Below are 113,840 nucleotides of genomic sequence, written 5' to 3' on the forward strand. Positions count from 1 at the left end.
TGTACATATTGTAATGACAGACTGAAAAAGTGAGGATGTTTTTAATTAAAGAAAATGAGTGTGTGGTGAAGGTCGTCAGAGTGTGATTATTGTTGCGGCATTGTAAAATCCAGTCAATAGACTACACTTGAATAGGATATCCTTTTATTGAAATGAAATGCAAAGAAGCGCCTCATGTTTGTACGCTAAGTAATGCAGCTTGTGCTCTGGAGCTAATGAATCCAGGTCAGAGTAGCACCGTTTTTTTCACAACCATAAACTGAGCATATTATTCACAGATCAATTCCCTTTTCTGTGCTCAAATTAAATCAATTACTTCCATTCTGACCCTTTTCTATTATTCAGAAGTGAGTTTCCATAGATAGAGGAGCTGCAGCTTTAAATTACCTCCAAAAGGGGGCAATAAAAATGCTTAAAAATTTAACACACAGGCGAGTCAGTAGAGGAGCTGAGCAGTGGTTAGAGTTCTTTGGTGATTTTAATATGATAGAATTGAAATATTGCGATAAATGGCCAAAGCGAGAGTTAAATCAGGCAATTTTAAGTATAAAAATGAAATGATATCAAAAGGGGAAAAGGCTGGAGCACACTGGGAGTCGAAATATTTTAACCCTTTCATACATACTGGTCACTACAGTGGACATTTATTCTACAGCTGTTCTCTTCTATATTCATTGATTTTATTGTTTTATTTCCATATTAGCCGACACAGCGGACGCTTAAATGCATCATCCCATTCACTGACATTCATAGCATTACTGTAACTTTGCTGTTCTTGATAAACTTGATCTGCAGGAACATGTTTAAATGTAAATCAGTTCCTTGTTATTGTTATGAGACTGTAAATAACAGTTTTGTTTGTTTTTTTTTTAAACAAAAAGGTTTTTTTTTTGCGTAGTATCTCCATAAAATGAGTAATAACTAATATTAGAGTATATTAAAATGTGACAAAACATCTGATTAGCAGTATTTTAAAACATTTTTTTTCATAGTTTTCACACAGTAAATCAGTAAATACATGATTGTTTGTTTCAAAAATTAAAGGCATGGTGTCCAGCTGAGTGGATATTTTTGCAATTCCATGAAAAATCGGTTCATAAAAAAATTCAGTCGCAGTGTTTTTTTTTTTTCATGCCTTAGGAGGAATAAAAACAAAAAAATTCTTGATTTATGCATGAAAGGGTTAATGGTGTGAACATTTCAGTGCTGTCAACGCTTTTTTTTTTTTTGGCTTTTTGCCTGTGGTTCAAGCTGAGACACACTTGATTTTTGCTTTTTTTCTTCTTAAGGATGTGCAGAAAACCCTATTCTATGAAATAACATAATACATATACAACAAAAAAAGTCAATATGAATCACATAATAGGAATAAACCAGACAAGGCATGGAAATACTAAAGAAAATAATGCAATCACAAATAATTTCTTTAAGTTATGTAAGATTATAGAGAGTTTCTTGTATGTTTGATCAAATTTAGGTTCGGAACAATCAGAACAACCCTTTAAACCCAAGTTAAACACAAATTTAAGAAATAATCTTCTGCATTTATCACTATGATGGCTGTCTTTCCATTAAAAGTCATTTGATTCATTATAAATGAGAGGATTCATTGATGATGTCAAACCCTATTTACCATCTGAAGGTTTTTCCACTGATGTACAGCCAATAGAAAGAAGCCGTAGCACAAGTCCACATAACTACTCCAGCTTGTTGCTGGAGAAACAACAATACACTGCTAATGTATACGTCATAATTTATCGATTTGCTTTATCTAGTGCTTACGTCTTTAAAACACACTCTTTCCATGTGGTATTTCTTGTTGTCTTAACCCTTTCATGCATAGCGGTCACTCCAGTGGACAGTTCTTCTGCAGCTGTTCTCTTGTATATTCATGGGTTTTGTTGTTTTAGTTTCATATCAGCTGACACAGTGGACACATATACATCAGCTCATGCACTGACATTCATACCATTACAGTAACTTTGCTGTTCTTGATAAATCTGATCTGCAGTAACATGTTCTAGTGTAAATCAATTATTTGTTAGACAAAAAGTTTTTTTTTTTTTTTTTTTGCACATTATCTCCATGAAATGAGTAATTACTAGCATCAGAATATGTTAAAATGTGAGAAAACATCAGATTAGCAACATTAAAAATGTTTTTATTTCATTGTTTTCATATCACTTTCTGATATTGGGTTTTAAACACGTTCCTTTACTTCAAAAATTAACTGCATGGACATTTTTGTAACTCCATGACAAAAAAAAAAAAACTTGATCGCATTGTTTTTTTTCATGCCTAAGGAGGAATAAAAACACTCAAGAAAAAAAATCTTGACTAAGGTTCTCATAATTCATGCATGAAAGGGTTAAGGAAATGCACCTACAGATCTTACCATATCTATTATATATCATAAAATATTATTATTATTTTTTTTTTTTTATAAATTTTTACATTTATTTTCGTTGTGCACCTCCAAAAGTACAATACAAAAAAAGAAAGAAATTCACATTTTATGATACAAGATTTCCTGACACACAAAGTATAAAGAACCAATGGCAACCCCCATACCAACCCAACCTGGATCTCAAAAATGTGAAAACCACTAATAAAAACAAATACACATCGGCTAAAATTTACTTAAGGGGTTAAATGAGTGGCCATTTTTGTCAAAAAAAAAAAAAAAAAAAAAGTTGTCATAAATGCATAGAACTGTGTTGAAATAATGCTAATCCATTTGTGCACAGACTACTGATATTATTTAACAGTGGAAGCTCTATTTTCAGAAATATTGGATTTGAAATAGCACGTATATGTAAAAATTTTTGCTGGTGGACGGACATGACATTACCCATGATGCTCTGGTCAGTACCAGTACTTTATTAGGAATAAACTTATAGACTTACTATTGCTATTCCTCCTCTTATTCATAAATGTTAGTATTGTGGATCTAAAACAATAACAGCTGACACAGAAACACAAAATGTGGCAGTGGACGGATGTGACATGGTTGTTACAGATCCCATCATACTGATGCTCGGCAGCCATGTCACCGTTTACACTAATGATCCCTGTGCAAAAACTAGGATCAGAATGATTTGTTGTATAGTTTATCATCATACTAAAGAAAACTGTTGATTTAAAAAGTGACGTGTGACATTCTTAATGTATGTATTGGCATAACATAAGCAGGATGGATCAGCACCATACTCCATATTAAACCTGTAAAAATAAAACGTGATTTGTAGGATACAATCTTGTCAGAAAAATTGTAGAATCTAAAAGAATAGAATATTTGCTTTTCAGGTAAATTCAGTTCAAATAGAACTTGGCCATTTGTGACATGAAAATATAGCATTAATTGTGATGAAATTTACCAACACAAAGCTCCTTTGGGATTCACTTATATTGATTTCTTATACACAAAGACATAAATGAGACCTCTAAGCACATTTTAGTCGATATATAAAATATTGACTCTTGAACTTATTCAGGTGTGATTTTTCTGAATTCATTTGTAAAGGATATCTATTTCTACTGAGATCTATAAATAAATATACTCATTCCTATTATAAAATAAATACTAGCCTTTATGTCAGGGGTGTCAAACTCATTTTGGTTCAGTTCCATATATAGCCCAATTTGATCTCAAATGGGCCAGACCAGTAAAATAATGACTTAATAACATATTAATAATGACAAATCCAAGTTTTTCTTTTTTAGTGCAAACCCCCCCCCCAAAAAAAAACAAATTATGAAAATATTTACATTTTACAAAAAAGATATGAATAACCTGAAAAAACAGAAATTTCATTTGAAAAATTAGTGCAATTTTAACAATATTATGCCTCAACTTACTATTTATACCTGTACATTACACACAATGTTACATAAACATTTGGTAACAGGCAGAATATTGTTAAAATTTTGGAGTATGGGTCTAAAATTTGAAAAATTTCTACAATATTCCATCTCTTATTATTATTAACACAACTCCAGATCACAGTGGATCCATAAATGCACCAAACATTTAGTAACAGGCAGAATATTGTTAAAATTGCACATTTCTGGTAGTTCATCTTTGTTTTTATTTATGTATTTATTTGTATTTTATTGTGAAAGAATAGTTTTGTAAATGTAAATATTTTCACAGCGTAATACTTTTTTCACTTAAATTTTTTCTACATAATTTTTCACAAAGAAAATTTGTAGTTGTCATTATTTATGGGTTTATTGTGTTGTCATTTTGACTTCAGATCATATTGGTCTGAATGTGGAACCTGAACTAAAATGAATCTGTAGAATTTTTGCACTTTGCAAATTCATCCCAGGGGCCGGATTGGAACCTTTGACAGGCCAAATTTGGCCCCTGGGCCGCATGTTTGACACCCCTACTTTATGGTGTTTTTTCAGATAATGTAGTTCAAAGCTGGAATGCTAAATAACTACAGTGCCTTCCCTTTTTCTCAGGAACAACATCTATGAAAGAGGTTTTGTCTTTCTTCCAGCTATTTACTGAGATTTTAACAACAGCTTAGTCATAGTCCTATGTTTCCCAGAGGAGAGTCCGGTCCACTTGGGCTGTTCACAGGCCCCGCTTAGCTCACAGGGCATCATCAGTAGAAACATGGGTGACACTTAACCAAAACCTGACTGGCCTGGGAACAGAGATGTAATCCTGAGCAAAAGTACCAGACCATAATGAGAAAAAAACGCCACCATGAGAACTCCATAGTTAAAGCTTCAGAGGTGGAGGGGCAAAATACTCAACACCATACTTCCACAAAAATGTTTAGGTTTCGGTCCAGTTTCCCAGTAAGGCCGGTAGGTCCTGGGCGCTTTGTTCCCAATGTGAAGAGGAGAACTATTTGAACTAAAACACTCCGGCTCACAAGATCCACACACAGCTTGTTCGTTAGTATTCTAGTCTGAAACAGCATCATGGGGCTGATTCTCCGATGCTCTTTAAACTCCATTTAGATTGAAGCAATTAGGTTGGCTAGGCAGAAAGACCCAGAAACCATCACCCCTATTCATACTGTAAGTCTGTCTTTCAGCATGATTTCCCTGCCCCCCCCACCCCCCACTCCCCACCCCATGTCTGTGACACCCCACACTAGTTTCCACTCTGCATGGAAATTGTTAAAAATAGGTCAGAAATAGATAAGGTCCAGTTCATCGAAACACCTGGGACCTGCGCTTTTACCAAACATTATTCAAAGGTGAGGAAATGGTGCGTTTATTTGAGGCTATTTCCCATTATGGAGGAAAGCGTCAAAACATGCACATCCCCATGGGTGAGTAGTCTTACAGTGTGCCAGACAATAAAACTAAAGTAGAACCAGAAAAAAGAAATCCACACACCAGTGGCTCCCCTTGAAGAAATATGTTCCAGCCATAACATTTCAAGCACTATAGCTCTTCTACAGACTTCTAGAGAAAAAAAACATATATACTGAGTCCCACAACCCCCCGGTGTTATATCATCGGATTGATCGTCTTACAAAAATATACAGAAAATGAACAGAAAATAGTTTTTTTAGAAAAAAAAACAACGTGATATCATGAATTGTGTAAATATACACGCCATACACGACACTTTTAATAGGTGTGTTATCTGTACGCATCATAAGTTTTTCAAGTGTATGTTCATGCTGCGTCAAATACCACCTGATTAATGGTTAGGGTTAGGTTTAAGCTTAGGGTTAGGTTAAGGTTAGGGTTAGGTTTAAGCTTAAGGTTACAGTTAGCAGTTACAGATATGTTGGGTTAGGGTTAGGTTTAGGGTTAGGTTTAAGCTTAAGGTTAGGGTTAGCCGTTACAGATATGTAGGGTTAGGTTTAGGGTTAGGTTTAAGCTTAAGGTTAAGGCTAGCCGTTACAGATATGTAAGGTTAGGTTTTGGGTTAGAGTTAGGTTTAAGCTTAAGGATAGGGTTAGCGGTTACAGATATGTAGGGTTAGGGTTAGGTTTATGGTTAGGGTTAGGTTTATGGTTAGGGTTAGGTTTATGGTTATGGCTAGGTTTAGGTTTTGGGTTAGGTTTGTGGTTAGGGTTAAGCACTTACAGATATGTAAACTGGAGATCTTGGCGTAAATTGACACGTGATCAAGTGGTGTTGAATAACACTCAGGGATGAAAATGCGTAGGTATAGCACGCTAAAAGCCATCAGGACTGGCATGACATACAACACGATTTCATGAGAGCAGTCTGGAAAAAAACCTGGTAGATTTTTTATGTGTATAACATGAGTTCTCAGTACAAAAGTACAAAAAAAAAAAAAAAAAAAAAAAAAAAAAAATATATATATATATATATATATACACACACACATATATATTTATATATATACACACACTCAATGAGAACTAATGTAAAAACAGAAGGAGTAAACCACATATTTAGTGGAATAAATGCTATAGATATTTGAGGTGTCCCTGCACAGAGGTTAATTGTTATGAGGGACCCGAAGAAATCACTCAATCTTAGTTTTTTTTTTGGTTGACTATTTCCCATTGCACATATGATTTGGATATATTATATGGTGCTCAGGTTTGTTTCAACCAGGAAGTATCTCACTTTGAAGTGATGTGTGGCAACAACCAGTCGTATCCGGCTGTTTCCGAAGCTAGTCATGAGTTGGATGGTTTATTTCAGTATATGTGTATGTATTTGGTCAGTATCTCATACTTATACTGCATCATCTTATGTGTTTATAGCTGCTGTTATTTCTGCCCCTACTTTCTACCCATCATGCCCTTAACAACTCACCAGAACCCCTTCTACCCTTACAGCACAGGCATTATTCACTTCTAATCTACAATCCAGATATTCATATGCGTCTGTGTGGGACATACACAGAACACTCATGTTTCATCACACAAACCAATGTTGCTGAATTAATGTACAGCCCTAGCTGTGTTTTCATCCATGTGCTGGCAGCAGCCAAATTGCCCAGCAGAAGTGGCAGTATGATTTATTTTAGTACTGATTGTTTGACTCCTGCAGCAGCTGCAAAGCAGGAATTTTAGCTGCTACTACTGAGCTATGGAAGAGTGAGTGAGAGAGGCAAAAATGGAATCGAAGAAAGTAAATGTAGCAATGGCAAGAAACACATGTATGAATGCATGTATTGAGACAGTCCACACGTTTACATGACAACTTTTATTCCTGGTTTAAACTGATTAAAGGTTAGATCCTATGTCAGATGCTCATGTAAACACCTTATTCCAGTTGAAAAAGAAAAGTTCGGATTAAATTTAAACCTGATTAAAGTCACTGGTTTAATCCACTTTTGAATCTGGGCTAAATTATTTCTCGGACATGTAAATTAGTGATGTGACGTTCAAGAATGACTCAAATCTTTTGAACGGCTCTTTGAAATGAATGATGGGAACCGAGTCTTTGTAAAGAGCCGTTCATTGTTTTTTTTGTTTGTTTGTTTGTTTTTTTTAGGAGGGAGTGTCCGATTGCCTGTCAATTTAGCGTCACTAAAACCCTCTTTGTTTTCAGTTGTTTTCTTTTTGCTATGATTGTTTCTTTTTGTTCGGTTGTAGCAACGTCCGGTGCATACATCTGCAAGCCAAAGTGTGCACTTTTTTTTTTCTTTTTCTATTTCTCATTACGGCATTCCTTTTCTTATTACCACATTTTATTTCTACTTTGAAGAACAACCGTTTGAAGACATTTGTGCATTGTACAGCTTTCTAGTATTTACATATATTTTTGTTCATGTTGCCGGAGTTACATACAATGTAATTCCATCATTTGCCTAATGTCATCTCTCATGTCATGGATTTAGCCCACACATTTGAACTAACTATTCTTTTTTAGGGCAAGATAATATTTGCTGCCGTACCAATTAAACACCTTTGAAATGTAATGTCAACCATCACATGTAGCCTATTTAGTCATTAAAACATTGGTGTTTCAAAAATAATGCAAAAAACATAAAAGAGCCAGTCTTTTGAACGGCTCTTTTCAGTGAACGACTCCTGATTGAACGGCTCCCTTCAAAGAACCAAAAGTCCCATCACTAATGTAAACCCTTTATTCTGTTTGGACTTTATTCCTGCCATTCTGCACATGCTCGTTGTCTATTCTGATGGGATCTACCAGCCTCTAAAACCCTGAGGGAAGAATTCACCACTTGATTTTATTCATTTGTCATGCACTAATGAGTTCCATAAGTGGGCTAAACAGTTTGCACTGCAGTGCACTGATTGACTTGTTCTCACAGCCCTTCCGTTAGCTTAGCTTAGCCTAGCTTAGCATAATGGCTTCATTCCAATGGTCAGATGTAGCCAAGCTTTTACAGGTGATTTGTAGTATTTTATGAGTGATTTTGGTAAATTCAGTTCTCCCTAATCCTTACTTTAGTCCGCTGGGGTCAATATGATCAATATGAAACTGAGGCTCAAATCATGGTCATGTGACTTACTGCACTGATAAAATCTGGGGAAATAAAAACTAATGAAAAAGCTAAAACGCTAAAGCAAAGGTATTTTAGCGCATACATCCCATCCAACAAAAAGATTTTCCAACTTCCGTTAACACAACAGTCCCAAGATTGTATGAGTGCAGTAAGTCAAGGATTTAAAGAAATAATTAGGGAAAATCAGATTTCACCAAATCACTTACAAAAGACAACAAATCACCTTTAAAAAACTGACTACATGTGACCATGGAAATGCAGTGACTATGCTAAGCTAAGCTAACAGAAGGGCTGTGAGAACCAAAAAAATGTTTCTCATGTAAACATTTACTCAGGTTCAACATTTCCATGTAAACACAAGAGAAAGTATTCTAGTTCTGGATTAATTTCTTCTGGAAAAATAAATCGGATTTAAAAAACATCATGTAACCGTACCCATTGATTAGTTTAAGTGTGAGGTCAAATGCATTGTCTTTGGTACAATACACAAGGGTTAGCACACAGTTCAATATCTGCATTAACCTCAACCCCCGAGGAAGCACTGTGGAGTATTTATAAAGACCTGCCAGCTTTATGACCCTCTGAGACCCTCATAACACCACAGGTTCTCAGATAGCTCCTCAGAGGGAGTCAACAGCGGCTCCAGCTCTGTAGGGTTAATAAAGCCTTTACTTGGAATCAAGTGCAAACGGTACGCCACAGTCGATCATTAGCCAAACAGGCCAAATGTGGAAGCTTTGGAGGAACTGAACTATGCATACAATGGCCAAACAAACACTGAATCGAGGTTCTAATAGTTTTGGATTTTTCATTATAGTTTAGTTTTATTTGGTTTTGACTTTTTTTTTCTCTAATTCAGTTAATTTTAATTCATTTTTAGGGCAACTGTGCTAGTTTTTGTTAGTTTTAATTTTTTTTCTAAATGCTTAGTTTAAGTGTTAATTGATGTTTTTTCACATCTTTACTCTTCTTCTTCATCGTATTCAAATAAATCCCAGACAAGACTTTGCTGCTTTCTCCCAACTTTAGTCTCCATGTTTCCAGGTAGAGTGGGGACCAGAAGACGACTGGAAACCACAAGTTACGGACCATGCCATATGGTGCCACTAGCTAAAATTGCTCGAGCAAAATAAATCCATTTCGTATCAATCCGACGTTGACAAAGATGAAAACGAAGGGGATTTTATCCAAAATTTTTATACGTTTTAGTTATGTAGCGCCTGTAGCCTGATCGGAAGAACACACTACAACCCATACATTCTCTCTAAGTTCAGAAAACTGGTAATAGTCACGCAACGATACCATGAAGTTAACAGTTGACAATTTATCGCCACAACAATAATACTTTGTAGTGTATGAAAATAAATGTACCAAAAAAACCAAAATAAAATAGAGCTTTTCCCAAGAGAATTCAAAAATAATAACATAAAATAAATAAATAAAAGTTCAAAATAAATTTTCCCTCCTTCTTTCTTAGAAGGTAAGTGCTCAGTTCAGTTCTGTGTCTTGTGTGTGTAATGTTCCGTTCAAATGGTTACTACCTGGGTAGATTTTGTGTATGCTCTTATCTGTATCACAACTGAAGTGAAGCGATGTCTTTAGTTTCTCGGAGTGGATCCCACAGTTGGCCAGACCGTGCACTGTTCCGTCTGAGTCGTTCGTCCTTCCCGGTTCGCCACCGAACCACCTCGGTTCGGAATCTGAATCAAGTCCTAATGCGGCAAAACGAAAAACCAGTCTACATATAGAGTGCAGAACAAATAACCATTACTCTCTATTCAAATCATGACATCTTTCCATTTTCACTTCTCACTCTATTCCACTCAATACCGAAATACAGGATACAGCAATCAAAGCATTATAAAAGAGACTTACAGTACAACTTAAATATTTCAATCATAACGATGACCTATCATGAACTTATACCTTAATATACATGCAGTTATTTCAATAAAGCACTATTTATATTTTAAAACACCTGTACAAATCACTATTTATCTTTTAAACCATAGATTGTATATCTTTTTAACTCTTTTAAACCAACATGAGTATTTTCACATCTACAGTGCAGTAAAACACATTATGCACATTACATTTATCAACAAACACTTGCTCTATCATAACTAGCATCATATCCACACAATTATGCATCATATGTCGTTTCTTTCTCTCTCATATATTACAGTAGTGGCATTTTAGCTTAACAAACCACACCAATAGCATTCGTATTGCAGGCAATACCTAAATTAGCCTAGCAGTGCTAACTTCGACTAATGTTAGCTTCCCGCTAGCTCGGTTAGCGATCTTTCTGAAGCTACGTTTCGAAGTTCACAATGATACAGCTGGTACCACGGTGGGTTTAAAACATTGGAAAAACATTTCAGGAAACATATCGGGGACTCCGACTGGTCTTATGTATATACTTCTATGAACAGGAATTTTCCCACACAACAAGCTAATATCAAAAGGCTAACCACGAGGCTAATTTTCTAGCATGTAGCATTTTCTTACCGGAGTTCTCACAGAGGACGACACAGTGAAACCGGCTCCTCTCTCTCTCTCTCTTATGCACATTCACACGGCTTCTCCTAATAACAAAACACCTACCAAGACACTGCGTGAAGATTATTCGATGGTTTACATGGTTTCCGTCATGTTACATACCCAGGTTTGTCAGCTCGTTCCTAATGCATGCGCTCTGGTCAGTATCTCGCTCTAAGATGGCGCTCGCGCACACTGAGGTCACATTCAAAAATCACTACACTAGGGCTAATGTGCCACCTTGTGGTGGGGCTGAGGTATTACAATCAAATAACATTGTTTTAGTAACCATGTAGGTTACAGTTAGTTTTGTAAACACACAATACAGTTTCCGGTAGTTATTGTTTTTTCTTTTAATTCTAGTTTTAATTTATTTCAGTTAACAAAAATATTTTTTCAATTCTAGTTTTTGTCATTTCGTTAGTTTTCATTAATGATAATAACCTTGCACTGAATTCTACATTTATTACCCCACCCCCCAAGAAAGAGGCAAGGGGTATTGTTTTAGGTTTGATTTGTTTGTTTGTTTGTTTGTTTGTTTGTTTGTTTGTTTGTTTGTTGACACACTGGCAACAAAACTACACTGTAAAAAAGAAAAAAAAAAAAAGTAAAAAAAACAACAACAAAAAAACGGTATTATTCCAGCAGCAGGGGTGCTGAAAAAAATACTGTAAAATAACAGATAATAACCGTCTCATAAAAATACGGTAATTTTCCATAAGTAAATATGGTTTTTTGCCCTAACTTTACATGACATTTTGCTTTTTTTTTTTTTTTTTTTTTTCAACTTTTTAATGTTTATTAAAGAATATTTACATGTATTAAAACAATCAAATTACCTATAAATATATAAATAAATAATTTTCAATGAGACTCAGTTGTCCAATCCACTGATAAAAACTGTATTTAGACAGTTTATCAGTGCTTATACGTGTTATACATTCACAAAAATACATTTATTCAACATTTTTGTTGTGAAACCTCCCATAATTACACAAGATATTTGTCAATTAACAAACAAGTATTGTTAAACTTACAGAACAAATATTTCTTTTATGGTTAATTGTCAGTAATTGTATCTCGTTTTATTTATTTATCTATTTTTTACAGTATTAAACTTTAAATTAACAGTTTAATCTCATAAATAGAAAAGAAATATTTGTGAAATTATGATACATTTGCCAAAAAAAAAGTCACTTCTTCCATTTTCTTTGTTTTTGATATAATAACCCTCAACTTTAATCTGCGCTTTTATGAACATCTACATGATCAGTAAATTAAATACAGAAAAATACATGATTTTTACTGAAAAAGCTGCAAATTACAGAGGATAATATTATAATAAATGGTGGTAAATCACTTAAGAAAGGTTAAATCTGGAGAAAACTGCCACAAAAGTAGCGCTGGTTCTTAATGGGATATACATATGACTGTATTGACTATGTTGATGTCTGTTTGTATGAATGTACTGCCGTGATAATATTGTTGTGCATAATTCAGTCACTGTATTATGTTTTAGTTGTGGGTTGAATGTTAAATCAAGAAAAACGTATTGTTTGATCTATGAATTAAGTTATTGATAAAGATGTAAAAGTACTTGAGGGGTACGATTACACAAGTTTATACTTCTTCCTACTCCTTTTCGAATATGCAAATCCAGACTTGCTTGTACTCAAAGATAGATCATGTTCATTTTTTTTTTCAGCGTGTTCCAAAGAAAGAAAGACAGAACAATACTGACTCAACCGTCACCTCTAGACCTTGAGAAGTTTGTCTGATTGCAATCTTTCTGACACACCTGCAGCAGTAAAACATGTCTCAACAGCGATATAAGGTAATAATTCATGAGTGAACGAAACAGAAGAGAATGCTGATTGCTTCTTGTGTTGTCTTTTTCTCATAAGATTAGATTAGTAAGACTACTTTGACCTTAAATCCGGTGTTTGGTTAACAACAACGTTTCACTTTGGGTCACGTTAAAGGGCAAGTGTTGCTTATAGTTTACCAGGTGTACAAGAGGGATTAATGAACTCCAACAGACATGGAGGCATAAGCAGACATCATATATAGCAGGGGTGTCAAACTCATTTTAGTTCAGGGGCCACAATAAGCCCAATTTGATCTCCAGTGGGCTGAACCAGTCAAATAATAACAGAATAACCTATAAATAATGACAACTCCACATTTTGTCTGTGTTTTAGTGCAAAAAAAAAACCCTTAAATTATAAAAATACTTACTTTTATAAAGTATCCAAACAAAAAAGATGTGAATAACCTGAAAAAAACTGAAATTTCTTAAGAAAAATTAGTGCAATTTTAACAATATTCAGCCTCCACTTCTCATTAGTCCATGTGCATTATGGATCAGATCTACAAAGACACTAAACACTGAGGAACAGGAAGAAAAGAGTTCAGACTGGGCTGAATTTAATACAGACATTTCAGGTTGTTCATATTTGTTCAGGTTATTCACATTTTATTATTACAGGGTAGTTTGTAAATGTAAATATTTTCATAATTTAATGTAATTTTTTTGCACTAAAACAAAGACAAAAATTTGAAGTTGTTAATTCAAGATTTTTTGCTTAATTTAAGATTTTTTGCAAAATTTAAGATTTTTTTTGCTTAATTGAAGATTTTTTTCCTTAATTGAAGATTTTTTTTTTTTTTTTTTTTTTGCTTAATTCAAGATTTTTTGCTAAATTAGAGATTTTTTTTTGTTTAATTCAAGATTTTTTTTTGCTTAATTGAAGATTTTTTTTACTTAATTGAAGATTTTTTTTTTTTTTTTGCTTGATTCAAGATTTTTTCCTTAATTCAAGCTAATTTTTTTTTTCTTAGTTCAAAATTTTTTGCTAAATTTAAGATTTTTTTTTTTTTTGTTTTTTTGCTTAATTCAACATTTTTTCCTTGATTCAAGCTAATTTTTTTTTTTTTTTTTTTTTGGGCTTAATTCAGTTTAAAAGTGTGGAATTTTTGCACTTTGTAAATTCATCCCCCAGGCCGCATGTTTGACACCCCTGATATTTCGGCTAAAATGTGCTTAGAGGTCTTATTTTTGTCTTTGTGCATAAGAAATCAATCTAAGTGAATCCCCAAAGGAACTTTGTGTTGGTAAATGCAAGTTCTGCAAATGTACAGGATTTCAGTTCTGTTCAACATGTTGATGGTCATATGAACTATGTTTTCAGGTCAAAAATGTCCAGTTTCATCACAATTAATGCTATATTTTCATGTCACAAATGGACAAGTTATATTTGAACTGAATTTACCTGAAAAACAAATATTCTATTCTTTTAGATTCCCCAATTTTTCGTACCAGATTCTATCCTACATATCACATATTTTATTTTTACAGGTTCAATCTGGAGTATGGTGCTGATCCATCCTGCTTATGTTACGCCAATACATACATTAAGAATGTCACACGTCACTGTTTAAATCAACAGTTTTCTAATAATAAGCATTTTTATAAAGAAATAACAATTCTATATTGTTATTTACTCTTTAGTATGATGATAAACTATACAATAAATAATTGTGATCCTAGTTTTTGCACAGGGATCATTAGTGTAAATGGTGACATGGCTGCTGAGCATCAGTATGATGGGATCTGGAACAACCATGTCACATCCGTCCACTGCCACATTTTGTGTTTTTATGTCAGCTGTTATTGTTTTAGATCCACAATACTAACATTTATGAAGAAGAGGAGAATTTGCAATAGTAAGTATTAGGGATGTAACGATTACCGGTATAATGATAAACTGTGGTAAAATTGCAGATGGTTAGTATTACCGTTTAAATTCTAATTATCATGATAACTGTGTTTGATTACCGCACTTTTAGGGGAAAAAAAACCCTATGTAAAGCTATGCTTTCATGTCAAATATTTGTGTATAGTTTTAATTTATTACAATTTTGATTTTCTATGCCTAATATTTGGAACCAGTATTCACTTTTAAAGTCTTTGAAAAGGTTCGTTAAGCATCTGTGTGTTATTTAAACAATAAATTATATACATTTTTCAAATCGGATTTTATATTTTTTTTTGCGTTTTCTGGCCTTTAATGTTGGTATAGTAGGTTAAAGTGAAAAAAATAATAGGCAGATGAAACAAAAAAAGAGACCAAACATGGGTATAGTAAACATTTCTTTATATAGTATATAAAGGAAAAATCAAAAGGCCTGAAAACCAGCCAAAATAGGTTCAGACCACTAAGGGTTAATATTTGAATGTTTCTGCCAACAGAAAGTAGATTGTGCCAATTATTTTATTTATTTATTTATTTATTTATTTATTTTAAATACAGCTTAGTTAAATTATTTCAGTGTGTGTATTTAAGTACTTTTTGAACATTTTGGGCACAATTTCTATAATACTGTGATAATAATGGTAACCGTGATAATTTTGGTCACAATAACCATGATATGAAATTTTCATATCGTTACATCACTAGTAAGTCTACAAGTTTATTCCTAATAAACTACTGGTACTGACCAGATCATCATGGGTAATGTCACGTCCGTCCACCAGCAAAAGTTTTCACATACACATGCTATTCAAAATCCAATATTTCTGAAAATAGAGCTTCCACTGTCAAATAATATCAGTAGTCTGTGCACAAATGGATTAGCATTATTTCAACACAGTTCTATGCATTTATGACAACTTTTTTTTTTTGGACAAAAATGGCCACTCATTTGACCCCCTAAGTAAATTTTAGCCGATATACAACCTACAGATGAAAAAAAAAATGTTGCCTATATTATACCACTTTAATAAAAATTTTAGGTCTCTTGGTTTCCATTTGTCCTAAGCCCTGAAAGCCAAATGATGATTTAATTCCACTCATCTGATGAATGCAGTGGAAACGCATTTGATCACAGCTTTATGTGCTGCATCATTAAGCTTTCCAGTGCAAAGGGACAAAAATAGCCAGTGGGATAGAAGATGTCTGGTTAATCACACAGACATTTTTGGTCTTCTAAAAGCTGGCCAGTGCCTCTGACAGTTGGTGAGTCAAAGTCTAATTGGCTCGAAACAACAGATATATTTTATTCATGCTTTCATGTTTTTCAGCTGCCTATCTGAATATTGTTTTAATGTTCCTCTGTGTTGTCTTGTGGCTATTTTTGACGTGCAGCCAGAGATCAAGGCATAAAGGAAACTCTGCACCTGAGTGATTGTAATTTTCCACATGGGACACATTTCTAAGCTTGGTATGTCATGGAATTTTATTTGATGAAAATGTACTTTTGTGCAGCTTGCAATTTTTTTTTTATTTTTTTTTAAAATATATTTTTACTTGCAGTTGTAAATAATCTTTGAAATCTGGAGGTTGCCACTTGTTAAGCCCCTTGAGGGTTTTTTTTGATAACCATCCATCACAATTTTTAACCATCATTTATTATGTGTATGTTTTTTACTATGTGAAAATTAAAAAAAATAAATTAAGAACACCTCTAGTCACTTATGTAGTTGCAGGATATAGATATTCATAAACTTAACCTTTACAAAACTACAACTATTTTTATGGGAACTTCAAAACTGATGTTCCAGAGTGATTTATCTGCATTAATTAGAGCATTGTTTTCTGTAATTTGCATTTTTCAGTGAAAATCAGGCATTTTTCTTATTTAATTCATTGATCATGTAGATGTTCACAAACCTCAGAGTAAATTCAAAGGTTATTATATCAGAATACAGTCACGAAAAAAATGATTAGACCATCAAAAGTCATCAAAAACAGTGGTTATGCAATCAAGTACTAACTCCTGTGTGTATCATGTGACTAAAACAGACAGAAAAGAAAACATGGAATGCCTAAAAGCACTGTTTTTGGCAGTACAATGCCATAGATATTGATGTAAGAATTGAAGTGATTTTGGTTATTATCAAGAAAACCATGGAAAATGTCTAGATATCAGCTCTGAAATTAAACTCTTATGAGCTATTTTTGTTGTTATCATTATATTTGTCCAAACAAATGTACCTTTAGTTGTACCAGGCATTAAAATGAACAAGAAATTGAAAAAAAACAATGGTGGTCTAATAATTTTTTCCACGACTGTAGATAAAACTAAAGCAAAAGTGACTCTTTCGGCGAAATATCATTAACTGTACGTTAAAAAAAAACAGCATCTACATTGCAATTATTTGGTTGTTCCCAAGATAAAAAAAACAACAAAAAAACAGCGACATAGATTTAGAAGTGTTAGATAATTTATCTTGTTTTCAGAGTTAATTTCTTATTTTAAGTGTTCATACTTCTGTAGACATGCTTATTTCTAGATTCAACAATCTTAACCCATAAAGACCCAGTGCTATTATTATGGTCGTTCCAAAATATTTTTTTCCCTCTATATTTAACTTTTCTTAAGTGATTTATCACCATTTATTATGACATTATCCTCTGTATTAACATAATGTATTTTCCTATATTTAATTAACTGATCATGTAGATGTTCATAAAAGCTCAGATTAAAGTTGACGGTTATTAAATCAAAAACAGAGAAAACTGAAGAAAAAGTGACTTTTTCTGTAAAATATATCATTAACTGAACATAAACTCAGTGTTTCCACCCACTGTCATTGATCCAACTCCATTGGTTTTACTGGTGAATCAGTGTTGTAGAAGATGACAGTGTTTCCATGGTAACTACAGAGCCTCTGAACCTCCAAACGGGTCATATCTGATGACCATGAAAAGATGACAAACTATATTTTACACCAGTTATTTACATGTATTGATAGAATTAGTGGGTCAACAGCTATTAAACGTTTTACATTAGTAGATGGTTTTGGTCATCAGTGGCTGTTTGGGTCTTTATGGTTTAATTCAAGAAATCTTGTCAAGTGAAATTATCTTACTGCATAGACAGATATTTCACTTGTTTTTCCTCAGATTTAGTGTTTTTATCTTGTTTTTGGACACCCCTTTTTTTGCAGTGTATAACCACACGTACAGCTGAAATCAGCGCTGAAGAAAGTCCAGACATTTATCAGCCGATGCATGAGAACAATCCTTGAGCTCAAATGGCAAGACTAGATAGATAGATAGATCGATAGAACGATAGATGGATAGAATGATAGATAGAACGATAGAACAATAGATAGATAAATAGGTAGATATATAGAACGATAGAACGATAGATAGATAAATAGATAGATAGATAGAACGATAGAACGATAGAACGATAGATAGACAGATAGATAGATAGATAGATAGATAGATAGATAGATAGATAGATAGATAGATAGATAGATAGATAGAACGATAGAACAATAGATAGATAGATAGATAGATAGATAGATAGATAGATAGATAGATAGATAGATAGATAGATAGATAGACAGAACGATAGAACGATAGAATGGTAGAACGATAGATAGAACGATAGATAGAACGATAGAACGATAGAACGATAGATAGATAGATAGATAGATAGATAGATAGATAGATAGATAGATAGATAGAATGATAGAACGATAGATAGAACGATAGAACGATAGATAGAACGATAGATAGAACGATAGATAGATAGATAGATAGATAGATAGATAGATAGATAGATAGATAGATAGATAGATAGATAGATAGATAGATAGACAGAACGATAGAACGATAGAACGGTAGAACGATAGATAGATAGATAGATAGATAGATAGATAGATAGATAGATAGATAGATAGATAGATAGATAGATAGATAGATAGATAGAACGATAGATAGAACGATAGATAGAACGATAGAACGATAGAACGATAGATAGATAGAACGATAGAACGATAGAACGATAGAACGATAGATAGATAGATAGATAGATAGATAGATAGATAGATAGATAGATAGATAGATAGATAGATAGATAGAATGATAGAACGATAGATAGAATGATAGAACGATAGAATGATAGAACGATAGAACGATAGAACGATAGATAGATAGATAGATAGATAGATAGATAGATAGATAGATAGATAGATAGATAGATAGATAGATAGATAGATAGATAGAACGATAGATAGATAGATAGATAGATAGATACATACATACATACATACATACATACATACATACATACATACATACATACATACATACATACTTTATTGATTCTTTGCAGGAAATTGTTTCTTTACAACAGCAGCCGTACAAGAAAAAACAAACAAACAAACAAAAAAAACAAGGTCACAAATGAAAAACTGTGGGACAGAACTGGACACAAACCAATAGAAGAAGAAATCGGACAACGGAAATGGCACTGAATATAGGACATACTCTGAAAACCAGGCAATAACATCCCAAGACGAGCACTACAGTGGAACCCACAGGGAACGACCACAAGAAACATGGAAACGGTGTGTGTAGAACATGACAAACACAGAAGGAGGGTATAATGGAAGGAGCTCACAAGGACTGACCAAGACTGAGGAAGATGGAGTTGGCTTGTGCGTGGCTTGTACTCTGTCAAGGGTGAAAGGCAAAGATGGTGACCCATGAAATACACAGGTTTCACTCATCTCTGATATTAATGGGTTGGTTTTGACCCATGTCTTAAATCAGCTGTAAAATCCACTAAAAACAGTTATCTATCATCCAATTTGTTTCTCATCTCTTGGTTACCTTGTTAGGCTTCTTTATCCATGAAATACTGGTTTTAATATTTTTAGTGTGAACCTCTGGGCCTTTTTTTTTTTTGTCAGTATATCCCTCGATGTGTACTCTGCAAGTCCCCAACTCTATACTGAACAAGGTTCTAATAGTTTTGGATTTTTCATTATAGTTTAATTTTATTTAGTTTTGACTTTTTTTTCTCTAATTCAGTTCGTTTTATTTTGTTTTTAGAGCAGGTTTGCTAGTTTTTATTAGTTTTCGTTTTTTTCTAAATGCTCAGTTTTAGGTTAGTTTTAGTATTAACCCTTTCATGCACGATTTATGACAACCTTAATCAAAATTTTTTCCTGAGTGTTTTTATTCCTCTTTAGGCATGAAAAAAACAATGCGATTGAAAATGTTCTTCTGAAAAATAAATAAAAGAAAAGAAAAACAATTTTGAAAAATAAAAAAAATACATTAAAAAAAAAAAAATAATAATGATAAAAAAAAATTCTTATGAACCTATTTTTCATGATGTTGCAAAAATGTCCACTCAGCTGGACACCACACGTTTAATTTTTGATGCACAGAAACATGTATTTACTGATAAATTGTGTGAAAACTATGGGGAGGGCTTGTGATTCTGGGGGTTTATGCTCAGGGGAGATCTACATAATGTTACCAATTCATGTCAGAAAAGATATATAGTGTCTTAAAAAAACAAACAAAAAAACCAAAAACCCCCCGAAAAGAACAACAAAATCCATGAATATACAAGAGAACAGCTGTAGAATAGCTGTCCACTGTAATGACCAGTATGCATGAAAGGGTTAATTTTAGTTTTTTATATATCTTTTATCTTTCTTGTTGTCATATTCAAATAAATCCCAGACAGGACTCTGCTGCTTTCTCCCAACTTTAGTCTCCATGTTTCCAGGTAGAGTGGGGGACCAGAAGACGACTGGAAACCACAAGTGACGAGAAGCGATGGACCTTGAAGTGCTGTATGGTGCTGCTAGCTAAAATTGCTAGAGCGAAATAAATCGCTTTCATATCAATCCGACAAAGACGAAAACGAAGGGAATTTTATCCAGAATTTTTATAAGTTTTAGTTAGTTTTGTGAACACACAATACAGTTTTACTTAGTTATTGTTTTTTCTTTTATTAATAGTTTTTATTTATTTCAGTTAACAAAAATGTTTTTTCAATTCTAGTTTCCGTCATTTCGTTAGTTTTCGTTAACGATAATAACCTTGATACTGAACTGACCCCACATGTGTGGACAGGCCCGTCTTTGCTTGTTTTGTTTTTTACATGTATGCTGGATAACAAGACAAAAGGAGAATCCCCATAAACTCACATGAATATTAGAGAAGCTGGCTGACAGTGCACTTATGATTTCAGTTTGGGCTGTAATTATTGCTTTATAATCTTATTTTTATAACTGGGTCAACTGATCCTAACAACACGAAGGTCATAATTTCAACCAGAGCATTTCATAATTTAGTGAAAAAAAATGTTTGGTGTTGTTTTGTTGAAATAGAAGTTCCTGACAAAGTCAAAAAGCCCTAATGCAATAAACAAATTTTATGTGGTTCATTTATGCATTTAAAACCTATAATGCACAGGTGTTAAACATGTGGCCTGGGGGCCAAATCCGGCCCACCAAAGGGTCCAGTCCGGCCCTGCAGGATGAATTTGTGAAATGTAAAAATTACACTGAAGATATTAACAATCCTTTTAGTTGAGGTTCCACATTCAGACCAATTCAATCTCAAGAGGGTCAGACCAGTAAAATACTATCATAAAAACAGAGAAATATTCACAACTCCAAATGTTTCTCTTTGTAAATGTAAATATTTTCATGTATTTACACTAAAACAAAGTATAATTTTACAAAAAATGTGAATAAGCTGAAATGTCTTAAGAGAAAGAAGTACAATTTTAACAATATTCTATCTGTTACTAAATCAGAGGTGTCAAACATGCGACCCGGGGGCCAAATGCGGCCCAACAAAGGTTCCAATCCGGCCCCTGGGATGAATTTACAAAGTGCAAAAATTCCACACTTTTGAAATTAAATAAGCAAAAAAAATAAAAAAAATTTTTTTTTTTGCTTGAATTAAGAAAAAAATGTTGAATTAAGCAAAAAAAATCTTAAATTTAGCAAAAAATCTTGAATTAAGCAAAAAAAAAAAAAAATCTTCAATTAAGTAAAAAAAAAAAATCTTCAATTGAGCAAAGAAATTCTCAAATTTAGCAAAAAATCTTGAATTAAGCAAAAAAAAAAAAAAACAGCCTGAATTAAGGAAAAAATCTTCAATTAAGCAAAAAAAAAAAAAAAAAAAAAATCTTCAATTAAGTAAAAAAAATCTTGAATTAAGCCCAAAAAACCCTTAAATTTAGCAAAAAATCTTGAATTAAGCAAAAAATCTTGAATTAACAACTTCAAATTTTTGTCTTTGTTTAGTGCAAAAAATAACATTAAATTAAGAAAATATTTACATGTACAAACTATCCTGCAACAATAAAATGTGAATAAGCTGAACAAATACGAACAACCTGAAATGTCTGTATTAAATTCAGCCCAGTCTGAACTCTTTTCTTCCTGTTCCTCAGTGTTTAGTGTCTTTGTAGATCTGATCCATAATGCACATGGACAAATGAGAAGTGGAGGCTGAATATTGTTAAAATTGCACTGATTTTTCTTAAGAAATTTCAGTTTTTTTCAGGTTATTCACATCTTTTTTGTTTGGATACTTTATAAAAGTATGTATTTTCATAATTTAATGGGTTTTTTTTGCACTAGAACACAGACAAAAATGTGGAGTTGTCATTATTTATAGGTTATTCTGTTATTATTTGACTGGTTTGGCCCACTGCAGATCAAATTTAGCTGAACCTGGCCCATGAACTAAAATGAGTTTGACACCCCTGCCCTCCACCCTGGATGTCCAGATACTTCATTTGTGTCCACATGTCAGCGTTCATGGACCACTTGTTCTTTGGTAGCTCGTACAGATCCATGTCCAGTCCGATTGTCCTTCATTTAATTTCATATTCCACATTTTCCCGGTCTGGCTGTGTTTACTGCTATACTCCGTCATGTTGAGCAGGTTGTTTTTGCCACTCAGTCTGACTTAGAGGGGCGTGGCCTCGGGGGGAAGTGACATATGTGCAAACCCTCTATTAGTGATGGTTTTTCATCTCTGAACATCCAAATGGGTCGTATCTGATTCTGCTGAAGAGCTGAAGCTAAAACGACACTATACTTAATGATAGGATTAGTGGTGCAAAAGTTATTAAACATTTCAGATCTTGATGCTTTTGGTCGCCGGTGATTCGTTAGGTCTTTGAGGGTTAAACTTACACTTCATATGAGGGGAAAAAGTGTGTTGGATTTGTAGATTTGCGGCAAAGGACTGTATTGTTTCAACACTGAGCATATTACGGTCTATCTTTGTCAGTTTGTTCAGTTTCAGACGTTGTTGCAACAAACAAGCTGTACATAATCTTGTCCTGTCTTGTCCTTATTTTTGGCAATGCAGGTAGCAAGACTTCTATGAAAATATGGAGTTAATCATTTATACTGTCACGCAACCATCAGTAACACGGCACAAGTTATGGCTTAGAAAGACGCCTTTTACAGAAACAGTTGGTCCTTCCCACAGTCTATTCCAAAAATGTAAACGTTTCATTTAGACATTTGTGACATTGGGTACGGTTACATGATGTTTTTTAAATCTGATTTATTTTCCCAGAAGAAATTAATCCAGAACTAAAGAACTTTCTCTTGTGTTTCCATGGAAATGTTAAACCCGAATAAAGGTTTACATGAGAAACGTTTATTCGGTTCTCACAGCCCTTCTGTTAGCTTAGCTTAGCATTGTCACTGCATTTCAATGGTTCCACGTAGCCAGTTTTTTAAATCTGATTTGTCGTCTTTTGTAAGTGATTTTGTGAAATCCGATTCTCCCTAATTATTTCTTTAGATCCGAGACTTACTGCACTCATACAATCTTGGGACTGTTGTGTTGACGGAAGTTGGAAAATCTTTTTGTTGGAAGGGATGCATGCGCTAAATTGGCTTTGCTTTAGCGTTTTAGCTTTGCACTATTTTTTATATTAATGCAGTAAGTCACATGACCATGATTTGAGCCTCAGTTTGTGATCTTATTGATTAGGGAGAACTGAATTTCACAAAATCACTCATAAAATACTACAAATCACCTCTAAAAGCTTGGCTATGTCTGACCAGAGGAATGAAGCCATTATGCTAAGCTAGGGTAAGCTAAGCTAACGGAAGGGCTGCAAGAACAAGGCAATCGGTGCACTGCAGTGCAAACTGTTTAGCCCACTTATGGAACTCATTAGTGCATGACAAATGAATAAAAAACAAGTTGTTGAGTGTGATGTTTGCCACTGTGATACTGTGGTTGGCACTATTTTGTTCAGCATAAGGTTACGTGCTGTTATGACGTAATAAAGGCGGAGCCTCCCTGCACCTGCGTTATATGGCCGAGAGAGCGGTGCTGGTGTGGCTACCTGTTAAGAAAGAAAACACGTCTCCTGTCTCGTGTACATTTGCTGACTAAGTTAGTACTTCTGCAAAGATGTTTACAGAAGCTTTAGACACGGGAGAAGGTCCGAGTGTCTCCCGTGCAGATGACGAGAGACCCACTACGGGACAGCCAACACAAGTGATGAACTCTTCCTTCAGGGTTTTCCAGGCTGGTAGATCCCATCAGAATAGCCCACTGGAACGGTTTGGGAAGACTAGACTGCATATTCTTCCACCAGCACAGAATGTGTGCGTCATTGCGACAGGACAAGACAACGAGCATGTGCAGAATGGAAGGAATAAAGTCCAAACGGAATAACGGGTTTACATTTAGACCGGATTCAAAAGTGGATTAAACCAGTGACTTTAACTCTTTCATGCATGAATTATTAGAGCCTTAATAAGATTTTTATTTGTGAGTGTTTTTATTCCTTTGTCTATGTCTTTATTTATTTCGAACATGCAAAAAAACAAAACAAAAAAACAAAACAAAATAAAACATTCAAATGGACAGAATCTATCTCCAAGCACATAGAAATCTGAATTTTGCATGGTCGAAAAGGAGTAGGAACTAGAAGCACTCTGAGAGCACAGACCTCCGCCAAGGCTGATCAGTGCCCCCCCCCCCCCGGATCACCACCAAAATTTAATCATTTCTTCCTTATCCCATTTCCAACAAACCCTTAAAATTTCATCAAAATCTGTCCATAACTTTTTGAGTTATGTTGCACACTAACGGACAGACAAACAGACAGACAGACAAACAAACCCTGGCAAAAACATAACCTCCTTGGCGGAGGTAACAAGTATAAACTTATTTAATCCTACCCCTCAGTGCTTTTACACCTTTGTCACTAACTTGATACAAGAGTCAAACAATAATATTTTCCTAATTTTAACATCAAACCACAACAAATACATAATGCAGTAACTGAATTACACCCAACAATATGATCATGGCAGTGCAGTCATACAAACAGACTCAACAATTCAACCATTTTCTTCAATAATTACAGCAGATTTATCAGTACAACATCATCCATAAACAAAAGGCCTCATTGTCATTCTTAAATACTGTACCTCTCAAGAATCATTTTTTATATCTTTTTTTAAACTGAATTATGTTTGGTATTTGTTTTATCTCCACACACAATTTGTTCCACAATTTTACTCCACAGATACAGAAACTGCAGAACAGAAAATTCCTTGAGGCATTAAAAAAAAAAAACAATGCGATTTAAATAGTTTTTATGAACCCATTTTGTATGGAGTTGCAGAAATATCCACTCAGCTGGGGGCCATGCATTAAATTTTTGAAGCTAAGAAACATATTTACTGATAAACTGTGTGAAAATAATGAAATTAAAACATTTTTAACCCTTTCATGCATACTGGTCACTCCAGTGGACAGTTATTCTCCAGCTGTTCTCTTATATATTTATGTATTTTGCTGTTTTAGTTCCATATCAGCCAAAATAATGGACACTAATGCATCATCCCCATACACTGCAATTCATCCCATTACTGTAACTTTACTGTTCTAGATAAGCCTGATCTGCACTAACATGTTTGAGTGTAAATCAATTGCTTGTTATTGTTATTAAACTGCAATTAAAAGGTTTTTATTATTATTATTATTATTATTATTATTATTATTATTATTATTATTATTATTATTATTATTTTGCATATTATCTCCATGAAGTGAGTAATGACTAGTATTAGAGTATGTTAAAATGTGAGAAAACAACAGATTAGCTCTATTAAAGTGTTTTTATTTCATAGTTTTCACAAAATATAAGAGTAAATACATGTTTCTTTGCTTCATAAATTAAATACATGGTGTCTGTCAAGCTGAGTGGACATTTTTGGAATTCCATGCAAAATAGGTTCATAAAAAAATGTTCGATCACATTCTTTTTTGTGTGTCTAAAGAAGAATAAAAACACTCAGGAAAAAAAAAAAATCTTGATTAAGGTTTTCATAATTCATGCATGAAAGGGTTAATGCAGCTAATCTGATGTTTTCTCACATTTTAACATACACTAATACTAGTCATTACTCACTTCATGGAGATAATATGCAAAAAACCCCCCCCAAAAAACAGAAACAAACAAACAAAAAAAACCCCCTGTAAATTACAGTTCAATAACAATAACAAGCAACTTATTTACTCTCAAACATGTTAGTGCAGATCTGGTTTATCAAGAACAGCAAAGTTATAGTAACGGTATGAATTGCAGAGTATGAGATGGTGCATGCACTGCAAAAATCTAAATCTTACCAAGTGTATTTTTCTCATTTCTAGTTAAAATATCACACTTAAAATAAGACAGAATCACCTTAAGAGTAACATTTTTTTTTGCTTAATTCAAGCAAAAAAAAAAAAAAAACCCTGTCAATGGAACAAGTGAAAATTATCTTGGTAAGATTTCTTGAAATAAGAATTTACAGATCCATTGTCTAAAAATCAGTTCTTAAATCTCACTGAGAAGTTCCTCTTTAGGTGATTATGTCTTATTTTAAGTGTGATAAGATATTTGGATTAGAAATGAGAAAAATACACTTGGTCAGAGTTCGATTTTTGCAGTGTGAGTGTCCACTGTGTCAGCTGATATGGAACTAAAACAACAAAATCCAGGAATATACGCGAGAACAGCTGTCCACTGTAGTGACCACTATGCATGAAAGGGTTAATCGGGTTCAAATTTAATCCGAACTTTTCTTTTTCAACTGGAATAAGGTGTTTACATGGGCATCTTAAATAGGATCTACCCTTTAATCAGTTTAAACCAGGAATAAAAGTTGTCATGGAAATGCACGGATTGGCTTAAGATGCTGCACTGCAACTGTTAGTTTTTCTTTCTGACTCTAGTATTTCTTAAACGTTTTCCGAGATACGCTTTCATTGCTCTGACTCTTTGACTGTCTGAGAGTCTTTACAAAGCATTGACTCGACTGTAAACTTCAGTAATGTTTCAGTTTTACCTGCTCTTGAAAAGATGTTTCATGCATTTTACATTCGGTGCTGCTACACAACTGATAGGAGAACAGTTTCGCTCTAAACCTTTTTGTTTGCATGTGAGTCATAATATGGATTTTGGACGCAAGTGAATACTTCTTTTTTTTTTTTGATAACCTTAAGCCTATGCTAACTTACAAATGATATCAGATTTCCCTTCACTCAGATCTGCTTTAATCCACTAGAATAACCACATGTGTGAGAAAAATACCTCCACCATTCTCAACCAGTGCAGGAAACCTCTAAAACTGATATGTAAATTTAAGGTCTCTGCATCTGCAAGAGACTACATTTTATTTTATATTGTTTTTAAGAGAAGAGAAGAGAAGAGAGAAGAGAAGAGAAGAGAAGAGAAGAGAAGAGAAGAAGAGAAGAGAAGAGAAGAGAAGAGAAGAGAAGAGAAAATGAAATAAGACAAGAGAAGATAAACTTATTTTAACCATAAGGAAACTATTTTGCTATAACACTGTCAGTAAATTAAGTTATTTATATAAAAAATACCATAACTGCAAAATAATAAGATAAGAAAAGATAAGAAAAGATAAGATAAGATAAGATAAGATAAGACAAGACAAGACAAGACAAGACAAGACAAGATAAGATAAGATAAGATAAGATAAAACAAGGTAAGATAAGATAAGAAGGTAAGATAAGAAAAGATAAGATAAGAAAAGAAGGTAAGATAAGAAAAGATAAGATAAAATAAGATAAGAAGGTAAGATAAAATAAATTAAGATAAGAAGATACGATAAGAAGGTAAGATAAGATAAGATAAGATAAGATAAGATAAGATAAGATAAGATAAGAAGGTAAGATAAGAAAAGATAAAATTAGATAACATAAGATGAGATAAGATAAAATTAGAAGGTAAGATAAGACAAGATAAGATAAGATGGTAAGATAAGAAAAAATAAGATAGGAAGGTAAGATAAGATAAATTAAGATGAGAAGGTAAGATAAGATAAATTAAGATAAGATAAAAAGGTAAGATAAGATAAGATAAGATAAGATAAGATAAGAAGGTAAGATAAGATAAATTAAGATAAGATAAGAAGGTAAGATAAGATAAGAAGGTAAGATAAGATAAATTAAGATAAGATAAGAAGATAAGATAAGATAAGATTAGAAGGTAAGATAAGATAAATTAAGATAAGATAAAAAGGTAAGATAAGATAAGAAGGTAAGATTAGATAAGATAAGATAAGATAAGATAAGATAAGATTAGAAGGTAAGATAAGATACATTAAGATAAGATAAAAAGGTAAGATAAGATAAGATAAGATAAGATAAGATAAGATAAGATAAGATAAGATGGTAAGATAAGAAAAGATCAAATTAGATAACATAAGATAATTTAAGATAAAATAAGAAGATAAGACAAGATAAGATGAAATAAGATAAGGTAAAATAAGGAAGAACAAAACAAATCAAAAACAAAACAAAACAAATACCACATAATAGAGCTACTTATAAAATAAATGGATACAGAAATATGACACATACTGCATATACTTTATTGAACTATACTTGTCACTTGCTTATATTTAAAAAACCCGGTGTGAATGTGTCGGTGTGTGTCTCCAGTAAAACTCGGGTGAATCCAGTCCAGTGCTGTCTATAACTCTGACACTTTTCCCAGATGAGAGCGTGTGAACAGCAGAGGTGAGCAGGACAGATGGATGAGTACATTATAGGCTGCATCTTCAACCAACAGGAGCTGGCATTCCCATGCACAAGAGACAAAGAGGGGGGAAACGGGGGGGGGGGAGTGGGTGTGTGGGTGGGTGGGTGGGGGAAGTAAAGCGCCTCAGAGTGAGGTGAGGCAGAGCTCATTCAGTGGGATCGTTGAGCTGCGGAGCTCCTCGGATTTTACTGACAGAAAATCCCTCCGTTTGGTCCGTGACGCGCTCCTGTCGTGGACCGCTTGTGAAAACCTTGCAGCTCCCCCCGTGGCTCCTCATTTCTGAAGCGGATGAGACAAGACCCTGCAGGGAGACACCACCAAAAACTTTTCTCACCGTGGTTTTGAACAAAGGTAAGGTGCTGTTTTTATTTTTATTTATTTTTTTATTATTACACCTTGCAAACGGGTTCCATCCACGCGCAATGACGCAAAGATGATGCACGTTTTGGTTTTTTTTTGTTTTTTTCTCTTAATCGTGCTTTATATCTTTTTTTTTTTTTTTTTTTTTTTTTTTTTTTTGCAATTATTATTTAATTTATCACCGAAAGTCATCGTTCCATTCCCAGATTTGCTTCAATAAAACACAGACTGCAGATGCACCTCAGATACACACTGTGCATGCAGGCAAAACGGCAGAAATAACCGTGAAAAAGCACCATTATGAATTATTTTGAGATGTTTTTATTTTTTTTTTATTTTTTTTTTTATTTGTGCATTGGAAAACAAAAGGGAAAACCTGTAGTGGAAGGTCCCGGGGCGCGCACCATCCACAATAAGCCCACGGAACATGGGATGATAGAAGAAAAAGAGCTGGAACTGTAGGCTGCAAACGGGTTTGATTTCTTTAAACACGCATGAAATAATTGTCAAAGTGATTTGCAGTAAATCAGTGATGTAAATGAACCTTTAGGTCCTGTCAATGGGAGTCCAATCACATTCCGTGTCCGTGCGTATTAACACTTTGGTGGCAGTGGCTGTGGCTGTGGCAGTATTACTCCAGGGGTGGTGGTGGTGGTGGCGCGCGCCTGTGTGTGTATGTGCGTGCGTGGGGGTGGGGGTGGGGGTGGGGGGGTGTCCCATCGTGCGTGACGGACTAGGGTGGAGGTGTGAGGGGTTAGAACAGGAGCACAGGCCAATGTAAACCAATATGATATCAGTGAAACTCCAGCTGAAGGAGCAGATGTGTGTGTTTGGCTCCTGTGGGTTTAGTACATGTTCAACTGAAGGTTCAGCATCTGACCCCAGAGGTGTGTTTTCCCTCCTACAACACAGAAAAACACATAGTTTCAAATCAAATCAAATACTTTGACTCAGGTGAGTTTATATGACTTATATTTAGAAGGGTTTACGCCATCCTTGGTTCATTTTAAAAGTCTTTTTGTCAGTGTTAAGGAAATGCATGATTTACTTATTCAACAAGTTGTAGTTTAAGTTTACAAAGTCCAAATGTGTGTGTGTGGTTTTTGTTTTTTGCAGTTTGCTTTTTTACATTATAGGCATTATAGCCTCATCAAAAAAAAAAAAAAAAAAAAAGAAGAAGAAGAAGAAGATAACACAAAACTCTGGAGTTTCCTCATAGGAAATTTGAATAAAATGTACTCAAATTGAAGAAAATGTGACTTTACTCCGATAACATTTGGTCGATTCTAAAAAGAGTAAAAGTTACTCTTTGGGTAGAGCTCTCCAAACTCAATCTAGAGCCAAATTTACTCAATATAGAGTAGAAATGTACTCAGTGTAGAATGAAAATATACTCAATATAGAGTAAAAATGTACTTGATGTAGAGCCAAATATACTCAATATAGAGTAAAAATATACTCAATACAGAGCCAAATGTACTCAGTATAGAGTAAAAATGTACTCAATGTAGAATGAAAATGTACTCAATATAGAGTAAAAATGTACTCGATATAGAGCCAAATGTACTCAATATAGAGTAAAAATGTACTCAATATGGAGTAAAAATGTACTCGATATAGAGCCAAATGTACTCAGTATAGAGTAAAAATGTACTCGATACAGAGCCAAATGTACTCAATATAGAGTAAAAATATACTCAATACAGAGCCAAATGTACTCAGTATAGAGTAAAAATGTACTCAACATAGAGTAAAAATGTACTCAATATAGAGCCAAATGTATTCAATATACAGTAAAAATGTACCCCACATAGAGCCAAATGTACTCAATACAGAGTAAAAATACTCAATATAGAGTAAAAATGTACTCAATATAGAGTAAAAATGTACTCAATATAGAGCCAAATTTACTCTTTTTGAGGAAAATACTTGGAAAAAATCCTCAGTAATTTTCCCTGTGCAGGTTTGAGAACCAAAACAAGTTCTGATTAGCTTTTTAAAGGAGAGTGGTTTTTTTGTTTTGTTTTTAGAAAGCTCTACAATATCAATATTTCTAGTCAACATTCACTATAGTTTTCAAAACAGGCATACAGAAAAAAACCCTGAGGTGTCCATAGACCTCTCTCTCTCTCTCTCTCACACACACACACACACACACACACACACACACACACACACACACACACACACACACACACACACACACACACACACATATGTATTTTTTTCAAAGATAAGGTCTGGGATTTTTTTTTTTTTCCCTTCCAGGTGGAAATACTCCTGGAAGAAAAATACCAAATTCCTTCTACCTTCCTATCACCACCCACCTCTGGAGCCAATCGTTGCAGCTCTTTCCTTCCTTTATATTAATGCACATGACACACACACACACACACACACACACACACACACACACACACACACACACACACATACAAGTACATGCACACACAGTTTTCCAACAGCACCATCAATGTCACCATGGAAACCAACTGTCTTGGCACCCTCAGTTGATCGCCTTCAGCATTACTCTTGGCTTGTCATTTGAAAAACATGTAACATACATGGTGTTGTGGATGCAGCATCTGGATGGTATATAGGAGCTGGATTTTCATTGTTACGTACGTGAAACTGGCCGTGCCCTGTGGATTTGAGTGGCAGTGGAAAGGCCTTGGCCGTCAGTGTAATTGTTGAGGAGAATCTTTAAAGGAAAGTGTCCATGCAGCTAATGCGTTTTGTCCTTTTCCCAGAGGCTGCTCTCTAAACTACTGTACTGTGGCATTTGCTGTCTTACATGAATGAACACAACAGACATTCAAGGGAAGCTCACACATGCTTAAAGGCAGGATGAGTCATTTAATATATAAAAGGCATGTCCTAAATGTGTAAAAGGGGGAGGTTCGCCTTTTCAGTGTTCGGAGAAACTATATGTGTTGTTTATCATCTGAGCGTCTACATGTTATAACCTGCAGCTATAATAAGCAATTCACAGAAATGAGGAATTATATCTACATATGCCGGAGTCTGTTTGGAACATTACGCATATATTTAGCATTTATTTACAGGGAGATGTGCTTTAGTGTATATTATGGAAAGTGGTGCTGCAGCTTTTATTTGGAAATCCCCATTAATGCTTTTAATCAAGAAGTAACAGAAAAAACAAATCTTCTTTTTTCTTTTTTTTTTTCATATTTTTATTGATGTGTATACAAGAAAATGAAAGGTTCATGCCAACACCATGGCACACTGATGTCAACATTAACCAGGTTTGTAAACACCATTACCTTCAGATTTGCATATTTTTTAAAGCAACAAATAACAATGAAACCAGACAAATAGAATAGAATAGAATAGAATAGAATGTCTTTATTGTCATTGTACAGGTACAACGAAATTAAAAAGTACAATCATCAAGTATAAATAATGTATATAAAAGAGTACAAAAAACTAAAATATAAAAAGAAAACCCTGACAGAATAAATATCTAAAAAGCAGCATAAAAAAAAGAGTGTTACTAGAAGTATAAAAGACACATAAAACATCATCATATACTCTGGACAATATTCAGCATTCCACATAATTAGTTAATGTCCAGCAGTATTCAGTATAAAAACAGTTTTTTAGGTGGTTTGTGCTGGCCTTTTAGCCAAACAATACAATGAAAAGAATACTAAGACATAGTCTGAATAAAATAATTAACCCTTTCATGAATGAATTGTGAGAACCTTAATCAAGATTTTTTTTTTCCCGAGTGTTTTTATTCCTCTTTAGGCATGAAAAAAACCCCAATGTGATTTAATTTTTTTTTTTTTTTAATTTTTTTTTTAATCAGCCTGTTTTTCATGGAGTTACAGAAATGTCCACTCAGCTACACCATGCATTTTATTCTTGAAGCAAAGAAACATGTATTTAAAACCCAATATCATAAAGTGATATGAACATAGTGAAATGAAACCATGTTCAATGCTGCTAATCTGATGTTTTCTCACATTTTAACATATTCTAATACTAGTTATTACTCACTTCATGGAGATAATATGCAAAAAAATTAATATTAACAATTGATTTCCGCTCAAGAACCAATCAAGAACAGCAAAGTTACAATAATGGTATGAATTGCAGTTTATGAGATGATGCATAAGTGTCCACTGTGTTGGTTGATATGGAACTAAAACAACAAAACCCATGAATATACATGAATATACAAGAGAACAGCTGCAGAAGAACTGTCCACTGTAGTGACCACTATGCATGAAAGGGTTAAACTGGTGATATAAACATAAGAAAAAAATAAATAAGTAATTTAAAAAAAAGGGGGGGGGGGGAGAGAAGGGGAGGGGGAAGGGAATTACACTGTCTCAAAAAAAAAAAAAAAAAAAAAATCCATAAACAGTTGCCATTTATTGTAGAATTTGTTCAAGTTTCCTGGTTTTGAATATCTAATTTTTTTTTTTTACCACATTAATCCATAGTGTACTGGAAGGGGCTATTGTAGATTTCCAATTAAGGAAGAGGTGGCAATCAGGGAGGTAAAAGCTATTACTTCTACCTCTTTTGCAGAGTATTGGGTATACAAAAATAGCAATATGTGGTGAAATGTCAATAGTTTTTGAAAATACCTTGGACATGGTATTGAAATAAATTAGCCAAAAATTTGTCAGGGCTGGACCAGAAAAAAACATGTGTATGAGATTACAAATCTTCTATTTTCTGTCCAGCTATGATGAAGTTGTTTTTGGGAGGGATTTTATTCGAACGGACAGCTGAAAAAAAAAAAAAAAAAAAAAATATTATACGTCAAGTATGGGGTTATGACATTACCCAACATTCTGAGCAGACATGTTTCAATGTTGTAACACACACACACACACACACACACACACACATGCAAGCACAGACAACACCCTGCAGCATTGCTGATCTCCCACTGGAAGTAAAAATCATATTTCTCAGAATCTGTTATGTTAACCATCTGTGAATATGTTTAATTAGGGTAGACAGTGCTTGGTGCATTCAGGGCAAAAGAAGAGATTCTGCTTCAGTAAGTGTTTGTGAATGTACCTTTGACCACTGCACTGTCAGAGATGTGCACACGTAGGGGGGGAGGGTATAGTTGTGGAGAAACTCAAGCCAGGGGGAACTATATACAGTAAAATGATTAGACCACCTCTTGTTTTCTTCAATTTCTTGCTCATTTGAACGTCTGGTGCAACTAAAGCAGGGGTGTCGAACTCATTTTAGTTCAGGGGCCACAATAAGCCCAATCTGATCTGCAGTGGGCCGGACCAGTAAAATAATAACAGAATAACCTGTAAATAATGACAACGCCACATTTTTGTCTGTGTTTTAGTGCAAAAAAAACAAAACAAAACATTAAATTATGAAAATAATTACTTATATAAAGTATCCAAACAAACAAAGATGTGAAAAACCTGAAAAAAACTGAAATTTCTTAAGAAAAATCAGTGCAATTTTAACAATATTCAGCCTCCACTTCTCATTTGTCCATGTGCATTCTGGATCAGATCTACAAAGACACTAAACACTGAGGAACAGGAAGAAAAGAGTTCAAACTGGGCTGAATTTAATACAGACATTTCAGGTTGTTCATATTTGTTCAGGTTATTCACATTTTATTGTTACAGGATAGTTTGGAAATGTCAATATTTTCATCATTTAATGTTATTTTTTGCACTAAAACAAAGACAAAAATCTGAAGTTGTTAATTCAAGATTTTTTTTGCTTAATTCAAGGTTTTTTTGCTAAATTTAAGATTTTTTTTTCTGTCTTAATTCAAGATTTTTTCCTTAATTCAAGTTTTTTTTTTTTTTGCTTAATTCAAGATTTTTTTTTTTTACTAAATTTAAGATTTTTTGGCTTAATTGAAGATTTTTTTTACCTGAAGAATTTTTTTTTTTTCTTAATTCAAGCTTTTTTCCTTAATTCAAGCTAACCTTTTTTTTTTTTTTTTGCTTAGTTCCAGATTTTTTGCTAAATTTGAGATTTTTTTTTGGTTTAATTCAAGATTATTATTTTTTTGCTTAATTCAAGATTTTTTCCTTAATTCAAGCTAAATTTTTTTTGTTGCTAAATTCAAGATTTTTTTTGCTAAATTTTAGATTTGTTTGGTTTAATTGAAGATTTTTTTTTTAAATTAATTGAAGATTTTTTTTTTTTTTTGCTTGATTCAAGATTTTTTTTTTTCTTAATTCAAGCTAAATTTTTTTTTTTTTTGCTTGATTCAGTTTAAAAGTGCGGAATTTTTGCACTTTGTAAATTCATCCCAGGGGCTGGATTGGAACTTTTGGCAGGCCACATTTGGCCCCCGGGCCGCATGTTTGACACCCCTGAACTAAACGTCCATTTGTTTGGACAAATACAATGATAAAAACAAAACTAGCTCATTAGAGTTTAATTCCAGAGCTGATTTCTATCCATTTTCCATGTTTTCTTGATAATAACCAAAATCACTTCAGTTCTTACATCAATATCTATGGCATTGTACTGACAAAAACAGTGCTTTTAGGATTTAAATGTTTTCTTTTCTGTCTGTTTTAGTCACATGACACACACAGGAGTTAGTACTTGATTGCATAACTGTGGTTTTTGATGACTTTTGATGGTCTAATAACTTTTTCCGTGACTGTAGAAAAAAAAAAGGAAGTAACAGAACACTGGTTAAAAATCAATATGACTTCTAACTGATAGATTCTTCATCGACTGTGTATTTCTGTGAAAATTGAATTTGATCAATCAATTTTAACACTTTTAGGGGTCGATTATAGATGCTCTCTATACTTAAGAAGTATTGAGCTTGACTTTTAAAACCCTTTCATGCATAGTGGTCACTACAGTGGACAGCTGTACAAAGGTGTTCTCTTGTACATTCATGGGTTTTGTTGTTTTAGTTCCATATCAGCCAACACAGTGGACACTAAAGCACCATCCCATACACTGACATTCAGACCATTACTGTAAGTTTACTGTTCTAGATAAACCTGATCTGCACTAACTTGTTTGAGTGTTAAAAAAAAATTGGTAATTGTTATTAGACTGTAATTAACAGATTTGTTTTCAGTTTTTTTTAAACAAAAAGGTTTTTTTTTGCATATTATCTCCATGCAGGTATGTTAAAATGTGAGAAAACATCAGATTAACAGCATTAAAAGTGTTGTTATTTCATAGTTTAAATGCATTTTTGCTTCTAAAATGAAATGCATGGTGTCCAGCTGAGTGGACATTTTTGTAACTTGATAAAAAATAGGTTCATAAAAAAGTTTATCAAACTGTTTTTTTTTGTTTTTTTTCATGCCTAAAAACACTTAGGAAAAAAAATCTTGATAAGGTTCTCATAATTCATGCATGAAAGGGTTACTAGATTTTCAGTGGAGGACAAGGAGACCAGTTTTTCTTTTTTTTTTTTTTTTTTTTTTTTTTTAGAAATGATCTGCCTCAGAGATTAAATGTGCTAAACGTTATGTATTTTAATAAGATTAACTGGAAAACATGACAAAAGTGCTGCGTTGTTGATGTTTTCAAGATATATGATAAAGCGTTATTATACATATATATTAGTTTATGTACATTTACAATAGATTTATAAATCTTCCACTAGAAAGAACCTGTAAAGTGAATGTATTGTCATGTGCAGACAGTGTTTTGAAGTAGATCTGAGACAAATATTCCTTTTGAGTTGAACCCATTTACTTGTTAATTCTTAAATTTCACATTTTTACTTAAGACTGTATGTTGGAAACTTAACCAACCAGTATTTTTTTGACTTGATTTTTCTTCATCAGTGACTCACACGTGGTAAAATTTCACTACTTTTACTCTGTAAGCGTTCTACATTACCACTAAACAGCCTCAAACGGATTAAAAAGGACATTTCACTGACACTAGAGACTTAATAGAACAGGATTCTCACATGTGACGGCCAGAATGCGATAATATGAACTGTGAGAAGTTTTTTAGATTTGATGCTTAACAATTTAAAAAAAAGCAAGAGGACAGTAGGCAAGTGCTGCTATTTTCTTCATCATAGTCTTCAATACAGTCTGAAAAAAAACAACAAATAACCACCAACAATGTGAAAACACTTACACTTTTGCCAGACAAACTGAGATTTTGCACTGCCAGAAGTGTGAGATGGAGTGGGAGAGTAAAATTTAAAATGTGGGAGGAAGTGAGAGAGAATACTGGGGAGGACAAACTGGTAATATATAGAGCTCCTTCTTTAGGAGAAGAAAGAATAATGACTAAACAATAGAGTGAGTGAGCAGGGTGAGGGAAGACGAAAGGACTAGGTTTTTTTCCTTCTGACATTTCTGTGTGGGGAGACGATTCCTCTCAGTTGGAGGTAAAAGGGCTGCCTGAAGATGGAACATGTGTTACCTGTCTGAAGATGATTTTTCTTCTCTCTGATAAGGCTTTAGAGAGATAAAAAAGCAAAGAAAATGAAGACGTTTAGAGAAAAAAACAAAGAAAGGGGAGCATACAGTGCAGTGTTTTTCAACCTTGGGGTTGGGACCCCACATGGGGTTGCCTGAAATTTCGAGTAATTGTTAAAAAATGTTAAAAAAAAAAAATTAAAACTTACTGATAAAAATGTACATTATACAGCCTAAATTTCATCTAAAATTAACATTTATATGCAACATATTATAGTAAACTACTACATGATCAAAACCAAATGAATTTTAGCAAAAAAATTGGGTCATTTGTGAAAATTTGTGAAATTTGTGATGTTAAAATGGGGTTGGGAACCACTGGTTTAAGCCCTTCATTCAGATGTGGCACAAGATTTGATCAGCTTGACAAAGAACAGACTGTACCAAACAACTTAAAAATGGGATTGGGAACAGTTTATGTAGTGTTTTTCAACTTTGGGGTTGAGACCCAAGTAGGGTCGCCTGGAATTCAAATGGGGTCGCATGAAATTTCTAGTAATTGATAAAAAATGTTAAAAAAAATTAAAACTCACAGATAAAAATGTACATTAACCTAAATGTTGTCTAAAATTAATGTTTATTTGCAACATATTATAGCAAACTATTACATGATTAAAAACAAATGGATTTTAGCAAAAAAAAAAAAAGTCTCTGGTTTGAATATCTGGGGTTGGCAGAAATTTGTGATGTTAAAATGGGGTCACGAGCCAAAAAAAGGTTGGGAACCACTCACTGTAAAAAATGACTGTAGAATTAACACCAAAAAGTTGTAAAATTGCAAGATAAAAAAACTGTCAATGACAATACAAAGCAATGTTGTTTAGTTGAAAAGATTTTTGTGTTAACGATTGAATCAAATCTAGCTGTAGTTTTTACAGGAAGAGTAAGTGAACAAAACTAGATCTGTATGTAGAAATGTTGGATTTCTTTTGTTTTTAGAAAATAAAACTGTAAATTGAAAAAGAATGTGGTGCCGTTTAAATTGCAAAGACCATAATGTTGAAATAACGGCATATTTGCTTTTTTTTTTTTTTTTTTTTTAAATAAAAAAGTAAACACTTAACAATTTAACATTTTAAATTTGTAAATGAATGGGTTGGTAGAGTTGGTAGAGCAGCTCATCCAGTAACCAGAGGGTTGGTGGTTCGAATCCTGGCTCCGACTGTCCATATGTTAAAGTGTCCATGGAAGACACTGAACCCTAAACTGACCTGGTGGCTTTGGACACCATGAAGGTGGAGAAAATACACTGAATAAGTGCAGTCCATTTACCAGTTAAATCTACATGTTTAAAATGTTCAATCTACATATTTAAAATGTTAAATCTACATGTTTAAAATATTAAATCTACATATTTAAAATGTTAAATCTACAGGTTTAAAATGTTCAATCTACATGTTTAAAATGTTCAGTCTACATGTTTAAAATGTTCAGTCTATATCTTTAAAATGTTCAGTCTACATCTTTAAAATGTTCAATCTACATATTTAAAATATTAAATCTACATGTTTAAAATATTAAATCTACATATTTAAAATGTTAAATCTACATGTTTAAAATGTTCAGTCTACATGTTTAAAATGTTCAGTCTACATCTTTAAAATGTTAAATCTACATGTTTAAAATGTTCAGTCTACATGTTTAAAATGTTCAATCTACATGTTACTCCTTAAATATGTTTACAGTTGGATGTGTTTTTTACAGTATTGTTCTGGAAACCACAGCTGCCAGTTTTTTTCCGTAAAAACAACAGGATTTCTTTTTACAGTGCTGCTATAGTGGAAGTGGACGAAAAGGGGGCGGAGTAAAAACAGGTGACATAGACAGCAAAATACAGTGGGGCCACATTTCCAGGAGTGTGTTTGTGTGTTTCTATGTGTGTTTGTGTGTTTCCGTGTGTGTGTGTGTGTGTGTGTGTGTGTGTGTGGTTTCGCGTCTCCATTCATGAAGCTTCTCTGTGGTCTCGCTGGCAGTTCGTGGCATCTAGTACTTGAGTAATCCTCCTGGGAACACGCAGAAGCTGCCAAAGTGCCATCCAGCTCCTCTTTTTTTACTCGTTACCACCCTCCGGCCCGTCTATCTATCCTCCTTTTTTCCTTAACTGCCCCTTTCATTTCAGTCCTTCTTCAAAAAAGAAAAAAAAACATTCATATCTTCCAGTTTTATTTGTTTCTGCACTTGTTTTTCCTTCCAGTCTTTGCTTTTGGGGCTTTGAATGGTGATGAATCTCCGGCTCATCACTGCTACATTCCTAGTGTGTGAATCTTCCCAATATGAGGGATTCGTGCTTCTTTTTTTTTGCTCTCGTAGCTCTGCCTATAGAATCAGTGTTTCTCAGAGAACTGAACACAGTGAGGCCTTTCCCATGGGTTGACCAAACAAAGGGCCAGGCTCCCTTCACTTCTGTATGACTGCACAGGAACAGAAACACAGGCATTCACTGGTGAGTCTGCTGCTGGGCGGCAAACTGATAGATCTGCACTGGCCACTGTTAAAGCATTTCTTCAGTTTTGCTATGAGAATGCACTGGCCATTAAACTGTCCATTTAACCCAGTGCTACTTTAGAGGCACTTCCCCAGTCTCAATTAAACCTTTTAGCATCATTTATTATGACATTATCCTCTATATTTTACTCTTTGTCAGTGAAAATCAGGTATTTTACTATAATTGACCGATCATGTAGATGTTCATAAAAGCTCAGATTAACCCTGTAAAGCCTGAACCATTAAATCATTGACAAAAAAAATTCCACTTCTTTGAAACTGGAGCCTTTATTGGTCCTTCTGAACAACCCAATTTTTTTTTTTCAAATATCAATTTCTATGTATGAGTTTCAATTTTGTATCATATTTGATACATCGGGTCTCAATGCTCCAATATTATTATTTTTGAAGGAACAAAAACATAACAGAACCTGGGGGGACATAACTTTTTCTATTGCTGCCCCAACCCTCTGGAACTCCCTCCCACCTATCATCCGACACTGCTCCGACTTCAACACCTTCAAATCCCTTTTAAAAACTCACTTATTTAAGGTTGCTTTTAATGTTTAACTGTTTTATATTTATATACCTGCTTTCTGGACCTGCTTTTATCTGTTTTTAATGTGTTTGATTTCAGTTTTTACCTGCTGTATGTAAAGTGTCTTTGAGTTCCATGAAAAGCGCTATAAAAATAAAATGTATTATTATTATTATTATTATTATTATTATTATTATTATTATTATTATTATTATATAACACAAATATGTCTAACAAATTGGTAATTCCTTTTCTAAATTGGTAAAGTTCTACCTCCTTCCTCATTAATTTAATCTTGTAGTGTCACTGGAAAGGCCTCTGATGAACGAATTCCTCCCCCCCTGGTGGATTATCTGTGTATTGCATGTATCTAATTGTATACATCAGGTTTTTCAAGAAAAAAAAAAATCCCACTGATCATGTAGAGGGCTTCAAAACTCATGTATCAAATATGGTAGGTTTGGCGTTGTAGGGTTAAAGTTCAAGGTAATTATATCAGAAACAGCAAAAACTGAAGGAAAAAGAGACTCTTCCAGCAAAATCTATCAATAACTGAATATAAACCAAATGTCTCCATCCATTGTCTCATTGCCATCCAACTCCATGTTTTTAGTGGTGAATCAATATTTTTACAACATGGGTCAGCAGCCTTTGCAATCTAAAGAGCCCTTTTTTATTTTTTATGTATTTATTTTTTAATTTATTTATTTATTTGTCTCAAACTTTGAAGTAAAAAAGAAAAAGCAGCTAAAAAAAAAAAAAAAGTCAAGAAGTAATTACATATGCACCCATCAATGGTCATTAATCACAGAAAAAGTAACGAAATACAGTAAATTTAACGTAAGTGCACATATGAATCAACTCATAAACACAGTTTGAGAAGGGACAGAAAGAAACAAAGGTTTATCTAGTCCTACCCCTTCCTTACTTTCAGTGTCAAATTCATAACCAAATACATTTCCTTCATCAGCTATCTATCACATTAAATTAGAAAAACAAGGAATAACTAGTCATTTGTCATTTTAGGACAGAAAAAGAAAAACCAAACTGTCTGGAGCCAAAAGATACCCATATACTGTACTTTTCCTCAAACTGGTGACTGTTTAAAAAGCTCTTTAGGATTAGTTTGTATGGAAAATGTGGAGAATAAATCAATGTTTCAGTGCATTTACAGAACTACAAACAAAAAAATGACAAAACTAAAGAAAATAGTGATATTTGTCATTATTGTTGTTTTGATGCAAAAATCAACTGGTAAGTGAAGGCTTTCTTTGCAATGGAGAATACAGATGAATACCTTCAGTGTTATAGAATTAAAAAGTAAAATTAAACTTTTGCTACTACTACTATATATTACTACTACAACTACTACTACTACTACTATATATTATAGTCTACATTTTTACAACTGCATAGCATCAGAATCACTTTATTGCTATGGCAAAATGTGTACCCCCCAAAAAAAGTATTTATTTATTTCCATATGGTTTTTGACAAAGCTACATTTAACCTCTGGAAAAGGGCCCAAGAGCCATATGTGGCCCCAGAGCCACAGGTTGCTTACCCCTGTTGTGGAAGATGATGGTGTTTCCATGCTCACTATGGATCCTCTGAACATCCAAATGGGTCACATCTGATGACCATGAAAAGATGAATAACTGTATTTTACACTAATTATTTACATGTATTGATGGGATTAGTGGATCGACAGGTATTAAACATTTTAGATCAGGAGATGCTCTTATACTGGAAAAAATCCAAATCTTACCAAGTGTATTTTTCTCATTTCTAGTCAAAATATCTCATCACACTTAAAATAAGACATAATCACCTAAAGAGTAACTTTTTAGTGAGATATAAGAACTTATTTTTAGACAAAAGATCTTGAAAATCTTATTTCAATAAATCTTACCAAGATAATTTTCACTTGTTCCATTGGTAGATTTTTCTTTCTTTTTTTTTTTTTTGCTTAATTCAAGATGTTTTTTTTTGCCTAATTCAAGCAAAGTTTAATACTGTAAAAAATAAAATAAAATGAGACAAAATTATGGACAATTAACCGTAAAAGAAGTATTTGTTCTGTAAGTTTAACAAGACTTGTTTGTTAATTGACAAATATCTTGTGTAATTACAGGAGGTTTCACAACAAAAATGTTGAATAAATGTATTTTTGTGAATGTATAACATGTTGAAGCACTGATAAACTGTCCAAATACAGTTTTTATCAATGGATTGTACAACTGAGTCCCATTGAAAATTATATATATATATATATATATATATATATATATATATATATATATATATATATATATATATATATATATATATATATATACATATATATATATATGTATATAAGTAATTTGATTGTTTTAATACATGTAAATATTCTTTATTAAACATTAAAAAGTTCAAAAAATATGCAAAATCTCATGTAAAGTTCGGGCAAAAAACTGTCTTTTAATTATGGAAAATTACTGTATTTTTATGAGATGGTTATTTTTTGCTATTTTACAGTATTTTTTTGGCTCCCCACTGCCAGAATAATACTGGTTTTTACGTTTTTTGTTTTTTTTTTTTTTTTACTGTGTGTGATAAAACGGTCTTGTGCATTTTTGAACAAAACCAAGTTCTTTTTTTTTATGATTTTATTTGTTGATTTTTAACAGCATTACATGGATGCATCATAGAATCTTTACATTTTTGCTGTGTTTTTGAACACAAGTCCCCACCCCCAACTTAAATATAAACATAAACATGTAAATATATTTACCAGAGGACATCAGGATTATGAAAGCAAAAATAAATACATAAAATAAAATTGAATAGATAGCAATTATACATATATTTAAAAAATAAATAAATAAAAAAGACAGAAATAAAATATGTACCATACCTACAGTTATCCAGGTGATGAGTGGTGATTTGGTGTTAAAGTCATGATATATTGCTCATTTTATAAGTTTCTGCGAATTTTACAAAAGGCTGCCATGCTTTATAAAATTTTGCAGTTGATCGCTAATGTACATCTCATCTTCTCCATATGTAAAAACCTCATAATATCTGCAATCCACTGATCAGGTGTGGTAGGGGTTTCCTGTTTCCACCTCAAAATCAAGTTCATTTTTAACCAAATATCATATTTCTGACAATCCCCAAACTGGAGTTGTACTGTCCTTCTGCCCCTCCGTTCAGTCATATATCCACCCATACTCCATCTCCACCTCCTGTAGTTCTCTCTGGGGACACTGAGGCGGTCACTGAGCACAGATATCTAATCATCTCTTCAGCGTGTCTCGGTTGGATGTGGTCAGATCGCTTCACCTTGAATCCAGATCTCTACCGACTCCTCTCAATGTGGCTCGAAAAAACCTCATTTCCAATATGTAGGTCTGTGGTCTGGTTCTTTGGGTCAGTACCCACGTCTAAATCGATAGCTCGGCTGTCTATCTTCAACACAACAGACCCATCCGGTGTCCACTTCACTGCAGATAATGCTCTGATCTGCTTTGATGCTGATGTGATGGACTCGATGAAACCAACAGATCACATCATCTGTACAAAGCAGAGGTTCGATACTCAATCAACTGAACTGGACACCTATCATCACTTATCTGTGTCTATTAATCCGACGGCCTTTCCTCTATCCATAGCTGAAGTACACAAAATCACCTGAAGCCAAAGAAATGCACACGCTCTGTCTAGAATAAAAACATCCAGCATTGAACAAAATCATCTACTGATCAAAAATATTTAATACCTGTTGATCTGCTAATCCTATCAATACGTGTAAATAATTGGTGCAAAATGCAGTTTGTCATCTTTTCATGCTCATCAGATATGACCCATGGAGTTGGATCAATGACAGTAGATGGAGACACTTGATTTTGCCATAAAAAAAGTCATGTTTTCTTCACTTTTTTCTGTTTTTGATATAATAAGCCTCGACTTTAATCTGAGCTTTAATAAACACCTACATGATCAGTAAATAAAAAATAGGAAAATACCAGATTTTCACTGAAAAACTGCAAAACACAGAGGTTAATATTATAATAAATGCTGATAAATCACTCAAGAAACCCATAGAGACTCAAACAGCCACCAGCGACCAAAACCATCGACTGATCTAAAATGTTTAATAACCTCTGAACCACTAAAGTTATCAATACATGGAAATAATTGGTGTAAAATCCAGTTTGTCGGCTTTTCATGGTCATCAGATATGACCCATTTGGACTTTCAGAGGCTCCGTAGTTGCCATGGAAACACTGTCATCTTCTACAGCATTGATTCACCAGTAAAACCCATGGAGTTGGATCAATGATAGTGGATGGAGACACTTGATTTTGCCAAAAAAAAGTCATGTTTTCTTCACTTTTTTTCTGTTTTTGATATAATAAGCCTCAACTTTAATCTGAGCTTTAATAAACACCTACATGATCAGTAATTTAAATAGAGGAAAATACCAGATTTTCACTGAAAAAATGCAAAACACACAGGTTAATATTATAATAAATGCTGATAAATCACTCAAGAAAGGTTAACCCATAAAGACCCAAACAGACACCAGCGACCAAAACCATCGACTGATCTAAAATGTTTAATAACCTCTGAACCACTAAAGTTATCAATACATGGAAATAATTGGTGTAAAATCCAGTTTGTCGTCTTTTCATTGTCATCAGATATGACCCATTTGGACGTTCAGAGGCTCTGTAGTTACCATGGAAACAACATCATCTTCTACAGCATTGATTCACCAGTAAAATCCATGGAGTTGAATCAATGACAGTAGATGGACACAGTTGATTTTGCCAAAAAAAAAAAGTCAAGTTTTGTTCACTTTTTTTCTGTTTTTGATATAATAAGCCTCAGCTGTAATCTGAGCTTTAATAAAGACCTACATGATCAGTAAATTAAAAATAGGAAAATACCAGATTTTCACTGAAAAAATGCAAAACACACAGGTTAATATTCTAATAAATGCTGATAAACCACTTAAGAAACCCATAGAGACTCAAACAGTCACCAGCGACCAAAATCATCTACTGATCTAAAACGTTTAATAACCTCTGAACCACTAAAGTTATCGATACATGGAAATAATTGGTGTAAAATCCAGTTTGTCGTCTTTTCATGGTCATCAGATATGACCCATTTGGACGTTCAGAGGCTCCGTAGTTACCATGGGAACACTGTCATCTTCTACAGCATTGATTCACCAGTAAAATCCATGGAGTTGGATCAATGATAGTAGATGGACACAGTTGATTTTGCCAAAAAAAAAAAGTCAAGTTTTCTTCACTTTTTTTCTGTTTTTGATATAATAAGCCTCAGCTGTAATCTGAGCTTTAATAAAGACCTACATGATCAGTAAATTAAAAATAGGAAAATACCAGATTTTCACTGAAAAAATGCAAAACACACAGGTTAATATTCTAATAAATGCTGATAAACCACTTAAGAAACCCATAGAGACTCAAACAGTCACCAGCGACCAAAATCATCTACTGATCTAAAACGTTTAATAACCTCTGAACCACTAAAGTTATCAATACATGGAAATAATTGGTGTAAAATCCAGTTTGTCGTCTTTTCATGGTCATCAGATATGACCCATTTGGACGTTCAGAGGCTCCGTAGTTACCATGGGAACACTGTCATCTTCTACAGCATTGATTCACCAGTAAAATCCATGGAGTTGAATCAATGATAGTAGATGGACACAGTTGATTTTGCCAAAAAAAAGTCATGTTTTCTTCACTTTTTTTCTGTTTTTGATATAATAAGCCTCAACTTTAATATGAGCTTTAATGAACACCTACATGATCAGTAAGTTAAAAATAGGAAAATACCAGATTTTCACTGAAAAAATGCAAAACACACAGGTTAATATTATAATAAATGCTGATAAACCACTTAAGAAACCCATAGAGACTCAAACAGCCACCAGTGACCAAAACCATCTACTGATCTAAAATGTTTAATAACCTCTGAACCACTAAAGTTATCAATACATGGAAATAATTGGTGTAAAATCCAGTTTGTCGGCTTTTCATGGTCATCAGATATGACCCATTTGGACGTTCAGAGGCTCCGTAGTTACCATGGGAACACTGTCATCTTCTACAGCATTGATTCACCAGTAAAATCCATGGAGTTGGATCAATGACAGTGGATGGAGACACTTGATTTTGCCAAAAAAAAGTAATGTTTTCTTCACTTTTTTTCTGTTTTTGATATAATAAACCTCGACTTTAATCTGAGCTTTAATAAACACCTACATGATCAGTAATTTAAATAGAGGAAAATACCAGATTTTCACTGAAAAAATGCAAAACACACAGGTTAATATTATAATAAATGCTGATAAATTGCTCAAGAAAGGTTAACCCATAAAGACCCAAACAGACACCAGCGACCAAAACCATCGACTGATCTAAAATGTTTAATAACCTCTGAACCACTAAAGTTATTAATACATTGAAATAATTAGTGTAAAATCCAGTTTGTCGTCTTTTCATTGTCATCAGATATGACCCATTTGGACGTTCAGAGGCTCCGTAGTTACCATGGAAACACCGTCATCTTCTACAGCATCGATTCACCAGTAAAACCCATGGAGTTTGACCAATAACAGTGGATGCATACACTTAGTTTTATGTTCAGTTAATGATATATTGCACTAAAAAAAAAATTTTTTTCTTCAGTTTTCTGTGTTTTTGATATAACCCTCAACTTTAATCTGAGCTGTTACGAACATCTACATGATCAGTAAATTAAATATAGGAAATTATATGATTTTCACTGAAAAAAAGCAAAATACAGAGGATAATATAATAATAAACGGTGAAAAATTGCTTAAGAAAGGTTAAATATAGAGAAAAATCCATTTGGGAACTGACACAGAAGTAGCATTTAATTTCTATTTCATTTCAATTTGTAACTTGAGATAATCTTTATTTAATTTGACATTTTACAGCAGGCTTTCCAGTTGGTTCAAAGACAGTCTGAACTCTTTTATTCGGTTTTATGTGATGTAATAGGTTAAATGTAAGGGTCAGGGTAACACTTATTAAAGGCTTCCTAGTCCCACAATTCAATTCATGAAAGAAATGGGATGAATTCACTTGAAAATGTTCAGAATTAAGTAGCGCTGTCAAAATTCCACATTAATGCAGATTAATCTATCATCATGATTAATCTAATTAATGTGCTGTAATATATTGTTTTTGTAGGCTGACTATTGTCATCAGGCCAGGGACTACAGCAGGATACTAGTCATGTTAGCTAAAGCTGCCCCTTTTTACTGTTATTGATACAGGTAATTAATCAGGATTGTTCACGGTACAATACACTACTAAACCAAAACTAAACTAAACGGATTAAAAATTGTAACGCAATTAACCCATTTGTGGCGCAGAATGACTGTGAACGTCTCTGCCAAGGTTATTATTGTTAACGAAAACTAACGAAATGACGAAAACTAGAATTGTAAAAACATTTTCGTTAACTGTTATAAATAAAAACTGTAATTAAAATACAAAAATGATAACTAACTGAAACTGTATTGTGTGCTTACAAAATTAAAACGTTTAAAAATTCTGGCTAAAATTCCTTTCGTTTTTGTCCTCGTCAACATCCAATTGATACGAAATCGATTTATTTCCCTCAAGCAATTTTAGCTGCTGGCACCATATGACATTTAACGGTCCGTCACTTGTTGTTTAGAGTCCTGTCTGGGATTTATTTGAATTCGGCGGCGAAGAACACAAAATATGTAAAAAAAAACTAAAACTAAACTAAAACTAAGCATTTAGAAAATAACGAAAACTAATAAAAACTAGCAAACGTGCTTTAAAAACTAATTAAAACTAACTGAATTAGAGAAAAAAAAGTCAAAACTAAATAAAACTAAACTATAATGAAAAATCCAAAACTATTATAACCCTGGTCTCTGCTAATGCATTTTGGGCAGTTTGTCCAAATAGAGTTAGCGTCGCACATGAGCAAATAGGCAGTTGATCCGGTAGTGACCAAGGTTCTAATAGTTTTGGGTTTTTTGTTATAGTTTAGTTATATTTAGTTTTGACTTTTTTTCTCTAACTCAGTTAGTTTTAATTTATTTTTAGAGCAGGTTTGCTAACTTTTATTGGTTTCTATTTTTTTCTAAATGCTTAGTTTTAGTTTAGTTTTAGTATTAATTTTAGTTTTTTGTTGTATCTTTTCTCTTCTTCTCTGTTGTCATATTCAAATAAATCCCGGACAGGACTCTGCTGTTTTCTCCCAACTTTAGTCTCCATATTTCCAGGTAGAATGTGGACCAGAAGACAACTGGAAACCACAAGTGAACACAAGTGACGGACCGTCAAGTGTCATATGGTGCTGCTAGCTAAAATCGCTGGAGCAACATAAATTGCTTTTGTATCAATCCGACATTGAAAAAGATGAAAACAAAGGGAATTTTATCCAGAATTTTTATCTGTTTTAGTTATTTTTTAAGCACACAATACAGTTTCAGTTAGTTATCGTTTTTTTCTTTTAATTATAGTTTTTATTTATTTCAGTTAACGAAAATGTTTTTTCAACTCTAGTTTTCGTCATTTCGTTAGTTTTCATTAACAATAATAACCTTGATAGTGACAGGCAGCAGAACCAACCCATACAGATGGAAGACACAAAAACAACACGTTAGCCCTCTGGATGGAAATATGAGTACAAAAAAAAAAAACCCAAGACAGAACAGTTGTTTCAAGTTGTTTTGTTAAAACTGTTGAAGGTATTTAATAAACACATTAAGTGCATATATATTCCCTTCTTTCTTGAGTCTTTATGCTCATGCAAAATGAAACGCGATTAATATAGATTAAAAACCAATGATATTTAATCGCGACTAATCAAAATTAATCCACAGCAACCCTGGGATAAATCTGATTAAAAATTGTAATCCTTTGACAGCACTAGAATTAAGCTTTAAATGTCTCTAGTTATTTCAAAATGAACTCCTGTGTGTTTTTCTTCTTGGCTCAGTTTTTTGACATAAACAGTACAAAAAAACCCAAAAAAACATCTGAGTGATTTATTTCTGGTGGGAACGTGTTTTGATTCGTCCAAACTAGCTTTTCAACTCTGAAAGACTATACCTGACTACAGAAGTCATTCATCCTCTGCGTTCTTGGATGTGTGACAGTGCACACAAACTGTCGGAGCTTGTGTTGTAACTAGAGTTGCTCAATGAAGAATGAATCTATCACAGGAACATGTATGATCTAAAATAGTGGACCTTCTTCCTGTATTTACTGTCCATCCTGCCACCAGAGACAGATCTGCACTGTAAAAAAAATCTGCAATTTAACAGAATTTTCACTGTTTATTTTACAGATTTTTCCTGTATTTTCAAGATACAGGAAAATATCAGTGAAATGACAAAAATAGACTGTGATTTTACATGTCAAATGTAAAATAACAGGAAAAAACTGTAACTGTGAATAACCAAAAGAATTTTTTCTTTTTTTCACAGAAAAATACACTTAAAATACATTGGCAAATGTATCATAATTTCACAAATGTTTCTTTTCTATTTATGAGATTAAACTGTTAATTTAAAGTTTAATATTGTAAACAAAATTAAATAAAATGAGACAAAATTATTGACAATTAACCGTTAAAGAAGTATTTGTTCTGTAAGTTTAACCAGACTTGTTTGTTATTTGACAAATATCTTGTGTAATTACAGGAGGTTTCACAACAAAAATGTTGAATAAACGTGTTTTTGTGAATGTATAACATATATAAGCACTGATAAACTGTCCAAATACAGTTTTTATCAGTGGATTGTACAACTGAGTCTCAATGAAAATTATTTATATATATATTTATAGGAAATTTGATTGTTTTAATACATGTAAATATTCTTCATTAAACATTAAAAAGTCAAAAAAAAAAAGAAAAATCTCATGTAAAGTTAGGGCAAAAAACTGTATTTTAATTATGGAAAATTACCGTATTTTTCTGAGGTGGTTGGAATATCATCGTTTTTTTATGTTTTTTTTTTTTTTTTTAACAGTGTGACCAATAAGTGGACTGAATATTCTCACATGGGTCATAGTGTTCATTTTGAAAAGAAAACCAAAACCAAAGGGGAAACACTCAAAGTTTACAAACTCGTCAATTGATTCAGTGTGAAAACCCCCTTAATAGCTTCTTTTTTTTTTCAGTCGGAGTAAGGGGGCCACAGGGACAAATGTTTACTATGGTACAGTTCAAGCCTTATCACACCCACCCCTTAACCCTGTCAGAGTCCTCTCTAAACCACCCACATCCCATTGGCACCTGCTGCATCGGAATTCAGGTCAACTGGGGGAGTCACGAAAATTACTCTGAGAGTGATTGAGGAGGGTTTGGACAGGGGGGGTCTCATTTTTGTTTTGTTTTGTTTTGTTTTTTTCTCTTGGCACCAAAGACCATGCACCGAGAACAATCAATCCATTGTACGGCGACAGAAGAATCGTAATTAAAGCGCATTCAGGGAATTGTTCAAAACAAATAGAGGACTTCATCTGAACAATAGATCCAATATGCATCCTGACAGATTCATGCTGGTTATCACATGGAACTACCTTTTTGCTTTATGCTGTTAATCTGTGAACCTTATGCTTCAACACACAGATATAATGACATCTATAGAATACAAAACAAAGCGCTTGATTTTTATGGACTGTAAATGCTCTGAAAGTCCGCCTCTGTGACCTAAAAAACATCTGATATTAATGAAAATGTAACAGATTATTTACTTGAACGCTACCCCTCAGGAGTCGCTCTAGCTGCCCTTCATCTCACAGCTTTTATTTCAGTTTCATGACAATGGAGGATCAGCAGAAGAGGATGAGGAAGAAAAAAAAAAGTTTCCATGTGGTGGCTATTGCTAATTTCCACATCTGATCTTCACGCCATTAGCTGGTGTCAATGCATTGAATTTTTGAGGCAAAAAAACATTTATTTAAAACCCAATATCAGAAAGGGGTATTAAAACAATGAAATAAAAACATTTTTAAAGCTGCTAATCGGGTGTTTTCTCACATTTTAACATATTTTAATACTAGTTATTACTGACTTCATGGAGATAATATACAAAAAACCCCTTTTTGTTTAAAAAACAAACAAAAAAAATGTTAACTACAGTCTAAAACTTAGCAATTGATTTACACTCAAGCATATTACTATTCTCTACCTATTGTAAATGTAATAAACTAATATGTATATATGTGTAATAACACTTTATCATATGTCTTGAAAACATCAGCAAACCAGCACTTTAGTCATGTTTTCCAGTTAATCTTATTAAAATACAGAACATTTTGCATATTTAATCTCTGAGGCAGGTCATTTCTAAAAAAAACAAAAAAACAAAACAAAAAACTGGTCTCCTTGTCCTCCACTGAAAATCTATTAACCATTTAATGCATGAATTATGAGAACCTTAATCAAGATTTTTTTCGTAAGTGTTTTTATTCATCTTTAGGCATGGAAAAAAACCCAAAAAACAATTTGATTAATTTTTTTATGAACCTATTTTTTATCAAGTTACAAAAATGTCCACTCAGCTGGACACCATGCATTTCATTTTAGAAGCAAAGAAACATGCATTTACTGATACACAGTGGGAAAACTATGAAATAAAACACTTTTAATGCTGCTAATCTAATGTTTTCTCACATTTTAACATACCTGCATGGAGATAATATGCAAAAAAAACCCTTTTTGTTTAAAAAAAAACAAACAGAAAACAAATCTGTTAATTACAGTCTAATAACAACTGCCAATTTTTTTTTTTTTTTTTACACTCAGACATGTTAGTGCAGATCAGGTTTATCTAGAACAGCAAAGTTACAGTAATGGTATGAATTACAGTGTATGGGATGATGCATAAGCGTCCACTGTGTTGGCTGATATGGAACGAACACCACAAAATGTATGATTATACAAGAGAACAGCTGCAGAACAACTGTCCACTGGAGTGACCACTATACATGACAGGGTTAAAGTTTGCACTAAAATACATTTTTGATGTACTTTTATTAACATTAGTGTCTAAACTTTGAGCAAAAGTTGAAAAAAAAATCCATTGTCCTGATTTATTATATTTTTTATAGTAGATGAATATTAATATAATTTTTAGGGCTAAAGAGGTTTTAAACTATGTGTCCACAAATATGGACATCATGCACGAAAGAGTTAAAGTTAAAAATTCAATTGAAAAGTGGTATTGGGCCACTTTTCTCCCACTACCCCTCCTTGTCTCACCCATCTTCCTCTTCCTTTACCCCTTTTTACTATTCCACAAATCCTCAATTAAGTGCGTAATGGGTCTGTAAGGCAGGTTTGTGTGCTTCTTTGTTCAGCTCTGGGGGATAGACCAGCATTAATGTTCCTCTTAAGTATGTAAATAGCCTGAGCTGTGGGAGCGCCGAGTGGAGCTGCCACTTGTCCTGCTTAATCGTGGAGAGCTCCATCACTTTGGGACATTTTAGGGAGAGCCAAAGCAGGACATGCATGAGAACAAATACAATACCCACACACTCGAAGGAGGAACCTCAGCACCCGTGTCCACCTCCCACTTCTTTCCGGAATAAACTCCTTTTGCTGTCTACCTCCTGATTCCCTCAGGGACCTGTGGTACCCTCACCCTGTTCCTACCCCAAAAACTGCCAGTGCCCCTCTTACTTCAGAGATCCCCCCCCCCCCCACACACCTAAACCAATCCCGCCTCTGCTTGAGAGCTGCACCCCACTGATCAGCCTATCCCATCCCAGCTGATAGACCATACACAGTCTAGTTTTGTTTATCTCACCCACTTGTCCAGCGGAACACACAACAATCCCCTTCATTGCCTGTTTGTCAGCCCCCTTTTCAGGATGAAAAGAGGAGAGAGAGAGAGAGAGAGAGAGAGAGAGAGAGAGAGAGAGAGAGAGAGAGAGAGAGAGAGAGAGAGAGAGAGAGGGAGGGGCGGCGGGGGGGTTACAAAAACAAAAACGAAGGAAACAATTAAATTGCCCCTCCTCCTCATGAACCCTGTGCTAGCGGTTTCCCAGCTCGAGATTCTGTGAACTAACTTGGAGGCCTGTAAAGTGGCCCATTATTCTAGGAGGGCTGGCGTGTTCCAAGAGCGGCGGGCCTCAATGGGCCATGAACACAGAGAGGGCTTTGTTCCAGCCTCTGGCTCACCACATTATGCACTGGTTAATTAGGAGCCGCATCTATCCTTCTATCTATCTATCTATCTATCTATCTATCTATCTATCTATCTATCTATCTATCTATCTATCTATCTATCTATCTATCTATCTATCTATCTATCTATCTATCTATCTATCTATCTATCTATCTATCTATCGATCGTTCTATCTATCTATCGATCGTTCTATCTATCGATCGTTCTATCGTTCTATCTATCGTTCTATCATTCTGTTGTTCTATCTATCTATCTATCTATCTATCTATCTATCTATCTATCTATCTATCTATCTATCTATCTATCTATCTATCTATCTATCTATCTATCTATCTATCTATCTATCTATCTATCGTTCTATCTATCGTTCTATCTATCGTTCTATCGTTCTATCTATCGTTCTATCTATCGTTCTATCGTTCTATCTATCGTTCTATCGTTCTATCATTCTATCTATCGTTCTATCTATCATTCTATCTATCTATCTATCGTTCTATCGATCTATCTATCTATCTAGTCTTGCCATTTGAGCTCAAGGATTGTTCTCATGCATCGGCTGATAAATGTCTGGACTTTCTTCAGCCCTGATTTCAGCTGTACATGTGGTTATACACTGCAAAAAAAGGGGTGTCCAAAAACAAGATAAAAACACTAAATCTGAGGAAAAACAAGTGAAATATCTGTCTATGCAGTAAGATAATTTCACTTGACAAGATTTCTTGAATTAAACCATAAAGACCCAAACAGCCACTGATGACCAAAACCATCTACTAATGTAAAACGTTTAATAGCTGTTGACCCACTAATTCTATCAATACATGTAAATAACTGGTGTAAAATATAGTTTGTCATCTTTTCATGGTCATCAGATATGACCCGTTTGGAGGTTCGGAGGCTCTGTAGTTACCATGGAAACACTGTCATCTTCTACAACACTGATTCACCAGTAAAACCCATGGAGTTGGATCAATGACAGTGGGTGGAAACACTGAGTTTATGTTCAGTTAATGATATATTTTACAGAAAAAGTCACTTTTTCTTCAGTTTTCTCTGTTTTTGATTTAATAACCGTCAACTTTAATCTGAGCTTTTATGAACATCTACATGATCAGTTAATTAAATATAGGAAAATACATTATGTTCACATAATACAGAGGATAATGTCATAATAAATGGTGATAAATCACTTAAGAAAAGTTAAATATAGAGAAAAAAATATTTTGGAACGACCATAAAAATAGCACTGGGTCTTTATGGGTTAAGATTGTTGAATCTAGAAATAAGCATGTCTACAGAAGTATGAACACTTAAAATAAGAAATTAACTCTGAAAACAAGATAAATTATCTAACACTTCTAAATCTATGTCGCTGTTTTTTTGTTGTTTTTTTTTATCTTTTTGTTATCTTTTTATCTGTCTATCAGTCTGTCTGTCAGTCTGTCTGTCTATCGTTGGTTGGTTCGTTGGTTGGTTCGTTAGTTGGTTCGATCGATCTTTCTATCTATAGTTCTATGGTTCTATCTATCATTCTATCATTCTATCTATCATTTTATTGTTGAATGTATCTATCTATTGTTCTGTCGTTCTATCTATTTATCGTTCTATCTATCGTTCTATCTGTCGTTCTATTTGTCTGTTGTTTTATCTATCTATCTATCTGTCGTTTGTTCATTCGTTCGTTCGTTCGTTGGTTCGATCATTTGATTGTTCGATCAATCTTTCTATCTATAGTTCTATGGTTCTATCTATCGTTCTATCATTCTATCTATCGTTCTATCTATTGTTCTATCATTCTGTCATTTTATTGTTGAATGTATCTATCTATTGTTCTATCGTTCTATCTATTTATTGTTCTATCTATCGTTCTGTTGTTCTATTTGTCTATTGTTTTATCTATCTATCTATCTATCTATCTATCTATCTATCTATCTATCTATCTATCTATCTATCTATCTATCTATCTATCTATCTATCTATCTATCTATCTATCTATCTATCTATCTATCTATCTATCCATCCATCCATCCATCCATCCATCCATCCATCCATCCATCCATCCATCCATCCATCCATCCATCCATGGGCCTTTACTCCTTAAACACAGGCAGCAGATTTACTACATGTACTGTATAGAACTACAAATACATACTGACAGCTTTGGGATTCCTGGTTCCTCTTTAGTATGAGGATTATAGTAAAGCAGGATTTCAGGGAATCTATGTTGTATTCCTTCAATCTACACTGAAGGGGTTTCCTGTCTTCTGAGCAGGCTGAGTGTGCTCGGAGGATTTGGCGCTGACTGGGATCAAACAGTGGAAATGTGTTGAAATTGCTTTTGCCCAGAGGTTCTGATGATGATTGGCTGTGACTATAGGCAGGCAGTCATAATTAGGGGGTGGAAAGAGCCGGGGCGCACTCACTCTCAATGGCATTCCAGTGCTGCTTGTGACTGAGGAAATATTTACATAGTTGCACAAAGTATGTTGTGAATAATGGCATGGAAAGAAAAACAGAACTGAGTAGCACCAAGGGTACCTCTGTGGGTTTTTATATACGACAACAATCAGTAGTAGGTGATCATTTGTTGTTAATTTCACTGTTTTGTAGAGATGCAGCTACACAGGAAAAATGAATGAGCCAAAAGTAAGTCAAAGTCAAAAGTATTTTTCTCAAAAAGAGTAAATTTGGCTCTATATTGAGTTTGAAGAGCTCTACCCAAAGAGTAACTTCTACTCTTTTTAGAGTGGGACCAAATGTTATCTGAGTAGAGTCAAGTTTTCTTCAATTTGAGTAAATTTACTCAAATTTCCTGTGTAGGGCATCGGACCAAGGTTCTAATAGTTTTGGATTTTTCATTATAGTTTAGTTTTAGTTAGTTTTGACTTTTTTTTTCTCTAATTCAGTTAGTTTTAATTAGTTTTTAGAGCAGGTTTGCTAGTTTTTATTCGTTTTCATTATTTTCTAAATGCTTAGTTTTAGTTTAGTTCTAGTATTAGTTTTAGTTTCGTCGTATCTTTTCTCTTCTTCTCTGTCGTCGTATTCAAATAAATCATTCTTGCATAGCTCTGTGTATTACCATTCTTTTCATTGCATTTGTTCTTGATTTGGGTAGTGTAAAATTACCTCTGGTTGCCTGCCTAAAACTATCTAAAACTTCCTACCTAGTTAAAAACACACCAACGCGTGTCGGCATGCGCCTTCTTCGAGGTGTTGACGTTCTGCTCATAATGATATGGTTTAGTGAAGTGGTCCTGATAGGAAAATGGATTTTTGCGCTGTGTGTTGTTTTGAAAAACAAACAAGAAAAAAAACCTCTGAGTGAGTGAAAATATGAGTTTAAAAGTAAATATACTGACCTGAATTATTCACATATTCACATCATGGAGGATGTACACAAGTGGCTGCGACCTCAGTTGCATGCTGAAGATTTTTCTGAATGCTTCAACACCCAGAAACAAGACCAGACACGATATGTCTGTCTGTCAGACATGAAAAATGTTACGTTATGTGAGATGTTGTGTGTGTGTGTGTGTGTGTGTGTGGGAGGGGGTGTGTGTGTGTGTAGGTGGCTGGGGATGGGGATGGAGGGAAGAAACAGTGCCTTGAGAATGAAAGATGAATACTTTAGATAAAACACACAAAAAATAACAGTGAGAAACTGACAGCACTGTCACACTCCCTTGGTTTCGTGGTCACCCTTGAGGTGATGCGTTTTTCTTACTATAGACACTCAGACAAGGAGCGATGCATTTATAATACAGTGCACACAAGCAGCACTGGCACCAACACTCTGTTCAACTAGAGCTCACTGTGGAAATATGTGTGCAATAACATAAGCAACTGGACACATCGACACAGCCTGTATTTGAGTTTATTCTCAGTTTACTACAGTGGGTGATATCCTGCTATAGGATCACCCACACACATATAAATATCACAGCTATATAGTGGTAGCATACAGTATGATACGAAAGAGAGGAAGTTCTATCATTGATTTGTTTGTTTTTTTGTTTTTGTTTTTTTTTCAGGGAATTTCAGTTCAGCTTGTGAAATAATATACAGTTGCGGAAAAAATTATGAGACCACCCTTGTTTTCTTCAATTTCATGTTTCATGTTTTAATGCCTGGTACAACTAAAGGTACATTTGTTTGGACAAATATAACGATAACAACAAAAATAGCTCATAAGAGTTTAATTTCAGAGCTCATATCTAGACATTTTCCATGTTTTCTTGATAATAACCAATATCACTTAAGCTCTTACATCAGTATCTATGCTATTGTACTGACAAAAACAGTGCTTGTAGGCATTCTATGTTTTCTTTTCTGTCTGTTTTAGTCACATGATACACACAGGAGTTTGTTCTTGATTGCATAACCATTGTTTATGATGACTTATGATGGTCTAATATTTTTTTACGCGACTATAAGTTTTGCATTGTTTGAAATCCTCCTAAATGTAAGACAGAAAATGACATGATGTGGTTTAAAAAGAGACAAATCAGTTGAGGATGGATAGAACAGGATAACCAAGAACCTCATGTCAGTGTTCACATCTGGAAAATTACAGTTTGTAACTTTTGTCATGTAATTAAGCCCATCTCGTGTTTTTTTCCCTAACCCTAACCAAGTTATTTTTTTTGGGTCTAAATCCAGTCACAAATGAGTGTTTGTTACTCGAACCATGCCAATAATCTTCATGTACTCTTTCCTTTCCTTTCCTTTCCTTTCCTTGCTCCTTTCTTCATTTTAGTCTTACTTAGTTACTTACTTACTTTGTCTAAACTGTGACCCTTTCTCAAGAATAACCAAAAGTTACTTTTGTGGCTAAACGTAACCCAATATTAGCTACAACTCTTTTTCTCTGAGTGTCTCAGAGTTATGTAATATTTTTAACACAATCAACTGCAGTTTGCATTTGCATGGACTTAATGCAGTGTTTTTCAACCTTGGGGTCGGGACCCCACATGCGGTCGCCTGGAATTCAAATGGGGTGACCTGAAATTTCTAGTAATTGATGAAAAAACTCAAAGAAAACCTTACTTACTTAATAAAAAATATGTAGTAAGTTGACAGAGATAATCCCAATACATAACAGACATGACAAACTGAAGCTGAAGCTGCAGCACTGTGGTACTGTTTATCTTTCAGATGTTCTTTGTGGTCAGTTTCAGATGCTGCAGCTCTTTCATAATTCATAGTTTGAGTTCTTGTTTTTTCAGTATTAATTGTCAGCCTTGTAAATCCAAGCTGGACTGACTGTACATATCCTGACCAAGGAAAATAAAATTCTCACTTTGTGCAGTAATCTACACCTGGCTTTACTGCCTCTGTCCATAATAATATACATTATATAAACTAAACGTCGTCTAAAATTAATGTTTATTTGCAACATAGCATAGCAAACTATTACATGATCAAAAACAAATTAATTTTAGTAAAAAAAAAACATATCTCAGTTTTGAATGTCTGGGGTTGCCAGAAATTTGGGTTGTTGAAATGTGTTGAAACGAGCCAAAAAAGGTTGGAAACAACTGACTTAGCGGACGGACTTAACATGTTCATACAGTATGATGTACTGTATGAATACAATATAATATCTAAAAATTTTTACTTGAAAACCACCTTTATTTATCAATTATTGCAGGGGTGTCAACTCATTTTAGTTCTGGGGCCACATTCACCCCAATAAAGTGGGCCGAACCAGTAAAATAATAACAGTGACAAAAGTAAAATTAAATTATGTCAATGTTTATGTCTATAAAGTTTCCTTAAAAATCTGAATAACATGGACAACTTGAAATGTCTTAAGAAAAACAGGTGCAATTTTACAAATATTCTGCCTCAGTTTATCATTTGCACATCTTACTTTACAATTACAAAAACACAAAATATTTACTAACAGGTGGAATATTGGTAAAATTGCACTTACTTCTCTTAAGACATTTCAGATTGTTCATATTTATTCAGGTTATTCACTTTTTAAAAAAAAAAACAACTAAAATTTGTTGATGTAAAAATTTTCATGTAATTTGACTTTTTTTACACTAAAACAACGAGAAAATTTGCGGTTGTCATTATTCATAGGTTACTACGATAGTATTTTACTGGATTGACCCACTTGAGAGTATATTTGTCTGTATATGAAACCTAAATTAAAAGGATTTTGACATCATTGATTGTTAATATCTTCAGTGTAATTTTTGCATTTCACAAATTCATCCCAAGGGCCAGACTGGACCCTTTGTTGGGCTGGACTTGGCCTCCGGGCTGCATGTTTGACACCTGTGCATTATTGGAAGAAGAAAAAAACATTTTCATACTAATTTGTGCCTTGATTAACATTTTTAGATGATTCCAAGTCTTAACCTTTCACTTGCATTTGTGTGATCAAATATTAAAAAAAATGTATATTTAATAGCAGCCTTTAACAAATGGTACTTGGAATGTGTATGTACGCTGTGTCTGATTGCTGGTAATGAGCTGTGTGTGTGTGTGTGTGTGTGTGTGTGTGTGAGTGTATGTGTGTGTGGAGGAATGCCCTTTCTCAGCACTGTGGGGTGGTGTGAGGAGAGCAGGGCATGGCTGTTGCTGCAGGCTGTGCTCAGTCCCTACAGACTCCAGTGTTTAATTAGTGAGGGAACATCCATCCTCCTTAGTCCTCTTATTGGCAAACCCAGAGTGAGACTCTAACCCCCTCATCCTACCTCAGATACCATGGGACTGACCGGACCAACTGAGATTTATGACCACAGATAACAGTAACGGTGCACTATTCAGTGATATTTTTGTGTGCGTGGGTACACATACAGGTGTTGTTAAAAAAAAAACAAAAAAACATTAGTAGGCATTAGACCAGGGGTGTCAAACATGTGGCCCGGGGGCCCAATGCGGCCCGCCAAAGGTTCCAATCCGGCCCCTGGGGATGAATTTACAAAGTGCAAAAATTCCACACTTTTGAACTGAATTAAGCAAAAAAAAAAAAAATAATAATTTAGCTTGAATTAAGGAAAAGATGTTGAATTAAGCAAAAAATCTTAAATTTAGCAAAAAAATCTTGAATTAAGGAAAAAAATTTGCTTGAATTAAGGAAAAAATCTTGAATTAAGCCCAAAAAAATCTTGAATTAAGCAAAAAAAAAATCTTAAATTAAGTAAAAAAAAAAAATCTTGAATTAAACAAAAAAAATCTCAAATTTAGCAAAAAATCTTGAATTAAGCAAAAAAAAAAAAAAAAAATCTTCAATTAAGTAAAAAAAAAAAAAATATTGAATTAAACAAAAAAAAAAAAATCTCAAATTTAGCAAAAAATCTTGAATTAAGCCAAAAAAAAAATTTGCTTGAATTAAGGAAAAAATCTTGAATTAAGCAAAAAAAAAAAAAAAAAAAAAAATCTTCTATGAAGTAAAAAAAATATTGAATTAAACCAAACATTTAGCAAAAAATCTCGAATTAAGCAAAAAATCTTGAGTCAACAACTTCAAATTTTTGTCTTTGTTTTAGTGCAAAAAATAACATCAAATTATGAAAATATTTACATTTAAAAACTATCCTGTAACAATAAAATGTGAATAACCTGAACAAATATGAACAACCTGAAATGTCTATATTAAATTCAGCCCAGTTTGAACTCTTCTTCCTGTTCCTCAGTGTTTAGTGTCTTTGTAGATCTGATCCATAATGCACATGGACTAATGAGAAGTGGAGGCTGAATATTGTTAAAATTGCACTTATTTTTCTTAAGAAATTTCAGTTTTTTTGTTTGGATACTTTATATAAGTAAGTATTTTCATAATTTAATGGGGTTTTTTTGCACTAAAACACAGACAAAAATGTGGCGTTGTCATTATTTACAGGTTATTCTGTTATTATTTTACTGGTTCGGCCCACTGCAGATCAAATTGGGCTTGTAGTGGCGCCTGAACCAAAATGAGTTTGCCACCCCTGATTTAGACTGTAAAACTAAGGGATTCTACATATATTTACATTTGAGAGTGTGGCAGGTGAGTCTAGCGATGTATGAAATGTGATTTGTGCAGTAATCCCATTTCCCAGGGCCAGCTGCCCAACACAGATGTCAGTTTTTCATGTATCCAATAGATAACCCGGTAACACAGAAGCCCTTCATATAGTGTGTTTGTACAAATACAGACACGTCACAAGCGCAATCTCATTCTCCACTTCGATTGATTGCTTTAATCTGACCTTGTCCTCCAATCCTTTCCGTCCACCTTCACTTATTTTCTCATCTGTTTTGCCATTCTCTCCCTTTGTCTCCATCCTTTTCTTCATTAGCCACACCTTCCCTTTTTCCAGCCTCCCATTTTTTTGCTTCACCCTTCCCCCCATACATCGTTACACATCTATCTTTCTATGGCATTCTTGCTGTTTCACCCCTCCCAACCCTACCTCCGTCTACTATACAGCTTTTTTTTTTCCTCCTCCTCAGTCATCCCCCTCTTAGCATGCAGCGGGTATACCATAGCAATGATTGTAGTAGGGGGTGGGGTGGGCCTGCCTTACTGGCTGATTTAATGAGCTCCTGTGGGGATCGGACCGAAGTCATCAAAAGATACATTCTGCTATACAGCCGGCTCGGTTAAACAGATGCGCCTTTGCTAATGATAGTAGCATTGCTTCATATCCAGTCTGCATCAGTGCAGGATTCACTATAGGTGGATTAGAGATGAGTGATGAGTGTGTCTGTAATAGGTGTGGAACTGATAGATGAAGGAAAAAAAAACTACTGTGGAAAAAAAAATCTCACGTAGCCATAGATGATCTTTTCTGTGCTGACCTTTCATCTGCATATCTGTCGGCAAGAAACAGGAGCTACAAATAAGACAGTGGACGGACAGGAGCCAGATCACAGCAGTACAGTACACACCCTAAGATGTTAGGGCCGCACCATATTGGAAAAAACTAACATTGCGATTTTTTTTAACCCTGCAATAGATATTGCGTAGGCCTGTAATGGTACACAAAATTTTCGGTTTGGTACGTTTTCGGTTTTCAAAGCCACGGTTCGGGGTTTTTTTTTTTTCGGTTCGGTACGGGAAGAAAGAAAACCCCTCAAAATGTCTTTAATGCATTTATGAATTTTTGAACATTTTTCCCCCAATTTTTGGAGACAATAGAATATAGAAAAACAGGAATAATATAATTCGGCTGCTATAAATCAAATAGAAAATAAAATAAATTATTAATATTACTAAATGTATTTTAAACATTAGAATTGCACTTTTCCCTAAAAAGGTAGTTTCGAACAAACAACAAAAATCAAATCACACTTCTGTCAGTTCACATTCTGCATAAAAATAACAACAAAATTTTGTAGTTTTGTTTGTTTTGTTTTTTTCTCTCTCTTCTTCTCTCGTTTACTCAGTTCTGGTTGTAGTTATTGTCACCATTATAATTGTTTCCATGGTTGTTACTGTTTGTATTGTTCATACTTTCTTGTGAGGGTCTTCGCCACCTTCTTTTCTCTTGTTCTCACCCCTTCTTCTACCCCCCCCCCCCCCCATGTCAGGTCTGGCATTGAAATGTGGTTCAACAAAACTCATAATAAACAGTAGGATATCAAAGGGCGCTTCACATACTTTTTGAAGTTACCCTTGGAAAAGCAAATTTGTTCAGCACCAAAAGGAGCCAGACTACCATTCTACTGTTAGGACGCTGGACAAGACAAGTAGGAAAAAAAAAAAAAAAAAAGTAGTGTGAGATACTCCCTGGTAAAATGTCCAAATAAAAGAGGATACACAAGCAAAGGTGTTAGAAAAATGGGCAATGATGACTGGGAGTACAGTTGGTGTCGGCTGCTGCCTTATCGGTACAGACAGCTGCCCGTCAGTCAGCTGAGCCCATAAAAGAAAAAAAACAAAGAAATAAAAAAATTCCACATTAAGTGCAACATTAACAAGAGGACAAACTAGTATTCTCTTTTAACAAACTGAAGAGAAACTTTGACAATAAAATTAACCAAGTTTTTTTTTTTAGGACAGAGAACAAACTGTTTAGGCCACTTTGTGCATTTGTGTGTGTGTGTATGTGTGTGCAGGGTGCGATTTGTCAAAAAGTCGGTAGTGGGGGTGGGGGTGCGGTCCACAACTACGTAACTAACGCTGGCATGAAACTTTACATACTTTCAATATTCTATTTATTCCTCTATTATACAGCGTGTGTGATAGAGAGATGGACAGACAGAGCTAGTGTAAGTGTTTTAGAACTACCGTACATTGGCGGCAAACAATGTTCGTCTTATCTTCTCTTTCCTCGTTGTCTTTCACCGGGACCTGATGTGATCCCAAACTGGACTGTAATGATGGTGGAGGGTCTTCAATCTCTTCCTTCCGCGTTGACATCATATTTGTTGTTTTTTTAACCTTATATCAGCTGCTAATTCATATTTCGGGTCAATGTGTGCGACTTAAATATGTCCGTGTGGAACTTGCATGGATTTAAAGTTCCGCATCGAACAATGTATTTCCTTCCTTTTTCTTTTTCTCAACTTACTGTACTGTTTCGGTACAGCTGTGTACCGAACCGAACAGGTGAGTACCAAAACGGTTCAGTTTGGTATGTGTACTGTTACAGGCCTAATATTGTGATATGAAAAAACACTCAGGAGGATATAATAGCTGTGTGGTGCCGATGTAAATTCTCAAACGAATTAGCTGTGTTTCCTTTTGTTGTGGAAACAGGTGCAAGGCACTATCGACACAGAACACGTTTCAGTATCATCCTTCTTATAGCCAAAATAATTCTAGATTACTGATGTTGCTTTTCTTTTTGGCACCAAATCTTCATTTATGGTGATTATCTCTTGTTCATTGCTCATTTTTCAATATTGTTACCAGCGACTTAACAATATGAAAATTTCATATCACAGTTATTGTGGCCAAAATTATCACAGTTATCATTATTATCACGGTATTGTTAAAATTGTGCTCAAAATGTTCAAAAAGTACTGATACAGACACTGAAATAATTTAACCAAGTTGTATTTAATAAATAAATTAATTAATTAAATAAATTAAATAAAATAATCAGCCCAATCTACTTTCTGTTGGTAGAAACATTCAAATATTAACCCTTAGTGGTCTGAGCCTATTTTGTCTGTTTTTCAGTCCTTTTGCTTTTGCCTTTATATACTATATAAACCAATGTTTACTATACCCATGTTTGGGATCTGTTTTTTCAGCACAACTTCATCTATATCATCTGTGTATTATTTTTTACACTTTAACCTACTATAAAAACATAAAAGGCCAGAAAACACAAAAAATATAAAATGAGATTTGAAAAATCTATATAATTTATTGCATAAATAGCACACAGATGCTTAACGAACCTTTTCAAAGATTTTAAAAGTGAATATTGGTTCCAAATATTAGGTAAAGAAAATCAAAACTGTAACAAATTTAAACTGTACTCAAATATTTGACATGAAAGCATATCTTTGCATGGCCGTTTTTCCCCTAAAAGTGCGATAATCAAACACGGCTATCATGATAATTAGAATTTAAATGGTAATACTAACTGTATGCAATTTTACGCGGTTTATCGTTATACCGGTAATTGTTACATCCCTACTCTAAACTGATTAAGAACGCTTGTGATTGGTGGATCACTGTGTGTAGTGTGTGTCAGGTACCTTTGAAATTAGATGAGAACACATTGAGTTCATTTACCTCCTACATGGCAGGACCTGCGATGTGACTATTGCGCACATGTACATGTACATTGCGATGTCGATGCTCAAACGATATATTGTGCAGCTCTACAAGATGTTCAGCAGAGGCAAAAGAGTGAGTTAAAAATAAGACAGATGACTTCAGAATGCTAGCGAGTTTGGGAGTAGCTCCTTCAACATACCTCAGGTGAATACAGGAGAGGCCACTTACTGTAAATAAGACCTGTAGAGAAGTGGGGGTGAGTATTTGATGATGTTTTAGTGCCTAACATTGAATTGAGTCGCTGGATTACATGTCATTAGCCTCCCTCTGTCTCTGCTGATATTATCCAGAGGAATGGGGATCATCCAGTTCAGTTCTATGTCACTAACTCCTCAGGATAATGGGCTGTTATCACATAATTACAGCAGAACTGGTCACATCTTTGAGACCTATGCATACTACAACACTAGCCTCAGGATTCCCAAAGGCTCTCTAATGACTGCCTCATTATACCCATAAAGAATTTAGCTAAACAAAAGAAAACCTGAGGGGAGACTGAGAGACAGGAAAGTGTGGTGGAATCATGCACTGCCTGGATGCTGATGCGTCGTTATTGTGAAATAGAACGGTCAAAAATTGCATAGTGTGTCAAGGTAGCGAATACAATGGTATGCCTGTTATGTACAATGTATTAGGCATTTTGTAAGCTGTTGCACATGATATGTCACGACAAAAGGACTGTTGATTGGCAACGGGGTGTGTGTGTGTGTGTGTGTGGGGGGGCATTATAGAAACCCCCACGCATGCACAGATATTTGAAATAAGGAAGGGTGATGTTTAGAGTTCAATGTACTGTGTATGTGTGCAAAATATACAAAAATCAGCCTGCAGTCAATATACTAGTAGACAGGGTTTCTGCGAGTCATTAAAAAGCATTAAAAGTCATTAAATAGATTTTATGATAATTACGGCCTTAACCCTCCGGTATCCGGGTGCGCCTTTTAGGCACACTTTGCACTTCGTGTTAAAAAATTTCATATTATTTTTCACAGTTTAAATAAGGTTAGAATTCAAAAGTTGTTCATTTTTGCTTGATCTTTAAAATTCTGACCACCAACTAAAGTTTGCACATTGTAAACAAAAGAAAATTACCAGACTAGCATCTGTCTCCCAAGTGTGCCTAAAATGCACTATTTCTTCCATTTGATATGTATGATTAGGGCCGACCTTGATTTACAAAAATAAAATCAAATTAGAGCAGAAAAATAAATCAGTATGATAATAAATTAATAGTTTGATTTATAGGTGTGCATTTTACGCACACTTGGTGACAGATGCTAGTATTTTTGTACATTTGACCTAGTGCCAAAAATTATAATGCAAATTAACCAATGTTGGAGTTAATCATTGACATATGCCAGGCTGCAAAAATCAAATAATATGCGATCCACTTTTTATGTAGTATATTGAAAAAAATAATTTTTTGCATCCAAAAAAATGGTTTGTTTACATTACAAACACTGCATTTAAAGGGTTAAAAAATGGGACAATTATTGAGTATTTGGTATTTTTATTTACAGCTCAAGTTGATGAAATAGAAAAAAGTGTAAAAAAAAAATTAAAAACAAACTGTATGAAATTTTTTTTGACATTATTCCACAAATGTGCAAAAAACGCACACTTGGTGCTTAGTAAGGGCCTTGCTGGACGGGATACTGGAGGGTTAAATGGCATTAAAACGCATTAAATTTGATGTCCAGAGGCATTAACAAATTAAATACACTTGATGGAAAAAAGCATGTTATTCACGATTAATTTTAATTAAAAAAAAAAACATTTAATAATTTTTGATTGGCAGTATAATGTGATGATTGACAGGCAGAACCCTTTAATTGGCTATTTATGGCCCATACATGAAGTCACAAAACCGGATGCTTGGAATAGAATGTGCTGTTAGCGTGCTCATGCTGTGGTGAATCTTAGCAAATGTTGTAAAAATGGGAAAATGCACATTTCAGTGGAAGTGATTGGAGGAGGAACTATTCAAAACCTGGTAAAAGCCTGTCAACGGTAAACATAAAACTATTTATAAAACTGTATCTACATTTGGACATGGGCATTAAATTTGTTTAAAGTGGCATTAAAAAGCATTAAATTAGATTTGCTGATACCTGCAGAAACCCTGGTATGGCATTGTAGTTGAATGACTTGTGAAAGGTCCATACAGGTTCAGTTTTGTGGTGCCACATGCCAACTGCATACAAGCTGATATTTAAGTTTGTGTCTCTGGCCATGGTACTGAATGTCTGGCCTTCATGACTACAGGCAAAACACTATTATAGCCAGTAGTACAGTAACACATTGTCAGAAGTAGTTAACTCCACATCTGTAACACAAATGCAACATGCAGTTCTTTGTATTTAACTTTTCACACATAAAATAGTAGTTTCTCAATTATTAATATCCAAGAATTTGGGAATAGTTTGTAATTAAAGTGTAAAACATTGGATTCTGTTGTCAGTCAATTTAACCCATTATCAGGCAAGTGACTATTTTTGGTCATTTCCTCAAACATTAAATTTGGGTCCAACCCCATGCCCCAATAGTCACTTTTCCATCAGACATCTGCACAAAACTGTACCGATATTTACTAAATGTAAAAAAAACAGAAGTGCATTTTTTTCCATTAAATCATAAATGCAAAGATTTGTTTATTTATTATCGCGAGATGACACGAGAAGTCATTCCATAAGCATGACGACGAACGTAAATATGGTGTTGATTTACAGATATATTCATTGTTATTATATATTACCCCTCTATGTCGTACTAAATTAAAAAAAATGATTGGGTTTCCTGGTGTGTCCACACATACTGCGACATGTTTCTTCTTCTTCTTCACTTGTCGTAATGTCCGTCAACATCCGTTTCTTTAATTCAAATTTTTATGCTTAAGTTATATTTGTTCAATTTGAGGGTCAAAAGAAAAGCAACTAGTGAGGTCCAGAAGCATATTGGTTTTGATAAAATTATGCAGTAATTCAGAGAGATTTTATGGACATTTTGAAGCTGTAAATAGTAAATATGAGTGATTTTTGCCAGTTTATGACCTTATAACAGTTGTTCTATTGCATGCGTTTACTTTTTAGCAAGTGCTGCTCAGATGTTTTATGGCAAGAGGAGGGAGATGACAATGTCCAAAAACACACTAAGGTTGAAATTTGAATTTCAGAGTATTTCAATGAGTGCCATATATAGGGTTAAAAGTAAATTTAAAGTGGGTTTTGTCTGAATGTCGACAAAAAAACAAACAAACAAAAAAAAACCGTCTGTGTTTGTCTTTCATCAGACAATTTGTAGGATTCAGTTGGAAATGGTTCAAGAAAAGTCAGAAATACACACTTTTAAATAAGCTCACTCTCTTAAATCAACCAAGTATAGACAATAAAGCAGGGGTGTCAAACATGCGGCCCAGGGGCCAAATGCAGCCCTCCAAAGATTCCAATCCAGCCCCTGGGATGAATTTGCAAAGTACAAAAATTCCACACTTTTGAACTGAATTAAGCAAAAAAAAAAAAAAATTTTAAAATTAGCTTGAATTAAGGAAAAAATGTTGAATTAAGCAAAAAAAATCTTAAATTTAGCAAAAAATCTTGAATTAAGCAAAAAAAAAAAAAAAAATTAGCTTGAATTAAGGAAAAAATGTTGAATTAAGCAAAAAAAAAATCTTCAATTAAGTAAAAAAAAAAAATCTTGATTAAACCAAAACAAATAAAATCTCAAATTCAGCAAAAAATCTTGAATCAAGCAAAAAAAAAAAAAAGAAAAGCTTGAATTAAGGAAAAAATCTTGAATTAAGCAAAAAAAAAAAAAAAAAAAAAAAAAAAATCTTCAATTAAGTAAAAAAAAATCTTGAATTAAGCCAAAAAAATCTTAAAATTAGGAAAAAATCTTGAATTAAGCAAAAAAAAAATCTTGAATAAACAACTTCAAATTTTTGTCTGTTTTAGTTCAAAAAATAACATTAAATTATGAAAATATTGACATTTACAAACTATCCTGTAACACTAAAATGTGAATAACCTTAACAAATATGAACAACCTGAAATGTCTGCATTAAATTCAGCCCAGTTTGAACTCTTTTCTTCCTGTTCCTCAGTGTTTAGTGTCTTTGTAGATCTGATCCATAATGCACATGGACTAATGAGAAGTGGAGGCTGAATATTGTTAAAATTACACTTATTTTTCTTAAGAAATTTCAGTTTTTTTCAGGTTATTCACATCTTTTTTTGTTTGGATACTTTATAAAAGTATTTTCATAATTTAATGTTTTTTTTTTGCACTAAAACACAGACAAAAATGTGGACTTGTCATTATTTATAGGTTATTCTGTTATTATTTTACTTAGTTCGGCCCACTGCAGATCAGATTGAGCTTATTGTGGCCCCTGAACTAAAATGAGTTTGACACCCCTGCAATAAAGAGTCAAACACACAGTCAAACTACCTGTAATAGCTGATATCAGAGAAACAAGTTTAGTTTATACAGGTATACAGATGAGGGTTAGAAAAATACAGTTAGACCGATAGAAATATAATACCAATAAAATGCCATTTTCCCACATACCTTTCATGAATGAACTTGCATAAACTAACCTATTCAAGTTCATCACAGGTGAAATGATAATAGAAAGAAATATCACGTAATGGGACAGATAAGCAAGTTAGCAGTGTATTGTGTTCAGTGTCCAGAGCCCACATTTTTAATATGAAAGAAAAAAAAAAGATAATTGTGTGACGTAAATCACTCCATTACACTGTCCCCACCAACAATCAGGCACGCCCTCATAGCTTAGTGCTTTGAAAACATATGGAAACACGACACAACACAGCATTTGAGTGTTTGCAGCCGTAAAAGGACCAGAAACACCAGAGAACTCAAGAGTGAATGTGAAGATTGTCATAGAAAATTCAACCCAAAACCTCATAAATTTCAGTGTATGGTAGCTGTTATTACCAGTGAAGATATCTGAGACTGTTTTAGTGTAGCAATGGATTTAGATAACAGTAACACACCACTGGTTGCCAGCGCACAACAGATTTTCAGCATGAACTTCTTTGCGTAAGTACACGAGCGTGCACACATCTTTGAAAACAAAATGTAGAATCCCACATTTTAAACGTGAGATGTTAGACAAATATGTGTTGTAAATCAGGTTGTAACATTGTCCATTCACCTTTAAATGCGTGCCCTCATGTATAGTGCTTTGAAAACAGGGAGAAACATAGCACAACGTACTGTGTGTGTGTGTGTGTGTGTGTGTGTGTGTGTGTGTGTTCGGGGCATAGATAATTATTGAAGTGATCATAGAGGCACTTATATGGTCAAGAGGTGGATAATGACAGTTCGGTGACCTAATGTGACATACAGTTGCGGAAAAAATTATTAGACCACCCCTTGTTTTCTTCAGTTTCTAGTTCATTTTAATGCCTGGTACAACTAAAGGTACATTTGTTTGGATAAATATAACGATAACAATAAAAATAGTTCATAAGAGTTTAATTTCAGAGCTCATATCTAGACATTTTCCATGGTTTTCTTGATAATAACCAAAATCACTTCAGTTCTTACATCAATATCTATGGCATTGTACTGACAAAAACAGTGCTTTTAGGTATTCCATGTTTTCTTTTCTGTTTGTTTTAGTCACATGATACACACAGGAGTTAGTACTTGATTGCATAACCATTGTTTTTGATGACTTTCGATGGTATGATTTTTTTCCGCGCCAGTATTTCATTCGTTTGTTTATTTCGAGCATTTACAGAATACATGCAAATTCAAAATTAAAAAAAAAAAACATTCATCTGTACTCGAAAAGGAGTGGGAAGAAGAAGGACTTATTTAATCCCACCCCCATTCTCATCATCAAATAACTGAACATAATAACATTTTAAATACTCACTCCTGTCCTTTGACTTCAAGCCAGAACAATGAACAAAATAGGCCTATACTAAATTAGAATGAACTCATTTGACAGTATTTACATTATAGAACCAAAATGTGTGTAAAAAATAGAAGCAAAGTACATTCCTGGTGGTGTTACCACGGGTAACAGTTAACCGTCAATTTACATGATAATAATTACATACCAACAATGGTAAAAACAACAAACTACAATACCACAAGTGGTAAAGAACAGCAATAATTACATACCAACAATAGTAAGAAAAAAAAAAAAAAAACCTACAACAGCACTAATGGTAAAGGGCAGCACATACCAGCAATGATAAAAACAAACAAACAAACAAACAAAAAACTACAATACCACTAATGGTAAAGGGCAGCACATACCAGCAATGATAAAAACAAACAAACAAACAAAAAACTACAATACCACTAATGGTAAAGGGCAGCACATACCAGCAATGATAAAAACAAACAAACAAACAAAAAACTACAATACCACTAATGGTAAAGGGCAGCACATACCAGCAATGGTAAGAACAATAGCAGATGGTAATGGACAACACATACCAACTAGATGAGGAACAACAAGCACACATTAACATATAAGACAGAATATTGATGGAACAGTATTAAGAACCTCCATCTTTATTTCTTTACTATCTATATATATATGTCAGTGGTTCCCAACCTTTTTAGGCTCGTGACCCCATTTTAACATCACAAATTTCAGGCGACCCAAGACATTCAAAACGGAGACATTTTATTTGCTAAAATTAATTTGTTTTTGATTGTGTAATAGTTTGTTATAATATGTAGCAAATAAACATTAATTTTAGGCAACATTTAGGCTAAACAATGTAAATTTTTATTAGTAAGTTTTAATTTTGTATCAATTACTAGAAATTTCAGGCAACCCCATTTGAATTCTGGGTGACCCCACGTGGGGTCCCGACCCCAAGGTTGAAAAACACTGGTATATATACTATATATTTCAGTCTGAATAGAGCCTTTGGATTCATTGGGTTTGTCTATTTCCAGTTTAAACTTCAGAGTTTTCTTGAGGCTTGTGAATCTATATCCAGTGTTTGGTCTCCCCAATCTCTCTCTCTCTCTCTCTTTTTCTCCTCCTCTCCTCCTTTACCCTCTCTCTTTAACCCCAACTGGTCAAGGCAGATGTCCGTCTTCCAGGAGTCTGGGTCTACTCGAGCTTTCTGCCTGTTCAAAGGAAGTGTTTGCTCCTGGTGGATTCTGTTTTGTTCTGTAAACTGGCTTGAGAGTCTGGCTCTATATGTAAAGTGTCACAAGATAACTTTTATGATTTGGCACTATATAAATAAAACTTGACTGAGTAAATTCTCGTCTTCTTGTTCATTTATGTACGGCAAATTTGGCATTTGACTCTCCACTGTATAAAAGTTAGAAGCCTCTGCCAGGCTTGCCAGGCTTGTGTTTCAGTCTTACACTGGAAAAAAATCTAAATCTTTCCAAGTGTATTTTTCTCATTTCTCGTCAAAATATCACACTTAAAATAAGACAAAATCACCTAAAGATTAACTTTTCAGTGAGATATAAGGACACATTTTTAGACAATAGATCCTGAAAATCTTATTTCAAGAAATCTTACCAACATAATTATCACTTGTTCCATTAATCAGATTTTTTTTGCTTAATTCAAGATTTTTTTTGCTTAATTCAAGCAAAAAATCTGCTAATGGAACAAGTGAAAATTATCTCTGTAAGATTTCTTGAAATAAGATTTTCAAGATCTATTGTCAAAATATAAGTTCTTATATCTCACTGAAAAGTTACTCTTTAGGTGATTATGTCTTATTTTCAGTGTGATGAGAGATTTTGACTAGAAATGAGAAAAATACACTTGGTCAGATTTAGATTTTTGCAGTGTAATCCCAAATTTTGCATCAAGACTCATATCTCAGTCAGTAACTCATAGAACATGTGACTCCCAAAGTACTTTTCCTGGTTTTTGTGCATCCTGTTCCACAAACCATAGCAGAACTAATACTTGTCCTCTGACACTTTTGCAACCTACAGTCTTTTTTTTTTTTTTTGTGTCTCTCATCAGGAGGGCTTGTGTGTGTTGTGTTCTGTCTTTAATCAGGCCATATGTTTATCAAAGCCCAGATGACCTGACTCATCATGCAGCGGTTTTATCACCATCATGCTGTAATTTCTGGTAAGACCAGCTGGGATCAGGGACGTTTGCCAAGTGGACTCATGATTGGGTTCAGAACTCTGTATATCAGGGATGTCAAACTTATCTTCTTTCAGGGGCTACATTCAGCCTGATTTGATCTCCAGTGGAACGGACCAGTAAAATAATAGCGTAGTAACCTATAAATGACAATAAAATAATGAAAAATAATGATAAATGATAAAAATAAAATAAGAAAATAATGACAATTCCAAATTTTTGTCTTTGTTTTGGTGCAAAAAACCCCCCATTAAATTATGAAAATCCTTACTTTTATAAACTATCCAAACAAAAAAGATGTGAATAACCTGAAAAAAATTTAATTTCTTAAGAAAAATAAGTGCAAATTTAACAATATGATGCCTCAACTTGTCATTTCTACATCTGCATTATGGATCAGATCTACAAAGACACTAAAACACTGAGTAACTGGCAGAAAATTGTTAAAATTGTGCTTAATTTTCTTTAGACATGTCAGGTTGTTCATATTTGTTGAGGTTATTCACATTTTATTGTTACAGGATACTTTGTAAATGTAAATGTTTTCATAATTTAATGTTATTTTTTGCACTAAAACAAAGACAAAAATTTGAAAATGTCAATATTTATAGGCATAATGTAATTTTTTCACATCAAACCGAGAAGAAAATATGGACTCATTACTTATTTTTTGTAGGTTTTCATGCTATTATTTTACTGTAGATCATATTAGTCTGTATGTGGAACCTGAACTAAAATGAGTTCCACAGCCTTGACTGGAATTTTTGCAGTTTGCAAATTCATCCCATAGGCTGGATTGGAACCTTTGGCGGGCCGCATTTGGCCCGCGAGCCGCATGTTTAAGACCCCTGCTGTATATAATCACTCCCATTGTGTCTCAAGCAGAGAAGATCTTCCTATTGGGCAGTTAATAGCGCAAAAAAACCCCAATATTTCCTCGACAATAAAGCTGTATAGATTAGTGTAGACCTGTTGGATGGCATGTATGTGAACAGTTGCTCCACTCGGTTGCTGATTGCTGTGTATAGTCACATGGTTATCCTGCCTGTTGAGAACATTTGCTTCCATTCTCGTTCTTGTGTTGATGTGGGCAGTAGAAAAGAACGTCCGTATCAGTGTTTTGACATCTCAGATCCAGCAGTGACCTGTTTTATCCACCTTGGCAGACAACGGTGAATAAGTTAATGGGTTGTTGACTGTTGACTTGGTTCAGTACAAATGTCAATGAGCTTGTACACCACTGCCCACTTCTGAGTCAAGAATTATGACTTCAACATCTGGTCGTAGCCTTTCGCTTTGATGTCGGTGCAACACGCCATCTAGATTTTGTTGGCTGGCATCCACATTTAGACTGGGAGTTTGACTAAGCTTCCACTTCAGCTCCTTAAACACTACGTCACATTTGCCAGCCTACAACTGAAAGGTTCTGAAGGGTTTAGGTAGATTCTGTCCTGGTTCTTCTTAGACTTCTTGGCAGCTGGAAACAGCAGTAGATTCAGTGCAATATCTACAGAATCCAAATTCTGTCTTTTTTTTTTTTTTTTTTTAATTCTCTTTTTATTGAAAGAAGTTAAGTTTTTACAAATTTTGAAAAATTTGACAGACACACAAACTGGATACAGAAAGTGGGTGTTAAAAACCAAATGAATGTCTTAGCTTAGCATACAGGATTTCAGAGCAAAGAATCAATGTATAAATAAAAATAAAAACACAATAAAGACAAAACATATTTCCTTCAGCTTGAGGATTTTGAGTCCATATTCATGCAGTCATCTCAGCAAAAATCGAGTCTATCTCACCCATCCCTCTCAGTGTTGCACAAAAGAATCCATCTTCAAATTTACAGTAAAAGTTTTTCTTTCCATCCTATAAATTCCCATGGTTATGTCTATCCAGTTATTTATTGTCGGTTCAAATTCAGTCTTTTTTTGTTTTGTTTTTTCAATCTGTAGATATGATGTATCCCATATATGTCACTGATGACTGACTGGTCCAAGACTTGCAGCAAATTCTTCTATAATTAATGTGAAAAGTGTCCAAACACTCCAACACTCTTTACTTTATCATTTCTAACTGTTAAAAAAAATCACCTTTGTAGATGAAAGCTGTCCTCTCTGTTAGATTCACTCATAACTTTTATAGTCAAATGTGGAAATCGAATGAAAACAAACGTTCATTAACACTTTAAATAAATATAAATCATTATGTTGCTTTTTTATGCACTGAAACATCATGAATTAATACTAATAGAACTGTATTTTTAACAGATAATATCCCAGTGTGCATCATTATAAATATAAAATGCTAATTATTAAATGCACATAAACACATGGCTATTAAATATATGCCTCACAGTAACTGGCAATAGCCCACATTAATATCAAATGAATATAACTTATGCATATTTTTTAAGATGGTGTAAATAAGGTTGTTATACAAAGCTCAAGAGATACTATAGCTTGTTATTTTGATCTTTTTTTGACTTTAGATTGTAGTTCCCACTGATAGTGTGTTTTGCACTTTGAACTTTATACTTACAGGAGGCAGTGTTTTAAGAAAGCGACACTGTTAAAGGGTCTTCTGTGTTTTGTTGAGCAGCGGAAGAACAGTAGGTTACACCGCTGATAGAATAAACCAGATTTGCATGATAGTCCACACATCTCTCTAATCATTATCTATCACTGAACGTATTCATCCCGACAACCATCCTGGGATACATAATTGAGAGGCGTAGAGTGACAAAGCTTCCCTTTCTTCAGATGGTGGAATTTATCTCCCGCTTCCTATGCACAGCACAACCTGAAGTGTTTGCTGAGAGCTTCATTTGGGTGAGCTTTTTCACAGCTCCTAGGCAGCCAGTATGTGTGAGCCCATTTCTTCCCACTGCATGGCAAGTGGATGTGAGGCCCAGAGGGGCTAGATATATCCGGAGCCTGGCCCAGTTCCAGTTGTCTTTACCTCACAGTATATTGTGATGCTCCAGTCATGAGAACGGGCATTGGGCCCCTCAAGAGACCAGTGGGAAACTTGTTTTCTCATTTACATCTCCCTCAGTGCCATCGTATGGACCCCAACAGCCTGACGAGTACATATACGCTACATATACCATTTAAAATACAAACTTACTAATTGTTATGTAATCACAGCTATGACATGTTTGCCTTTTTTACAAGTTGCATAACAGACAATGAAAAACTTTACTTTTTTTTTTTTTTTTTTAAATCCTTGGTTGCAGGAATTTTTCATTCATGATAAAGACATTAACTAATCCACAAGCTGTACACCATCCTTAAATGGTAGTGTGTGTGTGTGTGTGTGTGTGTGTATGTGTTTGTTAGTTGGGTATGTGTAACTGTTAGCTTCCTCTTTCCCCTTCATCCCCTTCTCTCTAAGCCGCAGAGTGTTGCTAGGACAACCCCTCGTGGTCCTTGCTGCATCGCGGCAGCCCTCAATACCACCACTCAGGGAACCTCCTCGCACTGAGAAGGCAGCATAAAATTGGGATAATCGCCGTCGATTATGGGACACAATGGGCTGCCGCTTCTGAAAGATTCATTCATCCTGGAAAAAGAGTCTGTGGAGGGGGGAAAGAGAAAGGGGCGCCTTGGTCCCTCCGCTGCTCTCCCACGGTGGGCACAGGCATGACATCAGTGGCCTGAAAGGACTGGCATTCTGGACATGCCCACTGCCCTCCCCCCCCTCGCTATACCCTTATACCCCCCATTAGAAACCCCCTCCCTTTCTTTTCTCACCCATGCCAGTTTGGATGCAGCGCTTGGCCGGGCGAGTTGGGGCCACTGCCACTGTTTGCGTGTGAAACAAAGCCCCTCAGAAGGAAGAGAGAGGAAGCAGAGAGCTTCACATGGAACCAGCCAAGAGGAGGGATGGCTGCCTCTGCCTTCCCCTCACAGGCCCCTCTTTTGGCTGAAAGGTGCTGGTGTGACCCCAGTACCCCCTTCTCTCCTAGTGTCCCTCTTATTCCCCCTGTAACCCCTTCTTCTCTGTCCTACCCGCTTCGCTCTCATCCCGAAAATGCTCCCTTTCCCCTTAGAAAACCCTTTGAATGAGTATGACATGTCAAGGGATTTAGGATGAGTGATTTCTCATGACACAACCTTTGCGGGCAGAGATGGCATTCCTCTGGCTTTTGTTGTGCAGTTGGTCATTTGTTTGAAGAGGAAATAGCTTTCCAACACATTTCCCTAATTAGAATAATGTGATACTGCTCAATACGATGTGAAGTCCCATGCTGCTGGGAGACTAGAGCAAAATCAGCGTGACACCATCCTCACATGAATCACATTGGTTATTTGTGCCTTGGAGTTCAGTGCTTTGGAGTTTACTGAATGCTATATAAATCTATATGCTGTGTACATGTGACCTGGACATGAGTAATGTTTTTGGCAAGCAGAAATGTGCATTTATTTTTACGTTAATCGACCAAAGGCTTTACCTCATATGACACAAGTTGAACTTAATACACCTGCTGATATGGTCAGATTTTCATTCTCAAGCTCCTGGACCACTGTGGCTCAACAGTGACATAATATATTGTAGCGTAAGTAGAGAGCCGTAAACGTTAAGCGCTTATCTGCTGTCCATCAAAATAAACTCAAGCCCTAAAACCGTCACATTATTGACATTATATCTTCCATCCATCATCTCTTTGTCCTTTATTCCCATCTCAGCAGAAGGGCTACTTAAAAAGCACTACTGTCCGTTTTGTGCCATTAGCAGGCATCATCATACTCATCTCCAGCAGCCTGGCCTTACTCTGGCCATACTATTTAGCCTGGGTTAGTCTAGTGGTATGCTCTCTAGGGGGATTACAGTGTCCAGGGAATGGAGAGACCCTAAGGGATTTGACTCTTAAGCTCAGATACTGACTCCTCCCTCCACTTTTTTGGTTTATTTATTTATTTCTAGGTTTGTAGGGTGTGTGTCTGTGTGATTTGTGAGTGTGTAGCTTCTTGTGGGTGGTGGTGGTTAGGGGGTGGGGGCTCAGGGAGGGGGTTTGCAGACATCAGGATGGGGCATTTCAGGTTGCTGTGGCTGTGACTGGGTCTGTCCTCTGGGTTGTGTTGACTTGCTTCTCTCTGGATGCTGTGGAAGAGCTGGTGGACAGCTGAGAGCTGCTAGCTCTCTGGTGTTTACAGCCACAGGCTGGATCTGGGACCTTATCCACTGACATCTGGCAAGATTTTTGGATGGAGCAATTGTGATCTTATTAACGATCTCCTCTGATTAATTCTCAAATACCAAAGGCTGGAGATTTTGGTCCTGGTCCATGTATATAGCACTTACCTCAACTCCACCAGAAATGAAGTAAGTACTAGGAATCTTAAATAGAGTTTCACGCATAATCTACATTTACACCTTTTAATTTTCTCATCATTCATTGACTAATTATATAAACATACAAGACATTTACTCAGGTCTCAGTGTAAACAAGACCTGTCATTTTAATTTTAATAAAAGTAAAATACTCTTAAGTGCATTAACAGAAAATATGACTTAATTTTATGACTTTTTTTTTATTTCACCACACTATACATTCTGATAGGATGACTGAATTATTTCCTGTAGAATTAAAGTTATGGAGAAAATTAGTGTATGTCGCCTGAGTTGACATCATGTGTTGTTTTATTAAGACCTTCATTAATTCTTCATGGCTTCATGGTCCTGTAATGCAATTAATCAGACTAAGCCCTCGGCCAAGATTATAAGGTGATCCCATTAGGCTCTACGGAGAGAAAACTATGCATGTGCATCTATGTGTGTATGTCAGGAAAGTTAGTAGGAGCAAGAATTTTTATTGGACTTTTTACTCCAAATCAGATCAGTCAGTGAAAATTGCATCTTATATGTGTATAGAGTATGTTAACATCACTGTGGAGTTCAAGAGATTCCCTCTGTGCAGCTTCTAACAACAGCATTCTGAATTAATTTCAGTAAATGACCACAAAAAAACTTTCCAGCTTAATATTTCAGAATGGTTCGTTAGAGCAAAGAGAATTACTTCCAGATTCATAGCATGTAATTAAAAATAAAACACGTGCAGAGCAGAGAATTACACACATCGCACAACATACGCGGGAACATCAAAAAGTATTTTTAGTTGTGAATTGAAGGTTTCCTTCTGTAGCGTATTCCTCTAGGCTATACAGTTCCATTTCCATTTTCATCTATCACTGGGTCGCACAAGCCCACTCTCTCATCTGTCTCTGACTTGCTGAGAGAGGCTCTAATGAGAGGATCATGACAGAATAATATCCGACCTCCATGACGTCCACCGTCTGCTTCATCACCTCCACTGCTAAAAATAATAAAAGGGAGAGAAAAAGGAAAAAGAATCAATTAACACCATCATCGCTCATAGGGAATGGGAATTCATGGCAACGCAAAAACGGAAAAAAAAAAAAAAAAAAAAAAAAGCACTTTATTTCTGGAGTCATTCTGATTTCTCTAGCTTTTATCTAAATTTGTTATGTACAGTGTATAATGTTGACTGTGAGGCTGTGATTTGCATGCATTTTCTGTATTTCACACATCACTTTGAAATTAATAAGAGGAGATAGGACTAGTCCATCTGTGTGCCTGGAAGCTGACCAGGTGGTCTTCCTATAGTCAAGCTTGAAACACAACAGTACACAAAAGCTGGGGGAGATGTGTGAGTCTCTGTGTGTGTGTGTGTGTGTGTGTATATGTGTGTGTGTGTTCATGTGGAATTATTAGTGACTGCTTACACAACAACAATAACTCCATAAAAAGCCTTTGGTTGTGAGGAAGTTCTCTGAATGTGGTCCATTGAATTGAGCTCCCTGCCTCGTCTTTGATCAAACTTTGAAAAATGACTTGACAGCAACATGATTAATATCTATGAAGTATTGTGACTTCATTAGGACGATGGGGGGAGGGTACGGAGACAAAAAAACATGAAATAAACTTGCGGAGGCTTCCATTTGTGCACTTTTAGGACATGAACTCCAGGGGTGAGGTGAAAGGGCAGAACCACATTATTAGTACTTTGTTTTCTTTGTAATGCATCGTGCATTGCATTGCATTATGTTGTGTTATTTTCTGTTTTTATTCTACAGTTGTGCCCTTTTACTTTGTCTGTTGAAGCACTATGTAAGCTCAGTTTTAAAGGTGCTATATAAACAAAGTTATTATTATCACTATTATCCTTTTTGTGTCTATTGCAGGGGTGTAAAACATGTGGCCCGGGGGCCAAAACTGGCCCGCCAAAGGTTCCAGTCTGGCCCGCGGGATGAATTTGCAAAAATTACACTCCAGATATTAACAATCAAGGATGTCAAACTTGTTTTAGTTCAGGTTCTGCATACAGGACAATGTGATCTCAACTAAAATAATAATAGCATAATAACTTATAAATAATGACTCCAAATTTTCTTAGTTTATTGCGAAAAACATATTACATTACACCTATAAATAATGACAACTCCATATTTTCGCTTTGTTTATGTGTAAAAACTTACATTAAATTATGAAAATATTAACATTTACAAACTATCCTTTAACAATAAAATATGAAAAACCTGAAATTTTATAAGTAAAATTTTAACATATATAATATTAGTATACTATTACTATAAAATTTTAACGTATTGTACTTCTTGTTATTAAATATTTTGTGCCTTTTGTAGATCTAATCCATAATATATATGCATGTATAAATGGTAAGTTGAGGTGTAATATAGTTAAAATTGCACTTATTTTTCTCAAGAAATCTCAGTTTTTTCAGGTTATTCACATCATTTTTGTTTGGATAGTTTGGAAATGTACATATTTTCATCATTTAATTTTGATTGCACTTAAACAAAGAGAAAAATTTGTCATTATTTACAAGTTATTATTATGCTATTGTTTTACTGGTCCGGCCCACTGGAGATCAGTTTGGGCTTAATGTGACCCCTGAGCTAAAATGAGTTTGACAACCCTGGTCTATAGTAAATGAAACGGAGCACATGGATATTTCCTGTTTTTTTTGTTTTTTTTTAATCAAACCCAAGATAAATTTGATCTGATCCTGCAACTTGCTGATGAATACAATACTGTAGTGTCTCCTTTCTTTTCCTATTTTCTCAGTCAGAGTCCAAGATTGTAGACGTTGTTATCGAACACCTGCCTAACGTGCATGTGACAGACACAGCTGGCTTTGTTCTCACTAATAAACTCATCCACACCTCAACGTGACAGCAGGAAACTGATTTGCGCTGGTAGTAAATGGAAAGCCGCTTTACATTTAATTAATACGGCTCTGGGATCGCGACATCTTCATTCTGAGGTCTTGTGTCGTTCTAAATTGAATATCACACAATTATAAGAGGAAGGAGAGGCATAGATTGAATGCATAAGTGACTGTCCGTGTTAAAACAGGCATATATAATGTTTTATTTACGCAGCACCTCTTATGTAATTCCTCAGAATATAGTCAGACTGTACACTTACCCTCTATTCACTTTCTATTTTTAATTAATGTATTAAATTATAGATGGATATAGCATGATACAGTGCCTTAAATCACACCATCTCCCTAATTTCAGTGACATTCGGTTTAAATGCTTCATCTATTCAAGGTTTTTACTAACAAATTTCTTCCCCCCGTATGTTACGACAGCAGTATTTATAATTTGAAGAAAGAGGAAAGGAAACAGCTAGTTTTTCACATCAGTGTCCTTACATATTTCTGTGGTAAAGGGATCCACACAATCAGGTCTTAACAAACTGTCGTGAAAAAGGCTCCACGTTTGAAGGCTATTCCCACAGGACAGCAATTTTACATGCAGCAGCTTGTAGTCAACTCCCATCTGTTGTAAGCTTCAGTAACCATGAACAGTGTTGGAATGACAGCTCGGCTACCCACACAAATAGTCAACAATTTTTATGTGCACTTGTGGTTTTCAGTTTTTCTACTTTTTAGACACTTAGAAGGTGTATTCAAACACTCCTGATTCTCATTTTTCTTGCTGCACTGCAAAAATCCAAATCTTACCAAGTGTATTTTTCTCATTTCTACTCAAAATGTCTCATCACACTTAAAATAAGACATAATCACCTAAAGAGTAACTTTTCAGCAAGATATAAGAACTTATTTTTAGACAATAGATCTTGAAAATTTTATTTCAAGAAATCTTACCAAGATTATTTTCACTTTATCCATTGGCAGATTTTCTTTTGCTTGAGTGAAGCAAAATAAATCTTGAATGAAGCAAAAAAAATCTTGAATCAAGCAAAAAAAAAAAATCTGCCAATGGAACAAGTGATTTCTTGAAATAAGATTTTCAAGATTTATTTTCTGAAAATAAGTTCTTATATCTCATTGAAAAGTTACTCTTTAGGTGATTATGTCTTATTTTAAGTGTGATGAGATATTTTGACTAGAAATGAAAAAAATACACTTGGTAAGATTGAGATTTTTTCCAGAGTGTGCATGTATTTTGAAAATCTTATTTCAAGAAATTTTACCAAGATAATTTTCGCTTGTTCCATTGGCAGATTTTTTTTGCTTAATTCAAGAATTTTTTTTTATTTAATGCAAGATTTTTGTGCCTTAATTCAACATTTTTGTGCTTAATTCAAGATTTGTGCTTAATTCAAGATTTTCTTTTACTTAATTCAAGATTTTTGTGCTTAATTCAAGATTTTTGAGCTTAATTCAAAATTTTTTTGCTTAATTCAAGCAAAAAATCTGCCAATGGAACAAGTGAAAATTATCTTGGTAAGATTTCTTGAAATAAAATTTTCAAGATCTATTGTCTAAAAATAAGTTCTTATATCTCACTGAAAAGTTACTCTTTAGGTGATTATATCTTATTTTAAGTGTGATGAGACATTTTGACTAGAAATGAGAAAAATAAACTTGGTAAGATTTGGATTTTTTGCAGTGTGTGCGTTGCTGTTGGTTTTACATAACACCTCATCATTTCTCACAGAAGCTGCTCTTATCAGAATGTGACCAATAATGTTTTTATGCCTTTTTTGCTTTAAACATGCACTGTAGTAATTCCCCTTTTTTGTCTCTCTCTCTTTTTGTTCCAGTGCCAACAGTATGCCTAAACAAGTGGAGGTGAGGATGCATGAGAGTCACCTGGAGCCCATCGAGGCCAGGCCTCAGTCCAAATGTGCCAAAATCTGCTCCAAGATGTTCAAGAACCTTCTGCTCACACTCACAGTTCTTGGTGGGTAACCTTATCGCAGGTGTATTTTTATTCGCAGCCTTTCTGAAAATAGGAGAGCTTTGCTAAATTTGGACTCTGCCACTTCTGAGCTCAGTGTTCTGTAACTCATAGCTCGATTGTGCAGCTTGCTGGTAATACGATGGAGAGAGGCCATCTGTGCTTTGCTCAGTGTACCAGACAGTGAGATGACTGTGTGTCCTGACCTTCCCTCGCTCTGTGGCACCTGTTGCAAACGAAATCTTTCTGCAGCACTGGAAACCCAAACAGCCTCTGGTAGTGCATGAAAAATATTGCGGTTGTAACAGTGCCACACTGCGCCACCGGGTGGTATTTTAATGAAAAGAAGAAAAGGCTAGAAGCAGAATGTAGATGAAATAGTGTCTTTTATTTACATACTGTGATGCATCTGACAGCTACAGTATGGGGTCTTGCTAGTCTTCTATTTTCTAATCCTGTGAAGACAATGAGCGCAAACATATTTCATTTAGCGACGTGTGTACCTATCTATCTGCATCCTTGCTTACATGGGTGTGTGTTTGTGTGAGCATGTGTATATCTCACCCCACTTGGCAGGACTCTCACGAAACGAGTGGGCCAGCACGATCATTGATCATCTGTCACTTGGCAGATAAGAGCCCGAATGAGAGGGGGGGGGGGGGGGGGGGGGCTTGCAAATGGACCCAAAGAGAAGGCACAGGAAATCAAGTGGCATCCAAAACTGAAACCACAGGATGCTGCGAGACTAGAGGCTAAATTGAGCCACAGAGGACAGTTTACAGAAAAAAAAAAAAAAAAAAAAAAAAAGAAGCTGGAGGGCTTTTAATTCCAGTGTGTGTTATTAAACAGCATCTCAGGCTGTGTGATCTTTGGCAGTGGCGTGGTAGCAGAGGAAGTGCAGCCCCAGGGAGGGATGCTGGAGTTTTGTCTGGTAATAATATGGGCAGACACAGAGGTTGACCATCCAGACTGGTGGGCAGGGCCGGAGGAGAGGGGTGGGGGCAAACAGAGGTCAGGGTACTGTTTTTAGGTAGGGACAACGTGTGGTAGGGAAGTGTTAGTTTGGGTCAGTCAGTAAATGTCACTGTGCAGATTATTACAGACTCAAAAGAGGCAAGATGACAAAAAAAAAACAAAAAAAAACTAGAAGCACTCGGAGAGCGCAGACTTCCGCCGAGGCAGATCAGTGGGCCCCCGTGGCCCCCCCCCACCACACCACATCACTACCAAAATTGAATCATTTGTTCCATGTGCCAGTATCAACATTTCCTGAAATTTTCATCCAAATCCGTCCATAATTTTTTGAGTTATCTTGCACACAGACAGACAGACAGACAAACCAACGCCGACAAAAACGTAACCTCCTTATAACAGAGGTAACTAGAAAAGCACTTGGAGAGCGCAGACCTCCGCCAAGGCAGATCAGTCCCCCCTCCCCCGATCACCACCAAAATTTACTCATTTGTTCCATGTGCCAGTATCAACATGTCCTGAAATTTTCATCCAAATCCATCCATAACTTTTTGAGTTATCTTGCACACAGACAGACAAACAGACAAACCAACGCTGACAACAACATAACCTCCTTGGTGGAGGTAAAAAGACAGTGAAGTAGTAAAGCACAAGGACAGACAGTAGTAAGTAAGAAAATCCCTCAGAAACATCTTAAGTTTGCAGAGATTCCAAATGCTTCTGACGTGCTGCCTCTTCCCAACTGCTTCAAAAAAAAGATCGGATCTTAATCCTCCATGAGCCTTACTCTCTCTCTTAGCAGGTTTTCATTTTATCTCCTCATCACTCTACCCTAGACAGCCTCTTCTGCAACACTGAACACTTTTATTTATAAATCTTGGTTTATTAACTCATAAAGACCCAAACAAGCACTGGCAACTACTAATATAAAACGTTTAATAACTTTAGATCCATTAATCCTATCAATACATGTAAATAATTGGTGTAAAATACAGTTTGTCGTCTTTTCATAGTCATCAGATATGACCCATTTGGACGTTCTGAGGTTCCGTAGTTACCGTGGAAACACCGTCATCTTCTATGACATTCATTCACCAGTAAAACCCATGGAGTTGGATCAATGACAGTGGATGGAAACACTGGGTTTATGTTCAGTTAATGGTATATTTTGTTAAAAAAAAGTCACATTTTCTGTATTTTTCTGTGTTTCTGATATTATGACGATTAACTTTAATCTGAGCTTTTATGAATATTTACATGATCAGTGAATTAAATTTGGGAAATTAAGTGATTTTTATGGAAGAAATGCGAAATACAGAGGGTAAAATTATAATAAGTGGTGATAAATTGCTTAAGAAAAGTTAAATAGAGAGAAAATTTCATTTGGACGTTCAGAGGCTCCGTAGTTACCGTGGAAACACTGCTGTCTTCTACGACTTTCATTCACCAGTAAAACCCATGGAGTTGGATCAATGACAGTGGATGGACACACTGGGTTTATGTTCAGTTAATGATATATTTTGTTAAAAAAGTCACATTTTCTGTATTTTTCTGTGTTTCTGATATTATGACAATTAACTTTAATCTGAGCTTTTATGAACATCTTTATGATCAGTGAATTAAATTTAGGAAATTACCTGATTTTTATGGAAGAAATGCAAAATACAGAGGGTAAAATTATAATAAGTGGTGATAAATTGCTTAAGAAAAGTTAAATAGAGAGAAAAATTCATTTGGGAACTGCCAGAAAAGTAACACTATTCTTACAGCTAAACTTCATTCTTTTAATGTTTAATGTTATGCTGTGTTTTTCTTTCTATTGCTTGTTGTGAAACATTTATGTGATTCCATTCATTTACACCCTTTGTGACACTTCAGGTGTGATCTTGGGAGCTGTAGCAGGGATGTTACTTCGTGTTGCCTCCCCGATCCACCCTGATATCGTCATGGTGATCGCTTTTCCTGGAGACATCCTTATGAGGATGCTGAAGATGTTGATCCTTCCACTCATCATCTCCAGTTTAATCACAGGTATAGTTTGGTTGCTTATGCACAACTACATAATTTCAGCATTTTACTGGAATGTTAGACTTGAAATATAAAATCTTATAACTCCCTGATCAGTAATGTTGAATTCTAAATGTGCTTCTACGTATTTTATGTAATGCAGTAACACAGGGATGTCAAACTCATTTTAGTTCAGGGGCCACATACGATCAATTTGACCTCAAGTGGGCAGGACCGGTAAAATAATAGTATAATAACTTAGAAATAATGACAACTCTACATTTTTCTTTTGGTTTTAGTACTAAAAAGGATTACATTTACAAACCATTCTTTAAAAAAATTTAAATAACCTGAACTTCTATGAACAACCTGAAATTTCTTGAGAAAAATAATAGCAATTTGAACTATATTATTGCCTCAGCTTATTATTTGCTCTTGTGCATTACAACTTACACATCACAGTGGATTTGCAAATACACAAAACATGTAGTTTCAGGTGTCCGGAACAGAAAAATAAAGAATTTAGCATTGTGATCAATACGACTTGATTCAATCCGATCCAGTCCAATCCACTTTATTCACTGCAAAAATCCAAATCTTACCAAGTGTATTTTTCTCATTTCTAGTCAAAATATCTCGTCACACTTAAAATAAGACATAATCACCTAAAGAGTAACTTGTAAGTGAGATATAAGAGATTATTTTTAGACAATAGATCTTGAAAATCGTATTTTAAAAAATCTTACCAAGATAATTTTCACTTGTTCCATTGGCAGATTTTTTTACTTGAATTAAGCAAAAAAAAAAAAAAAAAAAGTTGAATCCTTATATCTCACTGAAAAGTTGCTCTGTAGGTGATTATGTCTTATGTTAAGTGTGATGAGATATTTTGACTAGAAATGAAAAAAATACACAAGATTTTTTGCAGTATTTCTATAGCACATTTAAACAACAAGAACTTTTCCAAAGTGCTTTATATAGAATTGTAAAAACTATAAGACAAATAAAAGAAAATACACTTAAAACAATAAATAAGTACATAAAACTACATCAGTGCTAGAAATAAAACAATAAAATCAAATAGTTAAAAGTAATAAAATAAATAAACGATACAGAGGACCACACAACTCATGCAGAATTAACCTCCTGAGACCCAGCAATGCATTTGTGTCCTCTGTAGGGGACAAGAGTTTCACAACTTTATTAAAAAAAAAAAAAAATGTCTACTGAAAAAGAAATTACATAAAAATGTTTAAAAAAATGTATCTGAAAAAACTGTTGCATCATGCTGTTTCCAATTAAGGCAATTATTTCATGTAAAATAGCGAAAATATTTACTTTGTGGGTCTCAGGAGGTTAAGATGTTTCTTACACAGGGTCTTAAGATGATTGTCAATCTTGCAAATTCATCCTTGGGGCCAGAAGGAGCCCTTCGGAGGGCCGGTTTTGGGCCACGAGCCATATGTTTGACATCTGTGCTGTAACACACATATAACAATGAACAAAAAAAACATGGAAAACATATCACAGAATGCTGCTCAATACTGTAAAGCTGATAAATTCATAATCATGAGGAGCATTTATGTCAGGGGTGTCAAACTCTTTTTAGTTCAGTTCCACATTCAACCTAATATGAACTGAAGTGGGCCGTACCAGTAAAATAAAGTAAATAATAGGATAAGAACTCAGAAATAACATCAACTCCAAAGTTTTCTCTATGTTTTTGAGTGAAAAAAAGTCAAATTCCGTAATTAAAATGTTTACATCTACAAACCGTACTTGAATGTAACATGAACAAATATGAACAACCTGAAAATTCTTAAGAAAAATAAGTGTAGTTTTAACAATATTACACCTCAGTCTATCATTTATACATGTGCATCACAACGTACAGATCACAGTGGATCTACAAATACACAAAACATTTGATAATAGGCAGAATACTGTTAAAATACTACATACTTCTATTAAGACATTTCAGGTCGTTCATATTTTTTGTGAAAAGCCAGTCTGTAAATGTAAACATTTTTGTGTAATTTTACTTTTTTGACACTAAAACAAAAAGAAAAAAATAGCTTTTTTTCCATTATTTCTAGGTTATTATGATAGTATTTTACTGGTCTGACCCATTTTAGATTAAACATCCTTGATTGTTAATATCTTCAGTGTGATTCAAATTCATCCTGCAGGGCCGGATTGGACCCTTTGGTGGGCCGGATTTGGCCCCCGGGCCGCATGTTTGACACCTGTGATTTATGCAGTCATTTATGCCGAATACACATGGTCCACATAACTACACAACATTATGCAATCATCTAACAGTTTTTGCATCCAGCCCCAAAGGCTAGCCGTGCAGGGTCAACCTTTCCGTTTAATATGACTGAGTAATTACCAGGTACAGTAAACAGGACTCTGCTTGTTTTGGTTGCAGGTCTGGCCGGTTTGGATGCCAAATCTAGCGGTCGTCTGGGCACCAGAGCTATGGTCTACTACATGTCCACCACTGTCATTGCTGCTATCCTGGGTGTCATCCTGGTGTTAGTCATTCACCCTGGAAACCCCAAACTGAAGGAGAATTTGGGCGAGGGTGAGAAGAATGATGACGTGTCGAGCTTAGATGCCTTCTTCGATCTTATCAGGAACCTGTTCCCTGAAAATCTTGTGCAGGCTTGTTTCCAGCAGGTAGGATGTCTATGTGTGTGTGTGTGTGTGTGTGTGTGTGTGTGTGTGTGTGAACTTAATGTTTATATTGGCATGGTCTGTTGCTATATTCTTATTATTGGCTCTGTTAAAAAAGTGTATTTAAGGATACTGTGTGTTATGACATCACAAGTCGCTTTTTCATTGGACATATGTGCAAAACTTTACCAATATTTACTAAATGTTGAAAAAATAGAAGTGCGTTATGTCGTTTTTTTCCATTAAATCACAAATACAATGATTTGTTTATTATTTATTATCGTGAGATGACACAAGAAGTCGTTCCATAAACATGGCGACAAACATCAATATCGTGTTGATTTACAGGTATATTCATTATTATTATTATATATTACCCCTCTATCCTGTACTAAATTAAAAAATGATTGGGTTTCCTGGTGTTTCTTTCAAAACTCTTCTTTTTCGCTTGTTGTAACATCCATCAACATCCGGTTTTCTTTATTCACACTGTAAAAAAAAAAAAAAAAAAAAAAAAAAAAAAAAGGTATTATTCCAGGGGTGCCGAAAAAATACTGTTAAATAACGGAAAATAACAATCTCATAAAAATATGGTAATTTTCCATAATTAAAATACAGTTTTTTGCCCTAACTTTACATGAGATTTGGCATATTTTTTGACTTTTTAATGATTAATAAAGAATATTTACATGTATTAAAACAATCAAATTACCTATAAATATATATATATATATAAATAATTTTCAATGAGACTAAGTTGTCCAATCCACTGATAAAACCTGTATTTGGACAGTTTATCAGTGCTTATACATGTTATACATTCACAAAAATACATTTATTCAACATTTTTGTTGTGAAACCTCCTGTAATTACACAAGATATTTGTCGATTAACAAACAAGTCTTGTTAAACTGACAGAACAAATACTTATTTTTCGGCTAATTATCAGTAATTTTATCTTCTTTTATTTATTTATTTATTTATTTTTTTACAGTATTAAACTTTAAATTGACAGTTTAATCTCATAAATAGAAAAGAAATATTTGTGAAATTATGATACATTTGCAAATGTATTTTAACTGTATTTTTCTGTGAAAACAGAAAAAAAAATTCTTTTAAAAAATGGAAATTTTATGGTTATTCACAGTTACAGTTTTTTCCTGTTATTTTACATTTGACATGTAAAATCACAGTCTATTTTTGTCATTTCACTGATATTTTCCTATGTCTTAAAAATAAAGGAAAAATCTGTCAAACAGTGAAAATTCTGTTAAATTACAGATTTTTTTTACAGTGGACGTGACTCTAGTTGCGCAAAAAGGTCTTTCCATTGCAGTTTTGCGTGATATGCCAATTGCGCTATGCCCGAAAAACCACCAAAAGCTTTTAATTGAAAAATGAGAGTTTTGGCGAAATTGTCATTTTTCCTTTAGGTAAATTTTTATGTGCAAGTTATATTCGCACAGTTTGAGGATCAATGGAAAAGCGACAACAGATGATCTCACTCCGCTCATGATATTTATCTGATTTTCCTCTCAGATTCAGACGGTTACAAAGAAGGTAGAGGTGGCGGTTGAGGAGGACGTCAACGCCACTGTCGTGGAGGGTCTGGTGGCGAATATCACCAAGGAGCCACAGTTCATCATCAAAAAGTCCCTGCAGTTTAAGAGTGGCATGAATGTTCTGGGTACATTTTCTAATTCAAACCCATTTACACACAAAGCAGTAGTTTTCACTATTAAAGGTGCAATATGGAAAATTCACACTTTTGCTCAAAGTTTTTGTTGGAATCTTATTCTGTTCTGGGGGCTGGTCGGATTTTGATCAGATAGAATAGAATAGAATAGAATAGAATAGAATAGAATAGAATAGAATAGAATAGAATAGAATAGAATAAATAGAATAGAATAGAATAGAATAGAATAGAATAGAATAGAATACAATACAATACAATACAATACAATACAATACAAAAGACAATATTTTGTTCATCCCCATGAGGGAAATTCCAGGTGTTCAGCAGCTCACATAAAATCCACAATCACAAAAAGTATGTACAGGCTGGGGCACTGTAAACGTGACAATTTAATCAGGCCTACCATTTCTGGGGGGCCCATTTAGCAGGCAACCCATATAACTGCTGCCCCCGCCCCCAACAAATCGACAAGATACTGAATTTTATAAAGGGTCCACTACATTTAGCTTTCATGAGGTTCACAATTGCTAGCAGTGCCCCAGTATACAGGTGTATATGAATAGAAATGTTGCATAGTAATATAAAAAAGTACCATAAGAAAAGCTTAAAATTAAACCAAATAAAATAAGTTAATGAGCAGAGGAGAAGCATTGTGTGTCAATCTGATAAATAACTGTTTTTTTAACAATAGCATTAGCTACACTGTAAAAAAAAATAAAAAATCCTGTTGTTTTTATGAAAAAAAACTGGCAGCTGTGGTTTCCAGAACAATACTGTAAAAAACACCTCCAACTGTAAACATATTTACGGAGTAACATGTAGATTTAACAGTTTAAACATGTAGATTTTAACATTTTAAACCTGTACATTTAACATTTTAAACATGTAGGTTTAACAGTTTAAACATGTGGATTTTAACATTTTAAACATGTAGATTTAACGGTTTAAACATGTAGATTGAACATTGTAGACATGTAGACTGAACATTTTAAACATGTAGATTTAACGGTTTAAACATGTAGATTGAACATTGTAGACATGTAGATTGAACATTTTAAACATGTAGATTGAACATTTTAAACATGTAGATTTAACATTTTAAACATGTAGATTTAACATTTTAAACATGTAGACTGAACATTTTAAACATGTAGACTGAACATTTTAAACATGTCGATTGAACATTTTAAACATGTCGATTGAACATTTTAAACATGTATATGTAACACTGGATTTAACTGGTAAATGGACTGCACTTATTTAACACATTTTCTCCACCTTCATGGTGTCCAAAGCCACCAGGTCAGTTTAGGGTTCAGTGTCTTCCATGGACACTTTAACATATGGACAGTCAGAGCCAGGATTGGAACCACCAACCCTTTGGTTACTGGACAAGCTGCTCTACCAACTCTACCAACCCATTCATTTACAAATTTAAAATGTTAAATTGTTAAGTGTTTACTTTTTTATAACTTTTTTATTAAATTAAAAAAAAAAAAAAAAGCAAATATGCCGTTATTTCAACATTATGGTCTTTGCAATTTAAACGGCACCACATTGTTTTTGAATGTACAGTTTTATTTTCTAAAAACAATAGAAATACATCATTTCTACATACTAATCTGGTTTTGTTCACATACTCTTCCTGTAAAAACTACAGCTATATTTGATTCAATCGTTAACACAAAAATCTTTTCAAATAAACAACTTTGCATTGTATTGTCACTTACAGTTTTTTTATGTTGCAATTTTACAACTTTCTGGTGTTAATTCTACAGTCATTTTTTTTACAGTGTAATGTTAAAAACCAACCAGCTCTCAGAACAGAACAGACTCTAACATAAATTCCACATTTACATGACTCCAGAAGTGCACAGGACTCTTCCATATAGAACCTTTAAAATGCAAAAAAAGTGAAAAACCCTGAAGTTTTTCTGTAAATCTAAACTTCTCATCTCCTAATAATAACCCCCTCATGCTGAAGTCATCTCATCTGCCCACAATTGGTATTCACATTTATGATTTTATGCCACAGGTCTGATTGGTTTCTTTATTGCATTTGGCATCTGCATGGGCAAGATGGGAGAGAAGGCCAGACTCATGATTGAGTTCTTCAACATCCTCAATGAGATTGTGATGAAACTTGTCATCATGATCATGTGGTTAGTATCACTAAAGAATCTCATTGACTCATTTTGAACCTCATTTAGGGAGAAATAACTGTTATGCTGAGTTATTTCTAAAGTCATTGCTATATTTAAAGCAGGGGTGTCAAACTCATTTTAGTTCAGGGGCCACAATAAGCCCAATCTGATCTCCATTGGACCGAACCAGTAAAATAATAACAGAATAACCTATAAATAATGACAACGCCACATTTTTGTCTGTGTTTTAGTGCAAAAAAACCATTAAATTATGAAAATACTTACTTTTATAAAGTATCCAAGCAAAAAAGATGTGAATAACCTGAAAAAAACTGAAATTTCTTAAGAAAAATAAGTGCAGTTTTAACACTATTCAGCCTCCACTTCTCATTTGTCCATGTGCATTATGGATCAGATCTACAAAGACACTAAACACTGAGGAACAGGAAGAAAAGAGTTCAAACTGGGCTGAATTTAATACTGACATTTCAGGTTGTTCATGTTTGTTCAGGTTATTTACATTTTGTTACAGGATAGTTTGGAAATGTAAATATTTTCATCATTTAATGTTATTTTTTCCACTAAAACAAAGACAAAAGTTTGAAGTTGTTAACTCAAGATTTTTTTGTTTAATTCAAGATTTTTTGCTAAATTTAAGATTTTTTTGGCTTAATTCAAGATTTTTTTTACTTAGTCGAAGATTTTTTTATGCTTAATTCAAGATTTTTTTCCTTAATTCAAGCTATTTTTTTTGCTTAATTCAAGATTTTTGGCTAAATTTGAGATGTTTTTGGTTTAATTGAAGATTTTTTTTTCTTAATTGAAGATTTTTTTTTGCTTAATTCAAGATTTTTTCCTTAATTCAAGCTTCTTCTTTTTTTTTTTTTTGCTTAATTCAAGATTTTTTTCCTGAATTCAAGCAAATTTTTTTTTTGCTTAATTCAAGATTTTTTTTTTACTTGATTGATGATTTTTTTTTTTTTTTTGCTTAATTCAAGATTTTTTTTCCTTAATTCAAGCTAATTTTTTTTTTGCTTAATTCAAGATTTTTTGCTACATTTAAGATTTTTTTTTGCTTAATTCTTTTTTTTTTCTTTAATGGGCTCAGCTGGCTGACAGGCAGCTGTCTGTACCGACAAGGCAGCAGCCAACACCAACTGTACTCCCAGTCATCATTGCCCATCTTTCTAACACCTTTGCTTGTGTATCCTCTTTTATTTGGACATTTTACCAGGGAGTACTCCCAAGATTTTTTTGCTTAATTCAATATTTTTTCCTTAATTCAACCTAAAATTTTTTTCTTGCTTAATTCAGTTCAAAAGTGTAGAATTTTTGCACTTTGTAAATTCATCCCAGGGGCCAAATTGGAACCTTTGGCGGGCCGCATTTGGCCCCCTGGCTGCATGTTTGACACCCCTGATTTAAAGTGACCAAAGCAATCATGCTAGCTTTGGTGAGTGTTTACCGAAAAGAAATGGAATATGTAAATTAGTATAAGATCTAACTTCGGCTTCGACTATTGACTTCTGCATTTAAGGCCAAACTTGAAATAATAAAGCGTATTTTCTTGTCAGGTACTCTCCTTTTGGTATCGCCTGTCTGATCTGTGGTAAGATCATCTCCATCAAAGACCTGGAGGTGGTTGCCAGGCAGCTGGGCATGTACATGATCACTGTGATTGTCGGCCTCATCATCCACGGAGCCATTTTCCTGCCCAGCATCTACTTTGTTATTGTCAGGAAAAACCCCTTCACCTTCTTCCTGGGCATCTTCCAGGCCTGGATCACTGCTCTGGGGACAGCCTCCAGGTCGGCATCAGGATAATGAGTAGCTGTTTACTAGAGTCCGACCGATAATCGGGCCGATTATAGCGTATCACCAATTAATCAACATCGGCCAATATGTAGCCGATGTAGCCGATATATTAACTTTTTTTTGCTGCGCGGAAATTCTGTCGCTCGCTGTTCCTGTGTGTGTGTGCTGCCTGGAGAATAAGAGGAACTTTAAAGCGAGTTAGTTTCACTTTCACTCCTGCTCAGACAATTACGCAATCACCCCCCCACACACACAATCACATAATCACACCCCCGCTCGCATGCTCTGACAAGGATGGACTGCTTATCCCCACCCCCCACCCCGGTGAAAATCACGGACCGCTACCGCACGCTCTGACGGAGATGGACCGCTAACCCCCTCCCCCCCGCTCCAAAAACCACAGACCCCCCCCTCGTCTTATGAAGTATTCACCCCCCCACACACACCCACTTCCTGTCTACCTCACAGTTTCATTCTGCAGACAGGCCTGGGTGTTAATAGTGGAGGGAAGACTGGGGACAGTTGTAACTCTTGCAATTTTCCAATCAGGAACAACTTAGGACTCACCTAATTCACTCTGCACATGCTCAGTTTAGTCCTTAGTCCACATAAGAAGTTGTAGTGCTGTGAGGCAGACACATCAAAATTTGCGAGTGAAAACATAATTGTGTGGTCAGTCATATTTTTTACTCTAATTAGTTTTGTGATTGCATAGCTTGCATTTGAAAGTTGTGTCAATTATCTTTGTCAGATAAACACAGATTTATGCAACTGTTTATCCACCTGTCCACAATTATCTAATATAAGATTAATATATCCTGTGTAGATCAGTGTTCTTATTTCATATATCGGCCAATATATCGGTTATCGGCCAATATCAGATATCAGCCGATATATTGGATATCTGCTTTTTTTTAGCCCCCAATATCGGTATCGGCATCGGCCCCAAAAATCCCACATCGGTCGGGCTCTACTGTTTACTCATATAATTAGAAGCATAAGCTGACCGTCCTCTGTTTTGCCCCTCTAGTGCTGGTACACTGCCTGTCACCTTCCGTTGTCTGGAGGAGAACCTGGGTATCGACAAAAGAGTCACCCGTTTTGTGCTGCCGGTCGGTGCCACCATCAACATGGACGGGACCGCTCTGTATGAAGCTGTGGCCGCCATCTTCATCGCTCAAATGAACGGCGTCCACCTGGACCCGGGTCAGATTGTGACTGTCAGGTCAGATGGTTTGTCTTTGCACTTTAGCTGATAGAATCTGTACAGTTTTTCTTATTAAGACCCAAAACCACCTACTGATCTAAAATGTTTAACAACTTCTGTTCCGTTAATCCTATCAATACATGTAAATAACACTGGTCTACAATTTTTTAGAAATGATTTGCTTCAGACAGTAAATGTGCTAAATGTTCCATATTTTAATAAGATTCAGATTAAGATTCAAGGTATATGATAAAGCGTTATTACACATATATATTGATTTATGTACATTTATATAATAGTTTTATAAATCTTCCACTAAATAGAACCTGTAAAGTGAATGTATTCTAATGTGCAGACAGTGTTTTGAAGTAGATCTTGTAGCTCTGAGACAAATATTCCTTTTGAGTCAAACCCATTCTCTCGTTAATTCTCGAATTTCACATTTTGACCCAAGGCTGTATCTTGGAAACTTCAGCCAACCAACATTTTTGACTTGACTTTTCTTTATCAGTGACTCATGTGGTAAAATTTCATAACTTTTATTCTGGAAGCATTTTCCTTGTAGACCAGTGTAATTGGTGTAAAATGCAGTTTGTCGTTTTTTCATGGTCATCAGATATGACTCATTTGGACGTTCAGAGGCTCCGTAGTTACCCTGGAAACACCGTCATCTTCTACAACAGTGGTTCTCAAACTTTTTACAGTGGAGTACCCCCTGAAATATATATTTTTAGCCGAGTATCCCCAACTCTCACTTTAACATTTTTGATTGAAAAAAGGAGTCAAAATTTGTTCCTGTGCCAAAGGTGTTTGTTTATATTTACATCATTTTGTAAAGAAACAACATATATTTAACTGAAACATATTAAAAATAACAAATCTTTATAAGTAAATTTATGTACAAAATATAAACTGAAATGTGTCCTTTTTCATTGGTAAGAAAAATAAATTAATCAGTCATTAATGAATAAATGAACCTTTCATCAACAAAAACAATGACTTAATTACCCAAATAAACTCATCTTGAGGAGTCAGTTATATTGTATGTATGAGCATTAATTCTCATTTATTTATTTATTTATTTATTTATTTATTTATTTATTTATTTATATTCAGTTCATGAATTTAATGTATTTTTCCCAAAAAATTTCAAGTACCCCCTGGGCTTGTTCCAAGTACCCCTGGGGGTACACGTACCCCCATTTGAGAAAGACTGTTCTACAACATTGATTCACCAGTAAAACCCATGGAGTTGGATCAATGACAGTAGATGGACACACTGGGTTTGTGTTCAGTTAATGACATAGTTTGCTGAAAAAGTCACTTTTTCGTCAGTTTCACTTTTCTGACAAAGTAACCCTCAACTTTACTCAGAGGTTTTGCGAACATGTACATGATCAGTAAATTAAATATAAGAAAATATCCGATATTCACTGAATAAACACAAAATATGGAGGATAATGCCATAACAAATGGTGATATATCATATAAAAAGTTAAATATATAGAAAAAAAATGGAACTGCTACAAAAATAGCACTGGGTCTTTATGGGTTAATTTCCAAAGTGTGAACATTAGCATACCATAAAAAATGATTAGATTAGATTAGATTAGATTAGATTAGATTAGATTAGATTAGATTACATTAGATCAGACTAGACTGAATATATAGAAAAAAAATGGAACTGCCACAAAAATAGCCCTGGGTCTTTATGGGTTAATTTCCAAAGTGTGAACATTAGCATACCATAAAAAATGATTAGATTAGATTACATTAGATTACATTAGATTAGACTAGATTAGATTAGACTAGATTAAATTATATTAGATCAGACTAGATTGACTATATTAGATTATATTAGATTAGACTATATTAGATTAGACTTGATTAGATTAGACTAGATTAGATTAGATTAGATTAGATCAAACTAGATAGACTATATTAGATTAGACTAGATTAGATTACATTAGATCAGACTAGATTGACTATATTAGATTAGATTAGATTAGACTATATTAGATTAGACTAGATTAAATCAGACTAGATAAAATTAGATTATTTTAAATTAGATTATTTTAAATTAGATTAGATTATATTAGATTAGATATTTTAGATTAGATTAGATCAGACTAGAGTAGATTAGATTAGATTAGACAACACTTTATTGATCACATGGGCAAATTCCTCTGGGAAATTAAGGTTCCAGTAGCAGCGCAGCACCATATGTACACATGTAAGAATAAGTAAAAGATAAAAATTAAAAGAAAATAATAATACCAATAACTTTAAAAACAGTTGTAAAACTAGGACCTATATTATAATCCTTTATTGTAAAAGGGAAGTGGCTGACTGCTGCAGTTTGTCATGCACATGTATTTTTGGCCAATGAACAGACTAGTGAAAACAACAAATTGATAGGACCAGTAGTTTGGGAGATATTAGTAATTATGGAATACAACAGCAGTAATTCAAAAAGTACAGATTTCCTGGTTTTATGTCACATAATAAACATTTTCTCCAGGCTGCACAAATCTCCCCTAATTGATCGCGCATTAAAAGTTAAACTGTAAAAACCTCTTTTTAAAGTGGGTATTAAACAAAGCCAATAACATCCTTTTCCAATAAGCGCAGCAAGATCCTCTTAAATGAGGAAAAATCCAGCAGCAGTACAGAGGCAGTAATACTGAGCAGAAAAACCACTGAGGCTCAAAGCACTAACTTTAGAGAAGCAATTTTCAGTAGAGTAAATAAATCACTTGGAGGAAGCAACAACAAAAGCCAGAGCAGTGTCCTATGGACTGGAGGAAGACAAATGCAAACCACTCTGTTTCTGTTTCTGTTTCTGTTTCTGTTATCTTTAACCATCTGTCCCACATGTGCTTGTGATAATCAATTGGGCCAATCACGGCTGACCTTCAGACTGACATTTTGCAATCCGTGAACCCACAAATTAAGCATGTCATCGCTCTCATCTAAACAACTCTTACTGACTACTGAAGGGCCTCCTGAAGGGTCCACTTGAACTGCTTTTTACTCAAGAGGCAAACATACATAATCAATGTCTTAGGAAGCTGTGAGGTGTACAGATTTTTTTTCCTCTTAACCCATAAAGACCCGGCTGTACTTTAGTATCAGTTTTCCCTCTATTTAACCTTTTCTAAGTTTTTTTTATTTTTTTTTTTACCATTTATTATAATATTATCCTTTGCATGTTGCGTTTTTTTCATCAAAAATCAGGTATTTTCCTATATTCAGTTTGCTGACCATGTAGATCAGGGGTGTCAAACTCATTTTAGTTCAGTTCTACATTCAGCCTAATATGATCTCAAGTGGGCCGGACCAGTAAAATAATATAAATAATAGGTTAAGAACTTATAAATAATGTCAACACCAAAGTTTTCTCTATGTTTTTCAGTGAAAAAAGTAAAAATCCGTAATGAAAATGTTTCCATCTACGAACTGTACTTGAACATAACACGAACAAATATGAACAACCTGAAAATTCTGAAGAAAAATCAGTGCAATTTTAACAATATTATGCCTGAGTTTATCATTTATACATGTGCATCACAACTTACAGATCACAGTGGATTTACAAATACACAAAATATTTAGTAACAGGCAGAATATTGGCAGAATTCTACATCATTATTTCTACGTCTCTTAAGAAATTTCATATTGTTCATATTTGTTCAGGTTATTCACATTTTTTGTAAAAGGATAGCCTGTAAATCTAAACATTTTTGTGTAATTTTCCTTTTTTTACAAACACAAAAAAAGAAAAAAATTTAGCATTTTTCACTATTTATAGGTTGTTATGATTGTATTTTACTGGTCTGACCCACTTCAGATTGAATTGACCTAAAATGATTTTCACATCCTTGATTGTTAATATCTTCATTATAATTTTTGCATTTCACAAATTCATCCGAGGGGCCAGATTGGACCCTTTGGCGGGCCGGTTTTGGCCCCCGGGCCACATGTTTGACACCTGTGATGTAGATGTTCATAAAAACTCAGATTAACCCACACAGGGTCGCCTGAAATTTCTAGTAATTGATTAAAAAAAAACCCAAAAACTTACTAATAAAAAATATATGTTGAGTTGACAGAGACAATCACAACACATAACAGACATGGTAAACTGAAGCTGAAACTGAAGCACTGTGGTTCTGTTTATCTTTCAAATGTTCATTGTGGTCAGTTTCAGATGCTGCAGCTCTTTCATAATTCATAGTTGGAGTTCTTGTCTGTTCAGTATTAATTGTCAGCCTTGTAAATACAAGCTGGACTGACTGTACATATCCTGACCAAGGAAAATAAAATTCTCACTTTGTGCAGTAATCTGAATCTGGCTTTTCTGCGTTAACAAACAAACTAAGAAACAAACAAATCAAACCAAAAACAACATCCCTTGCCTTCCCTTTGGGGTAATAAGAAAGTCCAGACAGACCATTTCAGCCATAGGGTTTAACCCTTTCATGCATACTGGTCACTACAGCGGACAGTTACTCTACAGCTTTACTCTTGTATATTCATGGGTTGTTTTAGTTCCATATCAACCAACACAGTGGAACCTTATGCATCATCTCACAAACTGACATTCATACCATTATTGTAACTTTGCGGTTCTTGATTGGTTCTCGAGTGGAAATCAATTGTTAATATTTATTTTTTGCATATTATCTCCATGAAGTGAGTAATAACTAGTATTAGAATATGTTAAAATGTGAGAAAACATCAGATTAGCTGCATTAAACATGGTTTCATTTCACTGTTTTTATATCACTTTATGATATTGGGTTTTAAATACATGTTTCTTTGCTTCAAGAATAAAATTCATAGTGTAGCTGAGTAGACATGTTTGTAACTCCATGAAAAACAGGTTGATTTAAAAAAAAAAAAAAAAATTCAATCACATTGTTTTTTTTTTGTTTTTTTTATGCCTTAAGAGGAATAAAAACACTCAGGAAAAAAAAATCTTGATTAAGGTTCTCATAATTCATGCATGAAAGGGTTAAAGCAGGGGTGTCAAACTCATTTTTTCCGGGGGCCACGTTCAACCCAATTTAATCTGAACTGGGCCGGACCAGTAAAATAATAACATGACAGCCAATAAATAATGGCAACTCCAAATGGTTTTAGTGCAAAAAATAACATTCAATTATGCCAATATTTACATTTACAAATTATACGAACAAAAAGGATGTGAATAACCTGAAAAATGGAATTTGTTAAGAAATATATGTACAGTTTTATCAATGTTATGCCTCGACTTATCATTTATACATGTGCATTATTGGTCAGATCTACAAAGACACAAAACATTTAGTAACAGGCAAAATATTGTTAAAATTGCACTTCATTTTCTTCAGACATTTCAGGTTGTTCATATTTGTTCAAGTTGTTCACATTTTAAAGGATAGCTTGTTAATGTAAACTTTTTTCATAATTTAATGTTTTTTGTACTAAATCAAAGAGAAAAAACTGGTGTTGTCATTATTTATAAGTTATCATGATATTATTTTTGAGTTTGATGCCCTAACTTGCACTTTGCAAATTAATCCCACGGGCCGGATCGGAACCTTTGGCGGGCCGGTTTTGGCCCCCGGGCCGCATGTTTGACACCTGTGGGTTAAAGGGTTAAAGCGGTCACTTCAGGTGTTGTTGATATCGTGTGGAGGATGTGATTCGGTGTAGGCAAGCCCGGGTTAACCATATGGGCAACTGGGCAATTGCCCAGGGGCCTGCGACCTCTGAAGGGCACTGGGTAGCTCGGGCATAACTAAAATATCTGGTTATCTTTTGCTTATAAATGAAACTGTCCACAAAAAGTGTTCTTAAAGAAATACTGGATACTTTGGAAATGGTTTCTTATTTATTTTTTGTGAAGATGGAGGACACTTCCCTCTCTTTCTAATGTAGTGGATCAATTTTAGATTATACTGATGTTAATGTGTTTTGTTTTCATATCATCATATGCAAGTGAGTGGCCCTGACAAGAGGCTATAGTGGTGCACTTGTAGTTCTACGAGCATTTACACATTTGTACATCAAAATGCATTTGATGATAGTTAGATATTGAAGTATGGGGTATATTTACATATATACCTGGAACTTATTCTGTATTTTGCCAGATTATAGGGATCCTGGGGTTGCGATGATGGGGCCCTTGAATATTGTTGCCCAGGGTACAATGAAGTGTTAATCTGGCCCTGGGTGTAGGGGGGTTAGAGAATGTGGCTGAGTGCTGCTCTACTGTGTCTTCATCTAGTCTGACGGCCACACTAGCCAGTGTTGGAGCTGCCAGTATTCCCAGTGCCGGTCTGGTGACTATGCTGCTGATTCTGACCGCCGTGGGCCTGCCAACCCAAGACATCAGTCTGCTGGTGGCTGTCGACTGGCTGCTGTGAGTCACTAATAAAACACTTCTCTTTCCTTCCACATTGCAAAGCGAGTACTTCCAGTATATTTCCCCCTTTGAGTAAACGTCTCCATCTTTCTATCCTGACATCTCTCTCCTCAGGGACCGATTTAGGACCTCAGTAAATGTGGTGGGTGACTCCTACGGTGCAGGCATCGTGTACCACATGTCCAAGGCAGAGCTTGAAGAGCTGGATGCGCACATGGCTAAATCTGACGATATCGAAATGATGACAAAGACCCAGTCTTATTACGACGACATGAAGAACCACCACGAAAACAATTCCAACCAGTGCGTCTTAACCGCTACCGCTACCACAACTGCCTCCGCTACTGCTAACAATTCTGTCGTAGTAGATGAATGCAAGGTACAATTAACGCTTATGGACATAGAGACTTGTATATAACCCTCTCCGTTGTTGCATGCTCACCCTGCACTTTTGCTTTATTCTGTTTTTATTCATCACATCTGTGTATATAACGATGTAAATACACCCGCTGTTATTTTACAACAGAAGTGAAGCACAACAACAACCGATGCATGTGTATGTATGGATTTAATTTCTCTGGAACAGCGGCTTTTGTGTTGTACGAGCGCGCAACAATGTAAAGCGCTCATGCTAAAAGGTTTCCAAAATTAAATGCAATGTATGCAAATGAGGAAAAAAATTAGCTTCATGCCTTCACCCTAAGCCTAATCTGATCACAGTATCCTGTTGGGGATTGGCTTTCACTCAAAAGGCAAATCCAGATAATCCCCATAATGACCCAGAGGAATTATTTAGCAGCCCTCGCCTCTATTAGGAGTTCACACTGCATCCATTCTTCAAAATAAATCTCAGTTGGATGTTTTCCCTGACACATTTCCAATGCAGAGTTTTGCTTTCCTTATCGTAGTGTTTGCTTTTTGTTTAGCTCAGTGCACAATATCTGCATATCTTAAAACGGGGTTCGTTTTAATTAACAGGTTTATATCCGAAAGGTCAACGCAAGCTGTCAGATGGAAAAAATGCGGAGAATAGAAGTACTAGTGTTACAGCTAATTAACAGTCCATATATTCCCTGTATACATCCACCTCACAGTCACTGAGTCATTCTCAGTCTGTTTTTTTTTTTTTTTTTTTTTTTTTTTTTTGCAATTTGACACCAGCTATTTATGCTCATTGTGTGAACTGAGTTGTGAAATCCAAAGCTGTGAAGCAGTTTCTTTAATGTAAAAAAAAAAAACCTAATGCACTTTCAATCCCATTTCTTTGAGTGTATTCCAGGCGTTTGGGGTTTAGGGTATTGGGGTTCAAAGTGTTTTCTCCCAGACACACACATACACTCACCACGGTTGAAAAGGTCTAATGATGAGCCTATTCATTTATTAAAGGGTGAAAGGTGTTGCCTAGCAACGCTGGCAACCTCTCACACATGCAATCTGTCCACAGGAAAAAGTTATATCCTCTTTTTTTTGTTTGTTTTTTGTTTCTATCTATTAACGGACGTTTACATATGAATACAACACAAAAGCTTACTATTTCCAATATCCCGCATGACTAATGACCTTTTCTGTTTTCTGTTTTGCCTGTAAATATGACTCACATTTCTAACCCCCCCTCTTTTCAAAGCTTGCAAAATAGCTGAAGTTCTAATAATGCATTCATTAAGTATTTTTCATACCTTGTTTTCTATTGTATGTATGTTATTTTTGTTTTCATTATTTATTCATTTGTATTTTTGTATTATATATTCTATATTTTCATGTTAAATCTGTGCTCTGTTCCCAGGTCAGTATTAGAAACTCAGCTCTTAGGACAAGCATAAGCATGATCATCAGTGTTTGTCCAGGAGTTCCAGTAATTCCACCTTTATGTTTGCACATATACAGAACAGTAATACCACCTAAGAGTCTGCAGTTTAGATGCCAAAGTACAGAATACACAATCCAAATCGATTCTGAATTTGCAGTGTTTAAGTGGTTCAATAGTGTGTGTTGAGTGATTGGGTTTTAACCCAGAAAGACCCAAACCAAAACCACCTACTGATCTAAACTGTTAAAATACCTGTTGATCCTTTAATCCTATCAATACATGTAAATATTTAGTGTAAAATACAGTTTATCATCTTTTCATGGTCATCAGATATGACCCATTTGGACGTTCAGAGGCTTTGTAGTTACCGTGGAAACACTGTCATCTTCTATAACAGTGGTTCTCAAACTTTTTACAGTGGAGTACCCCCTGAAACCCCCAATTCTCACTTCAACATTTTTGATTGAAAAAAAATAGGCAAAATTTGTTCCTGTGCCAAAAGTGTCTGTTTATATTTTCAAAACTTTGTAAACAAGCAACATATATTTAACTGCAATATATATATTAAAAAACACATTTTTTAAAGTAAATGTTGTGTGCAAAGTATAAACTGAAAAGTGCCCTCTTTTACTGATAAGAAAAATAAATAAAGTGGTCATTAATTAATAAAGGAACCTTTCATCAACAAAAAATAATCACTTAGCTACTCATATAAACTCATTTTGAATAGTATAAAATAGAAATGTTCTTAAAATGTTACCAAAGCTTAAACAAGATTATTGATAATAAAACTATGATGTGAATGTATTTATTGTGTTTTATATTTCAGCATTAATTCTCATTATTTATTTTGTATTCAGTACATGATGACTTATTTAATGTATTTTTCCCAAAAAAATTTCAAGGGCCCCCTGGGCTTCTTCTAAGTACCCCTGGGGGTACTTTGGGAACCCCTGTTCTACAACATTGATTCACCATGGAGTTTGATCAATGACACCAGGATTATGCTAATTTAATGATATATTTTACAGAAAAAGCCACTTTTTCTTCAGTTTTCTATGTTTTTTTTATAATAACCTTTGAATTTATTCTGAGCTTTAATAGTTTATTAGTTTTGATCCGTATTAGCTGCTGCACACCACAGCAGCTACTCTTGCTCGGGTCATTAACAACATAAACATAAAAACAAAACACTAAGATTTCCCACAACTCGCTCAACAAACAGGATGTACATACACTCAACACAACAACAGGAAAACCAAAATTCAACAGCAAACACACAATGCAAAATAATAACAATAACAGTAATAGTACCAACAACAACAACAACAAAAGAATAAATAGATAAATAAAGTATCCCCCCCCCCCCCCAAAAAAAAAAAAAAAAAAAAAAGCAGAAAACAAAAACAGCTCCACAACAAACAAAAGAAAAACAAACCGTCTAGATGATGTCACTACAGGACGTGCAAAAAGCTCAGACATTTATTCTTGGGTAAATATAAAAAATTGTAACCTTTTAGAAAAACTAACTACTTGAATAACTACTTGGAGAAGCGGTGGGATTAAATAAGTTTTCCTTCCTCCCACTCCTTTTCGAATGTGCAAATGAAGTCATATGTATGTATAGGTTTTGTTCTTGTTTTTTTTTGTTTTTTTGTGCATTTTCTTCCATGACTTCTTAATACCTGTTTTATTTCTAAGGACTAAGTAAGATTACTTTGTCTTGTTGCATAGTTGAAATAAACTAAACAAACAAACAAAAAAAATCTGAAATAAAAAATTCTACGAACATCTACACGATCAGTGAATTTAATATAGAACAAGTGTTCAGAGAACGCAAACCTCCGCCAAGCACCCTGAACGGTGTGCATGTGTGGATCAACTATTTCTGTTTAAATTCAACAGTTTCCAGGTTGTTCCATACAGCAGAAAAAGTTGAAGCTTGGTACCAGTCATGTGTGTGTTAAATTATATTAAATTCCAATCAATATTTGTTGAGTTCTAATTTTAAATGTGTGGTAAATGGGATTTTCAATGTTCAATGGAAATGTCCACAGAGTCCACATTCCACAGTGGATGTGGACAATTTTGTGCCAGATATAAGATATTGTTATAAGCTACGGGTGGATCAAATTGGAGTCTAATTGGAGTCGTTTTGAATTTTTTATGAATTTTCGAAAATTGGTCAATGATGACAGATAGGAAAATTGTAGATGTTGTGACCTTGCTGTGACCTTGAACTTTGGCCTACTTGGCCCAAAATTTAATGGGTTGGCCCCAGGGCCTAGGCCTATCTGTGGGGACAATCTGGCAACGATGGTTGTGATAGTTTTCCCGTAAAGTTGCTAACAACCAACCAACCAAACAAACAAACAAACAAACAAACAAACAAACAAACAAACAAACAACCAAGAAAAGCACACAGAGAGTGCAGACATCCGCCAAGGCCGATCAGTAGGGCCCCCTGTTGAGCCGCATTATATAATAAATTCCCATTATGTAATAAAAGTTCAAAATGTAATAAGAATGTCACGTCATCTTGTAATAAAGCCGCATTATGTAATAAACTGACGCATTTTGTAATAAACTACCTCACTGCATTATGAAGTAAATTTTTTCGTATTATGTAGTAAGTTATTACAATGTGAGAAATTTCTTACAAAATGCACTTGACACATTTTTATTTTCATCTTTAAACTGTGTGGTTAAAGTTCTGATTCCATTACCTGTAGCTCCTGTGACTAATTTCTTCTAAATTGCTCTGAAATTATATTAATTTGGATTGTTATTACAAAATGAACCATATTATTACATTTTTTTTCAAAAATAAAAATGTGTCAAGTGCATTTTGTAATAAATTTCTCAAATTGTAATAACTTACTACATAATGTGAAAAAATTTACTATATAATGCGTTGATGTAGTTTATTACAAAATGCATCAGTTTATAACATAATGTGGCTTTATTACAAGATGACGTGACATTCTTATTACATTTTGAAATTTTATTACATAATGGGAATTTATTACATAATGCGGCTCAACACCCCACCCCCTGATCACCACCAAAATTTAATCATTTCTTCCTTGTGCCAGTATCAACATTTCCTGAAAATTTCATGAAAATCCGTCCATAACTTTTTGAGTTATCTTGCTAACAAACAAACAAACATGCACACACACACAAAGCAAAGCGATCCCAATCCCTCCTGGCGTAGGTAAAAATACATGATCTACATTAGAAAAACTCAAAAAACAGATGATAATATTACAATAAATGATGATAAATCACTTAGGAAAGGTTATATGTAGAAAAATCATTTGAGAAAAGCCACTAAATTAGCATTGGGTCTTTATGGGTTAAAAACAGGCTTTATCATGGATGACTGACTGATTGAAGATAATGTTGTTTATGGTACAGGAATAAAAAAAACCAAAAAAAACCCCAAACTGATCATCTTAGCTTTATGAGCCTAATTTTGGCACCTATTTGACCAATCTGATCAAATGACCGAGACTATGGGAACACTGCATTAAAGCACTAAATGTTAAATATACACTACATGATCCAATGTATTATAAGAAATGAAGTGTGATTTTTTTTTTTTTTTTGTATCTGTGCCTTGGATGTGCTGTTTAGATCTCCCTGCTAACTGCTTACAGGTAACCTCAGCCACTAACGGCTCTGCTGCGGAGTGCACGCTTGTTGAGGAGGAACCATGGAAACATGAATAATGGCAGCACAGAGATCCCCTGCTCCTGGGCTCCACAAGTTTTCCTATCTGGTGAAAAAAGAGTGAATGAAAAAAGTCACATGAACAGAACTACTAATTTGTTTTTTTGTTGTTTTTTTTTGTATGTAGTTTAGTTGTCTTTTTTTATTAGTCCCTTTAAAAGATTTTGTAACTGTCTATCTGACTGATAAATGTTACTAATTCACTTAACCGTGAAATTATAACAGAGGTATATACTTTACCTGTTAGAGCACAACTATGTCCTATATATAGCAGATACTTGCACAACATACTTCAAGGTTAGGAGGGAAGGAACAGAAATAAGTTGGATAAGCTATTACCTAGCAATACATCCTGCTTCTACATGCGTAAGATGAGAGTGGCTGTGTATTATGGGATGCACCGAGACCATCTTCTGTTAGAAATGTGATTCATTAACACCCGAGGATGAGTGGGAGTACGAGAATTAATCATGAAAAACCGACGTAATGTTTATATGGAATTTCCAAGCTTTACATCCCATGAAAAAAAATCCATCCACGCCTCTCATCTAACAAGTTCAGAGCCTTCAAACTGCATCCGACTGCATTATTAGATCCAAGAATGTTCATCAGAAAAAATAAAAGGCAGGAAGGAAAATAAAAGTACAGTCACTATAAAAATTCTAAAGCACAATTCACACCATGGAGCCCTTTTTTTTTTTTTTTTTAATCCCCACCCCTCGTCTATTGTAAAAGGAAAAGGGACTTTTTTTTTCTTTGTGTCACCTGTTGACTGAGACATAAAACTTGTTTGTGTGTCTGTGTGTGGTATAGAATGAAGCTGAGTTAAGAACATGACCAAGTTAATTATAGGGACCAAAAGCAGGCAGAAAATCAATCAATCAAACTCAGAGGCCTTTGAACTGCCTCCATCACATTTCAAGCGACACATTTTCTTGATTTGCGATCAACATACTGTATATTTCTAACCCGGCTGCCACAACACAGGCTGATATTTTTTTCTGATAAGCTTCGAAAATTTAAAGCTAAGAAAATCACTGCCCTGAAAATCAAAAAGATTTACTCTTTTTTTAAAGCACGAAGGAAAGTATACAATACTTTGCAATGCCAATGAAATTAAACTAAAATTAGCATCAAAATGAAAATTGTGATTAAATCTCATTAAAAAAAAAAAAAGACATATTTCAATCAAAAAAGTGAAAGAGCACAACAACGAGAGCACAAAACGAGCTGAAATGCCAATGAGGTTCATTTTCAGTCAATGTCATGCACATTATCCTTCCACGTTGACACTGATTTTACTCCAACTTAAAAGAAAAAAGAGAAAAAAAAACGACAAAAAAGGGACAGCAGGAGATACTCAGGCTTGTAAGTTTACTCCTTAACACTGAAAACATTGTAAATCCTCCAACGTTTACTTGCTCAAAAGAGCTTCTCGCTTCAAAAAAATTGCCAATTTTCTGAAAGCTTTGACTTTGAACACGGTAACAGGATTTATTTTTTTGTGTAAAAAGAAAGAGATTTAAGACGGTAAAAGTTTCCATGAGCACACACAAACACACACCTCCGATTACATTCCAGCGATTGAATGATTGACCTGTGTACTATAAAAAAAAAAAAAGAAGCACAAACATGGATATTATTGAACACCAACAGAGTACACAAAGGAAATCATGAGAAGTTTAGGATGAAGCAGATCAGAACTGTTGGCTTGCACAAACAGCAAACGGGGACAGGTCACCGGTTTATATATATAAATATATATATATATATATATATATATATATATATATATATATATATATATATCTTTAGGGAGACTTGCCAGCTTCCTGTTTAGCCAGACCTAAAAAGGTAAACAATATATTTTTACCACCAGAGCTCAAGACTGTTTCTACAAAACCCTAGATGCTGCAGCTACGTGTCCATATCGACGAGAGTACGTTTAAGAAAACAGAACAGAACAGAACAATGGGCACATATTATTATTATGTCAGAATGTTGCCAACTATCAGGTAATAAAATAACATAACTCCTCTCACAGAACCAAATGGCTTGAAAAAAAAAAAAAAAAAAAAAAAAAAAAAAAAAATTAGCAAACGCTCCAACAAAAGCTGGACTACTGGCTGTTATGTTATTCTTTTTTTTTTTTTTTTATTTTTCTGTGTGAGTGAGATATGAAATATGAAACTATTGTGACGTGGGGAGTGGATTTGATTTCTTTATCGGTATCGTGTCCTTCTCTCCGTTCATGTGTCTTTTCGCTTTGTGCTTAAATGACAACCTTGCCTTGAATATGTTCTCTTCAAAACTGTAACAATAAAGACAAACGCCAACTAAGGTAACACTAGGAAACTTTAACACACACTTAGTGCAGCACTCTGTCCTTTTTAGCTCCTGAAAACACACTCTCAGAGGGCGTCTTTCACGTTACTTTTTAAAGCTTGGCTAACAAAAGTGCGCTTTGATAACACCGTACGCGCACTTGGTGTTCTGCTGTACGCACTACACGAACACACATGCACATACAAACATGCACACACACATACATATATATATATATACAAGTACACTTAAATGCACACATAAACACTCTTAAGCCTGGAAGGTCACTATATTTATATTTCTAATCAGCAAGCTGCAGAGCACAGCAATGTCACCCTCACAGGCCCTCCAAGCCTGATACTTTTGACCTTGTGATCTTCAGGAAAAATCTCTCCAGTATGGAGACAATGCAGACCCTAGTGTCATCGACGGGGGTTGAGTGTTGGACCACTATTATGTTCAAACTCACGGTTTTAGAAGCATGAATAAAATAAAAATGATAATTATTTTTTTGCACCACTATCTTAAAAGCATGATATTTTGAAGTGCCTCCTTGCACTTTGTGTATATATTGTAGGTAACAGATGTTTTTTTTTTGTTTGTTTTGTTTTTTTTTGTTTGTTTTCTTTTCGGGGGGGCGTTGAAATGGTATGTAGGAATATAGTTTCACTGATGTGACATTTTAATGTAATCCTCTAGAAAAAATATCATCTATGTCCTTGAGTAAAATTAGAGTAGACGAAATGTATAGAGAGGAAACTGTGTAATAAATTTGCTTGTTTTTTTATTCTCTAATAGCTGTTATAACTAGTTGTTTTACTTACCTGTCACACATCAATATATAAATATATACTTTTTTTTTGTATCTAATGTAAGCGTTTTGAATGTTTGTTCCATGAAGATATAAGCAGTGTGCATTCATTTTCATTGTACATACATAAATATATAATCGTTCTGTTCGGTGGCAATGCAGAATTTTTCCAGAAATTACAGTGATCCTGAAGCAAACACTGTTTGCATGAAGATAAAGTAAGAAAGTTAGGGAGATGTGGACAAAGAGAGAAAGGGGGAAGTTTATGGTTTAACAAAGAGGGCCACCACGAGGTTTTATTTTTATTTTCTTTTTTGGGTATATGAAGGCAAGTACTATGATGAGAATTGCAGAGAAAAAAAAAAAAAAGAGACAAAGAATCAAGGTTCAACATGGCCTGTTTGCAGGACAGAGTAAACAGGCTATGAGGAGATCATTTTACAAAAAAAAAAAAAAAAAAGAACAAATGATATACAGTATGATGTATTCAAATGCCTGTTACAGTATAAAGCGACCTTCCTCAGGTGATTCATCTGAACCATTTTGTCTTTTCAATGAAGAACACTGGCTTTAGTCTCAGGCATCTTTGTTGCATGTACTTTCAAAGCTGCAAAACATGGATATCTAACATAGATTCCGTGTTGGCCTATCTACATGCCACATCTCTACACATTTGTCCTGAACAGACTCTGTCGTGCCATCATCATTACATAAAAGTTTATAGCAATCCCACCTGGTAAACTGCCTTTCTTCCACTTGCCTTTTCTGCTTTTTTGAACAGTAAATATATGCACGTACAGAACACCTGAACCACCTGAGCTGATTCAATGGAAATTGATAGGAACAACATTTCGATAACGGAGCCATTCTAAACGTCAAACTTGTCCTTTTCTATTGAAATGCATCTTTTTTGAAGAAAACTCATGAATCGAGCTGATAACAGTTTCACTCCTGGTTACAATGTGCTTTCCTGATCTTACTTTTCTAGGCCTTCCCTCTTTGTAAAGCTGTTGTAATTTTGATGTAAAAGGCAGAGCGCACGTTTTGGGGTGATACGAGAAAAAAAAAGACAAAAAAATTCATGAATTCTTTCCTCTGTCTATGGTATACATAAAAATCTGTTTCTACATATCAATAAGTGTTGTACCTTTGGTGTACATATATACAAATATAACTAATAAATGTTGATTCATAACTAAGCTTTGCCTCTGTAGATTTCTTCTTCTTTGTTTCTTTTCTGAAATTTTATTACTTCCATCAGGAGGTATTGTGATCACTGTGCTTTGTGTGTTTGTTTGTTTGTTTGTTAGCAGGATAACTCAAAAAGTTATGGACGGATTTTCATGAAATTTTCAGAAAATGTTGATACTGGCACAAGGAAGAAATTATTAAATTTTGGTGGTGGCTGGGGAGGGCGGGGGGGCTCTCCGAGTGCTTTTCTTGTTAATCTTTTTCCACATTCATTTTGTTCAGTGATAAAAATTTTTATAGTAGTAATAAAATAGTAAAACCAGTCAGATTGATTCATATGTGGACGATGACCTAAATTTTGTCGTTTTACTTCTTAACATTGATATAGTGGATTTGAGATGAAAAAAGTGTAGAGTTCAGCTTTAATTCAAGGGTTTTAACAAAAATACTGCATTAATTATTGAGGAATTACAAACATTTTAAAGAGTTCCTCGATTTTCAGAGGCTCAGATTACAAATCAGAGAATTATTACCTCTGCAAGGAGGTATTATGATCATTTTGCTTTGTGTGTTTGCATGTTTGTTAGTTAGCAAGATAACTCAAAACATTACGGACGGATTTTCAGGAAATGTTGATACTGGCACAAGGAACTAATGATTAAATTTTGGTGGTGAAGGGGGGGGATCTGTCTTGGTGGAGGTCTGTGCTCTCTGAGTGCTTTTCTTGTTTATTTTGTGCATTAGATTCATTTCATTAAGTGTTTTTTTTTTCCTGCTAGACACTCTAGTTTTTACAAATTATCCCCAAAAAATAGGTCAGTTCTGTCATCTATGCTCCAAAACAACTAAGAAGATGACTAATGATAGAATTTTTAAGATGACACACATACTGAAGAAAAGAGTTTTAATGATGTCAGCCTTTAAAAAGTGACAGTTTGGGTCCTTTTAGCTTTGGGAATCCTCATGTACTGTGTATGAACTCACCAAATATGCAGATCCAGGATGAAAAACAAAGTTTAGTTAGAGAAATGTTAAAGATTTATAAGAAGCAATAATTAGTTTGGCTGTCATC

The 113,840-nt window shown here is 34.5% G+C and overlaps 2 protein-coding genes across 5 annotated transcripts in view; both read left to right on the plus strand.

The window, feature by feature from the left end:
* pamr1b (peptidase domain containing associated with muscle regeneration 1b) overlaps nucleotides 1-70 on the plus strand; it is a 49,042-nt gene extending 48,972 nt beyond the window's left edge. Inside the window, exon 14 of the mRNA XM_030136974.1 lies at nucleotides 1-70. This exon is cut by the window's left edge and continues 961 nt beyond it. The gene's annotated coding sequence lies outside the window, so the exon portion shown is untranslated.
* A 28,914-nt stretch (nucleotides 71-28,984) lies between these two features.
* Nucleotides 28,985-109,764, plus strand: slc1a2b (solute carrier family 1 member 2b). 4 transcript variants are annotated; one of them, XM_030135870.1, is made up of 11 exons: nucleotides 28,985-29,197; nucleotides 83,831-83,970; nucleotides 86,818-86,970; nucleotides 89,378-89,628; nucleotides 91,165-91,312; nucleotides 93,357-93,483; nucleotides 95,040-95,273; nucleotides 96,311-96,505; nucleotides 102,762-102,896; nucleotides 103,014-103,278; nucleotides 108,369-109,764. In XM_030135870.1, the coding sequence occupies exons 2-11, from the start codon at nucleotides 83,841-83,843 to the stop codon at nucleotides 108,438-108,440; spliced, it is 1,710 nt and encodes a 569-aa protein (XP_029991730.1). In that variant the 5' UTR covers nucleotides 28,985-29,197; nucleotides 83,831-83,840; the 3' UTR covers nucleotides 108,441-109,764. The 4 variants fall into 4 exon arrangements, with proteins under 4 accessions (XP_029991730.1, XP_029991727.1, XP_029991731.1 ...); XM_030135867.1 differs by lacking the exon at nucleotides 28,985-29,197 and adding an exon at nucleotides 70,503-70,707; XM_030135871.1 differs by lacking the exon at nucleotides 28,985-29,197 and adding an exon at nucleotides 70,510-70,707 and having other exon boundaries at nucleotides 103,014-103,202.
* The last annotated feature ends 4,076 nt before the right edge of the window (nucleotides 109,765-113,840 follow it).

This window comes from Sphaeramia orbicularis, chromosome 6, assembly GCF_902148855.1.
Source record: "Sphaeramia orbicularis chromosome 6, fSphaOr1.1, whole genome shotgun sequence".
Classification (NCBI taxonomy): domain Eukaryota; kingdom Metazoa; phylum Chordata; class Actinopteri; order Kurtiformes; family Apogonidae; genus Sphaeramia; species Sphaeramia orbicularis.

Coding starts and splice junctions, on each gene's coding strand:
- slc1a2b (XM_030135867.1), top strand. CDS start 70,637: ATGGATTTAGATAACAGTAACACACCACTGGTTGCCAGCGCACAACAG. Junction 70,708..83,830: donor TTCAGCATGAACTTCTTTGC/GTAAGTACACGA, acceptor TTTTTGTTCCAG/TGCCAACAGTATGCCTAAAC. Junction 102,897..103,013: donor GTGGCTGTCGACTGGCTGCT/GTGAGTCACTAA, acceptor CTCTCTCCTCAG/GGACCGATTTAGGACCTCAG.